Below are 144,179 nucleotides of genomic sequence, written 5' to 3' on the forward strand. Positions count from 1 at the left end.
AGAGTTTGAAGCATATGATCAGTTCTTGGATTCTAATCTTTTTAAGTTACTTAATTTGTTTTAAATAAATAATTTATACACATTCAAAAGACTTTTTAATACAACCACATAATCCGGACAAAAACTATCAGTTCGGTAGAACCAGTAACCAATTTTTTAGCTCTGCCCCTGAACCCCGCCACCCCCCACTCCTCACTCACCCCCATCCCGTAGTGTTCTCCTAAGTTACAAATAAATGCTCTTGGGGCAAGTTTTTCGTGCACTTATCAAGCACCATAAAATAATTTTAAAAAACCACTTATTTTTCATAGATAACAGCTTTCTACATACCAAACACACCCTAAGTCCTTAATTTAAAATTGATTTTCAAGTAAAGATTAGTGCTTTCATCATCTAATTTCCAACTGCAACTTGCAGTTTTTATGGTTGAAAAAAGGCATGTGCCAGGCACACGCCATGTATAAAAATTCTAAGATGACAGCATGGATGACGAAATAGGGCATGGAAGTGATTCAATTAATTCTTAATTAGAGGGTTTCATTATTTTATAACAAGCTGAAGTCAAGATAGTATCTAGATTCATTGTGTTCAAGTTTCTATAATGCAAACATGTGGAGCCATGATTTGCTAATCCAATAATTTTACTAACACATAAAACTTTCTTAATTAGTTTTAATTTTCGCTTTGGCAGGTCGCCTCATAATTTTATTGTAAAATATAACTAATATCACTGTCTTGCTGTTGCTAGTTTTTGGAAATAATCAACTTTACAAGCATTTGCGGATTATAAATGGTACCTGTTTTTATTTTTTATTATTAAATTTTGTCCATAGTCAGAAGAAAATAACAAAAGAAGAACCATTGGAGCAATCGCATTGTCGTTAAGTAGATGACTCAATAATTAACTACTTCATTAATTCAAAGCTTTAATTAACTAACACCTACTTTCTGGACTCTTGTAAATAATTTGTGTTGATATGTTTAGTAGAAAGATTATTAGAATACAAGCATTGCGGCTTAATTTCGAAAATATTAATTCGGATGGTCCGCTTTTGAATTCTTACTTAATATTTAGTCACCATTTGAAATATAATCACTTTTTAAAGCGGAAATAACATTTGCTCAAAAAATACTTATAGCTAAAATACGAAACAAAGTTTGAAACTTTGACAAATAAAACTCCAGCACAATATAATGGAGTTCGAGAAGTTTATGAAATTGAACCTTTATTAGTTCAATATCTCTAAGAATTTTGTATGAAGTTTTAATCAACTGATAAATGTTCATACTCTAAGAATTTGTTAAGTTTATAATGTTAGAGGGATTTTTTTGACTGTGAATGAAATGATGTTAAAAAATTTGTTAATCGAAATAAGTACCATGAGCTAAATAATATCTCCTCAAATAAATTTCACATGCGTTGTTTCACTTATTGTATCTCCTGATATAAATTTCTTATGTGGAATTAAACGGACACCATGAGTGAAGGATATTTCACTTACGTACCTAGCCTCTTCAAATTCATATATTCAGCACAGAACCCAAAAAAAAAAAAAAAAAACTCTTCAAACTCAAGACACTTTTTTGGATTGTTAAGTTCTACGAGCTTTCTTCATATCTTGGGGTTTAAACAAGCATTACTACTACAACAACAACATACCGAGGAAAATCCCACAATGTGAGGTATGGAGAGGGTAAAGTGTACGCAAACCTTACCCCTATCTCGGAAGATAGGGAGATTGTTTCCGAAAGACCCTCGGCTCAAGAGAAAACATGATGAGAAAAGGTCAGATAAGCACAAGCAGTTCAAAGCAATATGAAAATGAAATTAACGAAAGCGAAAAAGCCATGATAAAGCAGTCTGAAAAAAAGAAGAAGCAGTAGCTACCACAGCTAAATAAGATAATCGAAGTACAAGAAACAACATATAGTAGCAAGAATCAAAGAACAATAAACTATAGATCAAAACTGCGACTACTAATACGAAGGGATACGCGGGACTACCTACTAACCTTCTACCCTAATTTGAGTCCTTCATAACCTCCTATCTAAAATCATATACGAAGTGGTTCAAAAAAGCATTACTATTAAAAAGAAATCAATCTTATAAATTAAAGTAAAACACTGAAGTGGTTTAAACAAGCATTACTATTAAAAAGAAATCAATCTTATAAAAGTAAAACATGGAACAGTTTCAATACCCAGTGATGAGTTTTCAGCTTTGCCAAGTGAAACTCTATCACAATGTACTAAAGTTTGAAAAATCTTGGAGTTTGAATTGATAAAAATTCAAACTCCAGTAAAAATTTCTATAGTTTTTTGCGTTTTAATTAAGAATATTTTTGTGCAAATTTTATTTTTGTATTAAAAATGGGCTGAACTTTGATTATTTTTAAAAGACTCGATAAAACTTATTTAACTGTCAAAAAAATAAAGTGGCTGTTTGCCAATTTACCTGTTAATTAGGCGTGGTGTACACTTACAAGTAATCTAATTTTCAACTGATATGTCTGCTTCTAAGGCTTGCTTTGGCAGGGTATTGCCTAATAATTCTATTGTAAAATATCAGTAACTTCAAATCTTGACCTTGCTACTTTTTTTACAGTGCTTTAATAGGACACTCAATGCTGCCCCACTTTCCAAAAGTATTTACTTTTGTTGGGTAACATATATGTATCATTAGTATATCTTTTTAAGAAAATCTAACTTCATTAATGTATCGCAAAGAGAATTTTGAGTAAGTAGGAATAAACCACAACAACAACAAAAAAAAAAGTGTTTGGGGGCATTTGTTTAGAAGAGGGTGAAGTGGCTTCAACTATGCAGAGTTAATTCTAATATACTACGCGCGTACAATCAAGTGATATGTGATTGAAAGATTAGATTTCTCTTTCTTAACTAAAGGTTTTAGGTTCATTTTACGATTTAAGCGGTGACACGTAGTATCCGCTTTAACACAACAGATTTCACGAATTTAACTCTCAGACTACGTCATCATCGAGCCCCAAAAAGCACGTATCATGTGAACTTGTTTGTGTTTTATAAAGCTGTGAGCTTTTCTTGCCTAACTTGATGTAGATTTATTTATTTAAAGTGTCTTGTCCAAACGTTCTTCATAAGCTTGTAATGGGCCCACCCTCAGTGATGGGCCCTACAAAACGAAGATTGTCTTGTTAGAAGCATTTTATTATTATTCTATTAATGAGCCTCTCTGAAATGAATCCGAATTAGCAAGTTTGAAATACCAAATCTCTAAAATAAAAAGGAGAAAAAGTATAGTAATACTCCATAGTAATTCTTTGCCTTCTTGTCTCTAATAACGAAAACACATCAGCCCTAGCACTCGGTACTCACATACATCAAGGAGGGTTAATATACTTTAATCAATATTATGGTCAATATAGGGAGTCGTGCGTGGGCTGTTTTTCGCAGAACAGATAGAACATGAACAAATAGCTACATATAGTAGCATTTTATAAATTGGGAGACAGAAAAAATAAAATAATGTTAATCTACAGTTTATCATAAACACGGCTGTCTTATTAATTATTGGATCACAACCTATGTTTAAATCATTAAAATTATCCCGTTTGATTGGCTTAACTATTTATTTAATCATTAGTTTATATGAAAAAGATAATTCTCTTATTATAAGGTCAACTAATGAAGAGTTCCCCATTTGTTTATTTTTTTCTCATTACTTTATTTAAAACTATCTGTCAAAGTCATCAGACGCAGCAATGCCGATGGATTCCATTGATGGAATATACTTGAATCTGCCTAATATTCCACCATGGATTATTCATTAAAAATAACAAGAGAACTTTTACTTTTCTACCTATTTATTATTATTATTATTATTATAATTATTTTCCAAATAAAATATTGCAAGTTATAATCCTTTAAACAAAAGGCTACATGTTAAAGGAATTATTTAAATCCGTTTGTTGAATATGACGTGCAAACCGTGATTCCCCACTTGGACATATACATCCAATTTCTTCAAGGAAAGAGTTAAATCAATGGGTTAATAATATATTTGGTCCCTCAGTTATAGATTGATTTTTATTTTCATGCTTATGATATCAGATTAAAAACAGTAAGTTGGCGTTTGGCCATTTAGTTTATGAAATTTGCACAAAATTTCAACTTCAACTTTATATCATGATTTCAAATCTCAATTTCTCCAAAAAGTAGGATTTCATATTCCAAATCCTGATTTCAATTTTATTTTATTTTTTAAAATGTTAAACTTGCCAAATATTTGTTTTTCTTTTAAATAAAGATCCATAAGTTGGTAGATATATTTTTTAAATGTAAAACTTGATTCAAAGTAACAATATTGGTTCGGTTTCTCGGTCATCTGATTGGAAATGCATGCTCGACATAAAGAGATTGTTTGTACCATGTGGAAAGATTATATTGAAGAGTAGTTACACTACAACTTATGTTCACTTTTCCTTTTTATTGAACTAAAGTTCGATCAATAGATGATGTATTTTTTAGAAATGTCTTATACTAGTAGCGTATTAACTTTGTTATGAACTATGACTTGCTCATTTGGTAAGACTGTATAAGAATTGGAAAGTTTTGATAGCTTCCACAACTTGTAGGGTTTTCATTTTTATGATAAAAAATACAACTTAAGAATCCAAATTTGCATACTATCCAAACAAAATTTCAACTTCAAGTCATGTCCAAACGGGGCCTAAGCCTTCAATTAATTGAACTTTACACTTTTGACCCATTTTCTAGGAAATATTTACAAATGTGCTTGATTAGTTTAATCAAATATAATGTATTTTCTAAATGAAGGGACTAAAACATAGATTTTAATTAATTGAAGTTGAAATGTGCCGAGTCATATATCTTAAGGACCGAAAGAAGCATTTACCAATAAGTTATGGATCAAAAGTGCTATTATCCCTAATCCAATTAAATGGTTACAATTTTCTGATTCTTTTCAATATTTAATTAAGAGAATCAGTGACCTTTGCGCTAAGCCCACTTTTAATCACTAATTAAAAAGCCAGGTAAGGTTTTTAGTGGTAATTGGAGACGTAAAGTATTTAGGTTACTGATTAAACTAATCAAGCAGTTCAACAATATAATATTTCAGATCTTTGGAATTTAAAAAAGATTAGCAACGATGAAGTTTCTCCGCATAATTAGAATATAATAATATGGACTTGACATTTCAACCCTAATTAGTAATCAGATGTTTAATTTGTGATCACCATCTTCTGATAATTTAATTATGGGATTAGTGCTTTAATACGATCTTTATAAGGACTTGTTTAATTATTAAGGGCCTTTAGGGAAAGGAAAAGAAGGATCATGAGCAGTGTTGATTCTTCACAACAGAAAGAGTTACTTTTTTAATTATTTTTTTTGGAAAATCATGGAGGAGGGTTACTAGAAAACAATAATATTATTGTATATATATAATAATTTAGGAAGTAAGTAAATAACACTTTCGAACAATGTGATGGCGTAGACAATCATGCCAAGAGAGATTAACGTACTTTATTACATATATTTTGCTATTTTGTTCTTTATTAATTTAAGAAAATAGACATACCCATACCCTAATCAAAATTAATCCAACATATATTATTGAATATGATATAGGCATCGAAAAAAAAAAAGAATATGTTATGGTCAACCCTGACAACCTTTGTGCATACTATAGATTTTCTTATCCAATTTTTGTTTAATTATTAGAAGCAAACTTAACAATTCAAAAGGGTATAAGGTACTTGAAGTCAAATACTAAAAATAACAAAAATAAAACAATATTGCATCATGAATTCACATAATTATAAACACTAATTTCTGATAAACAATGTGTAATAGCTTGCATAAACTATGTTGAGATGTTCAAGTTCCAATCAATAGCACATTGCCGCAGTGCACGAAAATATGACTTTTTTCGGGTATTTAAATATATTGATATGTTTCTCATTTCCTAACACTTATATTAAGCTCGATGATGCTTGTATTTGGGGGTAAAATTCAACTTAGCCACTTCTCTTCCCCTATAATAAAAAAAATAATCACTATCATGAAGTTTTAAATTACACAAGTAAAATTGATCAAAACACTGTCTAGGAGTTTCACTAATGAAATTTTTAACTCCATAACAGTAACTATTTCAAAAACAAGACTAGATAGTAACCCATGATATCTTTATGGGATGAAAAGTGACAATTTGTGAATTTTATCCCACTCATAAGTCTTATGTAAGTTAGTTTATTAGCTATTTTAACAACATTTCTACGAAAAAAGCAGCACTTCAAAATTTACATTTACATCACTGGAGGCTAAAAACAGATGTCTATGATCTGGATGAACCAACATATATCTATTATAAGTAGTTGCTCTTCCCGGCCCTTAAACTAGATGCTAATCAAGCATTAGTTATTGTAAAAAATTCACGAGTATCCTATTTGGATATTGCATGTTTGAAATTGTTCCGTACTTTTAATGAAAGTTTTGACCACGATCCTAGACTTAGAACATCAGATAAAGAATGTGGAATTGAAATTTTTCCGTTAAGTTGTGATATGGTGGTTTACGCCCATGAACAGTGGTCGTATTTCAATTTACGACCATGAACAGTGCCCGTAAACTGAAACCAAGAATTTCTGAACATTCTGGAATTTGACATTTTGAGGTCATATGGTTAAATACGGACCGTATTTCACTTTACGGCCCGTATTTCAAAACGTGTTTGGAATTTGGGAAAACTTCCTTGATGAAAGTTGTAGAGCATTGAAATACCTTTCCAACGGTACCTTACGGGGGTCAAACGGACATCTGTGCAAAGAGTTATGACCATTTTACTGAAGAGAGGCAGTGCAGTCCATATGGCAGAATACGGACCGTATTGCAGTTTACGGCCCGTAAACTTGAAATACGGCCAGCACAGTGCTGGACGTAAACTGCATTTTCCAAAACATTATATGTTCGTTTATATCAGTTCAAGTCATTATTTTTCATTCCCTCAAACCCTAGAGCGACCTCCTACTCTCCTCCAACATCAAGAACACCAAGGTAAGTCCATTCCAATTATTCCAACTCAATTCTAACATATATCCTTGTAATCTAAACAAGAAATAATCATTCCTAATCTAGGGTTTTCAAGAAAACCCATCTCAAGATTCAAGAATCAAGATTTAGGAAATCTTCTTCAAAATCCAAGTCTTTAATTCAAGTTTTGGAACAACTAAGGTATGTAGAACTTCCATCCACATGAGGGAATCTCTATGTTCTTCCCCATGCTTCGTTTCCTTGATATCCATGAAGTTCAAATCTTAGGGCACTAAATCCAACATATTGGTAGCCCGTATTGAAGTATTTATGTACATGAATTTTGTATCTATAGTCGTTGTTGTATTCCTAATCTTCCATTACGGTTATTAGGAACCCTAGCGGAATCCATGAATCATGAATTCTTCCTCATGTGTTCTCATTAGGTTCATATGAAACTTAATGACTTTAGTTTGCAAGTTACAAGCATGTTTTCAAGTCAATTACAAATATATGATTATGAACTATTGTATTATTCATAAATCAAGAATATGTTTACAAGCTATTTCATGAAACCATATTTACAAGCTATTTCATGAAACCATATTTACAAGCTATTTCATGAAACCATGTTTACAAGTTATTTCGTGAAATCATGATCATAAGACAAGTACAAGTTAATTCACGAAAGTCATGGGCTTCTTAGCCAACTATATTATTTTCATGTTCGGGAGTTGTATTAATACCGAGAAGGCTCAGATAGCCTGAAACTACGTATGCCAACGTAGGATAACAATCGCTCCGCCCAGTTAGGACGATTCCTTCATATTTTCCCCATTGAGGGATTTGGATCCATTCATGTGAGATTCATGTCTCGTGCCCCGGCAAGGTACGAGATAGCTTAGCTGATTGGGCAGAGATCAGACTCCACGTTTCTCCCCGTGGTGGTTCATGTCGGTATTACAGTTCATGTCATGTTCATGTCTCGTGCCCCGACAAGGTACGAGATGGCTTAGCTGATCGGGCAGAGATCAGACTCCACGTTTCTCCCCGTGGTGGTTCATGTCATTATTACAGATCATTATAGATTATTACAGATTATCTCATGTTTACAGTACTCATGTTTATGTTCAGTTCCAGTACTCGGTTTCAGTTTCAATTTCATGCTTATGTACTCATGCTCATGTTCATGTCCAGGTTTTCAGTTTCAGTTCTTATCATGTTATTCATGTCCTATGTTATTTCTTTCAGTTGCTTTACATACCAGTACATTCAATGTGCTGACGTCCCCTTTTATTGCCCGGGGGCCTGCATTTCACGATGCAGGTACTGATATACAGGACGACACATCTACTCAGTAGGACAACATTCGCATCAGCTTATTGGTGAGCCCCATCTCATTCGGGGTTTAGACATTGTATTTCTTTATTTAGTTTTGCATCTAAAGGTATGCTGGGGGCCTTGTCCCAGTAAGTATGTTTTCCAGTTAGACTCATGATAGAGGTTTCATAGACTAGACAAGTCAGTTATGTTATGTCAGACATTCAGAGTCGTCTAGCCATTTTTGGCTCATTCATGTTATTTCCGCACTCATGTTTAAACAAGTATTTTTATTAAGTATTATGACTCATCACGTTTTATAAAGGCTCATCATGCATTCACGTTATATTTCCGCTCATGTATGCCTCATGATAGTTCAGCAAGCCATGTGGTTCGCTCGGTCACATGCAGTCAAGCACCGAGTGCCGTGTTACGTCCAGGCCATGGTTCGGGGCGTGACAGGCGACGTTTAAAGTTGCTTTAGGGATGATTCTAAAGCCCATAATCTTTTGGGTATTGTTACCCTTTTGAAGAAGAAGTAGCTGCAAAAAAAAAAAAAAGGATATAAAAGTCTTCTTATATAAGAGCAAGAGAAAGATCAGTAGTTAAAAAGAAAAGAAGAAAGGAAAAAATGATTATTTCTTTGAATTCCTACAAGATCCTTGAATTTGTGGGATTTCATCATATCTCATTACAAAATGCTACAGAAAGATAACTGTTGGGCATTCGATGAATTAATAAACATTATTTAGTTGTATGAACGAAAGAGCAGTAAAAAATTTACAATAGTATTTGAAAGCTTGTATTTTCTTTTAAAGCTCATAATAAAGACATGACACTCAAGAGACTCAAATGAAGAATTTGTAACTAAAATTTCATGAGATTGGTATTTAGACATTTTTAATTATAGGAATAAGGAGTAAAAGGCTTCTTTTTAAAAAAATAAATAAAAAAATTATAACTTGTATACTAGTTAGTCACCTTTGAAATGAAAGTGAAGCATAAAGAAGCAATTCAAATTAATATTCAAACTAACCAACAACGAAATCTTTATAAACAGATTTCCTATCCATCTCTCTATTCTCATATCGTCGCCCCCTTCTCTCCTTTCTTTGTTGTCCAGTGAGAAGTTCGTCACAGATTTAGCATCGACTTATTTAGCTTTTGTATTGTCGGAAAATGACTACAACTTGATAAAAAAATTCTAAAAAATTATACAAGAAACTCAAAAGATTGATAGAATATGATCTCCAAAGAGAGGGCGCACAGCTTATTTATGTAGAGGAGAAATCTGAGGATGAGTTGAATAATTAATCCTCCATTATCACCATATTTAAGTATATATATACCTAATCTGATTCAGGTCTATATATAAGAACGTGCCCATTTCTTCATTGTAATAAAACATGGAGTAAAATATGAGTAGTAAGAGCATTAATTTGATTTATGTATATAAGAACTTGTCATGCCGTTACTCATTTTATATTAATCAACTATTAGCCATTATAATTCTTAATTGCTGCAATTAAGAGACGTGACTTTTTGATTTTTTTTTAACCTAGAACATAATTTTTTTTATATAAGAAAAGCCAAAAATAGGAGAAAAAAGATAAATAGCAATGGAGACCATAGAGAAGTGTCACATCACCTTGTTTATGCCTAACTTTATATATTATATATAGATGTTGTTTCATTTTTAACATCATTTTGTTTTTCTTAACTTTGAAGAAATTGTATAATCCTAGGAAGTGAGTAAAATTCTAACTGGATATCTTCAATTTTGTTACAACTCTAGATCATGTTCGTATGTGATATTTATTGTAAAATTCAAATTTAATTTGACGGATACTTTCAGTTTTGTCTAAACATGTATATTTATCAATCTTTGTCGAGTGGACTTGACCCGATTTATCACGTGGATTGGTCTTGAAATGACATGACAAATATATGGATTAGGGGTGAGTACTTTATACTACGTATAAGTGCTTAATGACTTTTAAGCCCTTTTTTATTTTTTGTGGTATTTGGAAAGATAAAAAGTGTTTTTAAACATTTACTTTTAGACAAAAAAAGTACAAAAATAAGTCAAAAGCCAAAACTTAAGTATTCCCAACTTATTGCTTTTAGCTTATAAGCTATTTTTAAAAAGTCAATTCAAATCGTCTTGCTAAAATTTATTGGTTAACTACATCAAACCAATGAATGCATATACGTCATTTTTTTCTCTTTCTATCTTGAGCGCCCCCCCCCCCCCCCCCCCCCCCCCTCCTAAAGAAAAGGCAAAATTAACTTTTGATAGAATTTATTAAAACACAGTGTTATAAATTGAAGGTCTAATGTATTTTATTTCTCTAATACTTAATCTTTTCTAGTTAGAACATAGATCTTCGTAAAGGGGTATAATAGTAATTATCCAACGCAAAATAAAACTTGTGACCCATTCAATTTATGATCGATAATGATATGAAATTTTGGTCGCTTGTCTTTTCTTGGGACAATTGTTTAGTAAATGTTCATCTTTTTTATTATTTTTTGCAACTTCTGGACCTTGTAAGTTACTGCAAAGGAAGACGACAATATAATGTTTTGTATGTAAGCCAGGTTGAGCAATATATGAGCAAATATTAGACTTAAATCTAACGTTATCCAAAAGGGGTAATTTCTTTAAGGGTTATATTTGCACAACTTTAAGCTCCTGTTTGGCTATAGATTTTGAGAGCATATTTTGAATATTTATTTTCAAATCTTTGTTTGGCCATAAAATTTTGGCAAATTTTGAAAACAAATCTTTAAATCCCAAATTTTGGCTCAAACCCGTTTTTGGGGAGGCCAAAACCTAAATGACCCAATAAAAGACCAAGTGAACCAAAATACCCCAACAAAAACAAGAGTTACCATAGTACCTTTAACGCAGTAATTTACTACGTTATTGGACTTAACTGCAACGGCTCAGGTAAGTCCAATAACGTAGTAAATTACTGCGTTATTATGCTTCTTTTTTTTTATTTTGGTTAATTACTCTCTTTCGTTTACATTTTTACACTTTTTCCGTAGTTTGGCCATAGATTAATCATGCTTCGAGATTCCAAAACTTCAATATTTTATACAGAACCCAATTTTTTTTGTGCGATTAATAATGTAGGCTCAATATATCAAAGATACGCAAAACTTCGGGTCGTCGTTTTAGTGGTTGAAAAGCGTTTGAATTAAGTTTTTGTTTGAAAACTTGTTATAATTAGCTTTAAGTTTATTTTTATTTTTTAGGGTTTAAATTTAAGCATGTTATTTTTTAGTTAATGCATAACTTTATTTCGAATATTTTGAGATTTTTTTTATAATTAATTTAGGATGTCACACGAGTTAGTTATAAACGAAAACAAAGAGTAAAATAAGATTTATCATTAAGAAATATATATACAAAAGATATATTATCTACATAAACTATGCAACTTTACTATGGGTCCCACACGTAGTAGACTTTAGAATGCCTCGAGGCCTAAGTCTATCCCCACCACCCTCGCCATCGTCCCCATCCCCTTCCTCATCTTAATAACCGGGTGCTCTAAGTCATGATCATCCACCACTTTTTTCCCTTGCCCTTCCCTTTCTTCGGAGTCCGAACCATAGCGTGTTTGTTGCCGACTGCTATGACCAGAGCCAATCTGTTGCGATTAGTAGGGCCAACCTCGACATCATCATCCTCATCGGGAGACGGGTCCGCAGGTGCCGAAGGATGAACCTGAAAAAACATATAAAAAATTAGTACTAATTTTAATTTCTATTGAATCCATAAACTTTTGTTAAAAATCAAACCTGTGTGTCGACGGGCTCTTAAGCGTGCTCCCGAGCGGGCTCCTGAGAGGGGTTTGGTGTAGGACCTGAAGTAGTCTCATGAGCGGGATCCTGTACGATTGGAGCTGGAGCGGTGTGTTGTTTGAGGTCCAAATAAATGTTAAAAAAATTAAAGTAACATTCAACTTATATTGAATAAAATTAAGTTTTACTAAAAAATATTACCTGTGGCTCGGCAGACTCATGAGAAGACACCTGTGGCTCGGCAGACTCATGAGAAGACACATGTGGCTTGGCAGGCTCATGGGAAGACACCTGTTGCTCGGCAGGCTCATGCGAAGACATCTGTGGCTCGGCATGCATGAGAAAACACCTAAGTGGGTGGCTCTGATGGACCTACTATCGACGAATCCTAAAATATGAAAAATTACAAAATAATAAGTACCATATATATATTTAAAATAAGTACTTTAATGTTTTAAATAAGTATTTTAAATACTAATCGAGATAAGAAACTCGGAGAAATCAAGAAACCTGGGATCGTCTACATTCCTCACTGGCCACTCCTCGCGTAATGATGCGTGAAGACTAGCCCAATCCATGTCATCACGTACCCCAAGGTACCTATTATGGCTCTACTGAGATGAAGACATGGGTATATCCTCAAATAGACGCGCCGACGTAAACACAGGTGTGTCGACGGGATAGCTGAGCTGCAGTTGGGCTCGAACGGTTGTGGCCTCATTGGGCTCATCTACCAGATGGTGTCCTCTGCCACCACGTTCTCTATCACCACCCCCTCTGCCACCACGCCCTTTATCGCCACCTCCTCTGCCTGGCTGTACTCTCCGTCAGCCTCGTGGCGCCGCATGATACTGACCCTCTAGAACATGATCATGCATACGCCTAGCATCTCCTGCCTGCCACATACCGTCCTCGACTATCCATACAACCTCCCCAGAAAGCCCCACGATCTCCGGGTTAGATATATGTTCTAACCCCAATATAAGCTATCGTTGTACGACCACCAGCTGTATTTGTTTTCAACAGAAATAACTAGTTAATATTTTAAAGTAATAATTAAAACTATTAAATCAATCCAAGTGAGATAAACTTACCAATGCCTCATACTGCCCAGCGAGTGCTGCGTATCCTATATGATCTGTGGGATGTAAAGTAGGCTTTCCAATCAAGTGATGTGTGCTCTGGTGGTACCACTGCATGTAAACCTCGATGGGAGTCGCATGACCCATCGCCGCTAGAGTACCCAACCTCTGCTCGCAATGATCGAGCTAGATGCCCATGAAAGTCAAAAATGCATTATCGATGGGCGATCGATCGTCCTGCTCATAGTGGCGGTGCTCATACTGAACGCAGTCCACAACGATGTCTGGGTGTATCAATGGACACCGCGACATCCACACGGCCTAACCAGCCCTGCAAAATGCCTGCAAACGATTAAAAAAGCCGGCGTACGGGGTCCACAATAATAGTTGTATAAGATATAGCTACAAATTAGTGATTAGCAAGTAGAAAATAAACTAATTAAAGTAATAATGTAAAATTAAACAATTTTACCGTATCGTCTGTCATGTGATCAAACTGGTCCTGGAATGAAAAAATACTGTGGTGAATATCGATATCCCAGTCAATCCCAGCCATCCACCTCCCCGTATAAGGCATCTCATTCGAGAGGTCATGCCTAAATACGGGCTGAAAAGACAACATCTTATCCCACACCCATAACTGAAAGCGATATTAAAAAATGTGATTTTTTAGTCGTCGTTTCAAGAGGTATATTCAGATTAGAATAAAGGAACACACAGTTAAATATATTACCTGGATTAGAGAAAAAATCCACACACATCACTATTACAGCGAATGGACGCACGACATAGACATCGGTAGAGGTACGCCAAAACAACACCGCCCCAGTTGTACTCTCCCAAGCGATCATGATCATCTAAGAACATTAAATATTGCAAGCTGACAAAGGCACCCGATGTGTTCGGGAACATGATGCCCCCAGATACAATGAGCAAGTACAGACGGGCATGACGATCAACAACCACCTGATCAGTGCCGTCAGTAAGCAGGAGGCAAGTCACGCAAATACTGGTAGAGGGCACTAATCCTCACTCAACTCTGTCCCGAGATAACACCAGGGTCCCCAGGCACGAACCCGGTGAGCCTAGTCAACTCCATCGTCCATGTCCTACTAGGAAAAGGCTCAACCCAACTGTATAATGGCTCTCCATCTACCCACAATCTAAACATGACCTCAACATCCTGGAGAGTGATCGTGGCATCACCAGTGCGGAGATGAAAGGTGTGTGTTTCCGGCTTCCACCGCTCAACCATGACCGTCACAAGAGCCCGATCAACAGATACGCAGTGATAGATACTGGCCCATAACAGTATCTCCAAGACGCAGGGAGGTTGGAGGCGCTCGCGTAAAAGAGTCCACGCTATATTCAGCCTACGGGGACGGAGCAACCTCCCATTTGTATAGCATCACCCCATAATAGCTCGAACCTATGATAATCTTGCAGAGCAAGTACTGATCTATCATCGGGCCTCGGGTGAACATTGGGATCCATGGTGGTGTCATATCTGTACAAACATGAAATTAGAGGGAAATTATGTTAACTAACTAATCCTTTATCGAAAAATTATATTATCTAACTAATCATTTATAGAAAAAATATGAAGCAACAACTGGTACCATAGAGAAGCGGCCATAAATTAGAAAGTTTTGACCAATTTGAAAGATCATTTAATGTAGTTGAAATAACTGAATTTTGGGCTGTTCGATCAAGTAAAGGAAACTGAATGGAATTCATAACTGTCTCAATCTTATTTTTTCCGTTTTTCTTTTTATTGTCTGAATATATATTAATGATGTTCAATCAAAAACTAAGGATTTAGTTTATCGTTCGTTATTCAGGATTTTGTTTGTCGTTCGTTATTTAGGATTTAATTAGTCATTCATTATTCAGGATTTAGTTTGTCCTTCTTTATTCAAAATTTCTGGATTACGAGAATTATGTTGTATTACATTTTTTGACTAATAACATCTAATTAAAAATTACTTAATTAATTAATTTCTTAACTAAAAGTTTATATGAAATAGCTCATTTATTAAACGAGAAGTTATGTTAAATAACTAATCTTAAACTAAGGATTTAGTTTATCGTTTGTTATTCAAAATTTGTAAATTACGAGAATTATGTCGTATTAAATTTTTTAAAATATTAATATCTAATTAAAACTTACTTAATTAATTCATTTCTTAATGAATTAAAAATTACATAATTTATTTAACAGATAATTATGTTAACTAACTAATCCTTTATCGGTAAATTATATTAACCTACAAATCCTTTAGTGAAATTTTATTAACGATGCTCGTTTATTGTTCGTTATTCAAAATTTGTGGATTATGAGAGTTATGTTGTATTATTTTTTGTGAATAATTATATCTAATTAAAATTTACTTACTTAACTAATTTCTTAACTAAAAATTTATATTAAATAGCTAATTTATGTAACATGAGATTATTTTAACTTGCTAATCCTTTAACGGAGAATTATATTAACTAACTAATTACTAATTAACAATTGTTAACTAATTGTTATCCTAACTACAATAAAAGTAATAACGAACTCATTTATTTAACGAGAAATTATATTAACTACTTAATTAATAATTAATTAACTAATTAACACATAACAATACATAACTAATTAGCACATTAACAATGAACATGGGATAAACAATTTCACAAATAAATAAATTAACAATTAGATAATTAACAAATAATAGGATATTACAATATTTTTCCTGATTAAACAATTAATAATCAATTAACAACAATTAAATTAACTAGAAAGAAAGAAAGAAAAAAGCCAGTGGCAGTTTGAAACTGCCCGAGCCAAAAAAAAAATTTTTTTTTTTTGAAATTCGAGACTATGAAACGTTAATTATGCTTGGGATTATAATGTATTTAACAAAATAATTAGAAAGTTCATAGTAAAATACCTTGATCGAAGCTTGTTTTAGAGTTGTTTGAATCGAGTTTTACGTCGCTTTTTTCCGAAATTCAACCTTCGAATCTTGTTCCTTGACTTGAATATATCGAGAATCTTTACTTTCCAAACGAAATTTGATTGAAAACGGAGTCTTTTATTGGGTTATTTAGGTTCCGGACTCGTTTTGGGCCAAGATCTATGTTTTGGCCTTTTCAAAACTTTGGCCAAAACTTTTAAAAACTATCTCTAACTTTTGTATTTTATAAAAAAAACTGACTATTTATGACACAACTAATTCTATCTACCATGTTCCGAGGTCATCTGATCTTGAAATGCATGCTCATCGTGAAGAGGTTGTTCGTATAATGTGTGGAGATTATATTATAAGAATAGTTAGTTACTACCCTTTTTTTTTCTTGCATGGATGGATCTTTGTATTGTAATTTGAATTGTAGTCGCTAGTAAGTATGTTATTAGCAGTTGTTAAAATATCATGTTCTGCATAATTTGGGATTAGCAAGTATGTATGTTTTGTATGATTGGAAATTCTTGATAGTTTTTAGAACTTATGGGTATAAGTAATGTTTCAAGTTTTGCAAACCAAAAAGTGAAATATGTTTTGAAAAACTATGAGCAAACACATTTTCAAAACTTGAAAAACTTCATCCAAATCAAGTTTTCAAAATATTAAAATCTATGACCAAATGCTAGCTAAAAATAAGGACAAAATTTAAATAGTGACCTAAAAAGTATATTTGCTTAAATCAACCACGATAATTTTTCATCTAAAAATCTAATAAAGAATTTGTCTCTGTCTTCTTCTTTCAGTCCTTTAACCTTGAGACTTTATAGTCATGTATCCAAAATTTATTCCAAAAGGAGAATGCCGGTCCCCTTGATGTACTATTTTTTATACTAACAGAACGACCATTGAAGAGTCAGTTTGATGTAAAAAGTGTAGTGCATTTGTGTTACTCATCAAGCATTCATCATTTATCAGATTGTTCTAACTCTAAGCAAGAAAAAAACAATTTCAATAGAATTATTGGAACTGAAAATGGTCTGACATAATGATCCCTTTCTCGTGGCAACAGATAAATCATTTCCACGCGGCTAAAAAGTAGGGATGTCAATCGGGGATCCACAATTTAAATTTTATGAGTTCGATTTTCAACGTTCTTAGTATTGAACTGCTATTTGTTACAATTTTAGTACTGTATTTTTTATATAAATTTATACTCCCTATTAAAAGTACTTGGTTCAAATAGACCCGATACCTGCATGTTGCATCCACTATTGAATCGGAGTGGTTAAACTAAATTTTAACGGGGAAAGATCAAGTATGCCCCCTCAAACCAAAATAATTGCCCGCTCATACCTCCATTACTTTCGTACCCCCAAAAAAATCAAAAGTATTTACCTGAGATGCCCCCAAGTTCATGATACCAACATGGTATATAAATACGGCAACTTACACAAATAACTACATTTTAGGAGCTCTTAACGAATAGTAGCTACCTTTTACTTATTTACGGTTCGTAGCTACATTTAGGCAATTTGCGTGTATTTGAATACACTATTTAGTTGTATCCAACCTTATCTGATGTCACGTGTATTTAACTGTATTTGAATACTTGCAACCTTAATTTCTCTGAATACATGTGAATTCAAAATGATTGTATTCCAGTGCATTTAAATACACGACGGAGCTATGTATTTTACTCTATTTATATATCCTTTTTTTAACTGTATTTGAATGTATTCGAGCTCCAATCAGCAAGGTCGCCACCTGCGTCGCAAAGTTGGATGTATTCGACTTTATTTGAATGTATTTACATGCAGAAATTCTTTTATTCAATTGTATTTGAATGTATTTACACTCAAATAATTGAAGAATACATCCAAATTCTTTTAAAATTACACTGTATTTACTTAAAAAAATTAAGATACACTGTATTCATACAGATCTGCAACAACTCCACCGGAGATCTTACAAATTCAACCTTGCTGAATAATGTATACATTAAGAAAATGAAGAATACAATCAAAGGATACATTGTATTTCGTACATTGTATATAAAATACACTGAAAATTTCGGTATATAAAGGATACATTGTATTAAATCCGATAATGGATTGATCACAACTTTGTGATTTCTGATCTGGATTTGACGGTGGGTGGCGGCGGTGTTTAAGGGTGATTCGCGGTAAAAGGGGTAGTGGTTTGGTAGTGGGTGGTGATGGGTCTGGTTCGACGGTGGTGATTTGCAGAGATGGTGGAGGGTGGTGCTGTGTGGAGATGAGAGAAGGAGAGAGAGAGAGAGAGAGAGAAGTGGTTGTTTAGTTGGGCTCGGGTACAGCTTCGCCGGAGAAGATGACCGGCGGTGACTTCTCTGATGCTACTGCTCGCTTTTTCTCCTACTGTTTTTGTTGTCTTAGTCCGTCTCTATATTTTATGACGGTTAAGAACCAGAAGGAGGGTGGAGATGGAGTGGTTGATGGTGGCGACAGAGTTGGACGGCTGGCCGAGGGAGAAGAGAGAGAGGGAATAAGGAGAGAGAGAGTTGAGGGAGAAGAGAGAGAGGGTTGAGGGAAAAGATTGATACAGTGGAATAACTCTATGTGTTTGGTATAACTATGATGGGTAAATTGAAAATTCATTAAAGCTATGAAAAAGTAATTAAATTAAAGGTAGTTATTATCCATAAATAACTCTTCAAGTTAGCTATGGTAGGTAAATTTTCCATCTAAATATACTGAGATGGTATCATGGAAGATGATTCAGTCCTTTGCTTAGTCCTCTATGATACCATTATGGTATAGAAATATACTGAGACGGTATTATGAATAATCATGTTCATTTACTAAAAAAAACTTTATGATACCATCGACTTATATACATATACTGTGATGGTATCATGGAGGATTGCTTCAGTCCTTTAATGAGACACTCCTCAAGACCATGGTACCATCGTGGTATATAAATATACTGAGACGGTCATGGAGGACTGCTTCAGTCCTTCTCTTAGTCCTCCATGATACGATCATAATATATAAATATGCTGCGATGATATCATGGAGGAAGGGGTTTGGATGAGGGAGGCACGTCGGGTAATTAGTTTGGGCTGAGCTGGGCAAAAACAAAAATAGTTTGAGAGGGGGCATGGACGAGTAATTAATTTGGATTGGACGGGCAATTAGTGATGTTTTCCCAATTTGAACGGTTTAAAATGAATTTAATCAATAAACGAGTAGAATCAAATAAAATTAGTTCAGAATTTATTGGAACAAGTTGCACGGATAAATTTGGGCAGAACAATAAGTTCTAATGCTCAAAAAAATAATCTTTTATTTGTTTATTCTTAATAATTTGTCTAATTATCGATCAAACCAACAAAAACTTCTTCTCTTTTATTTATCATGAGTTCATGACTATACCTAGTCAATCAAAAAAATTTATTTTATTTATGATGACTATATCTAACCAACCAAACAAATAATTCTATGATTTGATAAGTTTTTTCTATGGGTCAATTTGATTTACGTAGACAAACCCATGAGTTATACCTAAACCAGGACGGGTATCAATATACACTTATAACCTATTTGGCCAAACCTTCATAATCTGTTTATTATTTAAAAAAAAAAAATTGTCAAAAGTATTTTTGAAGAGTAACATTTGTGTTTCACTAATCAATTAAAAAACTTTTGCCTATGTTCGAACATTAATTTGTGTTTGGCCAAGGTTTCAAAAAAGTACTTCTAGGAAAAAAACTAATTTTTTTAGCTTTCGAATAACATATTTTGTTACTGTTTGAAAACACTTATTTTTTCGTAAAAATTTGGCCAAATACCCAAACTCTCTCAATAAGTATTTTTGTAAAAGAAAATAAGCATTTTTAAATTCCTAAAAGCTTGGCCAGATGAGCTATTGGCCTATTTCATTAATTTAGGCTAATTATATTTTGTTGACCTAAATTTGACACTCCCGGTATAAATAAGTACCACAATGGTGTGATGAGTTCTCTTTTTTCCTCAAGGACGAATCTAGAGGCCTATATATGAGTTTACAGGAGGTATATAATTTTTACCAATAAAATCGTGTGTGTATTTAACTATGCACCAAATTATTACTATAATATTAATTTAAAATCATTATAGAAATCTATAAACTTTAAATATTTGAATCCATACATATTTTTCCTCTTCTTAATTATATGGAGAAAAAGATCAAAAAGATCAATGGGTCCATTCAGCATGTCAACCATGTGGATGTATGAGAAAATGCCAAGCTCTATATTTAATATTTGCAGGTCCACCCTTTAATCATTCTGCCCGTCAACTTCAATCTTCCAGATTCAATCTTCTCTAAATCAATGTTTAGGTTGAAAGTCACTTTTTATGTTAATTGCGCAATGTTATGATTATCTAAACGCTCTCTTGTGATTAGAGATCATTGATCAATTACAAGTATCCTAGATATTCATGAAGATATCATAAGCACAAAGTGATCACGCAGAGTCTAAAATTGCACCACGCACAAGTAGATATTGATTCAGGATTTTTGAGTTTACGAGTTCCGACAGTAAGCTTAAGTTAATAATATACATGAATAACTGAGTTTACAATCGAAAATTTATAGTATTTAATAATATTCATAATATATTGGAGTATATAAGTTATGACGAATCACAATATTGAGTTCACGTACATTCGCAACCCATTCACGATAAATCCGCCTCTGTACACAAGTATTAGAAACCACTTTGTGAATTTACTGCTAAAATAGCCAATGAACATATTAATTAGTATAATTCTAATAATTTCATCGTTATTTGAAGAGTAATTAGGTATGATTGAAGTGTTAGCGATTGGTTTAGACTTTGGTGATAGCTGATAATCACTTGATTTATATATTTTCCACTGAGTTTTATGAATAATGAAGAAATTATTTTAGTATCTTTTTCTTCATCCAAAATTTCTCATGAGATGAGAGAAGGAATGAAGGATTAGACAGTATGATAGGCAGGATTACTACATGGACTAGCAAATTCCTATCTTATGCTAGAATGGAACTGTTAATTAAAAGTGTTGTCCAACCTCAGTAGAACTATTTTTGTTATTTTCAGGTGTACAGATCTTACTTGGTAATGAAAAAGTTAGTAACCGAAATATTAAATTATAGTAAGAGAAGAAGTAGACAGCTTCAATTTTTAGAATTTTCATTCTTTTGCTTTGTCAAAAATTAAGAACACTTTGGAGAGTACAATACATCCAAAAAGTCCTAATTCAAAATGACAAAATTGGCTAGCATTAGCTATTTATTGACTATTTACATACATAAAGCTCTCCAAAGTTTACAAATACTATTTACACTAGTAAAAATAGTACCTAAACTTGGAGGTAAAAAAAATTAAATTAAACTAGCACTAATTTATTTAACCAAAGCGTAATTAGGGTTTGTTGTTGCAAAACTGGTCCTTTTAACGAACCTTCCTTTCATTCTTGGCCTCTTTTCAGCATTCAATTTTCTAACCTCGTATCTTATTTTCTTCGAAAACAACCTCGTTCGCCTCTTCTCTCTGTACCTTGAAACTTTCGCTTCTCTTCCTCTGTCCACTATTGTTGCATTTTCATTCATTATTCCCATGTAATTTCCCTGCAAAAATAACCACTTTATCAGCCACTATATATATATAAAAATATTTAATTAATATTTGACTCTAACTTATACACATGAACATTGTAAAAGACTTTTTACACACACAATCAGATCAATTTAAAAATAACTATCCATAGTGGGACTATAGTTACACGTTCCCAACATAACACAATAGGTTAAGTTACACTGATAATACAATTTTTTTTGCAACGCTAGTATATATTAGCTAGATCTTTACGATTTAAGTGGAGAAGTGAAATGATAATTAACGTACTAAACCAAAGTACATGAATATTTCTCCTTCATATTGTTTAAAGTGATATCAATATTCGACTAACTACAAGAACAAACTCTTGCTGGTACTCAACGAAAACTAACGTAGAAGAAATTAAAGCATGCAAATCATTTTTTTCTACTTTTTTATTTTAAGTAGTACTTTGCTCCAAAATGTTAATATATCTCAGAGTCCAACTCGAGATGAAGAGAATATCAAAGATATTTTGGCTCAAATACCCAATATCCTACAACAACAAAAATATCTTCGTACGTAGAAAGGTTGGCATGTTTGTCTACGGGTGGTACCAGGACTTTTTGCTTAAACGATTTAAAATATAAATATGTAAAGCATACAATAAAGTCAAGGGAATTTTACATCTACTATATACTTTATACATAATAATTATTTCGACCTAATATACATGTATATATATAGTGTAATTTTTCAATAAAGACGATTCGAATGAATCCACTTACGCCTCTAGCTCTGTTCATGTGTGCCTTTTTTTTTTTTCAGACAAAACATTAAAGATAAAAATGCAAGATTGTATTTTGCACGAATCAAGAATCACGTTGACTTTCACTTTGAACATTAATTTAGCTTCCATGTGAGCGTAACTAGAAATGGGACCTTATTATGGAATCAAAAAATCATAGATTATACTACTTTTTTATGCAATCAATTTCAATTAATGCAAACTTATAATATGAGATAAAGAAATTACTCGTATAAACATACCATGCAGTCTGGCCAACAGTCTTTGGAATCCAATTCTGGTCTTTCACCATTAATCCAAGGAGACCTTTCGTTAGCCCATGCTGTTAATACACCTTCATAATCAAGATTCAATAAAATCTTCTTCGTATTATCATTATTTCCATCACCAGCAACACCATTATCCTCATTAATATTCTTCATAACTACTTCATCACCAACTTCATCTTCTCCGGTAATATTCATCGGGGAATCATAATCGAATTTGAAATCAAAGGTGTCACCATTAATATCAATATCATGAGTACTACGATCAAGTTGATGATCATGAGTACTAGCAGAAGCTGTTTTCGTAAAAACTTCGATTTCTCCTTCATCTTCAATTTTGACTTTCTCATGACTAACCATAGAACACTCCATTGAATTTTCCTCCTTACTATTACTAACCCCCAAAAGACCTAACCCTTCCATATCAAATGACTCTTCATCAAGTCCTTTCCCTAGTAAACTCTCAACATCGGCTGCGAATTCCGCTAGCTCCATCTCCGATGGTAACATCCCATGAAACCTATTCAGATCAACCTTACTGATATCATGCTGCAACGTCGTCTCCTTAGATTCAAGTTTAAATTCTGAATCCGCCTCTGCTGCTGCTGCAATCATGTTATTCTCCACCATCTCATGATTTCTGGTGGCCGAGCTGCAAAGCTCAACCACGAAGGGATCGAATATGGGCACTCGATATAAAAGTTGCTCTTCTTCGTTCTCATCAAGTGAATTCTCATCGGTTAATATCTCGGGGACGAGATGAATAGGGTTCTTGAGAATAACTTCTTCGTCCCCCGAGGATTTACTGAACTTTCTCCCATTCCTAGGAGTTCGCGCCTTTCGTTTAAACCCACGATGCCATGATGGGACTGACACTGACACTGGACTTTCCAAGTCGGGAAAGGTGTCATCTGATGAAGGTTCTTTTAGTCCTGATGTTTTAAGACGAACCCTTTCGTGCCTACGAGCCAAAGGGTTAGCAGAATGAACAGAAGCATCACAATTTTGACATAAAAATGCATCATCGGCAGGACAATACCAACGTGCCCTTTTTCTAATACAATTGTCACATGCTCTTGCTGTTTTTCCACCCATTGCACTTGCCAATTTTTTCTCCGAAACCATAGATAAATCTATGTTTTGAGATACAAAAATATATAACTAGAAATATCAATAAAGTTGGATGTATTTTCTAGTCTTTGAAATTTTGGTTCTTTTGAAGAGTAGGTGGAAGAGGAAAAACTAAGGGGAGATATGTTGAGTTAGATCTTTATGTATGCTTGTTATAAAAAGCTCTAGAGGAACTCAAAAAGGCTGTGCAAAAAGTGCAATTATATGAGGAACCCACGAAATGCACTTTTACAGCAAATTAAAGTTCTTTTTTATATAATTTTTTTGGGGACATACTTTTGAGTTTTTTTTTTTTTTTGGGAGTTTTCTACAGGGAATTGGAAGCTGTACTTTTGGGACCACAATAAGGCCTTATCCGTATTTTAATTGGCTAAGTTGGTAAAGTTCATCCGTGATTCTTGTTTCTGATTGGATGAAGTTGTAATCTAAGGGATTTCAAGGGTCCCATTTCTGTTGAGGATGAGAATTAGTCTGAAAATTTGATCCAATTTCTCTATCCTAGTGTCCATGCCTATGCACTCAAGAATTTGAAGGAGACACTTTTGTTAGATTGTCTTGCTTTGAATATTTTCTTTTACAAAATATCTGGTATTTAAAATTTATCGGCTCAACTAATTTAAATTCACGGCGTATAAGACTCATTTAAAGGAGAAATACTTCCTTGGTAAAAACTTTATATTTTTTATGGCTTGAATATAAGACCCAACTTCTTATTTAGGGTGAAAGGAAATTATCCATCCCATCCCGAGACTTGGTGATTGTCTGATTGTATGCTTTGAGTGATACGCTCTCTTAGATTGATGATGATATTTGAAGGTACAAGTGCCGACAATTAATAGGAATGTATTTTTTGAGAAGAAGGTAACTAGATATTTTTGTTTTCATATTTCATATTTTCAGTTTTTTTTTTAATAATATTACATACTTTAGCGATTAGGGGAAGTACTGTGAATTATATAAATTTTCATAGCTAAATGAATTTTGAAATTTACAAAACACAACCAAAAGGAGTTACTCATTTTGTTCCACTTTATATGACTCTATTGACTAATTTTTGAGAAGCCGAATAATCGTTTCTTGTACTGTAATTTTCCTTGTTTTAAAATAACTTTTAGGAAAAAGAAGAAGAAGATATTGTAGTTTTTTTTTTTTTATCTAGTTTCAATTAGGTAAAAATTATTTTATAAAGACTTTTCATGTAGTAATACTAGCTTTTTGAAAAAATGTTTGACTGAGTATAATATGGAATCAAAAACTCTTTCTGTTGCGGGCCCCTTCTACTTTTTGCCTACTCCAACCTTGGTCTATAAACCCAAAAGAGGAAGTGATAAAACCATTATTGTTATTTTGGGGACACATTTTGTCAAAAAAATTTCAAGTGTATATAAATCATAACAAGTACATAAGTGCCTTTCGATGATGTGTGTAGTTTCAACAGTTATATGAGTTAGATTGCATGTACATATATATTATGAGTTTAATTTTTGTGCATCCGATGAGTAATCCGATGAGTAATTCTTTATACGAGAGTATTATGTTAAGGTGATTTACAACCAAAGGTAATTGTTTATAGTACAACTTTGATTCTGTCACATAGAAAATCAACTAAATAGCAATATAGCATATCATTACAAGTTAAAAAGAGCTACTACTAACTTATTATAACCAATCAAAAAATATTGATACTGTAAAAAAGATATTTATAGTAAAAATAATTTAATTTTACTTTTTATTTTATTCTTAATGAAATGATTTATAGTCACGTAAAATATTTAAATTTGTTTTAGATTAAATTTCAATATTTTTTTAATTTAAAATTATGTGTTCAATCAAACTCTACTACATAAATTAAAATGAATGAAGTACTATATCTTCATTATTCGAAATTATTACATATGAAGTCTGATGAAATAATAGAAAATGCACGTGAATATTATCAACTTAAAGCTTGTACTGTACATGTACTCTGTGTGTAGGAATCGAAAGTAAACACAGTAACTTTTCTTTCTTTTTCTTTCACCATGTAATGTAAAATGTAAATGAGTGAAAATGGTACAAATTACAAGTTAACAAAGAAAAACTACTCAAACTAAAGTCACAAACTATCTCGTCCCGCTCCATTGCCATCATTCAGTATATTATTAGTATATTGATTTGAGGTAGATATAGAAATCCTTAAACTTTAAATGTTGAATCCGCTTTTATATTAATCAATTAAACTCCGCTATGCAAATTGAATTGAAGGAAGTGATATGTATTATTGTTGGACATCATAACCTATAAAGTCTTTCTCTTTGCACTCTCTTTTCTGATGAAACTATATGCACGTGAATATTATCAACTCAAACATTGTACGTTTTTACTCTATGTAGTAACGAAAGTAAACACAATAAATAATGCAGTAACCTTTCTTTCTTTCTTTCTTTCACCCAGAAATGTTACTAAGTAGTGTAAAATGTAAATGAGTGAAAAATGATACAAATTACATGCCAACAAAGAAAAACTACTCATCCAAGAAAAAGAAAAAAGGAAAAAAAAAAAAAAACAGTGTAACCATCTGTCCCGCTCTGTTGTCATCCCTAATCATCGTCAACTTCCTCAATCTTTTGTCCGAACCCTCTAGGTCCGCCTCTAGCTCTTGCAACAATTTTCCCCTTACGACCGCTCTTCTTTTTCTTAGCCGCTTCTTCTTTTTCAAATTTCTCCTTGTCTCTTTTCTGCAAGAAATCCGTAACGGCAATGTAGATTACCCCTATGGTTAAAACAGATAAACCAACGAAAGCAATGAACAATAGCGTTTGTATGATGGTAGACACTCCATTATCATTGGTGGATGAAACAATTTGATCAGTAGTTTCATCAAGATTCACTTCGGACAGCAAAAAATTCTCCGGAAGAGCAGAAATTCTCTGATTTCGGATGATTTTTGATGAAGTTGGTAGATGTGGGCTGTGAATTATGTGAGGGTGAGACTTTTTAAGGGAAGAAAATTTTGAAATTGATGGATTTTTGGGGGTAAAAAGAGGTGATTTTGGGTTAATTACTAGGAAGGAGAGAGATATGGATGGAGCAGTAGCCATTGTCTCTCATCCAAAATTTTTGCAGGCTAATGAATTTCTTCACTTTTAATTTCCTTTCCCCTATCTCCTCCACACATTTCCTATCCTATCTTCTCTTTCCTTGGGGCCCCTGCCCGCAGTAACTTTTATCTTCATTTCACTTAAAATATTTTTTGGGCATTATACATTTATACTAAGAATAAATGGTCAAAACTCAAGAATACAAAACTATCATATTTTTCTAGAGTTTCACACTTCAATTGTCAGTTGTTTCATTTTCTTACCTCCACTATCACCATTTATATACTAAAACAAGCCTCATTGAGTAATAGTGATAATTTAGATAAGAAAAAGAAACAATTGATAATTGATCTAAGTTACTTTTAATACATAGATGTTGCTTCTCACTTTTGAATGCATTTGTCAACTTCAAGTAGGCAGAAAACAAATAAGTTTATTAATCGTTGTTAATAAATATATTTAAAGAAAATAATTGAAGGGAGAACCAATTGGTAATAGGGGTAAATACTTACCCCACAATGCATGTTTATATTCAGCTTAACTTATCATGATTAAGTAATTTGATGTAGGAAAATTATGTATTAATTTAATTGAAGTATATAACACGTCATTTATTTATCAATTTGGCACTTGGCAGGGGCGTATGTAGCCTTAAAGGTGGGGTTCAACTGAACCCTTAACTTTCAACGCGAAGCATAAATTTATGTATAAAAATTTATTAAAATTTATTAAAATTGTAATGTAGATATGAACTCATAACTTTTAAAATACAATGGGTTCAATTGAGAATCTTAGCCCCCGTTTGGCCATAAAAATTATTCACTTTATTTCGAATTTTTTTTCACTTTTTTCCGAAATCAGCGTTTGGCTATGAAAATTCCGAATACAACTTGAAGTTGTATTCCGGAGTACCAAAAACTCAAAAAACATGTTTTTCAAAAAAAATTCACTGTTTTACAACTACATTTCACAAAAAACTACAATTTCAAAAACTATGGCCAAACACAACTCCAACTCCAAAATTCCAAAAAAAAAAGTGATTTTTTTTTTATATCTATGGACAAACGGGGCCTTAAAAGGCTGAATCCCTAAAGTTTAAATTCTGGATCCGTCTCTGCACTGTGCATTTAGCACTTATGACGTTCATAGGTGCCATCAGGGGCGGATCTACGTGTAAGTGAGGGTGTTCACCCGAACACTCTCGACAAAAAATTACAGTGTATATATAAGGTAAATTTTCTGTATTTATGTGCATATATTAACTTTTGAACACCCTCAGCAAAAAATTACAGTGTATATTTAGCTTCTTTTTTTTCCGAACACCCTGAATGAAAATCTTGGATCCGCCACTGGGTGCCATACTGCCATTTAAGCAAGAAATGTGTTGTTTAAATAATCATTCCCTTCTGATCCTTTTAATGGGATGGTCTTTTCTTCTGAAAAATAACTGAACAAAAACAAACTCTTTATTTCGAAAAAGTTTATTGAACAAGTACGATCATATATAGATTGTGACTTTCACAGTGTAATTCACGTTTATATACGTGTGGTTACACTATTTAACTAGTGAAACAGATAAATAGATCTTGGGGAAATTGTGTTTTACGTTCTCGATTGATCTTATTTCCTTCTGTACTTACAAACACACACTGGTTCAAATCAACAAACTTTTATATATATATATATATATCAATTCTAAATTCACATATTTTAAAATGGCTTATAGCTTTTTCTAGTGTTAGATGTTCTAACTTACATCCTTTACATTTAAAAGTTTTATTTTTATCTTCTTTATGGAGTTCTTTTGCTTTTTCTATAGCAATATCTACTTCAAAATCTTCTTGTATTAGTTCTATATTCATTAAATTTGACTCAGTAGTTTCATGTTCATCTAACATACTTTCTTCTTCTATGTCTCTATGTGGTGTGTAATTATAATTAGTAAATCGTATAGATGTCTCTCCCCCAGAATTAATATACGTACATTAGGTGAGATTCTGGTTGTAGAATCTTTTTTCGATTAAAATCTTCTAAATTTCATTCTAACCCCTCATATTCTTCAGGATTTATTTTTATGGGTTTTATTAGTTTTATTCCTCTGTTTCCCATTACTTCTACTACATTTTCTACCTTAATTTTAAATTTTGTGTTACTACTATTGGTCATTTTTCCTAGGAATCCTACACACATTAATAAATTGTTACCATTACACATTTCTTCGTATCCTTTGGTCTGTATTCCTATTTTAATATGTTTTCCAAATTCTGTCAAATTCATCGTAAAGTCTAGGCTAATATAAAAAATTCCTCCATTATTTGTCATATCTACTTCGGTTATTCCTATTATTGACTTTTTCATTTCTGACCATCTATCATCATAAATTACTATTAGGACTTTAGTTTCGAGATTCTTTCTAGTTAATCCTTTTAATCCTATTACTATTAATCCCATATGCATTAAGCTTCTTCCAGTATTTTTTATTTGTCTTACAGCCTCTGGATTTATTAAATTTTAGTGGTAACTTTAGTTCCTATAGCTGACAATTGTTCTTCTCTATAATATCTATATAATTGTGTTGTACTTGAGAACTGTCCTATATTGTATAAAGTTTTTGGATTTAGTAGTTTTAATTGATTTTGTTGGAAAATTTGTATATCTCTATCTACATCTATTACCTCACTTAACTGTTGGTTATTTTCTTCTGGCCTGCTTCTATTTAAAATTCTTGATAATAAATTATTACCTATTCTATTGTCTGAAAAACTTACTCTTGGTCTTCCTTGTCCTTGCCTTTCTGATTCTCCTTCATTCTTAATCTAATTGGAAAAAGGTCCATTTTTGTGATTTTCTAATTATTTTGGTTTTTTCCTTTTGAGGTGTTATTTCTACCTTTTTAACTTGTTCTATTAATTCTTCAACTTCTTTATATATATCTTCTTTCTTGCAATGTATAAACAAGAAAAATATTTTTAAAGGCATAAAATTACTGCTTTACGCATACGGTCAAGAGTTCACATGATGAACGAAGAATATACGTGAGGACGATTTCAAAAGGGAAGAAAAAAAAAAAAGAGGCATATATTTGATAGGGATGATAGTGCAAAAATTCTTCCCATAATTATTGGATATTAGTTAAACTTGCGGGTGAAATCTACGCTTAGTTAAAATGAAAAAATAAAGCCGCAAATCTTGTTATTGTCAACTTATTTTTGGTTTAAATTTTATTGATAATGTAAACCTTTTCTTTTTCCACGCTCCTCCGTCTAATTTTACTTGTCATATATTGACTTGACACATATTAAGGAGCCAAAATAGTAAGATAATTTTATATATCACCCCTAATTATTGTTAAGTAACCTAATGATTGAAATCAATTAAAGCTTACCAGAAAAATTGTGCAGCCAACTAATTGAATATTGAGTTCCAACAATTCACGTATTCCCCCCAAAAAAATAGTTCTGGAGCCAAAATTTTCATATCTTTTCATCTTAACAAAGTGTTGGAAAAGGGAATTGGATTTTTTTTTCATAATTCCGAAGTGTTGGAAAAAGGAATTGGAAAATCTGGCTTATTAATACTAAGGGTATAATTCGAACAAAATGGTAAATTATCTCTTGATTTTCTAAATTGAACAAGTAAGAACGGACTACTAATTTTAATATACAAGACAAGTAAAAATGGACAGAGGGAGTAATTAATGGATTACTTGGAACACAATTGTAGCTACGAATACACTTAAAAAATTTGAGCATTATCTGTAAAAGAGGCTATTGATCATTGGAGTTACGTTCATCAAATTTCATTAAACATATAAAAGAATTAATTAGTAGATAAAAATTAAAATTCTTATTTTTTTTGTTTCATGCCTACTGACAAAAAGGCGCCACGATTCGCAAATTAAAACTTGACGGATTTCTGTAAATACTTTGATTTTATTTGGCATAAAATACCAACAGCAATCTGCTAGTTGGTTTTAGCTTTAAAAAGAAAAAAAAAAAAACTCGACGGAAGCAAGTCCATAAAGACAACCAAATTGAAAATTGACAAAATGGAAATACGACAAACAATATAAATGCAGGATAAAAAAGAAACAACGTAACGTATTATTGAGGTTAACATGAAATAAAATGACCATAGTAAATTTGCAAGGGAACCAAGAAAGGATCGAGCTAGTAATTTTCCTAGCAGGATAAAGAATGGTGGTGAATTGACTGTTTTGTTTTCTTCTATTTTTGTATACAACTAGTATGGCATTATCAGAGAACCATGCTGGGAAAAACAAACATGAAACCGATCATGAGTCACAGCAGAAAATGACTTATTCACGAAAAAAGATTACTCCCATAAAGAATGACTTCCGACGTGTAAAATACACATTTATCTTTTATGCATTTTTTCATTTATTACGGGATTAAAAGATAAACCAATGTTTGGGAAACACAAACTTGAAACCGATCTCAGTCATACTAGAAAATGTTAAAGCTAGTTAATGATTGAAGCTAGCTAAGTTGGTGTAAATGAGAAATGGAGGGAAAAAGACAATGAAAGGAAAATGAAGTTCAAAGCAAAGTTCCTTTGAAAAGGAGCTTTGTACCACATTGGTGGTAGAAAGGGAAAGTTATGTGTTTATATTAGAAAGCACTGCCTCTAGCTCTTAAAGGATTGAGAAGAGAGACTCCCCTAGCGTCGTCGTCGTGGCTCGGCTTCGGATTCGGCTTCAGCTTTTTGGACCAAATTTATTTAATTTCAATCTTCATTTTCTGAAATTATTTTGTGTATTTCCGCCGAAAAATAAAACTCCCAACGTTCTATTTTTTTTTTCTCTGAACAGGCATTTCGAGGTTATATAAACTGAGGCAATGCCTCATTTTTCGATCACTGAAATTTTTTTCCTGCATTGCAAATTCTGCATTCTTTTTTCCAGAAATAAAACTATCGAGTCTAACTGTGTTTCGTCGCCAAATTTGAGTTCGTCGAAGTCGTAGGCGTTTGACGTACCACCACTCCTGCGACAGGTATATCCATTTTATCCTGGGAGGAAGTAATCCATAACCTCGGGTACAGTGAGGGGATTAAATTCCTTAAGGACACACAGTGAATTCTGTGGTCTCGGATATTTTCTTACTTTCTGCATTATTTTTCCAGTTTCTGGTTTTTTGCGTTTTTTACAGTTTCTGGTTTTTTTTCCATTTCCAGTTGTTGGTTTCTGTTTTCTGATTTTGAACACAGGCATACTAACAAGTTTAAGGAATTTAATAATAATTTCTGTGTTCATTTGTTCTTGTTTAACGATTACAGAACATTATCAGCAAAGAAAAAAAAAGTGTTTTTCTTTAACATAAAACAGTGCTTTCCAGAAAAAAAAAAAAAAAAAAAAAAAAAAGGAAACGTGTATGTTTGTTGTTTGGGTGTAACGAACTTGTATGTTGTTTGGAGACTAAAATCTTTGGATTTTCTACTCCGGTTGAGTTTAAAGTTTTCATAACTTTCTACTCATTTGGGTACTTGAATTGAAGATATAAAAACTTCATCAAGTATACAACATACAATTTACTGCATTCTGTTTCAAGTATTTTTAAATCTGTTTGTGTAAACTTGATTCGGTTTGAAGAAATAAAATCTTCACCGTTGTGTATTATATTTGTTGCTGTCAAAACTGATTCGGTTCGAAGATTTAAAAACTTCACCGTTTATTAAATTTTTCTGTTGTTTCGTTTGCGACAGAAATGGGAGACATGACTCCAAATTTGAATGCTACTGCTACTGCCACACCAGCCCTCGTGGTTGGTTCTATGAGAAATGCTGCGTCCTCCAATCGTACTACACCAGCACCGGCTCCGGCAGAGAAGCCTAGAAAATTCACCGGAATTGATTTCAAACGATGGCAACAAAAGATGTTCTTATATTTAACTACTTTAAGCCTCCAAAAGTTTCTTAAGGAGGTCGTTCCGGTTTTGCCGGAATTAACACCTGAGAATGAACGTTTTGTTGTAACTGAGGCGTGGAAGCACTCAGATTTTCTGTGCAAGAATTATATTCTTAGCGGACTGGAGGATGATCTTTACAACGTCTATAGTAATGTGGGAACATCAAAAGAACTATGGGATGCGTTGGAAAAGAAATATAAAACAAAAAAAGCTGGATTAAAGAATTTTATCGCTGCCAAGTTTCTGGACTACAAAATGGTAGATGGCAAGTCTGTTATTACTCAAGTTCAAGAGTTGCGGGTTATCATCCACGATCTCCTCGCTGAAGGTATAAATCTAATTAATACCTTTGTCGAAAGTATTCAGTGCGCTATTACTTACATATTGTTTGTTGTAGGTTTGGTGGTTAGTGGAGCGTTTCAAGTTGCGGCAGTGATAGAAAAGTTGCTTCCTTCATGGAAGGACTTCAAAAATTACTTGAAACACAAGCGGAAGGAGAGGACACTGGAAGATCTCATCGTCCGGTTGAGAATCGAGGAAGATAACAAGGCAGCGGAGAAGAAGGAAAATGGGAGATCAACCATAAGGGGAGCACATATTGTTGAAACTTCCCCAACTAATCTGAAAAAGAGGAAAAAGGCATCGGGACCAAGGAACTATCCCAACAAGAAGAAATTCAAGGGAAACTGCCACAATTGTGAAAAAATCGGACACAAAGCTGCAGACTGTCGTGCTCCAAAAAAGGAAAAGAAGAAGGGTCAGGCTAATATGGTTGAAACAAACGAGGAGGTTGGTGACGTGTGCGCTATATTGTCTGACTGCAACCTAGTGGGAAATTCGAAAGATTGGTGGATTGAATCTGGCGCCACTCGCCACATTTGTGCTGTTAGAGAAACCTTTGCTTCATATGCTCCCGCCGGGCTCGACGAGACCATATATATGGGAAATTCTGCAACGACCAAGATTGAAGGTTATGGAAAGATACTGCTGAAGATGACCTCTGACAAGGTGGTGACTCTCAACAACGTCTATCATGTTCCTGAAATTAGGAAAAATCTAGTATGTACCGGACTTCTAGTGAAGCATGGTTTTTAGTGTGTTTATGTTTCTGACAAAGTTGTAATAAGTAAGAACGAGATGTACATAGGAAAAGGTTACCTCACAGAGGGCCTTTTCAAACTGAATGTAATGGTCGTTGCTAATAATAATAAAGTTTCTGCTTCGTCTTACTTGCTTGAGTCAAATGATTTATGGCATTCACGTTTAGGACATGTCAATTATAGAACCTTGCGAAAAATGATTAGTTTTGAAGTATTGCCTAAGTTTGAATGCAATCAATCAAAATGTCAAATCTGCGTTGAATCTAAGTATGTTAAACATCCTTATAAGTCAGTTGAAAGGAATTCAAGTCCTTTAGACTTAATCCATACAGATATTTGTGACATGAAGTCAATCCCATCTCACGGTGGAAAGAAGTACTTCATAAATTTTATTGACGATAGTACGCGGTATTGCTACGTTTATTTACTTAATAGTAAAGATGAAGAAATTGAAGCATTCAGGCAGTACAAAACTGAAGTTGAGACTCAACTTAACAAAAAGATTAAAATGATAAGCAGTGATAGGGGCGGTGAATATGAATCTCCTTTTGAACAAATATGTTTGGAATATGGCATTATTCATCAAACAACTGCCCCTTACTCGCCACAATCAAACAGAATTGCGGAAAGGAAAAATAGAACACTGAAAGAAATGATTAATGCCCTGTTAATAAGTTCTGGTTTACCCCAGAACTTGTGGGGGGAAGTTATTCTAACAGCTAGCCGAATACTCAATCGAGTGCCCCATAGCAAAACAAAATCTATTCCATACAAAAAGTGGAAAGGAAGCCCAATTTGGAATACTTCAAAGTGTGGGGGTGTTTGGCCAAGGTGTAAGTTCCTAAACCCAAAAGGGTAAAATAGGACCTAAAACCATTGATTGTGTTTTCATAGGATATGCCACAAATAGTAAGGCATATCGATTTCTGGTTCACAAATCAGAAAATCCCGATATTCAGGTGAATACGGTAATTGAATCAGATAATGCTGACTTCTTTGAAACCATATATTCATATAAAAAGGAATGTGAGTCGTCTAGAAAAGAAACTAAACGACCTCGAGAAGAAACAAAGGAAAATGTTCCTGATGAGGAAAATCCAAGACGCAGCAAACGTCAAAGGACGTCTACTTCCTTTGGACCAGAATTTCTAACATTTTTTTTGGAAAATGAGCCTTGAACTTTCAACGAAGCTATGTCTTCATCAGAAGCTCAATTTTGGAAAGAGGCAATCAATAGTGAGATAGAATCCATATTGAACAACCATATTTGAGAATTGGTTGATCTTCCTCCAGGGAATAAACCTTTAGGTTCCAAATGGATTTTCAAGCGGAAAATTAGAGCTGATGGTACTATTGATAAATATAAGGCAAGACTAGTTGTTAAAAGGGTTAGACAACGAGAAGGTCTTGATTACTTTAATACATACTCGCCGGTAACATGGATTACATCTATTCGGGTGTTTGTAGCGTTAGCCGCCGTGTACGATCATGAAATCCATCAAATGGATGTGAAAACAGCCTTCTTAAATGGAGAGTTAGAGGAAGAAATTTACATGGACGTTAGCCGCCGTGTACGATCATGAAATCCATCAAATGGATGTGAAAACAGCCTTCTTAAATGGAGAGTTAGAGGAAGAAATTTACATGGAGCAACCTGAAGGGTTTCTAGTTCCAGGGAAAGAGAAGAAGGTGTGTCGACTTGTTAAGTCTCTTTACAGACTAAAATAAGCACCCAAACAGTGGCATGCAAAATTTGACCATACGATGCTGTCAAATGGATTCAAGATAAATGATTGTGATAAATGTGTCTACATTAAGAACACTCTGAACCACGTCGTCATTGTTTGTTTGTACGTGGATGATATGTTGATAATGAGTAACGACATTGCTAACATAAATGCTACTAAACGCATGCTTGCTAGTAAGTTTGATATGAAAGACTTAGGAGTTGCCGATTTAATTCTGGGAATTAAAATCCATAAGACTCCTCAAGGTCTAACATTGTCTCAATCTCATTATATTGAAAAGGTACTTGAAAAGTTCAAGTATTTGGACTTTAAAGTTGCAAAGACGCCAATTGATATGAACCTTGCTCTTGCAAAGAATAAAGGTGAAAGTCATTCTCAATTGGATTATGCTAGAGTGTTGAGAAGTTTGATGTATATCATGAACTGTACGCGACCTGATATTGCGTGTGCTATAAGTAAACTAAGTCGCTACACTAGTAATCCCGACCAAAATCATTGGCTAGCAATGAAACGAGTTTTGGGGTATTTGAAACATACTCAAAACTTTGCTTTGCATTATAACAGGTATCCTGCAGTTATTGAAGGATACAGTGATGCAAATTGGATCACCGGTTCAATTGAAACTAAATCCACAAGTGGATACGTTTTTACCATAGGTGGAGGAGCAGTGTCTTGGAAGTCATCCAAACAGACATGTATCGCCCGCTCTACAATGGAATCTGAGTTCATAGCTTTAGACAAAGCCGGTGAAGAAGCTGAATGGCTCCGGAATTTCTTAGAAGATATTCCATTTTGGCCCAAACCGTTGGCTCCTATATGCATACATTGCGATAGCCAAGCGGCAATAGGAAGAGTCGGGAGCGTTATGTACAACGGAAAGTCTCGTCACATACGACGAAGACATAATACCATTAGACAACTACTCTCTAGTGGAATTATCACAATTGACTATGTTAAGTTAAGAGATAATGTGTCGGATCGACTAACTAAAGGCCTAACTAGAGAGGTGGTTAAAGATAATCGAGGGGAACGGGACTATGGGCGAGGACAAGTCATCGCGGCGGTAACTCTACCTAGAAGACTGGAGATCCCAAGATCTAGGTTCAAAGAGATCAAACAAATTCATTGATGATGGTTCAACATTGTCACAATAACTTTTTGGTCCATTCTCATGATGAGACAAAGTTCAGTACCTAGATAAAGCATTACGACTTTTTAATGGTTTCTAAGTTTGATACGGGGTATATCAAATAGTGTGTCTACGGGATGGCACATTTAGGAATCACCTATGTAAGTGTGAAGTGTAAGCCGCTTCAAGGAAAATTCTGTAAGGCCAATTCTCTACGCACTTATGAACCAGGCAGTGTTCATGGCTGAAACGAACAAAACAATGAGAACCAAAGACGGTTAAAGGGTTAATTGTGTGACATGTGGTTGTCTAGGTATACACCAAAGCTCGACGGTTCAAAGATATCAAATCTACAGATTGACCGAGTATATCCGACATATGTTCACTACGGAAAGTTCAAAGAGAAATCTACTTATCCAGATGCGATTAATCCTTGCTTACGAATCACACAGTTTTTTGTCATGCATGTTTTTCATCATATAGCCATTCCCCATTCATGTGGGGGATTATTAAAGCTAGTTAATGATTGAAGCTAGCTAAGTTGGTGTGAATGAGAAATGGAAGGAAAAAGACAATGGAAGGAAAATGAAGTTCAAAGTAAAGTTCATTTGAAAAGGAGCTTTGTACCACATTGGTGGTAGAAAGAGAAAGTTATGTGCTTATATTAGAAAGCACTTCCTCTAGCTCTTAAAGGGTTGAGAAGAGGGACTCGCCTCGCGCCGTCGTCGTCGCTCGGCTTCAGCTTCGGCTTCGGATTTGGTCAAATGATCTGATTGATAATCTTTTTGGACCAAATTTATTTAATTTCAATCTTCATTTTCTGAAATTATTGTATTTCCGCCGAAAAATATTAATTGGTAATTAATTAAATTTCGCGGAATAAATTAAAACTCCCAACGTTCTATTTTTTTTCTCTGAAAAGGCAAGGGCCTTTCCAAACAGTCACCAACCTGCCGATTCTGAACAGGCACTTTCGAGGCTATATAAACTGAGGCAATGCCTCATTTTTCGATCACTGAAATTTTTTTCCTACATTGCAAATTCTGCATTCTTTTTTCCAGAAATAAAACTATCGAGTCTTACTGTGTTTCGTTGCCAAATTTGAGTTCGTCGAAGTCGTAGGCGTTTGACGTACCGCCACTCCTGCGACAGGTATATCCATTTTATCCTGGGAGGAAGTAATCCATAACCTCGGGTACAGTGAGGGGATTAAATTCCTTAAGGACACACAGTGAATTCTGTGGTCTCGGATATTTTCTTACTTTCTGCATTATTTTTCCAGTTTCTGGTTTTCTGCGTTTTTTACAGTTTCTGGTTTTTTTTCCATTTCCAGTTGTTGGTTTCTGTTTTCTGATTTTGAACACAGGCATACTAACAGAAAATGACTTTTTCGTGAATTATTTGTTTACGTGAAAAATGACTTATGTGATGTCAAACACATATATATATCTATTGCGTCTTCTCCCATTTAAGTACAAAATTAAAAGATAAAACAATGTCAGCAAAAACTGGAGAAAAAAAAAAGATTATGGAAATGACTTCCGTCGCATTTATTATTGTGTCTCCTTCCATTTAATATATGGCATTAAAAGAGAAAACAATGATGAGAAAAACAAACATGAAACCGATCAGTCACACTAGAAAATAACTATTTTTTCGTGAATTTTCTTCCCGTCATATCAAACACAGATTTATCTGTTGTGTCTTCTTAAATTTATTACGGAATTAAAAGATAAAAGTTGGAAAAAATGAACATTAAACTGGATAAGTCTGATGTGGAAACCTCACCCTGTATATGTATATAGCTGTAAATCTTACTACTTGTAGAAGAAAATCCTCGCACGGATTTTTGTAAATCTATTATAGACATGCATGTCAAGTGTCACGGCTTTGATAATGACTACTTTATTGTTCTAACTTCTAGCATTCTCACATGCACTTTCTCTATAATGTTTACTCTCTTAAATTCATAGTCAAAGTGAAATATGGATGTGGGAACATGCTATGCTTATGAACAAAGTCAAAAAATTGGACAAATTAGTTCGATTACAAATGTCATCATGAATAGAGATAATGGGATAAGATTAAAGACCCATTCAATTGAGAGAAATATAAAACATTTCCTCCAAAAAGCATTACTCAGAGTGATAAATTCACCTGATAATTGTGAAAAAGGTAGATTACTCTACTCCCATGTAAACATATTTTAGATGATAATATACAAGGCAGGAATTGTGAAATAAATTGTGAAAGGTGATTAATTAGGGTAGAAATACATGTATAGCGTATTAAATAACTAAGTGATGAATCTCTGACGCAAAGAAACATATCATTCAAAGGTGGCTCCAAGATTTTAAGATTTTAGGTTATATACATGTTCTAAGGCATAAACTTAATGAGTTTGGGATTAAATTATTTATACATTTACGTAAACAAATTTAACACAAATACATAGTATGGGTCAAACCTAATTCTGCCTAACTAATTACATAAATCTAAGTATCTAACACCCCCCCCCCCCCCCCCGGAACATATTATTCACTTATAGGTTTGGTGCATGAATCGGGTGCGGTAAGTACTAGGCTTTGTGCATCATGTATGGATTTAAACTGCTCTCTTTAAGTTTTAAAATAAACTTCCCATAATGAATATTGAACAGAAACTACAAAGAAGTTAAACATAAATTAATCACGACAATTAAAAATTTGTTAATATACTTAAAATGATAGGAAAAACCATTTACTGGCTTATCCGTATAGTAACAATGTCATACTTTTTGAAACAGATGAATATCTTTTCTTCGAACAATAATATCAGGAAAATGTGTTTAAATGCTTAAAATAATAATATGATATTTATAGCTTCATGAATTTTCCCTAGAAATATCTGTAGAATGTAAGAACAACTACAACTCAGACAGCAGTATCTTACTACAAAGTTATAGGCCAACGAACCCCTGAAAAGTGCAATTGACAAGTTAACATCATGATTTTTTTTATATATATAAAAATCCAATAACTCATGTTACATTAATGGGCCTAGTTACCCACGCTGGAAACGAGCCAGACAAAGTGGGCCCACTTGGGAAAATCCTAGAAAAATATGGTCCCTCTTGGGAGTTGGGACCATGATCTGTGTATTGTAATTTGTATTCTTATGATGCACATGATGGGCTTTATATAAGTTGCAATCTGTATGACTCATTGCGTAGATTGTCCTTCATTTGGGATGGTCTTTAATTTTTGTCCTTCAATTTGGTGGTCTTTAAGTTTTGTCTTTCGCCTAATACCTCGAGGTTGTAAGTTCGAATCCCAGCTCAGTAAAAAAATCGCAAGACAGAGTTTACAGCGAAATTTTGCTTGAAGGCAAAATTTAAAGACCACCAATTTGAGGCACAAAAACTAAAGACCACCCCAGCGAAGGCCAATCCTGCAAATTGCGCTGACTCAAAATACATATAATACCCATATCTTGGAAGTCAGTTAATTCCATTAAGCCCACATGGTTTTTGGATCGAAGCCCAAAGTACATTCTCTTATTCTCATCCTACAACTGAAGACCCATTGGACCACATTAGAAGACTTGCCACCTCACTTGTCATTTTTACCCATGTATAAAAATAAAAATAAATTCTATTTTAAACAATTTTTCAAATGCTAATATAAACGACTATGATATTCAATTTTACAAAAAATGGTTATCGTGGAATTTTGTAAGCACTCCTTTATCCTTAGGCAAAGAGTTCGAAAATCAAATATCTCGGGCTTCGAGTTCTGGGTATGGAATCTCATTGGTTAGAGAACACTTTACTCCATGTGAGAATTCTGACGTAAAATCCAATTTACCTGGGCCCAATGAGGGTACTAAACACCAGATGCTCTTCATTCCCCAATGCGTGACTTCTCAACGCGAATACGAATCTAATTGAGCCCTAATATGTGTACCAAACACCAGGTGAAAAATATAAAAATAATTCAATTATTGTTCGTAGTGTTTATCGCACGCGTGCTGGGTTTTAATAAAATTCCTCCTTGTTTATATCTTAACTTTTATGCAATCATATTTCTCAATATTATTTTGTTTACGGAAGGAACACATTAATGTAGACCAAATTGATAATGCGTATATTGTGAAATGAGAAGCTATAAGTTCTTCGTGCAATTGTTTCCGATAAAATTATTTTCTGGTAATGGTCTTGACGGTATATCAAACGATCTCTCTATAACATACTCTAAACCCTAGTTTGATGCGGTTGAGAAGAAAACCTAGAAATTACTGAGAATTTCGTCTCTCCTATATCTCTAATCTCCCACATCTCTACGTCGTATACAGATGATATACAAGATAAATTATAGTAACAGTAATTATTGAAATTATTGTATCCACCTTAGTGGACTTTTAAAGCAGCCTTATGAATGAACTTTTATTTTTAACCATTACAGAATTGTCTGAAAAAACTTCCACATATGGACGCTAATTGCATAGACTATGATATTCTTATATGAGGTAACTTTTTTATCTTGTAAGGAACATTGCGGACGTAAATAATTGCTAGGTAAATCATACCAAAATATCTAAAACTTAGGGGAACAAGAAATAATTGAGGGGATAGAGACCTTACACAATCGGGACCATGGGTTCCCTACATGAGTTGTTGAATTTGCTTTTTTCCCATTGTTGACTTTTGCAAGGATTTATTTTCTTTTTTATTTCCCTTATTTTTTGTATGGTTTTGATTATGTAGCTTTGGCAAAAAAGTAAAATTTGGAAGGGTTCTACGATATATTATGTATGTTCAAAAATTACTAGATGCTGACTTTACTTTCATATTTCTTCATGTAATCTTATCTTTGGTAGGCTATTTTTTTTTTATATTATTATTATTATTATTAATAATAATAATAATAATAATAATAATAATATTTCTGTGACATTCCAAAGGAATTCGTGTAATTATTATTGTCAATATTGTTATTAATCCCTTCTTCATTTTTATCTTTCCTTTTTGCTGGTCCATTTTATGTCCCGGGAGCTCCTTCACACTATCATGCTCCAGTGTTTTAGATGTTTTTGTCTTCCTTTCTACCTCATACAATTTAGATGAAAACTTGATAGTTCAAAAACATCAGACAGTTTAGGTGATGCTTCAGACAAAAGTATTTGAAATTTGATTTTGGCAGGTAAAACTTCAGTCGTTAGAGGCGGATCCTAAATTTAAAATTTATGATTCATACAATAATTTCAAATCAATTTATAATGATAACTAGGCGTCCAATTAAATACATATTAATATTTAATAATTTTTTAATAAATACACATGATATAAACAAAAGCTACGGGTTCCCAAAACCCATAACTAAAAACTTTGAATTCGCCATTGCCTGTTGCATATGTTCGAACTTCGGACAAATATATCTAAAGTTTGGTTGTACAAGTAATATGCAAAATTTTTAGATAAGACTTCTAATTTCGGATGCGAATTTTTACAACTTTCACCGAGTATGTTGGGAGTTAATTCTAAACTTGCTAAATTTATAAAATACACTACGTCTATGTCTTAAATAAGGACCCACAATTAGCAGGAATGCTCTTATTTTGGGGTGGTCTTTAATTTTTGCCCATTAAATTGGTGGTTTTTAATTTTTGTCCTTCACTAGAACCCTTGGTTTCGGGCTCGAAATCTCGCTCAGTAAAAAATTAAAAAAAAAATCGCAAGGTAGAGTTTGGATTCGTAAGACAGAATTTTGCTACCTTCAAGGTAGTGTTTTGCCTTTAGGCATGCCAAAACTCTGCCTTAAGGCCTAACTTTGCTATAAAATTCTACCTTGTGAAATTATCTTTTTTTTTTTTTTAACTGAGTGGGAGTTCGAATCCCAAACCTCATAGTATTAGGCGAAATGGTCAACAATTAAAGACGACCATTTTGAGGGACCAAAAATTAAAGACCAGTGCATTTTGAAGGACATCCGCACAAAAGATTGCCAAAAATGGCTATCCATGAATTTGCCCCAATAATTACTCATTTGGCCCACTAACAAAGCCCAAAGTTGAAGAGGCTTTTTTGTGTTGTCATTTATAGCCCATAGTTGCGTTTTAGCAGATGTATCCACTCCACATCGTCGAAGCAGCTCTATCTCTCTCAGGTACTTTTAAGAACCCTTTTTTCTCTGTCAATTACAAATTCTGTATTACTTTTTTAATTGAAATCTCATTCTATTTTTATAATTAATAAGAATATAATTTCTTAGTTTTTGTAGCTGTGAAGATGAATTTAAGGAATTATATAATTAAGCTTTTCTTTTGTATCGAAGAGCTCATGAACACGACAAAAAAAGTATTTAAGATATTTACAAATTTATGTATTTTGAATTTCTTTTTTGTTTTACGTGTGGCTATTGAAACCAACATGTTCAATTAATTGAGTGTTAAACTTGGATTGCAATTTTAGGTTTTGGTTACAGAATTAGCAAATAAAGTGTAGGATTTAATGAAGAAAGGCGCAAAGGGAGAAAAAATATATATAACTATATATATATGTGTAGTCCAAGACTGATAATTATAAGCATGAATAACAAATACACGGACAAAAAACTAAATTTCTTATTACGGTAAAGTGAAATATCAATTGTTTAGTGTCGCCTCTTCAGGATTATGTTCATTAGCAAGGAAACGTATGTCTTAGAACCTTAATAACGTCACTGAAGCGCCTGCTAAGCGAGGCAAAGCACTTAACATGTTTTGCGCCTCGCTTCAGGGCAACCGCACCTTTGACAATAAGCGTAGGAAAGTTCTCTTATTAGCTCATTCCTTGGTTGGAATGACTATTTATTGAGTGTAACTCATGGTAATTACATGTTTGGATTTGGAAAAAATTCTACTCTGAAAAGCGACAAATAGAGTTAAATTTAGTGTTCAGAGACGTATCACATACAAAATTGTTGTCTAGGGTTTTGGATGCATGTAATTCCCACTGATTAGCGAGTAAGTATACTAGTTAAGGTTCTATCCAAATCTTCAAGTATCAGAATATAATGAATTCAGCTCTCTTTTTCTAGTTCATAAATTTTTTACTTCTATTTGAGGTAGAAATAGCGGTAAGGTTCATCAGAATATAAAAGCTTCAACTCTCTCTCTGCATGTGCACGTGCCAGAGCTAGCGAGAAAGAAAAATAGTATAGTGAACAGTGGTGGATTTTAATTGATGAATATTTGATACTAGAAACGAGGGACTCTAGGTAGCAGTTCAGTGACTTCTCTCTAATTAATTAATTATAAGACGTCTATAGTGTTTTCTCCGAATGGCTGTAATGTTGATCGTTGCCTTGCCTCTTGAGCAAAGGTCAATGTTCATGTGGCGAAGTCTATAATTAGTTCTTAAAGTTTGGCTTCCAATTTTATCATATACATGACTTATATTTGGTTGCATGGTTCCAGAATATGCTTTCTAGATATATCAGCCCATCCCAGGTGTTGCATAGTACCAAAGTATACTTTCTAGATATATGAGCCAATTCCGAGTGTTGAGTTTACACTTTAGTAACTGATTGAGCTATGTTTGCCATTTTTTTTTTTTTGAGAAGGTATTTTAAACCTATTCCTTCTATGTGCACTATTTCAGTTTGCATAACGCTATTTCTTTTTGGGTCATTGTACACCATTGTCTAGACAATGGTTTTCTTTAGCATGTTTCAATGCTTGATTAATAGTGTTTTTAGGATAGTTTCTAACTCCAAAGGTTTTATTCTAAAAAAGGTCCATGAATACAACCAGAACGACTACAACTCAATTTCAAGTAGTTGGGATATATGGATCATTTCTATCCGTTTGGTTCATATGAACACAGTTTATTCCTTTATCAATAATTCAGGTTTTCTAACACTAGAAGTTCTCTAAATTTTCTATTGACAGACAAATGTCTAACTAGATAAAAAATATTCCTAGTAAGCATTAGGCCTACTAAAAGTTACTAAGATCACTCAGCTTTAATCTCTACTAATTGGTATGGATCTTTTTTAGTCCATTGATTTATTTCTCGCTGAATTCTCTGTCAATTTTTTGAGTTTGTATCTTTGTAGGTGTTCCAAAACAAATTGTGTTCATTTGATTTTAATTTTATCTCGTCCCTTTTAACCCCTTTAATCATTATGGTTCTCACTTACTGACCGTTACCATCAAAGGTCGACAGGGGAAACAGCTATCGATCTCAAGCAATCTACTCTTGGTTTTTCTTCTCTGTTTGCTAGTTGTACCTTCTTTCGTATATGTTCAATTCTGATATTGCATGACTGCTTATCCATCTTAACATCTGTATATGTGTCACACTTGTGTTGTGGATACGCTAGACCTTGAAGGTTCCATGTTCATTACTATATAACATTGTTGGTCTTACAACCGTTCTATAGAACTTGCCAATCAATTAGATAACCATTTTCTATCCCGTAACATTCCTGTAGTACGTCTCCATTTCAACAATATTTGTTTTATTAATATTTTACATCTTTATCTTTGATGCTATCTATTTAACATCCTGTAGTACGTCTCCATTTCAACAATATTTGTTTTATTAATGTTTTACATCTTTATCTTTGATGCTATCTATTCTCCTGGAACTTTGCATCTATATATTTGAATTGACTGCATTAAGAGCCCGTTTGGATTGGCTTATAAGTTGCTTATAAGCTGTTTTCAGCTTTTTTGAGTGTTTGGCTGGCCAGCTTAAAGTCATTTTGTGCTTAAAATAAGCTCAAAAAAATAATTGGGCCCATTTGACTTAGCTTATCTAAAGCAGCTTATAAGCTGTTTTCAGCTTATAAGCCCAAAAAAATAAGTTAGACTACCCCAACTTATTTTTTTTTAGCTTATAAGCTGCAAACAACTTATAGGCATAAGCCCATCCAAACAGGCTCTAAGGCACTTCAATTCGTCTAATCTCTCCTCAATCTCGATCTTCTTATGCTGGTTAGACTTGCAGTATTTATATTTTGTTTGACATCTATTTATCAGAAAACCATTATTTATTCATTGGCCAATATGGCCTCTGTTGTAGATTTACTAGGCATAAATCTAAATGGGTTTTATGTCATCTTGTAGGGGTCCTAATTGGCTAAGTCTATGCTTTGTCACTCTTCTGGGCGTCTTTTTCTTGTCAATTTTTTAATTGGATGTGCTGAACTTTATTTATTTTCTTTATTGATTCTTCATAGTTATGGCTGGTAGAAATCGTATGCCCCGTCAACCTGATAACTTTCGAGGATTCCGTGATGGGCCACCACCACGGGTTATTATGCAGCGAGGACCGGGACCCCTCCCTCCCCACCCATCAGCCCTTGAAGAGGAACTAGAACTCCAGCATAGGGACTTGCAGAGATTTCTTGCTGAAAACAGACACGTGATTGATGAGAATGTGATGCTTGAAAGGGAATTATCTGCTGTAAAAGATGAAATGCATAGATTAAGTCAGGTGATTCCCAAAATGCGTGCTGATAATGAGGCACAAGTAAGAGAGTACATTGACAGAGGAATGAAGTTAGAGGCTGATCTTCGATCTACTGAGCCTTTAAGGTCAGAGGTAATCCAATTGAGAGCTGAAGCTCAGAAGCTAAGCACTTTACAGAAAGAATTATCTGCCCAAGTTCAAACTCTTACGAAGGATACTAATCGACTACAAACTGAAAATAAGCAACTATCAACTATGAAGACTGATATTGATGGAATGCACAAAGAATTGGCGGAAGCGAGGTATGGAATTAAAACTTTTTCCCTTAAGAAAAGATGACTAAACATGCAATACTTTGTTATTATGGTCCTCTGGTGTCAAGGCCCTCACTTTTTACAATTAGGGGTGTCAAATGTGGAGTTGGGTTGGATTACCCTCCCAAAAGTTACTTGGGCTGGAAAAAAAAAAGAAAATAAACAAAAAGCGGGTCATAACCCAACTCGCCCAATGCTTACTAAGCTTTAATTTCTTTGTTTTGTTTGTTTATAGTTTTGTAAGTACCTAATAAAACTCTTTTTACTTTATTATGGTTATTGTACATAGCATATCTATAAGAAAAACGTATTTTTGAAAATATTTTGACAAGGTTTCTATGAGTCAATTCGGGCTACATATCAGCCCAATTTTTAGATGGACTGAAATGAGTTGGGCTAAAATGGGCGGGTCATTAACCTGCCGAACTTGAACTGGTTGGGCAGGCCATGCTTTCATGGGTTAATTTTGCCAACCCTCTTTACAATTAAGAACATATGTGATGGGTAACTTGTCATAACTTCTCTTTTTGACCATTCAATTTGATGCTGATATTGTAGGAGACAATTTGAATATGAGAAGAAAGCAAATACAGAACTGGTGGAGCAAAATCAAAATATGGAGAAGAATCTGATTTCAATGGCTCGTGAAATAGAAAAGCTGCGGGCTGAGAAAGTTGGACGAGGCCTTGGTAAGTTCTCTATCTCCTTTCTTATCTACTTCTCTGATGTAAACTTTCCCCCTGTGGAAACAACTTAGTTTCATGTTTTCTCTATTTCGTTTAGGTGCGGGAGCTTATGGCATGATGAATGGAAGCCCTGAGATGAGATATCCTGGTGGAGCATATGGTGAGCCGTACGGTGGCAGTGGTTGGGGCTCCTATGACAATCGTGGTCCTCCCAGACGTTGAATCCTATATATAATGTGACAACACTTGAAGAGAAATGTAATGTGAGGTTTTCTCCCTATTTAGAAATGTAAGTCAAACCTTTATGAAACAAATACACTTTGAGATCAAGATTTTCCAATCGGACCGTTGGCCTAAGAACAAATCTTTGATAACATATTAAGAATGTAGTTGTATCATACGCGATTTGGCATCTTGCTATTCAATTATAAGCTATTGAGTTATTGTGGGAGTGTCGTGGCATTGCCTAGAGATTCATATGCATTTTTCGTAACTGCAGGGATTCTATGAGCTGCATTGGTATATCAGTTCTATACAGTGACACTCTTTCCTTTTTAGTCAGTTTCGAAAAGGATGACACGCTTTTATATTTTTGATGACAATTAACTTTAAACTTCTCATTTTACACCTGATGAAATGATTTATGGCCGAACAAATATATGGCTTGTTTTACATCACAAATTTCAGAAGTTCCCCTTTCGTTCATGAACTCCATGACCAGTTTAACACCTTCAAATATATTGGGACGGAGGGAGTAGTTTTCAAGAGGTAAGGGCAAAGGCTGAAATGGCAAACAGATTTAGCCACAAACAAGAACCAGTTTTTTTCTTCTCTGCTATTGATGATTATATTCTCCTAGAGCTTTACTACTTCAGGGATGTAAACAGGGTACTTATGGATACAATCAGACCAAGGTCCATCACTAGGAGTTTTAATTGTCTTGTTACACTTCCAAACAGCACTGTTACACTTGAATCCACTCCCAAATGCAATCTGCCAAACTCTATCACCTTTCTTCATCCTTCCTTTAGCTTCGGTATAACTCAATTCATACCACAACGATGAAGACGAAGTGTTCCCAAATTGATGCAAAGTCATTCTCGATGCCTCAACGTGTTCTGCAGACAGCTGTAATTTCTTCTGCAATTCGTCGATCACTGCTCTTCCACCAGCATGAATGCAAAAGTGTTCGAATGCTTGTTTGAAGTCTGGAATATATGGTTTGAGTTTGAGGTTAAATACTTTTCGGCCTATACTTGAGAAGAGAAAGAGAAGTTGTTCTGATGGAGGAAGAACAAGTGGTCCCATTGTTGTTATATTAGACTTCAATGCTTCCCCTGCTATGGCCATTAGGTCTTTTGACAAAGAAATTCCTGTTGTCCCTTCCGAGTCTTCGAGTTCAAACACACAACGGTAAGATTTGTCGTCAGCTCCTTTGTGGGTTCTGACGACATGTAGCAGTTTGTATTTGGCTCGCCATTGATCCGCCCACCACTTGTTTGATAAAAGTATGGCGGCGCCACCTATTCTGAACAGACAGTTTGGGAGGAGCATTGATCTATCTTTGCCTCTGTAGTAATTCGGTGTGATGATTTCTGTGCTGACAACCACCGCGATCGATTTGGGGTGAACTTCGAGAAGATCGCGAGCTAAATCAATGGAGATTAGCCCTGCAATTAAGGGTGACAAAATTCGCTGATAAAAACATGTTCCGTCTAATCCGCTTAAGTTTGAACATCACTCCCCACCTCCCAGGGTTTTTTTAGGTACTTAAAAAATTATAACAAAATTAAAACTTAATAAGAATTGAGTGGGTTGGGTTATGTCTAGCTTTTGCTGCGAATTGCCCTTTTTTTGGGGTGGTCTTTAAATTTTGCCCCTCATATTTGAAATCTTTAAATTTTGCCCTTCGGCTAAACCCATGGGTTCCAGGTTCGAACCCCCACACAGTCAAAATTTTAAAAAAAATTCGCAAGGCAGAGTTTAAATTTCGCTATGCCCCCATCGGCATACACTTGTGAAGGAATTACCAAAGTTATGCCGGACCCGACATACTTATGCCTTATGGGCAGACTTGGCATAAGTATGTCGGGTCCGGCATAACTTTGGTAATTGCTTCACAAGTTTATGTCGGGTCCGACATAAAAGTTTGCCCATTAAAAGTATGCCCCCACCGGCATAAACTTGTTAAGGAATTACCAAACTTATGCCGGACCCGGCATACTTATGCCTTATCTGCCCATAAGGCATAAGTATGCCGGGTCCGGCATAAGTTGGGTAATTCCTTAACAAGTTTATGCCGATGGGGGCATACTTTTAATGGGCAAACTTTTATAGTATGCCACATAAGGCGGAATTTTTCCTTAAGGCATAACTAAAAGTTTGCCTTATAAGGCAAAGTCTATACCTTAAGAAAAAGTTCTGTCTTATGGGGCATACTTTTGGTTATGAGGAAAAGTTTTGCCCCATAAGGCATAACTAAACTATGCCTTGAGGAAAAGTTATGCCCCTCCGGCATAACTTTAGTTTTTCTTTAAGGACTTTATGCCGGATCCGGCATACACTCCCCCCAGCCCTGCCTTGCGAAATTATTTTTTTATTTTATGCCTGAGCGGGGGTTCGAACCCAGAACCTCAGGTATCCAAGCGAAGGACAAAATTTAAAGACCACAAATATGAGGGGCAAAATTTAGAGACCACCCCAAAAGAAGGGCAATCCGTGCAAAAAAATGCCAGGTTTTTAGCCAGCCCATGTATTAACTTAGCTCATTTTGACCCACTCAACTCTAGTCCAACCCGTCCATTTGACACCCTTACCTGCACTGCACCCCATTCCAGAGAGATTGAAGCTCTTAATGTTGCTTCTCATTTTGTACTTATTAATCACCATTGCTGATAAAGACGGCGTTGGCGAAAAAAGGCTGCAATTCACTATAAGAATGTCAATGTCTTTAGGTTTTACTCCTGTTTTCTTGAAGAGAGAATCCATGGCTGAAAATATAACCATTTCAGCTTCTTTTCTTGCAGATTCCCTGTTAGGTTCAGGTGGGATATAATGTATCGCTGGTGGCAAACATGTTTCTTCTCCTAAACCGGATCTCTCAAGAATTCTCATTTGGAATTCAACACTCTTTGGTTCTGAACTAAGTATGATTCTTGAATGTTCCATGAACGTTGAAAATGGGACGCGACAGGAGATGGGTGGTTTGTAGCATGCATAATCGATGAGGTAAACCCCTCGGGGCCTTGACATGAAGAATAGGATGGATACGAAGGTGATGAAGAAAGATGAACAAAGTATTTTGATGAGATCAAACTGAAAGGAATTCCAAAAGTTGAAGATTTCATTAGGACCTAATTGAATGGCTTGAACAAGAATCACAGCAATTGTTGGCACCAATAGACATGTCAAGAAGTGGTTAACAAGATTTTGGTATCCAAGTTTTACGTACTTGAGTTTAGCTGAACTGGAAAATTGTGGTGATCTCTGAGGCATATTTGTCTCAAAAATTGAGAAGGTTAGAAAGGAAGTTTTAACACTGATTAGTACATGGAGAGTGAGAGGATTATAGGGGACATTTTAAAGGCTAAAGGATCATAGAAATAAGTTAAAGGCAGATGAGAAGAGATTAAATAAAGGTCATACCTAACTCGAAGCTCACTCTCAAGTCTTGCCTGTTTAGTATCTGAAGTGTTTATGTTCTTAATTAATTATTTGACTGAACAAATATTTTCAAGTTGTTTAGACTAAGTTCTCAAGTCTTGCCTGTTTTAGTATCTGAAGTGTTTATGTTCTTAATTAATTATTTGACTGAACAAATATTATCAAGTTGTTTAGACTAAGTATACTTTCGAAGTATGTAGAAGGCCTTATTTGGAGTACTAGAATGACAAAAGTAAAAAGAGTTTCAATCCATGGCAATCTCAAGCTAAACCTAATTAGCTACATATGCTTCACTTTTTTATTTTAGGTAAGTCTTTCTTATGTACTCCTAATTCTTTTTTGTTTTGTTTCAAAGAGATTGACACTTTTGGATATTTAAAAATTGTCTAATTCTAATATTTTTCTTTTTAGAGATTGAACTACTAGTTAGACAACTGTTTGTTTTGCATGCAGTTACGACGGATTAAGATTAGGAGCAGTGGCGGAGCCACAGTGTGGCAGACGGGTTCGACCGAACCCACAAACTTTTGTTCAAACCTTATATTTGTTTTAAGAAATTTATGTAATATGTATAAATTAGTAATTTAGAACCCGGTAACTTAAAGGGTTTGAATTCGGAACCCCACAAACATCAAATTCTAGCTCCGCCTTTGAATTTAGAAGTGAACACGTAAATAGCTGATGAAACCATAAATCTGATAATGCTTTATGCTTTTAGTATATTTTAATAAAAAAGTTAGTTGATATTCGAGTAGCTTCGAGGTGTATGATTAAAAAGAGGTGATCACCTAACTATAACAACCATATTGGGATCAAATTGGATTAAATTAGATTTAATATTTTTCGGTTACTCAATACGCAATTTGCTTCATTTGTGCAGTCCAAATAAAATTGTGAATTTCAGAAGCCATGCAAATGTAGTAATTTGATCAATACGTTTACCTATGAGAATTACATTTGTGAGATAATAATGCATTCGACTTTGGAGTTAGGTGTACGGAATATACGTTGGCAAAGGTAGTTGATGTTTGTTGGCCACATTTCCAGATATAATGTCACGAAGGTATATACACCTCAAGAAAAAAAAAATTATTCACGCTTAATATTTACACCAAATTACATTAAGTTTTCATAATTAAATAAGAAATTGATGTGTAAATATTACTCATTTCGTTCCACTTTGTGTGACGTGTTTTGACTCAGAACAAGGTTTGAGAGAAAAAGGGCATACTATTGAAATTTGTGACCTTAAATATATCATAACATTTGTATGTATGACTATAATACTTTAGAAATTTATGATCTTAAATATGTCATCACATTTTGTGTTTCTATAAAAACGTATCATTAAGGAAAATCTAGAAAAGTGTTTTCAAATATAAAAAATGTCATATTCTTTATTGATGAAATATTAACGCAATTTTAGTGCCTCATAAACGGGAAGGGAGAGTTCATTAATAAACCGTGGTTAGAATGTAAACATAGTGTCAGATAAACCTTATCGGTTGTGTAAATTAAAGTTTCCGAAAGAATTTATAATGACTCCGTCATTGTCTAAAAGTTTTAGCGGTGGACTCTCAAATTCTTTCACACTTTTTTCAAGTTAATTGTAGACTATGAATGAGGAATATCAGCAAAAGTATCACTCACTAAGTTCAAACTTCATATACGTTTAACCAATTGAACCTTTTCTCATTTCATATTAACAATGTGCAAAAGGAAATCAAAGTGTAGTAAGCCTTTTTTTTTTTAGCTAGAATGTAGGATTTGAATGCAGTTTATGTGAAGATTCGGCTCGTGAACGTAATGATATAAGCCTTAAGTTCATCTTCAATTATGAAGAAATTGCACAGTTTGTCCTTCAAATGGGCTGGTCCTTAACTTTTTCCCTTCAAATGGACGGGTCTATAATTTTTGTCCATAAAAATCAAACTTATGCTTAATCGGACATAAATTCTTTACGAGTGTAGGGCATAACTTGTGGAACATTACGCTGTGAAAATATAAATTTATACCCCGCGAAAAAATTATTTGTCTTAAGGGACAAAAATTAAAGACCAGCACAAAATAGCGACAAAAGTGCAAATGACCCTTCAATTAAGTCCATTTTTTTTTTGCACGGAATGACCTTCAAAGGCGCTGGTCTTTAATTTTTGCCTCTCAAATTGCTGGTCTTTAATTTTTGTCCTCGCTTAAAAAAGTGGCCGAAAATATCCCGAGGTTCTGGATTCGAATTCCCTCTCAATTAAAAAAAAAATTGCCCAAGGCAAGGGTTCGCGATTGCCTTAAAATTCGGACTTGAGGCAATTTTTTTTTCTCTGCTGAAATTCTACAAAAGTTAAGGCCTAAATTTTGAAACGAAACTCTGCCTTGCGATTTTTTCTGACTGAGCCGGCGTTCGAATCCAAAACCTCGGGGTATTTTAGCGAATGACAAAAATTAAAGACCACCCCTGAAAAAGGACAATCGTGCAAATTGCCCAATTAAGTCTGCAGAATAGCCACTTGATGTTGCATCAAAGGGCTAAAATGGTGAGGTTGGGCTAAAGGTAAAATACTGATTGGGCTGCTGAATTTATTTGGGCGCTAAGACTTGTGCTCATAGCCTAGATCCACCTTCACACAGAGAAAGCTTAGTTATTTCAGTAAATTCAGGGGCTGTATCTTTTTTTTTTTTTTTTTCTCCAAAAATATTGGTTGAATATATATTGGACTGATGTTTTTATTAGTTTTTGAAGATGAGTTTTTCAAGTGAACTTCTTTTCCACTCAACAAATGTCAACTTTCTTTTTCAAATGAAATGTATATGCAAACACTACTTTCAACTTTCAAATACTACTATACAACTTCAACAATTTTTTTGTTTCAATTTTCAACCAAATCTATGTATAAACGCCTACTTAATTAGGTTTAGTTCTCATGATTGCTATGAGGTAGTAGGAGTTATCCTAATGCTTTTTGCTATGAGGCAGTAGGAGTTATCCTAATGCTTTCACTGGTCCATAGTCCCTGTTACTCCAATTTAATTGCATTTTTTTTTTTTACTGTGAATACATTAACTAACCCTTAACAACCAGTAGGTCCATCTGAATTTATCATTTCACACCTAATTTTCATTTATAGCTTTATATATGTAGTCTACAACTGTTATCCTAAACAGACATTGTCAGTGTACATGACTTAATTATTACACACACTTTTTTTTTTAATATATTTTTTAAATGGATTAATTTGGAAGAAAGCCACTTTTAGGGCTGTTGTTTAAATATAACAATGTTTGTAACGTATTTAAGAAAAAAAACACAACCCAGAAAAGTGATAGAGACTCGCTTCTTCTACTTCATTTATGTTTTTTTTTCTAGGTTTCATTTTTTCCCAAACAAAAAAGAAGGTAAATACATAGACGATACTTTAGTGTCAATCATAACTGATTTACACATGACAACTCCAATTCAAAAATCTAAAGATCTAATAACTAACTGGTATTATGCATAGCCATCTACGTCGATTAGGATGAAAGCTATGGTAATAAATACGGTAGAAACTTTAAATTCCAATTACTAATTACAACAGCCAATTTCAGGAGCATATGCGTCGTTTTGTCATTAAATCCTAAGAAAATTAAATTTGTCACTTCTATGGTTGCGTATTTCTTATTCTCCTCTTGTTCAATTATTCATCTCCAACGGCGTGAAATTTGTATGAAGTCTTGAACTTTGAACTTTAGGAATACAATTTTAAGATTATAGACATCATTTTAGTCACCGTATCGTAAGAAAAGTTATATCAAATTGGAATTGAATTTTATCCTTAAGTTTAAACTTCACAATTCAAATTTCGTGATATATGCCTAGAGTTTGAACTACACAATTCAAACATCCGAACACTGTGTCTTGAAGTTCAACCTCCGAAAAAGCAAATATATATATTTGTCGCTCAAATGCTTTGAAAATAATGAAGTATTCTTTAAGTAATGCCCTAAAAGTGAGTACTAGTTTAGCGCGTATTTTTTTTTAAATTTTGTGCTCAGTCAAATAAATTTCATTCAGAACCATAACTTCACCTAGTACTAGTAGTCACCCTAGGTAGAGGAAGGCACTACTGCATTAGTGATCGCTCGCCAAGTGTACCACATAAAAATTGGCTATCATTAAATTATGGCATCTGCCAATTGCCATATCATTCAATTCTCCACTCTATATATTCCTCTAACAATTTGTAGTGAAACATACCTATTATTTCTTCCATCTTCCAGAAAAAATTACTAAGAAAAAAATAATCTTTCTATTTATTCCAAAAAATGCCTGAAAAATCCCCAGATTATTCTCATTCAGTGAAACTAAAGTATGTTAAATTAGGGTACCAATACCTAGTGAACAACATTTTAACATTCATGCTAGTACCCATTATGCTTACAATTTTACTTCAAATTCTGCAATCAAGTCCAAATGAACTCCTCAACTTTTACAACTCTCTTTCCCTCACTTCAATTCACATCATTTGTTCATTGTTCCTCATAATTTATGTAATAACTTGTTACATCATGTCACGTCCAAGAACCATATACTTGGTGGATTACGCATGTTTTTGCCCTCCTATCACATGTCGTATCCCATTCGCAGCTTTTCTGGAACACTCGCACTTCGTCTTGGGAACTGAGCCCAAAAGCGTGCGTTTTCAGAAGAAAATGCTTGAACGTTCAGGTCTTGGAGAAGAAACTGCTTTACCACCAGCCATGCATTATATTCCACCAACCCCTACTATGGATTTGGCTCGAGAAGAAGCTGAGCTAGTTATTTTTTCGGCCATGGATTCACTTCTGGAGAAAACGGGGCTAAAACCTAAAGACATTGATGTTCTTGTTTTAAATTGTAGCGTCTTTTCGCCAACCCCTTCACTTTCCGCTATGGTGATAAACAAGTATAAGCTGAGGAGTAATATAAAGAGTTTTAATTTGTCTGGAATGGGATGCAGTGCTGGCGTAATATCCATTGATTTAGCTCGTGATATTCTGCAAATATACCCTAATTCAAATGCTGTGGTTATTAGCACAGAGATTCTCTCCCCGAATGCTTATTTAGGTAAGACAGATCCGATCCTTTTAAAGAAAAAATAAGTTACTCCCTCCTCCATTCTAACTTATGTACACTCAAACCTCTATATAACAAACGCCGTCTGTCCCACTAATTGGTTCCAAAAAAAAAAAATTAATCATTATAGTGAAATATTATTATAAAGAATGACTGATATTAAGAGGTCTGACTATTGAAACTTGTTGACAATGACACATAAAACAAAGGGGTGGATGCACATTACATAAAAGTTATTGGTTCGGCGAATCTAGTAATTTAATTTGGCTCAAATCATATATATGTGTTAAAAAATGTATAAATTTTTAAATTTTGAGTCCATCAACTGAAATGGTCAGTGGATCTGGTGACATCCCAAAATTCATAAATCTGAATTCTGGATTAGCCTCTATAAAATGGGACATACATACTTGCATTAAAGAAGAGTAGAAAAATACAGAGCAGAGTGGAACTGGACCAACGCCTATACATTAATTAAAGTTTGAAAAAAGATGCCATATCCTCAATTAAAAAAAAAATCAATAAATTGAACATATTAAATTTGAAAAAAATAAATTAAATAGGCTTTCCCAAGAAGTAATGGGTTTCTAACCCCCTGTTTGGATGGTGGTTTCCCATGGTTCATTAATGTATGGTTTTCTATGAAATCATGTTTATTTTCATTGTTCTTAAAATTATGTGGTATGGTGTTGTAAACTCGTGGTTCATTCCATGGTTATATAACCATGAAAAGTCCCTATTTTCAAAACCACGGATTTGGTGGTTTTCCGTGGTTGCGTATTTCATTCTCCATTATACCCACCTTCCACCATCCACCCCACCCCACCCCGCCCTACCACCCACCCCTTACTACCTCACTCATTTGCCACCCAACCCCACCCCCACAACCACTCACCCTCACCCTACCACCCGCTATGCCCACTCTCATCCCATAACCACCCACCACACCACCCACACTTCCACTATCCCCATCCACTACCTACTTATTTTTTAAAGTTCCTATTTTATTCTTTACCTGAGTTTTATTAATATATATAAATTAATTTCTAATTAAGAAATAAGGTATTTTAGTAAACTTACAAGTTATTATACAGTACCATACAGTCAAATTAAACAATACAAATGTTATTAAACCACCACAAACGATACAGTCTATCCAAATATTGTGTTCATTAATACAATACAACACAATACAACACTATACTGTACCATACCATACTGTACATTAATAAACCACGGGAAACAACCATCCAAACAGAGGGTAATGATATAGAAGTTTTGATCATTATCTAAGTTACTATTAAAACATATTTCTTGAGATCTAAAGGATATTAAAATATATTTTGAAATATCGATGTTGAGCTGATTGAACGTCCGTTTCACCTGTTATATATCTTTCAATTTACCTAGTTTTGATCATTATCAAGTTATTAATGGGTTTTTTTAAGTCGAGTTTTAAATGATCATCTTTTAAAATGTCGTTGTTGAGCTGATTGAACGTCCATTTCACCGATTTTCTTCTACTTTAGGTAAAGAGAGGTCGATGTTGTTACCAAATTGCCTATTCAGAATGGGAGGAGCAGCCATACTTTTGTCTAATCGAAAATCGGACCGGGCCCGGGCCAAGTACCGGCTCGCACACATTGTGAGAACTCACAAAGGAGCTGATGATAAATCTTTTAGATGTGTACAACAACAAGAAGATCCAGAAGGAAATGTCGGTATAAATTTGTGTGTGGATCTCATGCAAGTTGCTGGAGAAGCATTGAAATCTAATATTACAACAATTGGACCACTTGTTCTACCCGCTTCGGAACAACTTCTTTTCATTCTTACACTCATTTGCCGGAAATTGTTTAAGGTCAAGTTGAAACCCTATATTCCGGACTTTAAACTAGCATTTGAGCACTTTTGTATACACGCCGGAGGAAGGTATTCTTCTTTACTTCTTGAAATTACTCGAATTTTGTTGAAGACACGTCAAGAAAGTTTTTTTTTTTTCCGTTATTCTTCCTAATTAGTTTATTATAATTAAAAAACTTTTATATACTTCATTATGTTGTCAACATCCCTCTCACACGCAGGTCTAGTTTAATTGGTCAAACGTGAAAATTTCTTTTTGATAATGGGTGGTGATGAGACTCGAACTAAGAATTTTTGCCTCCTATGATGCAATGTTAAAATGTGTGATGATCATCTCATTTAAAAGTTTAAGTTGTTAGAGAGAGAACACTTTTAATTACGTAATTATATTCACAACACGCAATACACGAACTAAATAGTTAATTCATGTACTTGGATGAATTTATGTTGTTTGTCCAACAGGGCGGTGATAGATGAGTTGCAGAAGAGCCTGCAGCTATCAGCGGAGCATGTGGAGGCCTCGAGGATGACGCTTTATCGGTTCGGGAACACATCGTCATCGTCGCTGTGGTACGAGATGAGTTATCTTGAGGCAAAGGGGAGAATGAAGAAAGGTAACGTTGAATTACGTCACCACATTATTTAAAATTTAAACCGTTACAAAAAAAAAAAAAGTATGGTTTCAATTACTTAATTATTACATATATATTATGTCTCCACAGGTGACAGGATTTGGCAGATTGCATTTGGGAGTGGATTCAAGTGTAACAGTGCGGTTTGGAAGTGTAATAGAACAATCAAAACTCCAGTGAATGATCATAATCCATGGGCTGATTGCATTGACAGATACCCTGTTGATATTCCAGATGTTGTCAAGCTCTAGTCTTTGAATAATGCATGAAGTTAATTAGTTTAATTTGTTGAATTGAGGATCTTTCAGTGTGTTCTTTGCTTTGCATGCATTTCGTTTTCCTTTTTCTATTGTAGTTAATTAGCCTAATTGTGTGTTATGTTACAAATGAGAATGTATGTTTTCCTGTATGTGAAATAAAGTTGAGACAACTATGGTGGTACCATATAATTAAAAAAAATGCCCTTACAGTAGAAAAGGCAGAATTTTCCACTAAACAGGGTTAAAATACAAAAACATAAACACGCGATGAAACCAAGTCAACATATAGTTAGCTGACAAGGTAATTAAAAAATGATTGAAAAGTGCCACATTTGGTATATGAACCTGTATTTCTCTTATACTAAGGTAATTTAAAATTTATTTATGTACTGGTTTTTTACTCTACTTAGTACTTTAACTTTTACTATGTATATCTTTCTCAGTATATTTATACACGAAGTTAACCTAGCTTCATATTAAACGTCTACTTGACCTTGAAACAAAATGCAGACATTTTCTCTGTTTTTAGACATTTTTCGCCTCTCATACGAAATGCTTTACCCCTAAACGTCACGAAAGAGACCTAAACAATTTTCTTTCTTGGAATTTGGTTGAACATATTTTGCAAAATAATTGTAAGAAAACCAATGCTCCCTTCTTAATTTATTTTAACCAAACACTATCTAATTATTGGTTCTAAGAGTTTTGCATGTCACCAAGGACGGAAATTACAGATTCGGCAGAATTCAGTGTAGCTGTAAATTTATGTTAAGAAATTCACTTAATTTGTATAAATGATATATTCAAATACAATGAACTTTCCATCCTAAAATTGAAAAGTCATAAACTATAAACCATACTTGGAGGGTAAATTTGATCCTTTTCCCAATATAATTAGTATGTATAAACATTTATTCCGTGAAAAGGGATAAAACGCCTTAAACCTTTTATGAAAAGTATAAGTTAGTAATTTTATCTTTAAGGGGTCATTTGTTAGAAGGTATAAGTTGGGATATCCCAGCACTAATTTTTGTACCATGTTTGGTAGAAGGTATAAATTTATTCCAGGACAAATTTATACCTTCTACCAAACATGGTTCAAAAATTAGTGTTGGGATATCCTAGCTTATACCTTCTTATCCCACTTATACTGGGATTATTTTATACCATCTTTTAGATGGTATAAAATAATCCCAATGGATGGGATAAATTAGTCCCGGGATTATAATCCCGGGATAATTTCGACTATCTACCAAACGACTCCTAAGTGAATAGGATGAATGACAAACATGGAAGGGAGAGAGAGGGAGAGAGAGAATGTATATGCGTGTTAGGTCTTTGTTTTGAGAAGGGTATTATTGGAATATTACAAAAGATAATATCAGAAATAAAATAATAAAAATCCTGATTGCACCAAAAATATATATTTACTATTTGAAAAGTAATTAAGGGATTGATCAACTTATGTTTTTCGACTGATAGACTTATAATTAAGCACTGCACTTGTGATTATTTTATTGTTTATCAAATACTTTAGTAATAGTATATCAAACCGGTAATTGAATCGGTAAAACCGGAACCGATTGAATCGGTTAACCGATTCCGATTAACCGTTTATTACATATCTGTCCGGTTTCAATTTTTTTAAAATCGGAACCGGACTGGTTAAACAGGTGAAATTTAATTATTATTTTTTTAAGTTTGTAGCCGTTGGCAGGCTGGCAGCCCAAAGGACCGTTGGGCAACGGTCCATTTGCAAAAATGGCCGTTGCCAAACGGTCCCCAACTCATTTTTTGCCCTCCAAACCCCTCATACTTTTTTTTAACACTTTAACTCATTCCCCACCCCTGTATAAACCCCTCTCCATTTCCATTTTAATTCACACCAATTCACTCTTCTCTTTCTCTCAAATCTAAATCTCTCAATTATAGTTACTTTGCAACAATTAGCCACTTTAAATTTCTCTCAAATAAATATTATAAAGTCTTATTATAGTTTCAATTATTAATTTTGCATTTATAATATTGTTGGTCGAGTTGGTGATTTTGCAACAGTCCGAAGTAGCTTTGGTGGATTTGCAATTGTAGCCGCCTTCACTTTGTTGGAAATTAGTCCGGCAATTTGGTACCTTCGTTCTAACTCTATCTTTATTTTTCGCAATTTGATTCTAGCAATTTAATTTGTTGCAATTCATTTTCTTGTGATTTATTTGAGTGTGATTTAAATTAATTCTATTTAATAATGGCGAATAGATTTAGACATGGTGTCGGTAGTAGTGGTATTGTTAAGCGTGAGCTTAATGAGGAAACATTTGTAGAAGAAACACCTAATTTAGGTATTGATATTGGTGGAAATAATCCACTTTTAGGTCATGAGGCAATGCAACAACATTATACCGACACTTTTAATTAAATTGATGATGATGATGATGAAACACAACTCCCCAAAAATCCCATAGGAGATACATGTCCTGCACAATCACATACACAAGACAAATCGCCTAAAACTCGTAAGTCAACCGCTAAAATTTGGAAATTTATGACTAAGAATAGGGAAAGCCAAACAGCTAAATGTACCCTATGAGACAAATATTTACTTTTAAGATGGTGGGGGTACACTAAATGGTCATATGAGAAAGAAACATATGAATGTTTGGGGAGAGCAAACGGGTTCAAATGTATTCAAATGACGATAGACCCACGAACCGGTAAAAAATTTTAAGTATGACAAGAAAAAAGAGCATGTAGAAATAGCTAAAATGGTAGTTTATGATTGTTTACCATTTTCCTTTCCTTAGGGTTTGGGGTTTGTTACTTACATTCAACGTTGTTATAATCCGTTATTTGAGGGTATTCCTAGAAGTACTTGTAGAGCGGATGTTATAGATTTGTATAAAAAATATAGATTTTATTTGCGCCATGTATTTAATTATTTAAATTGTGATTTGGGTCTTAGTCTTAGCACGTTAGATTTTTTTCTATTACATGTCATTGGGTTGATGACAATTGGGTTATGCAAAAAAGAATTATAACTTTTTTATATGATGAAGGAAAAGGTCGTCACGATGGAAAATTTGTAGCGGATTCAATGTCTACTATTATGAGATTTTTTAACATTTATAGAAAAACACGTTCTATTGCTTTAGATAATGCTTCTAATAATAAAAAGGCGATTGGTCTTTTAAAAAGAGAACTAAACCCTCCGCTAAGAAATATTTTTCATGTAAGATGTAGTTGTCACATTTTAAACTTAATTGTTAAAGATGGTCTTGTGCGTTTTGACGATTCTATTCAAAAAGTTAGAGATGCGGTTGCGTTTCTTTTTTTGTAATGCTAATAGGAGAAGAATTAGAGATTTTAAGAATGCTTGTGTGGAAAATAACCTTAGACCTAGGAAAATTCAAGTAGAAATTGAGACTAGGTGGAACTACACTTACATTATGCTACAACAAGCATATAAGTATAGGATTTCCATACAACAAGTTCACAACATATATAATATTAATAGTGATGATTGGTTAAATTTTACGGATTGGAAAGATGTTAAGGAATGTGTTGAACTCTTAAAATTTTTTTATAATGCAACTCTTGCTTTTTATAAACAATTCTATCCCACGGTAATCGAAATTTTAGCCTACTTAAGGAAATAGCTAGAGTTTTACAAGAGGATAAATATAAACCCGGTTATCAAGCAACTATTTTTGATATGACAATAAAATTTAAGAAGTATTTTCCCATCCCAACTTTATTTATATTGAGTTCTCTTTTAAATCCTTGTTTAAAAGTGTCTTATACTAAAGCATTGGTTGGTCAAATTTATACATTTTTAGAAATTGAAGAGGGAGTTCAACCATCTTTAGCTGAAGCCGAAATCGCTATTGATGACGAGTTTAGAAAAGTTTTTACTTATTATTCTAATTTGGAAGAACATGCTACACCCGTTGTTCCACGCCCTACTACTTCTCAAAGTAGCAAAAAGGGTTTTGTCGGGTTTAAAAATTTTACATTCACATCCAACTCCTTGTAATGCAAACTTTGATGAATATCACTTTTATTTGATGCAGCCAAATGTGGATATCAACGAATTAGATGAGTTGGATGTCTTAGCATGATGGAAAAAATACAAGGCAAGTCATCCGATACTCTCAAGAATGGCTCGAGATATCCTTACGGTTCAAGTATCAACCGTGGCTTCGGAGAGTGCATTTAGTCAAGGAAGACAACAAAATGGAGACCATAGACACTCGTTAGCCGGCTTTAGCTTGCAAGTACTAGTGTGCATTCGCGATTGGATTAGATCGAAGCGACGCAACCAAAACTTAGAAGCGGAGGAAGGCGAAGAGGAAGAGATTGAAGATTTGATAGCAAGTGGACCGGACCAAATGGAATACTTTGAAGATATCTCCATGACTGAATATGATATGGGGGAAATTAACCAAATGATTGAGGTGATTTTATTATTCTACTATTTCTTTGCAACTCATGTACTATTTGCAAGTTAAAAAAAAATTACATCTTGAAAATAAATGTTATCCAAGAATGAATAAAATATATGGCTCATTGAGCTTTCTTCTATTTACTTGTGTTTTTACTTATATTAAGTTAGGAATATACCTAAATATACTAAGAATATACTTATAATATACATCTACTTAAATTAAAGCTAGAAAATTATATACTTGAAAAATAACTAAAATATACTAAGAATATAAATATACTTAATTTATAAAATACGAATTTATAAACATAGAAAAAAATTAAGCTATAAATAACTTAAGTTATAATATATAAGCATATATACATATAACTTAAACATATATATATATATACGTATATGCTGCCTGTATTGCTGTTAGTCAGTTAATATTGTCACACCCCTTTTTTAACCCGGAGAGTTAAAGTAGAAGTATGACGTATTGGAGATTCCTGTTATTTTGTTTGTTATTAAGGAGTCGCCACCTAATTATTTATGGTGAATTAGGACACCTAAAGTTTATTAAAACTACGTTTAAAGTTAACTTTGTTTAAGGTCTGCGAAACTTAAGATTCTGGGTAAGGGTTCAATTAGTCTAAAGGGAAGGTATTAGGCATCCTTTAAGACCCATTAACAATGGTTAACCGACCGAACTAAAATTTAATTAGGGTAAGTGTAAATGTAATGTTTTTGAAAAAAAATAATTTTGTAAATATGACAAAAATGATAAATAGCCATGTAAGAATGTTATTTAGAATAAGACTTGAAAAAAAATAATAATATGTATAAGGAGTATCTCTAATGTTATTTTGTAAACGTGGCTTATAAACGTCGTCAAAGTGTTTAAATGGAAGTGTAATAATGTTGTTTAAAATAGGATGTATATAGAAAAAATGAATGTATGTATTATTCTTGGAAAAGGATTCATTATTATTAGAGATAGTCATTTATTGACTTTAAATAGAATTACCATGAAACTAAAAATAAAGTTTTATAAAATGATATTAAGTTTAAAGTAAATGGATGGTCTTTAGTAGGACACTTATTATAAACCATAGCCAGACAAATATGAATTTGGAAGGCCAAATTTATGATGTGGTAAACTAATCACTTATTCGATTCCATATGTCTAAATGTCGCGTTTTATGTCAGAGGAAGTACTCTATTACCATATAGAGTGAAACCTTAAAGGGAAACTTAGCCTTAAATTATAGTAACTTAAATCTTAATAATTAGTCCTACAAATGTAAATAAAAGGTCAGGCACGCCAAACATATAAACAAGCGTCATCAACAAATACGTTAGCCAAAATAAACTCCTGACACAAAGATTGGATTATTTCGTAATTTCTTTTTGAGCGATGTAAGACTTGAAATGATTCGAGGACGCATAGCTCCATGTAATAGCGGCGTCGTTGAGTCTCAAAGTTGGACTCTTCGGCTCCGATGTTCATGCAATAAAGTAAGAACAAAATGAAGAGATTAGTAACGGGATAAAATCATTAACAGGCATGGGAATGAAACAAATAAAGCTGAAAATCGCATGAAAGTAATGTTAGATATAGGCTGAGAATTAGGTGTAGTTTCCTCACCATATCTTGGGTCAAAAGAATTTTAAATTAAGAAGTGAATCTAAAAAAAGAAACTTTCTGTTGATACTTTCTGTTTTCAAAAAAAAAAATTAAGTTTAGCAGCGACAGGCGCAGGAAGGGGAGGCAACATGCAGTTGAATCTTAGTTAGACAAAGTAGTTCAGCATTTCTATCTTTTAAGTATAGTAGAGAAACAAAACACAAAGTCACAGATGGGAGAAACAACAACCCAATGTTATTGGAGAGATAACGAACATGGACTCAATAAAACAATCCATAGAGTAATAGAATTAGAACAATTTCCAACGGTTTAGGTGATGTGAGACAAAAGGAAAAGGTATGTATTCCCAAGAGTTCAAATTTCCGGATTAAGATAGCATGCAATGTACAACACGATATCAATATCTGGTCCATGAGAGTTGTATCTCATTCAAGCCACAGAGGAACAGATGAGAAAAACTCTCATGGTTGCTACATTAACTAGAGTGACATTCAGATATGATATCACAACAAGAAAAGCATGGGACAGTGGCAAATATGGCAAATGAAACATCTGACACACTCTGTAGCAAACAGAAAAATGTCAAAGCATTATTGACCTATTCAAACACAATTGCATGCTTAAAATTTTGTACATAAATCATGATAAAGCTCAGCCAGTGCACAAAAGTTTTAGAATTTGAGTAAGATTAACATGCTCTGGTATCAAACTAATCATGAAAACAGCATAGAGATACAAAAACACACTCTGAGCTACAGACTTAAGTATAGATAAAGTATGTTCACATTCGGGTTCAACTGCAAGTCAAGAGAAAGAATGTAATGTTTCCCTTAAGAGAAAGAGAGAGCCTTCAGAATGAACCATATCTCTACATATCTATTCATCAAACCCCTACCCTCCCCAGAATTTTCATGCATTCTTACAGGCCTAAAGGATATATTTCAAGAGACAGGAGATAATGCATAGAAGGAGACAGGGAAGGTATGATAAAAATAATAACAAATAGAGGAGGTTCAAGAGGGGATCAAGGCATGTTAACTCAGTATTAAGAAACTCCCAAACAATTACCATGTTTACTAGGCATAACACAAACTTGAACAGCCATGTTGAAGTCCTAAAATGCTACTTCAAGTTCATTTTTTACAGGTGAGACTCTTTATAGTCGATAAAAAAAAACATATTGAACACCTTTTTCTGAATTTAAAACTCTCATGAACTCATTAATAAGGCAGACAATTGTATACTTATAAATCATGATCAGATATTCTTCTAAAACATGCCAATGATGAGATTAGGCAAATAAGACTGAACATGGACAAACTGCGTAACAGAATATTTTTGTTGTCGAATTCTGCATATGACATCTAAACCCCAAACGAAGCCTGAATATAGCCACATTAAGCTATTAACACATAACAGAGACCATTAGGGCTAATATAGGTATTGACATATTTATTTCATGATTCCTCTTTTTTTTTTTAAAAAAAAAAAAAAAAAACAAAACTCACGGATATGACTAGTATCGTGGTCTAAGATACGTTTATCTTCATATAAGCATACTAATCAAACTAGAAATAGAATTAAATCTATACATGATTGCTAATGGAAATGAGCATAAAACACAGATTTGAGATCAAATTAAACCAATAAACAACATTGACATGTCATATAATCATTTCATCGTATCTACCCGAACAAGTTATATTCATGACAGGATATATTGCTTGAATAAATAGAGTGAAAGAGAGATGGCGCCGACCTGTTTTGGGTACAGTGAAATGGGGTCGTCGAGGCCTCGAATCTACTCTCGTGTTGACAGATTCGAAACTTTCATCACGAATTCACATTCCAACCGAATCCTTTTTTTAATTTGAGGAGTTCCAGACCAGATAAAAAAAATCAAAATTTTATAAAAAGAAAAATACTCGTTCCCTGTTCCGAACAGATCTGAAACCCACACAAAATAGTTCAAAGAAAAATCTCTGTCTCGGCTAGAGTCTTCCAAAGCAGAGCAAAGATGTCAAACGATTTTAAATTTTTAGAGTGATAATCCAACGACCAAAATCTGTCCCCCTCAAGAAGAAACACTCCCTTACCCTTTTATAGGATTGTGATTGGATTTTTTTAAATGGAAGAGGAGCGTATGATAGAGGAAACGGGGAACAGGCATGGTGGAGTGTCAGGAAAGATGGCAGAGGCGTGGGTGTGGGGAGAACGTGGGGGTATGGGAGAGAGTGAGATGGCAGAGATGAAGGTGGGGAGAACGTGGGGGTATGGGAGAAAGTGGAACGAGAGAGAGAGCTGAAGAAGATGAGGGGAAAAGGAGAGAAGGAGGCGGAAGAAGATAGGAGAAAAGGGTTAGGGGATTAGGGTTAAGATAGGGGAGTTGGGCCGGACCGGGTCGCGGGTAATGAATAGGATTGGGCTGGTCCGTTTGGGCTGGCCTATTAATTTAAATGTGGGTTGAAAGTATGGGCTGAGTATTAAAGATGTGGCCTAATTATTTGGGTATGAAAATGATATTGTATTTGTATTTTGGGCCATTAATTTGGCTAAAAAATGTTGGTCCTTCCTCCGCTATTTTAATTATTTTTGGGCTTCTAATTTAATAATTGGTATAATATATATTATGTAAAGACAATAAATAATTAATATGTAGCAAAGTAAATATTTCGCAAAGTGTTGTCTTGTAATTAATTTAATGATTCCAAACCCGAAAATGAAACGATGACGAACATTTAAAATTTGTGATAAAGTAATGCTCGTAATGTTTAAAAATAAGAGTAGTGAAAATAATAGTAGTGAAAATAAAGTATTTAGTTCGTCAGTAAATTTAGAAACCCGGGTAAATGAAATAGGAGAGGGACAAAATTGGGTGTCAACAGATGCCCCTCTTCGACCGGAGATGATGTAAGAATCTTCGGGCGAAGAAGTTGACGTAGTAGCCAATTTTGTTTGGACCGACGAATATGGGTTTGTAAGAAAGTACGGTTTAGGAAAATTGATGGGAAATATTATGAGGACCGAAGGAATTATGGGAAATTATGGCCGAATCTCAGTTTCGAGTTGCCTACATATCTCGGGCTGCACGAGAATCAGGCCATGTGTAGTTTGAAAGTTTTTGTGAGTTCATAGTCTTGCGGGGGTTGTAGACAGGTGACGAGAATGGAACATATGCTTATAGCCTCCTAATTATAAATGTGGTGCACAACATTCTCATAAGTAGGACTCTACTAGGCACTATGTAAATTCTTCAAAGATGCCCCAGTGTTGAGTTATGGAGACACTGGGGATGTAGAAAGGAATATGAGATTGTAAAAAGAGTAGATTCAGTAGAGTTTTAGCGGAGGATGTGAAAAAGAAATTTTTGGATAACCTACGTAGCACATGTTTGTGGATGTAGGCGGAGTCGAGTTCGAGAGTAGATTCGTGACCTTTGCTTGTGAGTTTGGTATTCCTCTTCGGCATATTTGCCCCAGTTCACTGCGTAAGATAAAGTTCCACGTTGTGTTGCGTCCCTGCAGGTTGTATTTTCTGCCGAAACTGAAATTCATGTCAGAATTAGTAATAAAGTTGAAAGTGTAAAATTACGAAGAGTATAAATGATAGTAAATATGAGTGTGAGAATGAAGATGAAGCCGTGTGACCAATGTTGTCTCTGGTTGTCTTCAGGGACTTGAATGAATGTGTGAGGCGTATGCCGAGGATGTGATAAATTATCTAGTTGCAGTTGAAGATGATAGTGATAGGGCCTCCGGCTGTCTTCCGGGACTCGATGATAAATGATATCTGCGAAATTTAAGGTAAATTCGTTAAAGTAGGTAAAGTAGATGATGAAATAAAGAAATGAAGTAAGGAGTAAAGTAGGTGTATAGCCGTTTGGCTTATGCAGGTGAGGTCGTGTAGCCATGCGATGTCTCCGGTTGTCTTCGGGGACTTGATGATATGTCTCCGGTTGTCTTTGGAGATTTAATGCAGACTCTTGTACAGTCCGGGGTAAAGTCGTAAAGTGTATGATGTCTCCGGTTGTCTTCGGAGGCTCAATGATAATTCCTGTAAAGTTCAGGGTGAAGTTGTTAAAGTTGGTAAAGTAAATGATAAAGTAGAGGGTAAAGTCGTAGTGTAGCCGTCTGGCTTATGCGTATGAGGCCGTGTGGCCATGCGATGTCTCCGGTTGTCTTCGAAGACTTGATGATATCTCTCCGGTTGTCTTCGGAGATTTGATGCTGATTCCCGTAAAGTCCAGGATAAAGTTGTAAAGTGGATGATGTCTCCGGTTGTCTTCGGAGGCTCAATGATAATTCCTGTAAAGTTCAGGGTAAAGTTGGTAAAGTTGGTAAAGTAAATGATAAAGTAGAGAGTAATGTCAAAATGTAGCCGTATGGCTTATGCATGTGAGGCTGTAGAGCCGAATGATGCCCCCGGTTGTCTTCGGAGACTTGATGATATGACATCTCCAGTTGTCTTCGGAGATTCGATAATGATTCCCGTAAAGTCCAGGGTGAAGTTGTATGATGTCTCCGGTTGTCTTCGGAGATTTTGATGTTGATTCCTGTAGAGTTCAGGGTAAAGTGGTTAAAGTAGGTAAAGTGAATGATAAAGTAATGGATAACGTAGGGGGTAAAGTAAAAGTGTAGTCGTTCGGCTGATGATGTTGACGGTATCGCGACAGGCTGAATTAATGACGCGTAATCCTGATTTGATTCGTCTTTGATCTGCAAAACAGGTATATTCGTTAATGAAGTCATAAAGTTGTTCTGATAAAATAAAATTAAAGATAAAGTTAGAAATAAAGCCGTTTGGCTTTTGAGGCGAGGCCATATTGAGCCAGATGATGCTTTTTGGTTGTGATAGACTTGACTGTTGATCTCGCGGTCTTTTGATTCCTGCACTCAAAGAAAAATTCTTAGTTTGGGAGGGGGAAGTTGATTCGTGTTGGCTCGGAGCTTGACGCTGTTGGCGTTCCATTCGTCTTGTTTGTTTGGATCTCGTGATCTCCGTTCAAACCTCGGTAGGTGAACAATAGTGAAATAATTGCACGAAAGTATTTGATTTGAAAGGTAGGTATGTAAGTATATGTATATAAAAATGTAACTATATGTATATAGGTTGTGAAATATGTATATGTAAATGTATGTATGTAAGGAAAGATATATATGTAAACGTATACATATATAAGTTGTAAAATATTCTGCCAACTTTAGATTGTGACGCTTCTAAAGTAATTGGTCTATAATACTTCCTGTCTGATAGCCTAAATCTTGTCGATGTCCAACCGTTCTTTCGTCTATATCTTTTCCAAAATATGCCCCAGTTTTGGGTTCAGAAGAATATGCTAAATTTATGTTGTGGTGTGACCGAACCTTACATAGGTTGCCTACGTATCCGCCAAGGAATCAGGTCAGAACGTAGTTCGTAAAATACATAAAGTGGTCTGAGTTTTCTAATAAAGGGACCGAACCCGATATGGATTGCCTACGTATCCCACCAAGGGAATCAGGTCAGCGTAGTTCTATTATATAAATGGTAAAAGATTTGTGGGATTTTTGTCTAGGTGTGACGGATCTCTATGTTGATAGTCTACGAATCCCTCCGAGGGAATCAGGTCACGTGTAGTTCTCCTTACATAAGGATTTTTTTTTATTTTCTGTTATAATGCCACCGAACCCTATGTGGGCTGCCTACGTATCCCACCACGGGAATCAGGTCAGCGTAGTTCGTACGCATGTAAAATCATTTGATTTTTTTTTTTTTTTTAAATGCAACCGAACCCTATGTGGGCTGCCTACGTATCCCCCATGGGAATCAGGTCAGCGTAGTTCGGATGGCAAAAATTCTAACCTAGTATGACCGAGTCCCTATGTGGGCTGCCTACATATCCGCCGAGGAATCAGGTCAAATGTAGTTCGTACCTAAAGGAAAGGTTGCAAACTAGGTTGTCTAACCTAACGTCGTACTTTGATTTCTTCTTGAATTGCTAGCTTTTAGGCTTATGTTATCACCTATCGGCTATTTCAATTCTTGTGAGTGGAATCTTGTCTTGTCCCCCTAGTTTCTTTGTTACTCTCTCGGAATATGTGTTGTCTATTCGTACATTTCATGTCACAATCGTAGAGTTGACAGTTTTGATAAATAAAGTAGAAAATAGATGATTAAGAAAAATCAGAAATGCATTCATAGTTTTGCAATTCAAGCTTCCACAAGGTGAAGCAAAACAAACAAAATTTTGAGTACGGTTCAAGCATCAATAAAAGAAAACAAGTTCACTACATGTTCATGCTACCAAGGCTCCCGACGGATCGAGGACGGAGTACAAGTCCAATTCTTCAGAGTCTTTCCTGGTTCGGCGCCCCATATTGTCAGTGCCTTGGTGTTGCGAGTAGTTGTATTGGATTGTTCCCACGAGAGCGACAAAGTTGTTGATCTGACTCTTTCCGCACTGGACTCCTCTAAATCTTGGCATTTCCGTGAGCAGGCAAAGGATTGTTGACCACATTGGGCTTAGCTTCAGCGAGCTGAATTACTCCTTCCTTAATCAGGGCTTCGATTTTGTTTTTAAGCCCATAGCAATCTTCAGTGGCGTGCCCAACAACTCCAGAGTGGTATGCGCAGCTTTTGGAACCATCAAACCATTTTGGGATAGGCTCGGGAATTTTTCCTTCAATCGGTTGTATTATGCCTGCTGCTTTCATTCTTTCGAACAATTGAGCCAAGGGTTCAGCGATCTGAGTGTAATTACGGGTGTTTTTGGTGTCAGGGTTTGGACGGGCTCTAGGTATAGTATGTGGTCGATTTTGGTAAGTTGGAGCTTGGTAGGGTTCAGGGTAGTGGTAAGGGTAGAAAGTTTGTTGTGGGTGGTTAAAGTATGGAATGGCTTGGCTCGGCTCATGTCCTTGAGCGTTCATGACTGCAGCGACATCTTCCTTCTTCTTTTTAATCCCGTTGATAGAACCAGATTGTATAGCTTTGTTCATTGCTTGTAAAGCAATAAGATCCTGAATTTTCCCCGATTTGATTCCTTCTTCCAAGGCTTCTCCCATTCGAACAACTTCTGTGAATTTTTGTCCCATCATACCTATCATTTTCTCGTAAAATATGCCAGCCTGGCATTCAATGAAGGTAGCAGTCATTTCCCTATCATTCATCGGAGGTTGAACCCTGGCTGCTTCTGACCTCCAACGTAACGCATATTCGCGGAACGTCTCAGTTGACTTCCTGGTTAACTTAGTCATGTAAACTCTATCTGGTGTGATATCGGTGTTAAAACTGAACCTGTCCATAAAGTCTTGCGCCATGTCACTCCAACCACGCCATTTACGGACATCCTGTTGTGTATACCAAGTAAGTGCTTCGCCAGATAAGCTTCTTATGAAGAGCTTCATCCTTATGCTCTGGTCTCTGCCCACTCCAACCAGTTTGTCACAATAAGCCCTTAAGTGTGTATGAGGGTCGCCTGTTCCATTGAATGTATCAAATTTTGGCGGTTTGTAGCCTACGGGTAAATCGACGTCAGGTTGGACACAGAGATCCTCATATTCTACACTCTTAGTTCCTCTAGCGACTTGAAGGTTCCTCATTGCTTCTTTGAGACTGTGGATTTCTTTTAGCAGTATGTTATCTGCCCCTGCCTTTGCATCCCTTTCCATTTCTTCGTATTGATCTACCTCGGGTTGGAACCTGACCGTTACTGGATTGGTAAAGGCTTGTGTTTCTGTGGCGTATACTGGAGGAACATATTGTGCATTAGGGGTGGCAAAGTGTGCCCTGTGTATATGCTGGGTTGGATAAGTTTGGACGATGGGGGTGTTTTGGACAAGAGGTGGTGTGTTGTAATTGGTGTTTATAGGTGGTTGATTCGGTGGGTTTAGAGGAGTAGTTATAGGTGGTGGGTTAGTGTTGGTGGACAAAGGAATGTAAGGAGTATGACCTAGTGATTGATTTGGTGGGTTGACGGGTGGCGGATTAGGAGTAGCATAAGCAGTGTAGATGGGTGGTTGACTTTGTGGAGGAGCATAGTTAGTGTAAGTGGGTGGTTGACTTTGTGGAGAAGTATAGGCGGATGATGGATTTTGTGGATTTGCGGGGGTGATCGGAGGTAAGTTGTTGTTGGTAGGTGCATTGTTTTGGGGAGGAAAATGCTCAGCAACTGGGGATTCGAGTGATGGGAAACGAGGTGGGTCTGGTGCAGTATTTCTAGGTTCAGGAGGTGAATTTTGGAGCGTGATGGATAAATTGGTCAAGTCCTTAACCCGATTTAGTTCTCCACGTAGATTCTCAATTTCTTGAGTCAGGCGGGCGATATGTTCATCCCGTTGAATAGCAGTTCCGTGTTCGGAAGTCTCGGGCGGATCGCTAGCGATCACGATGTTTTCTACACCAGTTGGAACAGATGCGGCCGGATCAGACATAGTAATTTCATTTCCTTGGACAACCCAACTACGTTCAGGTAACGATGACGTCTTTGACCTCGTGATGTAAGGATGGTCGGCCATCGAGTGTCAACACGAATCAACTCTCTGTTTTGGGAATAAAATAGACATACAGTATAAACGATGTTAATCTCATGAACATATCTAGGTAAAGTCATGGTCACGTAAAGTCGAGTAAGGCATGTAGCAAATAATTTATCAAGTAGAGTCAAACAAGTTGTCAAACAGATGTAAATGATTATATCAAACAATAATAATGCGTCCTAAGATGCATGTGACCTCTTTGCGCCAGAGGTGGGCCTAACGTTGTTTAAAGGATAAAATGTGCCATAATATGTCATCCCGTTGCTTTGATTAATTAAACAGATTCTATTTCTCAAAAGTAAAAAATAATGTAATATTTATTACGTGTCAAATGAATACAACATAAAGTGTTTCCTAATCTAAATAAGGTAAATAAAATTTCTATGCCTAACTTCTAGCTTCATTTGTGATGCCCTTGATCTTCGTCATTTGTTGTACTCCGATGCAAATGTATACCTGTCATAGAAACGTTAGTCATTCCTTACTTCCTAAAGTTTAATTAATTAGAGCAAGTAGTCAATATTTAGGCACAGTTATCCTTCAAACATGCACATAAAGTATGATTGGTGTCACTCGGGGTCGTGAACCCGCTTGGACGTTTGGGTAAAGTCGTCTAATGGGCTTAATACACCAAGGATATTAAACCTCCTAGGATATGAAATGTATGCTCTTAATAAAAGGTGTTGGTTTAGCCCTATCCTAGGTTGACTAGGAGTGGGTTTACTAGACGCAAGGTTCCCGAGTGGACTACTCGAGTGAGAAGGCTACGCGGTCACCGTTATTCGGACACCCCCGCGCACGCGCCAACTCTCCTAAGATTTGGATTCTACGAAGAAATTTGCGGGTGCGCTAAGCACACCTCGCGTGTACGTGTGATAGTGTGAGATTTCCAAAAGTGGAGGAAATATGAACGGAATGACAATTTATCGAAGCAGTAACACATAAACAGTTTATATCAAAACAAAGAGTTTATATCAAACAAACAATTAATAGCATGTGAAAATAGTTAACAAATAAATAAAGTGATTCCAAATAAACACACAAAGCCTATTTAAACTAAATCCGTTATGGTTAGAACCTAAGATTCCCCAGCGGAGTCGCCAAGCTGTCACACCCCTTTTTTAACCCGGAGAGTTAAAGTAGAAGTATGACGTATTGGAGATTCCTGTTATTTTGTTTGTTATTAAGGAGTCGCCACCTAATTATTTATGGTGAATTAGGACACCTAAAGTTTATTAAAACTACGTTTAAAGTTAACTTTGTTTAAGGTCTGCGAAACTTAAGATTCTGGGTAAGGGTTCAATTAGTCTAAAGGGAAGGTATTAGGCATCCTTTAAGACCCATTAACAATGGTTAACCGACCGAACTAAAATTTAATTAGGGTAAGTGTAAATGTAATGTTTTTGAAAAAAAATAATTTTGTAAATATGACAAAAATGATAAATAGCCATGTAAGAATGTTATTTAGAATAAGACTTGAAAAAAAATAATAATATGTATAAGGAGTATCTCTAATGTTATTTTGTAAACGTGGCTTATAAACGTCGTCAAAGTGTTTAAATGGAAGTGTAATAATGTTGTTTAAAATAGGATGTATATAGAAAAAATGAATGTATGTATTATTCTTGGAAAAGGATTCATTATTATTAGAGATAGTCATTTATTGACTTTAAATAGAATTACCATGAAACTAAAAATAAAGTTTTATAAAATGATATTAAGTTTAAAGTAAATGGATGGTCTTTAGTAGGACACTTATTATAAACCATAGCCAGGCAAATATGAATTTGGAAGGCCAAATTTATGATGTGGTAAACTAATCACTTATTCGATTCCATATGTCTAAATGTCGCGTTTTATGTCAGAGGAAGTACTCTATTACCATATAGAGTGAAACCTTAAAGGGAAACTTAGCCTTAAATTATAGTAACTTAAATCTTAATAATTAGTCCTACAAATGTAAATAAAAGGTCAGGCACGCCAAACATATAAACAAGCGTCATCAACAAATACGTTAGCCAAAATAAACTCCTGACACAAAGATTGGATTATTTCGTAATTTCTTTTTGAGCGATGTAAGACTTGAAATGATTCGAGGACGCATAGCTCCATGTAATAGCGGCGTCGTTGAGTCTCAAAGTTGGACTCTTCGGCTCCGATGTTCATGCAATAAAGTAAGAACAAAATGAAGAGATTAGTAACGGGATAAAATCATTAACAGGCATGGGAATGAAACAAATAAAGCTGAAAATCGCATGAAAGTAATGTTAGATATAGGCTGAGAATTAGGTGTAGTTTCCTCACCATATCTTGGGTCAAAAGAATTTTAAATTAAGAAGTGAATCTAAAAAAAGAAACTTTCTGTTGATACTTTCTGTTTTCAAAAAAAAAAATTAAGTTTAGCAGCGACAGGCGCAGGAAGGGGAGGCAACATGCAGTTGAATCTTAGTTAGACAAAGTAGTTCAGCATTTCTATCTTTTAAGTATAGTAGAGAAACAAAACACAAAGTCACAGATGGGAGAAACAGCAACCCAATGTTATTGGAGAGATAACGAACATGGACTCAATAAAACAATCCATAGAGTAATAGAATTAGAACAATTTCCAACGGTTTAGGTGATGTGAGACAAAAGGAAAAGGTATGTATTCCCAAGAGTTCAAATTTCCGGATTAAGATAGCATGCAATGTACAACACGATATCAATATCTGGTCCATGAGAGTTGTATCTCATTCAAGCCACAGAGGAACAGATGAGAAAAACTCTCATGGTTGCTACATTAACTAGAGTGACATTCAGATATGATATCACAACAAGAAAAGCATGGGACAGTGGCAAATATGGCAAATGAAACATCTGACACACTCTGTAGCAAACAGAAAAATGTCAAAGCATTATTGACCTATTCAAACACAATTGCATGCTTAAAATTTTGTACATAAATCATGATAAAGCTCAGCCAGTGCACAAAAGTTTTAGAATTTGAGTAAGATTAACATGCTCTGGTATCAAACTAATCATGAAAACAGCATAGAGATACAAAAACACACTCTGAGCTACAGACTTAAGTATAGATAAAGTATGTTCACATTCGGGTTCAACTGCAAGTCAAGAGAAAGAATGTAATGTTTCCCTTAAGAGAAAGAGAGAGCCTTCAGAATGAACCATATCTCTACATATCTATTCATCAAACCCCTACCCTCCCCAGAATTTTCATGCATTCTTACAGGCCTAAAGGATATATTTCAAGAGACAGGAGATAATGCATAGAAGGAGACAGGGAAGGTATGATAAAAATAATAACAAATAGAGGAGGTTCAAGAGGGGATCAAGGCATGTTAACTCAGTATTAAGAAACTCCCAAACAATTACCATGTTTACTAGGCATAACACAAACTTGAACAGCCATGTTGAAGTCCTAAAATGCTACTTCAAGTTCATTTTTTACAGGTGAGACTCTTTATAGTCGATAAAAAAAAACATATTGAACACCTTTTTCTGAATTTAAAACTCTCATGAACTCATTAATAAGGCAGACAATTGTATACTTATAAATCATGATCAGATATTCTTCTAAAACATGCCAATGATGAGATTAGGCAAATAAGACTGAACATGGACAAACTGCGTAACAGAATATTTTTGTTGTCGAATTCTGCATATGACATCTAAACCCCAAACGAAGCCTGAATATAGCCACATTAAGCTATTAACACATAACAGAGACCATTAGGGCTAATATAGGTATTGACATATTTATTTCATGATTCCTCTTTTTTTTTTTAAAAAAAAAAAAAAAAAACAAAACTCACGGATATGACTAGTATCGTGGTCTAAGATACGTTTATCTTCATATAAGCATACTAATCAAACTAGAAATAGAATTAAATCTATACATGATTGCTAATGGAAATGAGCATAAAACACAGATTTGAGATCAAATTAAACCAATAAACAACATTGACATGTCATATAATCATTTCATCGTATCTACCCGAACAAGTTATATTCATGACAGGATATATTGCTTGAATAAATAGAGTGAAAGAGAGATGGCGCCGACCTGTTTTGGGTACAGTGAAATGGGGTCGTCGAGGCCTCGAATCTACTCTCGTGTTGACAGATTCGAAACTTTCATCACGAATTCACATTCCAACCGAATCCTTTTTTTAATTTGAGGAGTTCCAGACCAGATAAAAAAAATCAAAATTTTATAAAAAGAAAAATACTCGTTCCCTGTTCCGAACAGATCTGAAACCCACACAAAATAGTTCAAAGAAAAATCTCTGTCTCGGCTAGAGTCTTCCAAAGCAGAGCAAAGATGTCAAACGATTTTAAATTTTTAGAGTGATAATCCAACGACCAAAATCTGTCCCCCTCAAGAAGAAACACTCCCTTACCCTTTTATAGGATTGTGATTGGATTTTTTTAAATGGAAGAGGAGCGTATGATAGAGGAAACGGGGAACAGGCATGGTGGAGTGTCAGGAAAGATGGCAGAGGCGTGGGTGTGGGGAGAACGTGGGGGTATGGGAGAGAGTGAGATGGCAGAGATGAAGGTGGGGAGAACGTGGGGGTATGGGAGAGAGTGGAACGAGAGAGAGAGCTGAAGAAGATGAGGGGAAAAGGAGAGAAGGAGGCGGAAGAAGATAGGAGAAAAGGGTTAGGGGATTAGGGTTAAGATAGGGGAGTTGGGCCGGACCGGGTCGCGGGTAATGAATAGGATTGGGCTGGTCCGTTTGGGCTGGCCTATTAATTTAAATGTGGGTTGAAAGTATGGGCTGAGTATTAAAGATGTGGCCTAATTATTTGGGTATGAAAATGATATTGTATTTGTATTTTGGGCCATTAATTTGGCTAAAAAATGTTGGTCCTTCCTCCGCTATTTTAATTATTTTTGGGCTTCTAATTTAATAATTGGTATAATATATATTATGTAAAGACAATAAATAATTAATATGTAGCAAAGTAAATATTTCGCAAAGTGTTGTCTTGTAATTAATTTAATGATTCCAAACCCGAAAATGAAACGATGACGAACATTTAAAATTTGTGATAAAGTAATGCTCGTAATGTTTAAAAATAAGAGTAGTGAAAATAATAGTAGTGAAAATAAAGTATTTAGTTCGTCAGTAAATTTAGAAACCCGGGTAAATGAAATAGGAGAGGGACAAAATTGGGTGTCAACAAATATATAAACAACAACAACAACAACAACCCAGTGAAATCCCACAACGTGGGGTCTGGGGAGGGTAGAGTGTACGTAGACCTTACTCCTACCAAGGTAGGACGGCTGTTTCCGAAAGACCCTCGGCTCAACAAAAAAAGCATAAAAAGAGGTCAGATAAGGCTAAGAGATTCAAAGCGATATGGAGTTAATATATAAACCTTACTTATAAATAAATATAACATATGTAAATATACCTACAATATACTAATAAATACTATAATATATATATAATATACAAAAAAAAAGAGGTTTTGTCACTTTTGAACCGGACCAGTCCGATTTCGGTCATTTAACCGGTAAATCAGAACCGGTTAAACCGAAACCGGTGGCCGGTAGCGGTTAAACTGGAACCGGTGGCCAGTACCGGTTAAACCGGAACTGGTGGCCAGTTCCGATTTTTGAACCGGAAACCGGCCGGTTTGACCGGTTCCGGTTTTTGAACCGGAAACCGGCCGATTTGTTAACCGGTTACCGGTCCGGTCCGGTTCAAACCGGTTAACGGGCTTACCCTGTAGTAGAAAAACCTCGTGGTTATATACTATTGAAGAACTTTAGTAAACCTTTCTCTTGAAACACTAATTAGGTGTAATTTGGTTGGTGGGATGAAATAGACAATGATATCTCACATATATTAGCTATTCCACCCTTTACACGGGATAATAAATTCCATCACTTTATATTAGAATGAAGGTGCAGAAATTCTTATTTTAAAGGGATTCATGAACAACCTATACGATCAAAATATATTACAAATATCTATTTGCACGGTATAATTTTTCGAAGCAGAATTTATTCCCCTTTCAACAACTTAGCTGATCTGCCACCCCGGACCATAGCAGATTGGTCAGACTGACCTTAAAGCTGGAGTATGTACGGTGTAATATTTATGATTAATTAGGTCCCTCTGAATGGACAATAATTGAAAATGGAATGAATTTCTACACCTAACTAGAACTTAGTTGAACAGATATGAATGAGGACAACTAATTTACCCTATATAAGTTATAACCAGCACAAAATGAGCAGGAGATAGATACTATACTTTTAAATTGTCCCCCTTTTTTCTTGTACGTTTATGATTATGAAAGCAGATACGGAAGTAGAATTTTGAGTTTATAAGTTTTTGATTTTAGAAGTATTGTTTTGGGTTCCGCATAAAATTCTCTCGGAAACCCACCTTCCTAGGAACCAAGTTAGGGGACGCAAGCGGTTTATCCAAATCTAGCCATAGAGGGACACTGTTATATAAGTTAAATTGTCTTTTTTATGTATATATAGTAGATATTGCATTTTCTAACTTGCTATCTTTTATTATTACCAAAAAAAAAAAAAAGGTTCTCTTCCCTGAATACGACCTTGTCATCCTAAACAAGAGGAACTTGCATTCAGAAATAACGCCAGAATAATCACCATACCATGCTCAATAGGGAAATTAAACTAGTTTCAGAATCTTGAGCATATTCATTTCTTTGCTATGCTTATTTCCTTTAATTCTTTAATTTTGTTATAATTTAAATATGTACTACTGACTTGAGTATCAGAGAGAAATTCTCGGGCTACAATATGATACCTCACTATTATTGTTTCTATCTGTGAAACAGGCCTTTGTATCTTAAACAAATCTGGTGAAAATTATTTTCAATCCTAATTTTGCTTTAAAAATCAAACTCCCCTCTCAACTATGAACAATAGACATCCCCCTCCCCCCACCCATCTTTATCAAATGCAATGTCTATTTTACCCTTGACATTTTCAATTCTCCATCTATATCATACCTTTTAATATTATATGAACATAATTTTTTAAACCTAGTATTTATAGATTTTTATTTAAATTCATATTATAAGTAGAATAATCCATTTGTGAATTTATCAAAAAATCAAATGTTACCTTTTATGATTGATATTTTATATTACATGCATTAATTGTATATTATATATATGTCCATGCATGTGTATAAACACACAAACACACATGACCTGTTATTTTTTACATATATATATAAATGTATATTTTAGTTTCATTTCCCTCTTTTTCTCTATTGTCAATATAAAAAGTTGGCTAGGCGGCGCTTAAGACGGACATGAGTAAAGCTTATGACCGCATTGAATGGGGTTTTCTACCGGCAATGATGGTGAAGATGGGATTTTGTATGGGCTGGGTGAATAAAGTTATGAAAATGGTAACCACGGTTAATTATCAATTTAGTCATGGTAGCAAGCAATTCGGAAATATTGTTCCAATAAGAGGTTTGATGCAAGGTGATTCCATGTCGCCTTATTTATTTCTGATAGTCGCAGAGGGTTTGTCAGCGTTATTGAAGAGAATGTCTATTCGGGGCCGAGTTCATGGTGTTAAAATATGTACCAAAGCGCCATCTTATTTCACACCTATTTTTTGCGGATGACACTTTATATTTTTTTAAAGCAGCAAAGGAGGAGGCGACAACTATTAAACAATGCTTGGAAATTTATCAGGAAGCCTATGGTCAACGGGTAAATTTCTTTTAAAAGTCTGATATTTATTACAGTCGCAACACCAATGAAGGCGTGAAAAACGAGATTGCGGATATTATTCATGTTAAAGAGATGCACCATCCTGGAAAGTATCTTGACTTGCCGGCAGTGGTTGGAAGAAGCAAAAAATCAGTCTTTGCTTATATTCAAGATAGAGTAACTTCAAAAATGAATAGCTGGAAGTGTACTAGTCTCTCCCGAGCAGGCCGCGAAGTCTTGCTCAAAACTGTAGTTCAAGTAATTTCAACTTATTTGACGAATATGTTCTTGATTCCCAATAACATATGTACACCTATTGAACGAGCCATGAATAGATTTTTGTGGAAATCAGGAACAGGGGGAAAAAGTAGAATTAGGTGGATATCTTGGCAGAAAGTGTGTGCTCGTAAGGAAGATGGGGGGGATAGGCTTTCGAGAGCTTCAGCGCTTTAATCTCACAATGCTCGCGAAAACAGGATGGAATCTTTTGACTAGACTTGAGGCTCCTGTGAGTAAGGTTTTTCAAGGTCGGTACTACTTTAAATCGAATTTTCTCTACGCGGGACTAGGTTCCAATCCTAGTTTTGTATGGCGAAGTTTGTGTGAAGGGAAAAAAATTCTTAACCCAGGATGTCTTCGACGTATTGGTGATGGGAAGGAAACGAGGGTAAATGTTGACCCATGGCTGCCTAAAGAGGATTCAAGTTATGTTGAAAGCTTTAGTTTTCTTGGGAGCGACAGTTTGCTAGTAGCCGATCTGATGAAACAAAATGTATGAGAATGGAACTGGGATTTGCTGCCTACCCTCTTTAATGCATCCGACATAGAGGCAGTTAGACAAATTCCCTTGAATATTAGGCCCCGAGGAGATACATGGATGTGGAAATGGGATAGCAAAGGATTATACTCCGTGAAGAGTGGATATCGTCTTCTTTATAATCAGAATATTGTACTGAACCAGCAGCACCAACAGCTTTGGAAGTTCGTTTGGAGCCTCTCATTACCTCCTAAAGTGCTTAACTTTATTTGGAGAGCATTGAGAAATATTTTACCTACATGTGAGAGCCTTTTGAAGAAGAAATGTGTAGCTAGTTCAATATGCCCTCGATGTTTGCAAGCACCAGAGACCGTAAAACATTGCTTGATAGAATGTCATTTTGCAAAGCAATGTTGGATTCAATCAATTTTTGGCTGGCATAGGTTAACAGGAAACTTTATGGAATGGTTCGAGGAGCAGAGAATGAGGAATGATAAAACAAGAATGGACGAAGTAGTCATGATTTTGTGGAGCTTGTGGGAAGCGAGAAGTAATCTATGCTGGAATAATAAATAAAGTGCGCCCACTGCTACTTTGTACCGTGCGAACAAGGAGCTGGAGGAATGGAGAAATTCCAGTTTGAGAGACGAGACGGCTACTGCTACAGTGAATACTATGACTACTAAATAGGAATTGCCTCCACTGTCCACAATCAAATGTAATACCGATGCCTCTTATGATATCCATACAGGTTTGACGGGGGTAGGCATGGTGTTACGTGATCACTTGAGTCAATTCATCGCTGGAAAAACAATATTCCTCGGCCGTGTTGCTATCCCTTTGTTGGCCGAGATCATAGGAGTGTGCGAGGCACTTACTTGGTTGAAGGAGCGATTCAGTACAATGAGGCTTATTGTGGAAATTAATAATCTACTCGTGAGGCAAGCTCTGGAAGGAGATTTGGTGAACTACTCTTATTTTGATGCTTTAGTTTTTTATTGTAAAACTCTTCACAAAGAGTTACCGTTTTTTTCTTTGTAGTCTGTTAAGAAATCAGCGAATCAGGTTGCTCATTGTCTTGCTAGAGCATCTGCTTCTATGTTTGGTTCGATGAAGTGGAATACTTTCCCTCCCACTACTAAAAAAAGGGGAAAAACCGACGACGAAAACTGACGGACTGCGTCGGTTTTTTCAATGAAACCGACGGGAAACCGACCCTTTACGGTCTGTCGATTTCCATAGCCTCGCTTTTTGAAAACCGACGGACCACGTTGGTTTTTTCCGACGGACTGAGTCGGTTACGTGGTCCGTCGGGTTTTATACAATAATTTTAAAAAATTTAAAAAAAATAAAAAAACTGACGGACTTAGTCGGTTTTTTTAATGTCTAATTTATTATGTTATATAAAAATAATATATATTTTATGGAAAAACCGACGCACGACGTCAGTTTTTTATTTAAATTTTTTTATTTTAAGTACAAAACCGAAACAGTGCATCGGTTTTTCATAAAATTTCAGAATTATTTTCCAGAAAACCGACGGACTGAGTTGGTTTTCTGGAAAATTTTCAAAATTAATTTCCAGAAAACCGACGGACTGTGTTGGTTTTCTAGAAAATTTCCTGCATTAAATTCTGGCATTTTCTGCAGCCACACCTGCACAGAAACCAGTACCAAAAGCAGCTCAAAACTAGCATTAAAATGCTCCAAATCAATTCTAAAAGAGCTACAACAAATAAAATCACCCTAAGTAATAATAAAACACATCAAACACTATCTAAACACATCAAATACGATCTAAATAGACCTTCAAAGTTCAAAAATATTTAAATGTCCAAAAGCATCATTAACCATATCATTAACTCTATCATATTGGGCATGACTATATTCCTGCGACACACTATTTTCACCGACAACCATATTGTAAGATATACCATTGACCCCATCAGTCTCTCTATGATCAGTCCAAACATAATATTTCTGCTTAAACCCACGACTATATAAATGAACCCTAACCGCTTCCGGTTTCAAATACTTCATACACCGGCAATGAGAACAAGGACACCTAATTACCCCTTCATTTTGAAAAGGGTGAAGTGTCATTGAATGTGTGATAAACCCATCAACACCTTTAACAAATTCATCATGTACACCCACACGATTACTATTATTCATATTATACATCCACATACGATCCATCTACAAAAATATACCCACAAATTATTGAGGTTATAGAAATATATTATAACTTAAGAATTCTAACTTAAAATATAACTTAAGAAAACACAATCCCAACCACTTCTAACTTTGAATTCTCAATAACAATTCTAAATTTAATAATTTATAAATTCTAACTTTAATATAATTTTGAAAAGCACAATCCCAACCAATTCTAACTTTGAATTCTCAATAACAATTCTAACTTTAAGAACTTATGGATTCTAACTTTAATTCTAAAAATTAAAAAGTAAATCTAGTCAAATAAAGTCCACATTTTAGTTTTGAGGTTATAGAAATATCATAACTTTGTAATTCTAACATAACTTAATAATTCTAACTTTGAAAAGCACAATTCCAACCAATTCTAAAAATTGAAAAGTAAATCTAGAGAAAAAAAATCTACATTTTAGTATTGAGGTTATAGAAATACTATAACTTAACAATTCTAACTTTGAAAAGCACAATCTCAACCAATTCTAACTTTGAACTCTCAATAACAATTCTAACTTTAATAACTTATGGATTCTAACTTTAATTCTAAAAATTGAAAAGTAAATCTAGTCAAATAAAGTCTACATTTTAGTTTTGAGGTTATAGAAATATTATAACTTAATAATTCTAACATAACTTAATAATTCTAACTTTGAAAAACACAATTCCAACCAATTCTAAAAATTGAAAAGTAAATCTAGAGAAATACAATCTACATTTTAGTATTGAGGTTATAGAAATACTATAACTTAAAAATTCTAACTTTGAAAAGCACAATCTCAACCAATTCTAATTTGGAATGATCAATAATAATTCTAATAACTTATGGAATTCTAACAAAAAGTATAATCCAACAACCAAAACAAAAAAAAAAAAAAAAAAAAAACTAGTCAAATAATTAAAGTATACATTTTTGCGCATATTCAACATCAATAATATTACAAAGAATGATAACTAAGCTAACACAAAATACATTGACAAAGAACACAAAATATAGCACAATCTCAAGCCAAAAAAAAAAAAATGACAACTAAACTAGTCAAATAAAGTTTACATTTTTTTTCACAAATTCAACATTAATAACATTGCAAATGATGTTTAACAAAGCTAAATAGATTAGCATTAGGCCTAAAATCTACAAATAAAACTAAAATTGAAAGAATTTTAAAAGCCCTAATTTAAGAGAAACTAACCTCAATTAATTAACTTCAAAACGGGTTTGGAGTTGGTGGGGACGGGCTGCGCAGGCGGCGGCGCTGGGCGGCAGGGCTGGGCGGAGGGGAGGGGGTGGCGGGTAGCTAGGGCTTGAGGGAATGGGAGTTTAATTGGGAAGAGGAGAAGAAATGGGTATGAAAACCCGTCTGGAATGTTTTTAACGAAAAACCGACGGACAAAACCGACCTTGTCCGTCAGTTTTTCCCGCATGTTTGACCAGATTTGACCCAAAAATTTAAAAAAATATAGGAAACCGACCCTGTCCGTCGGTTTCCTAAAAAAAATTGTTTATTATTGTTTTAAAAAAACAAATTGAATTGCATATTATTTAAAATATTTTTAAAAATAAAACCGACGTCGTCCTTCGGTTTTATATTAATTTTTTTTAATAAAATCGATGTGGGACGTCAGTTTTTTTTGGCGGATATATATTTTCAAAATTCTGCCAAAAAAATTTCTAATTAAAATAATTAAAAAAATTAGAAATGTAAAAAACCGACGCAGGGAGTCGGTTTTCCGACTGTTTTTGCGTCGGTTTTTTGTCCGTCGATTTTTGGCAGCTTTTTTGTAGTGTCCGTCTCTCATTACCGATGTACTTGCATTTGATTTGAATAATACATAATGAAAACACGTTTTCAAAAAAAAAAACAATTTTTGATTGTCATTAATGGAACATTTTAAATTATAATTTAAAATTCATTTATAATAATAAAAAAATATTTTAGGAATTATTATAGAATGCACCTCTATTTCTATTAATATAAAAATATATTTATAAAAATATTATTGCTTGTTATTTTTAGTTGCATAACTAGAGATTAGAGTTTTGATTATTAATAAAAAAAAAATCTTATTGTTCTCATTTATTTCATTATAGAACGACATTAAGTTGTATATTCAACTAGTATTTCTCACTTTTCTTGTTCCTTCTCTATTTTTTTTTTTTTATAGACAAGTTGAGGGAGGAGTTTGATTTTTAAAGCACAATTGGAGGGTGAAAATCTAAACAAATCTGATAAGTCAATATTAGCCAAATTATGCGCTTTTTACCAAACTTTGTATCAATATTAGCCAAATTAATTTCCTGAATCTTCATTAATATTTTCATTATTTCATGGTAAAAAGATTGGGACCCACTGGTACACTAAAGAAAGTCCAAGTTCTCAAAAAATTAACTGTATCTTGATCACCTTTGGTCCTAGTACTCTTATCTAATTACAATAGAATTCATTTTTTTTTATTTGGTATCCTATGTTCGGTATCCGTATTGAAGCTCGACTATCCAGATTGCAGCGTAGGGCCCCATTTAGGGGAAAGCGCTCCATACCAAGAATTTTTTCATAACCAGGACTCAAACTTGAGACCTCTGAATAAGGGAGGAGCAGCCGCATCCAATGCACCACATCATTTGGTGGTACAATAGAATTCAATTTTTTTAATTATATCTTAACAAAGCAAGGTACAGAATTTGGGCCTCTAGAAAAAATTACTGTACTTTTTATGATATGGCAAATTTTTCGTTTTCCTTCAACATTTAACAAGAAAGAAATTTTAACATATGTTCAAAGAAGTAAATTTGGCACCCGGTGACAAGCTAGAATCCTAAATGGTGTATACGGTAAAAACCGGATATGCATTAAACCGGTGAGACTCGGAACCGAGGGAAGAAGGGGACAAGAACGTGCATGAAGACTTTCGTTCTGAACCGGAGGAACGCCCGGACCGAGGCCAAGGTAGGCATCATTTAGTCCGGTTTCCTTCATGGCCGAGTTGGTCATTGCCGTTTGTCCGTTTGGTCGTGGCCGTTAGTCCGTTTGATCGTGGTCGTTGGTCCAGGAGATTCGTTGGGGGATTGTCACGCGTCGATAACATCCTGCCACGCTCAACTGCCAATCGTAAAGGTGTCAGATCATACGGCCAACCTAACCCAACCTAATCCAAGTCAGAGTTTTCTTTATTTTTTAGTTTTCTCTTATTGTATGGAGCCCATGAGGCAACACTATAAATAAGGGACATTGCTCACTTTTAAGGGGTTGGCTCCTTAACATCAAGAACGTTCTTTTGTACTAGAAATATATACAAATCTCTCTCATTATCGTGTGCAATCCGAACTCATTGTGTTCATCTCTATTACATTTCTTCAATCAAGTAACACACATATATTAGTAAACATATAAGTCCATAACAAATCACCAATTAGTAGTTGCTTCTTCATAATACATTCATATATTTCTTTTCTCTATCAAAGGGATTCAAGGCTTAACCACATATCATATACCTCACCCACAAATTTAATTGATTATCCAAATTTGGGGTAAACAAATGGGTTCCTGGATCAATTCTAATATTGGCTCTTGTACTCAAATTATGAAGAATGGATCTATAAGATATGGTTATTTAAATTACAATCTCTTTTGTAATAATTGTACAATAAGAATATAATTTTAGCAAATTAATCATGCACATATATCTATAACGTTAAACCAGAAATCTAAGATATGTCCGAATTAAATTTATTTAGGTTGTACACCTAATTTTCCTTGTTCTTGCATGTTGACACTAGCTTAGCTATAACCCAATCTCCTTTCCACTTTTAAAGAGACATGCATCTTTTAATAAATCTCGTAGTAAAGAGCTAGTAAAAGGATTTTACTAGCGTGCTCGAGAAATGATGATTCGAAATACAAATGTGGTAGATTTGCCTTCATCTTTGCGTAAGATATAAGTGAGGCCTAATACTATTTCCTTTTTTTTCAGGGAAAAAAAAAATTCCTTAATTATTTGAGGAGCTAAACATATTATTATGTACAGTACTTTAAAGAGATAATTCTCGAGAAAAGAAAACTTACTTAGTTGGAAGTATTAAATAGTCAGGGTACATAAAGTAGCAAATAGAACTCTATTTTTTTTTTTTTGCGGGGATTGCCCTTCGTATGGACGGGTCTTTTGCCCTTCAAATCATTGGTCTTTAATTTTGGCCCCTACTTCGTATTCGCGGGCCAAAGTACCCTTATTCGCTGGTCTATGAAACTAGACATTCTGGGTTCCAACCCCAACAGAGTAAAATAAAAACAATTTCACAAGACAAGAATTCATAGAAACTATGCCTTGTCCGGCAGATAACTGTAGAAATTAAGTTATCCGGCATAAGTTTATAGAAACTATATCTATTCAGGTAAAGTTACATAGAAATTATGCCTTGTCCAGCATAGTTTTGTAGAAATTAAGTTATCCTGAAGAACTATGCCGGACAAGCATAGTTTTAATGTAACTTTGCCCGAATATGCAAAGTTTCTATGAAACCTTGCCTTGCAAAATTAGGTCATGGATTCGATTTTTTTTTTTTATGTCATAGATAATTTCGTCATTTTTTTATTACTTAAAGTGTCGAATGGACAAAATTTAAAGACCTGCGATTTGAGGGACAAAAATTAAAGATCACCCCAAGATAAGGCCAGCAAATAGAAGATGAAAGTAGGGTCTTTAACATATATATACATCTTAAGGAGAAATATTTACGAAACGTAACGATAGTTTTATATTTACAAAACATAACATTACAAATCCTATACAAAACATGCTTTATATTTTTAAATTTTTTTATTTTTTTAAAAAATATTTTTTTAAAAAAATTATTTTTTAAATTATTTTTTTATTTTTTTAAAAAATCATTTTTTTAAAAATCATTTTTTAATTTTTTTTAATTTTTTTTTTAAAAAAAAAATTAATATTTTTTTCGCTCAAAAACTTATGTATGAAAGTCGTATGAAATGTGTATCTCTCGCTCAAGACTTAAAAAGTTTGCTCAAAATTTAGTGTATGAAAACGGTATGAAAAATGTATGAAATGTGTATATGTCGTTCAAGGCTTAAAAAATTCGCTCAAAATTTTGTGTATGAAAACAATATGAAATTTGTATCTTGCTCATGTCTTAAAATTTCGCTCACATTTCCGTGTATAAAGTTCATGTTAGATTTCTGTAAAATTAATACAACTACAATAACATTGTATACAACTTTGATACAATATTCAAGACTTAAAATAATCGCTCAAATTTTTGTGTATGAAATGTGTATATCTTGCTCAAGGCTTAAAAAGTTCGCTCAAATTTTATGTATGAAGAACGTATGAAATGTGTATATCTTGATCAAGGCTTAAACATTACGCTCAAAATTTTATGCATGAGAATAGTATGAAATGTGTATATATCCCTCAAGACTTAGAATTTCATTCACATTTTTTGCATATAAAGTTCATATTAGATTTCTGGAAAATTAATACAACTACAATAACATTGTAATAATTTTCATACAATATTCAAGGCTTAAAGTTTTCGCTCAAAATTTTGTATATGAAAATTATATTAAAAATTTCGTTCACACAGACATATTTCATACAACTTTCATACACAGAAATTTGAGGTAATTTTTTAAGCCTTTGAGACAAAAAAAAAATTAAAAATATATATATAAATTATTTTTTAAAAAATAAAAATATTTTTTTTATAAAATATATATATTTTTTGGAAAAAAAATAAAAAAACGAAAAATATATGAAAATCCGTCATGTTTCGTAATATATCGTTATGTTTTGTAAATAAGAAAAACTATCGTTACGTTTCGTAAATATTTCTCCTTAACATGTATATATACGTAGTTTTCCCTGGGCAACGAAGCGAGGTAATATGAAGTGATTCCATGGTTTTCCCTTCAAATGGACTGGTCTTTAATTTTTGCACTTCAAATGGGCTTGTTTTTAATTTTGTCCTTCAAATCGAACTTATGCCTAGCAGGCATAAATTATTTAAAGGCGCGGGCATTAATTATGAATGTTATAATGTGTAACTTTTGCCCCTCTAGGCATAACTTCGATTTTGAATGGAAAAATTAATGACCAGTCCGTTTGAAGGTAAAAAATTAAAGACCAACACAAAATATGGACAAAATTGCAAATGACCCAAGTAGGATGTTTGTTGGGCTGATCAGTCTTCTTGGGCCTAAGGCCATTCGACTCTCTTTGGCTCTCTGAGTGAAATTCGCTCCTTAAAATATTGGGAAAAGAACATAACTAGGCAATAGTTAGAGAATAATTTCATAACCGTAGCAAGGTTATTTAGTTTCCATTTCATAGAAATTAAATATTAAACTTTCAAAAGAAAATCCTTATAATTCAGTTGAACGTGAATAATCCTTTGCTACGGTTATAGGGATTTTCGTTTGAAAGTTTAATATTTTGTTGCTATGAAATGAAAACTAAATAACTTGGCTACGGTTATACAATTATTCTTTAACTATTGCCTAGTTGTATTCTTTTCTCTAAAATATTCCCTATGTACTTGTACATATTTGACTTAGCATACTCATAAGGACAAATAAATAAAAGAATTTTTACATGTTATATCTAGTTATAAGAGGTATTTAAATATAATAACTACACTTTAATTAAATTATAATACGTAACGACAGCGGGTATCTAAATTACCGCTTGTAGCTAATACCCTAACATACGGTTACTTTACTACCATCGCGTCTAATACAGCTCTGTATCTCAATTCCACTAATTTTCGAACACTTTTCTCTCTCGTTCTTTCTCAATCTTAATTCACCTTATTTCTCTCCATTATCTCGCTCCACAATCATCACACGATTTGGTTTGCTTAATTAGTTGTTGCAGACAAATAAGTAAGTTTTTGGGTAGTTTTTTTGTTGTGGTATACGTGTACTTGTTTAATACCTTCTTCCATTTTTGCAATTTTAAGCAAATAGAAGTCCGACATTGTTAGGGTTTGCTCGAAGAAGCTCCTTTTTTAGTTCTAATGGCTGGCATAACCACTTTAAAAAGGGTTACTCGAGGTATACTCAATTATGTCCAATTTTTTTATGATACTCTATCTTTTGATGTGTGCATCACTCAAGAAGAAAAAATAATTGTAGGGGTCTCTCGCTAAAATTGTTGTTGAGAGTCAAACTAAGTAGAATCATTACCCAATAAGTATTCAGACAATGGGACAAGGTGAAGGTGCGCAATCGCCCAAATAAAAAAATGTTCTTCAAGCTTCAAAGAGGACAAAGTAAGAGATGTTGCTTCGGGAAGCATGGGTAAAAACGTTATTAAAGACAAGCTTTCAGAATCAATGGAAGTTGAGGAGGTATTTTATTTGATTTTTGCCCGTAAAAAATACAATATGTATTGATGTATTTGGTTGTATTTACTTAGTTGATATTGTTTCTGATGTATTTGGCTACTGTGTATTTTTTAGGTTTTCTAATATATATATATATATATATACACACATACACACACACTAGTGTCTACGAATGTGTGTTGCACATTATTCCCTATCAATTATCACCAAAAAGAAATGTTAGGTGATATTACTTGTAATTACATTATTATTGTTTTATGAGGTACAAAAATGTTATTAGACAATAATTTTAATAGTGAGGTAAAAGATGTTATTAGAAAATTTAACATTCTCAATTTTATATTTTTTTTCAATTTAGATGTTTCCTTCATCCAATTAAATATAAATATATATCTTACAATAGAATGACTACCAAATAATTGCTCAGAGGGAATAATCAAGTCTTTTTCCATCTAGTAGTATTTACGGAAATATGTTCTATAGTAAGACAGTTTGGACATTAATTAGGTATTGTCTATTTTAGTGGTAACGTTCTTATAGGTATTAGGTTAAAGAAGGATGTTCAAAATAGGGTTAGAACTGATTAAGGGTATAAAATTTAATATTTAAAAGATATTTTGGTCAACCAACATTTATATTCATGCTTTTAAAATAATATAGATATAAAATAGAGAGAGATGTATTTGGTTGTATTGTAATATATTTAGCTCTATTTGTTTTTCACATAATGCAAGATTGAGCCTCCTGATACAGCCAAATTCTTATCAATGTAGATGTATTTAATTGCATTTTTCTCAATTGTTTTGAGTACGCTTCATGAGTCATCATATAAAACAGATTAGGCGTGTTTTAAATTATCTATATACATATGTATTTGACTGTATACACTTAGTTGATATGGTTTTTGATGTATTTGGCTAGTGTGCGTTTCTGATGTATTTGACTACTTTGTATTTCTAATGCATTTGGCTATATAGATGTATTTGGATGTATTGTTATGTATTTAGCTCTATTTGTTTTTTCATATAATGCAAGATTGAGCCTTTAAATACAGTCAAATACTTACCAATGTAGATGTATTTAAATGATTTTCTCAATTTTTTTTTATACACTTCATGAGTCAGCATATTAAATAGAGTATGTATGGTTTAATGTGTGGTTTAACTTAGCTATATATAGATGTATTTGGATATATAATCCTTGTTGATATGATTTTTGATGGATATGTTTGCAGGAAAGTAAATTTTATGTTAAAGATCCTCCTAAGCGTTGATACCTAATTTTGGCCCTTCAATAATTTTATTTAATTATTCGAAGTTCTTGAATCTCAAACGGAGTGAAATATGTATTTTTACAAAAATTCTCAAATGTATATTGTATGTCATTTCATATATTTTGCATATTTGCCTATAAATATCAAGTATATTTGTCAAGATTTAATTCAAAAAAGGTTTTAAAAAATTATTCAATTAATTGTTTAAACTATTAATATCCAAATTGATAAATATTTTACTCCATTAAATCAAGAAAATTGATTAAAATTAAATCAATTACGACTCAATTTTATGAATTATTTGGCTATACTTACAATTATTTCCACAAATTGATTACAATTGAATTTCTGTTAATTGCATGAGTTAATTGTGGCTATAATTGTCACAACAAATTGTTTGCTATGTGTTAATTTAGGTTACAATTGAAATAATTAATTTATCTTATGCATTTGGTCATATTTGAAAAGGGTTAATTAGTTTCTGCTTTTAATTAAAATGGTTGATTAGTTTCCATACTTTTAATTCCGCTATTTGTTAAATTAACTAGTGGTCGTATTTTGATGAAATTAACTAGTGGCCCAAACGACCCCTTCAGTTCTATAAAATCAACCAAACAGCCTTTTTTTTCATTTCCTCTCAAGGGTCGAGTAGGACCTCTAGTCGCAGATTGAGCCAAGAATTTAATATTTGCCTCCTCTCTCCACCATATCACAACCAAACGAGGTATAACTCTCTCTTTTTCTTTTGCTTTTTCTGCGAATCAAGGTCAAATGAGTACAAATCTTAATGGTTTTTGTTCGATTCTCATTTTGAATACCCGATTCTTATTGGTTGTTGAAGTTTAGGTGGGATTCAAGCTATGTGCTAAGTAGTTATCAGCTTGTTTATGCTTAATTTAGTAGTTTATACATGTTTAGTAAATTTAGAAGTTTATACATGTTTAGTTTTTAGCTTAGTTCAATTTTAGCTTAGTTCAGTCATTATAAGCACGCTTATTTATCCTGTATTGTTACTGTTAAGTAGTAGTAATATTAACATAATTGCCTATTTAATTTAGTTTAATCATTTGTCTGCTATATGTGTGTTTATCTAGCTTGTTTTTTCTGCCTATTGTTAGTCAAAAGTACCTGATACAAATAGGTGATGAATTATTTCCTCTCAATGGATAGGACAATAATAACACCTAGAAATTATCATTAGGAAGTTTGAACATCCATAATCTCTACAGAGAAAATGAGATTTTAAAAGGAATTCCCTTGATCCGCATTTTGAACTGTTCTTTTTATTTATAACGAATTAATATATTTATATCAAAATTTTTTTTTAAAAAAAGGCAACAATAATAACATAACTAATCATCAATATCTATTCGATTAACCTTCAAATTGGAACTCAAATTTCAATTCTAAATACATAATTAAAATTGGAAAACAAAATTACATTGCATTAATCACCATACTAATCTTCAAAAAGAGCGTTTCAATTCCTTCACATAGAAAGACTATTCATTGAGAAACAAATCATTAATTTGACAATTTCTATATCAATATATGTGCTAATCATAAAGACCTAAAGTCCCCGCAAGTTTCTAAAACATGACTTGTACCTCAATAGTTACAAAACTGCTTGTTCTGGACAGAATATCTATGTAATATCACTTATATCATCCAAAACATTAAATTCACCCAATAAAAACTCATAATTATCCACAACTGGAACCCTCAATTTCCTTGAAATTTTAACCTTTCTACCATCTGAAATTTTGCACCCAGTGGCCCATAAACAAATCTTCATCACTTTCATTTCCAATTTCTTGTTTTTCCCCTATAAAAATATTGCTTTTTTCTTAAACCCCGTTTGATGAATTTGTGTTCTCAGCAACATTCATAAATGAATCATTACTGGAAGATGATTTTTTATCAGATTTTTCAAAGTTTTGGCCCTTTTTGGCAGTTTTGGCCATTACTAGTTCTTCAAATTCAAGGTTCTTGGACTTGTAACTTTCAGAAGAAGCTTCTTCAGCTGTGATAAAAGTGCCCAACCAAATCATTTTTTTGTTAAATGGATGTTTAATTTCAGCACAAAATTTCTCATTGTTTCTCTTCCGAACCCCAATAGGGTACAATCGGACAGAATAATTCTTTGTGTTCGTTTTGTGGATTTCATGATCGAAGGTTAAACCAAAAAAGGGTTATTTTAGTAAGGAGTATCAATTTTTGGAGATGTGAAGACAATACAAAATAGATTGTGACATTGTGAATATATAAGAGTAAATGGAGAACCAAATAGACAATTTTTCATATTCATATTCGGAAAGGATTTGACAAAAGACGTCATATAAAAGGAAAATGAAACAAGTTAGATTTTACGTGTAACTATCTAGTGAGAAATTATAGCATTAGTAATGAAAATATTACATAATCTAACTTGTTTCCTAATCTAACGAAAATATTGCATAATCTAAGTTCGATTCTAATGCTGTAATTTCTCACTAAATATTTACACGTAGAATCTAACTTGTTTCCTTTTCCTTTTATATGACGTGTTTTGTCGAATCCTTTCCAAAAATGAATAGGAAAAATTGCCTAGTTGGCTCTCCATTTACTCTTATATATTCACAATGTCACAATCTATTTTGTAGTCTTCACATCTCGAAAAATTGATACTCTTTCTTACTGAAATAGCCTTTTTTTTGTTGAATCTTTGATCATGAAATCTACAAAAAGAACACCAAAGAATTCTTCTGTCAGATTGTACCCTAATGGAGTTCGGAAGAGAAAAAATGGGAAATTTTGTGCTGAAATTAAACATTCATTTAACAAAAAAATGATTTGGTTGGGCACTTTTATCACTGCTGAAGAAGCTTCTGAATGTTACAAGTCCAAGAAGCTTGAATTTAAAGAACTAGTGATGGCCAAAACCGCCAAAAAGGGCCAAAACTTTGAAAAATCTGATAAAAAATCATCTTCCAGTAATGATTCATTTATGAATGTTGCTGAGAACACAAATTCAGCAAACGGGGTTGAAGAAAAAAGCAATATTTTTATAGGGGAAAAACAAGAATTGGAAATGAGAGTGATGAAGATTTGTTTATGGGCCACTGGGTGCAAATTTCAGATGGTAGAAAGGTTAAAATTTCAAGGAAATTGGGGGTTCCAGTTGTGGATAATTATGAGTTTTTGTTGGGTGAATTTAGTGTTTTGGATGATCTTTGTATATATAGGTGATACTACAAAGATATTCTGTCCAGAACTAGCAGTTTTGTAACTATTGAGGTACAAGTCCTGTTTTAGAAACTTGCGGGGACTTTAGGTCTTTATGATTAGCACATATATTGATATAAAATTGTCAAATTAATTATTTGTTTCTCAATGAATAGTCTTTCTATGTGAGGAAATTGAAATGCTCTTTTTGAAGATTAGTATGGTGCTTAATGCAATGTAATTTTGTTTTTCGATTTTAATTATGTATTTAGAATTGAAATTTGAGTTCCAATTTGAAGGTTAATCAAATCGCTACTGATGATTATGTTATGTTATTATTGTTGTCTTTTATTTTTTCGATTAGATTCGTGTGGTGCTTTAGATAGTTGGTAGTATTGAAGTGGATAAGAATTTCTTAAATTGTTGATTTTGAGAGAGAAAAAGGATTATGGATACCCCAAATTATTGAAACTTCAAATCATAGCAGAGATTTAAAATATATAAATCAAATAATCTAATTTGATGAACACAAACATTCAATACATTGTTAGTAATAAGTAACAAGTACTTTATAAATGGAGAGACATGTACGAGTTAATTTAGATATAAATTTATTAATTCGTTATAAATAAACAAGAACATTTCAAATTGCGGATCAACAAATGTAGATCAAGGGAATTCCTTTCAAAATCTCATTTTTTTCTGCGGTGATTATGGAAGTTCAAACTTCCTATTGATGATCAGCTAAAGAAGATGAGAATACCTATAATTTCTAGGTGTTATTGTTGTCCAATCCCTCAAGAGGAAACAATTCATCACCTATTTGTATTAGGCACTTTTGTTAAGGAAATTTGAACAGTCTTTATGAATGCAGCAGGCTTACAAATGAGTCTCAATCAGACTCATCGGGTTCTGAGTACATAGTGGAATGCAGGGGTGCGGACAAGCTTAAACCAATATTCTAAGCAGTGCCTGCTATGGTTACTTGGGAGTTATGGAAGAGAAGAAACAATATCAAGCATGGTGGTAAAATAAGCTTTAATAGAGTGGTACATGAAGTGAATAACAATATTTACTTATAGTAAAACTGAGATATCCCTGGCTCAAGAATATACCTTTCTCATGGTCATAGATGGTCAATTTTCTAGAAGAATACAAGATTGTTATTGCCACCAGAATTGTGTATTGGGCCTTTCCTGCTAAAATGTGTTAATAAGTGTAACACAAATGGTGCTTCAAAGAGGAATCCTGCTCCTAGTTCATATGGTTTTTGTGTGAGAGATTGGAGGGGAGATCTATTTTATGCTCAATATAAGGAGATTGATGAAACTACAAATGTGATTGCTGAGGCTAGAGAAATAATAGAGGGTATGATGTACTATGCAGCAAATAACTTGCTAGCAGTAACAATTGAAACAGATTCTATTTTGCTAAAAAAAAAAAAAAACAAACGGTAGAAGGAAGTTGGGAGCCTCCGTAGTGTATTGCCACATTGGTGGACAGAATCAAAGCACTGAAGGATATCCACAATATGACAATACAACATGTTTTCAGAGAAGACAACACTTTGGTTGTTTTTTAACTAACCTAGCTTTTGATTTTGCAAGCACATCAAGATTTAATAATTTTTCTGAGTTGCCTAGTGTAGGAAGGAAAATCATTAACTTGGACAAACAACAACTACAAAATCTCATAATCAAGACAACAAGAAATAGCACTTTCAAATTTGGACATAGAAAATTCTGTAAATTTACTATTAACAAGATCTTAGTGGTGGTATTAGCTTAGCTCATTCCATTGAGGTCTTAGAGATAGTAAAAATGCATGTTCCTAGGTACGGTCAAAGTTCTGAAAATAATGGAAGCATATCACTCAGCAAGCAAAAACAATTTCATAAGAATAACATACAAAGCCACACAATGAAGACCTACTCAGCTCAAAAGGAGAATGCTCAAGGCTTTTATATATTTTTGCATTAAAGGAGTTTTGGGAAAAATCAATCAAAATAAAAACCCTTACAGAGATGGAACCGAATCTACGTAGATATCTTGAACTCGTAGAAATCATATCTAGCCTATTCTTCAATCGCTTCAACATCATCTTCTCAAGAGTTTGTTATTCTGTGGCTATGATTTTCACAGCATGAGGTGAGAGTTTAACAGGTACGAGAAAAGTGAAATTAAACCAAAGAAGATTAATTTTTAACTTTAAAGATCTACGTAATCTAAATCATGACTAGATAAGCTCTGAAATAGCCTTGGAATAAATGGATGGTCTTGAATCTTCTCTGACGAAGCTTCGGTGGAAGTGGAAAGTTCGAGACTTGAGAAAATCTAGGGCTTAGTTTTGGTAGATGTTTGAGACAGTGGCGGATGTAGATAGAGCCGAGGGGGTTCGAACCCCCCCTTTGGTGAAAAATTACACTGTATATATAAGGTGAAAATTATTTTTTATGTATATATAGTAGACGTTGAACCCCCTTAGCTTTTTCATTTATGACTTCTTTATATTTTTGAACCCCTTGACATAAATCCTGGCTCCGCCACTGGTTTGAGATGAGAATTATGAACGTGACTCTAAGTGCTTTACTATTTACTTTTTATTGCTGCTTTTTCTTTTTTCCTTTTTGTACAATATTTATTATAATAAAAGACTACTTAGTGGTAATTAAATAAATAAATCTAAAAAAGAACAGTTCAAAATAAGGAGTGAGTTGTACGAGGAGAACTTTCCCTCGTGGTTCACGAGCGCAATTGTTGAATGAGTATTTGTTTTCTCTTTTCGTCACCCAATATTATCTCTCCTTGTACGAAAAACATAAAATATCATAAGAGATAAGGTCATGAATAACATTATAAATTATATACTTGGATGTATTCAACTAATACATAATTATCATAGTATAAAACTTTCTTCACTCACTTGTTTATTATATTAAAAATAAATTTTCACTTTTACTTGTCTAGTTTAAAAAACCAGGAGATTATTCACCATCTTATACCTATTTTACCATTATTTTTAAGTACTAATTATTTTCAATTCATTTCCCAACATTTGGATGACTTGTAATAATTGCGGTTGATATAGTAAAATATCATTTTATTTACGGAAAAGGGTCAAAAATACCCCTCACTATCCATTAGGTCCAAATATACTCCTGTCGTTATACTGTTAGTTCAAATATACCCCTACACTATTAAAGTTGTACAAGGTGGACATTCAATCTTACGTGACACTGATATTTGATGAGGTGGATGCCACGCGATTTGCCACCTCAGCACCCCTAACTCATTTTACCCCTCTCCTCTATTTTTTCTTCCACTACGAAAATTTCATTCTCCTCCAGCATCATTGCCACAATTACCGCCACTAAAGTTTTACATTGAGGTACGAATGAACCAACTTCTACAATACTATTTCACGAGCCTCCTTCTTTGTATTCTGTTCTCCAAATGTCATTCGCAATTTATCATTTATCGAGGAGGCTCGCTGCAGTGTACGGTTCGGCAACTTTGAATGGGTTAATTGCTAGAGTCAAAGATCATGTAGAGTTAACTAAAGCGGGTTAATTCCGTTAGAATCACATGAGATTTCTCATATAGTCTTAAATGTACATAAAAATAATTAGCAAATAATTTTGTTTTCAGGGTATCGTCTTTAGTTAATTTCGCCGCTGCCATTTCAAACTAGTGATGTTTTTCTAAATCCAATGGACCACAATTGCACATGGGCCAAACTCTGAGATGAATTTTTATTGTTAATTGTTGTGATTTTGGCTCTTTTTTTTTTCCAACCAAAATTCCGGCAATACTCACTTTTCTCCTTTTGTTTTCATAAGAAATTTTCTTAAATATTGTAGAAGATGGTTCATTCCTTCCTCCATCTCCACCTTTAGTGACAGTAATGGTAGCACTGATGGTGAAGGAGAAGGAAGTTTTAGAGGTGGAAGAACAAATAGAGGGGAGGCGTAAAATGGGTTAGAGGTGTTGAGGTGGCATGTCACGTGATATTCACCTCATCAAATGTTAGTGTCACGTAGTATTGGATGTCCACCTTGGATAACTTTGATGAAGGAGGGGTATATTTGAACTAATAGTACAACGGCGGGGTATATTTGGACTCAAAGTATAACGAGGGGTATATTTGACCCATTTCCAATAGTGCATGATATATTTGTCCCTTTTCCGTTTTTATTTATGGGTAATTTACATAAATAGCTATATTTTGGAGTGTTGTAACATCCGTAGCTACTTTTTCCAGTTATGGGTGTTGTATTCGTGTGTATCTAACTGGACAAGTCTGTTGTATCCAACTTTTATACGAGGTAGAATAGGCACAAAACATGGAGTGACTTTTGTTTTAAAAAGGCAAACAAAATAAAATCTCCTAGAAATCACGCCTACCGATATCAGTCCCATTACTACACGCGTAGCTCCTCTCTTTCCATACTTACACGTTTTGAATAAAGGAATTAAATTTGAATACATTGAATTACTTTATGGCATGTTTTTTTGGAATTATTCACCATTAACTGAACATAAATACATTTGAATATATTTTTTACAAAGTATAGGCATCAAATCTAATGTATTAGTTGGTGAATTATTAGATGGATATGACAGTATAGTTGGTAGTGATTTTAGTTAATACGGAATTCATCGTAAACACAAGGTAAATATAGAAGTGTAATATAAAATTTTAGAAATACACACAGATACAGTATGAAAGTGTAATACAAAATTTTAGAAATACAGACAAAGACAAATACAGTGTATATCTGACTGACTGAAATATAATAACTCTTTAAAGGCAACATGTAATCCTCAAAATACGGATAGTCTATTCATAATAGAGAGACAACAAAACGTAGCTACTAAACACAGAAAATAATAATATTTAGATACCAGAACATACATATATTTTTTCTACCAAACACGCTAAAGGATATTAAACGATCATCATCTTTATTACAATCTAAAATACAAAAAACTAATTAATGTTGATTGTTTCGACTGTATCAAAATCTATAGTTAGCCTAACTGGCTTTATTGGTGCGTCGTTATCGCTTATCACCTCGGTTTCTATCTTCCGCTCAGCGTAATTCTACAGAAGTGCATCGGGGTACTTTCCTTCAATTCCCGTACCATGAAGCACCTGAACATCTGCCCATGAACCTGACAATGCAGCATCTGGAGGAATTTTCCAAAGCAAGTTTTGGCAAACAGTTGATGCTGTCGTTCTGTTAGTTTCCCCTTCAGTTCGTCAAAGATTTTAGTGTTCATGTAAGTAGGGCTGGGCATAAATAATCGAAACCCGAATTACCGAACCGAACCAGGAATTTCAGTAATTCGGGATTCGGTAATTCTGTAGTTGGTACGGTATTCGGGAGTAAAATTTTGAAATTATGGGATTTGGGTTCGGTACGCCATATAAATGCCGTTTGGTATTCGGTATTGCTCGAATACCGAATTATTCAAAGGCCCACCCTAAATCCTAATTATATGACAATAATAGGTCTATTAAATATCATTATCAAGAGACAATATCAGTCAGCCCAAAGACTAAAAAAACCTTAAGTCCGTCCTTAGTCCCAAAGACTCAAAGAGGCAACACCATCTTTTGCACAACCCTCACTCTTCAGTCCCTCAAGAAGACCGACCTAGATTGATGAAGCATTCAAAAGGAGTATAAACGTCATTATTGGCAGTTTTATTATAAAAACGTATAAGATTTATGGTTATTTGAAGATTTGGCTAGCTAAATAAGTTTTTCTGTCAAATGCTAGTCTTATGGACTATGCATCTGAACAAATTTTGTGTACTATCCGAGTTTTGGCTTATATGGTACATGCTCTGCATTTGATTAATTGAAGAATTTGACTTTTTTTTTTTAAGATTATATATTGACCGAAAGATTTGGAATGTGTTTACAAGTTATGTCGTCCAACTTGAATATGGTATTATCGAATACCGTACCGAACCGAAATTTGATTTACCAATTACCAAATTACGAATCGAAATTTTTCGATTCGGTATTTGGTATCTACTTTCAATTACCGATTACCGAACCCGAAATTTGAAAATACCGAACCGAATACTGAATGCCTATCCCTACATGTAAGAAGAAAAGTATGGTGAATGCTTAGGAGGATCTTTAACAGAGAATTCACTTTCCTGCATACATATCCATCAAAAATCATATCAACAAGGATAATATATCCCAATACATCTATATATAGCTAAGTTAAACCACCCATACTTTATTTAATATGCTTACTCATGAAGTGTATAAAAACAATTGAGAAAATACATTTAAATACATCTTCATTGATAAGTATTTGATTGTATTTGAAGGCTCAATCTTGTATTATATGAAAAACAAATAGAGCTAAATACATAACAATACAACCAAATGTATTAGAAATACACAGTAGCCAAATACATTTGAAACACAGGCTAGCCAAATACATAAGAAATCATGTCAGCAGAGTGTATACAGCCAAATACATCTGTATATAGCTAATTTAAAACATACCTAATCTATTTTATATGATGACTCATGAAGTGTACTCAAAACAATTGAGAAAATGCAATTAAATACATCTACATTGATAAGTATTTTACTGTATTAGCAGGCTCAAAACACACACATATATATATATATATATATATATATACACTAGCAAACTATGTCCGTGCGATGCACGGGACGCAACATGATTAATTTAGTTACTCAATTTAGTTAGTATTTATGGTTTGTATATTTTGCAAAGGATGCCGCGATTTTCCTTCGTGAATCTCCATTTTTTTTTCTTTTCGTCTTATTTTTCCCCTTAATTTCTCAATTGTTGTTAAAATTTGTCTTATTTTGGTTATGTCCGCCTCTTTTTATATTTAGTAAGTTGACAATTCAAATATCTTACAGGTCAAGTTTATAATCACAAGATTCAAAAGATATTTCATTATATTATACACATTTTTACTTTAGAACCATAAGATAATCTATCTTTATTTCTTAAACTCTGTGTCTAGTCAAACGTAAACACTTAAATTGAGACAGAGGGAGTATATGCCAAAAGAAGGAAATGAAAGGACAATTGAGACACTACGGACATGTGGGGACTTAAAAAGTAAACACACAAGAGGTAGTATTAATGTTAAATTTCTAAAATGTACACATGTTAGTCTTGGCTTAGAGTACAATTTCAGTTGCTTTTTTTTTTTTTGTACAACTTATTGTTGTTGTGTTCGTCCACTTGGGCATTTGTTGTTAAAAAAAATTATTTTATTTTGGTTATATCCGCCTCTTTTTATATTTAGTAAGTTGACAGTTCAAATATCCTACATGTCAAGTTTATAATCACAAGATTCAAAGGATATTTTATTATATTATACACATTTTTAATTTAGCACCACAAAATTTGAAAGTCTATCTTTATTTCTTAAACTTCATGTCTAGTCAAACGTAGACACTTAAATTGAGACAGAGGGAGTATATGCCAAATGAAAGAAATGAAAGGACAATTAAGACACTGCGGACCTGTGGGGGACTTAAAAAGTAAACACACAAGAGGTAGAATTAATGTTCAACTTCTGAAATGTACACATATTAGTCCCTGCTTAGAGTACAATTTCTGTTGCTTTTTGTACAACTATTGTTGTTGTGTTTGTCCACCTTGGGCGTTTATATATAAGAAGAAGAAAAATATAGAATAGACACATATACATATATTTTTAGTAATGTGGCCAAGTAATATGGGACGAAGGGAGTACTTCATTTATTAATTCTTAAAGAATTTGAAAAGTCAAGTATAGTAATGTGGACAAGTAATATGGGACGAAGGGAGTGCTTCATTTATTAATTCTTAAAGAACGTGAAAAGTCAAGTAATGTGGCCAAGTAATATTGGACGGAGGGAGTACTTCATTTATTAATTCTTAAATAACGTGAAAAGTCAAAAGTGAACAAGTAAAAGTGCACGGAGGAAATAAATATGTGTCGGAGTATGAAAATTAAAGTGCATACATGTATACATGAGAAGAGAATAAATATTCAGCAAGAACGTGAAAATCCAAAAGTGAACATGTAACAGTGCACGGAGGAAATAAATATGTGTCGGAGAATTAAAATTGAAGTGCATACGTGTATACATGAGAAGAGAATAAATATTCAGTATTATGACATATATCCACGTGAGATTTATTAATTCTTAAAGAACGTGAAAAGTCAAAAGTGAACAAGTAAAAGTACACGGGGAAAATAAATTTGTATAGGAGAATTAAAATTGAACTGCATACGTCTATACATGAGAAGAGAATAAATATTCAGCAAGAACGAAAGTCAAAAGTGAACAAGTAAAAGTGCATGGAGGAAATAAATGTGTCAGAGAATTAAAATTGAAGTGCATACGTCTATACATGAGAAGAGAATAAATATTAAGTACTATGACATATGTCCACGTGGGCTATAAAAATAGTTGGGTAAAGTGTACAAGCATTCATTGCATGTACAATTTGTAAAGCTTTTGGCACAAGTATTTGCTGATGTGTTGGTCCTCTTTAAAGGCTTAGATATATACTAGCAAACTATGCCCGTGCGATGCATGGGGGCCAACGTGATTAATTTGGTTACTCACTTTAGTTGGTCTTTATGATTTGTATATTTTACAAAGAATAACGTGATTCTCCTTAGTGAGTCTCCATATTTTGTTTCTTTTCCTTTTATTTTCCCCTTAATTTCTCAATTATTGTTAAAATTTATCTTATTTTGATTATGTCTGCCTCTTTTTATATATAGTAAGTTGACAATTTAAATATCCTACATGTCAAGTTTATAATCACAAGATTCAAAGGATATTTTATTATATTATACACATTTTTAATTTAAAACCACAAGATTCAAAAGTCTATATTTATTTATTAAAATCTGTCAATTTAATTAGCCAGTCTTTAAGATTTGTATTTTATAAATAACTCTTAAAAACATTCTAATTTTTATTATATATAGCAGCATATATAAAATGTATTTTATGTACCATCACTTTAGTTATAGTTAAAAAATGATGAAATTAAGTCTTTGAGATGGAAAGAGTCAGACTTTTACTCATTCCCATGACAATGAAAGTTGTTCATCGATGTGAAAAAAAAAATTAGTAAGAATATAAAGGGAAATTAACATTTTGATTCTAGATTTTTTCTTTTAAAATCTTTAATATCTTATATGTATACCGACATGTTGATATCCATCTCAATTAACTAACTGTTCAGATCCAAACATAAGAACCATTGTTGTATATATTGAATTTTGTAAAAGCAAAACTAATAAAATAATTTTATTAAATTAATTAAAAATATGTTACTAAGGGGTAAATTAGTGACATTATAATTTTTTATATTAACAATTATAGATAAAAAGAATTGTTACAAAGAAATCAAAATTAAGATTTAATTAATTTTATCTTGGTTTTGTAAATGAATAAGTAATTTGGACATATATTTTTAGTAATGTGGCCAACTAATATGAGACCGAGAGAGTACTTCATTTATTAATTATTAAAGAATGTGAAAAGTCAAAAGTGAACAAGTAAAAAGGAGGAAATAAATATGTGTCGGAGAATTAAAATTAAAGTGCATACGTATATACATGAGAAGAGAATAAATATTCAGTATCATGACATATGTCCACGTGGGATAAAAAAGTAGTTAAGTAATGTGGCCAAGTAATATGGGAGGGAAGGAGTACTTCATTTATTAATTCTTAAAGAACGTGAAAAGTCAAAAGTGAACAAGTAAAAGTACACGGAGGAAATAAATGTGTCAAAAAATTAATAAAAATTAAAATTGAAGTGCATACGTGTATACATGAGAAGAGAATAAATATTCAGGACTATGACATATGTCCACGTGGGATAAAAAAGTAGTTGGTTAAAGTGTACAATTTATATAACTTTTAGTACAAGTATTCATTATTGTGTTAAAGTATACAATTTATATAGCTTCTGGTACAAATATTCAATGCTATGTTAGTCCTCTTAAGACATATATATACATATTAAAAATCATACCAACAAATTATATAGCCAAACATATCAGAAATCTTTTTATTTGGCCGATTGCGCACCTTCATCTTGTCCATTGTCCGAATACTTATTGGGTAATGGTTCTGCTTAGTTCGACTCTCGTCAGCAATTTTAGCAATAGACCCCTGCAATTATATTTTCGTCTTGAGTGATGCACATATCAAAAGATGGAGCATTATCAAAATTTTGGACATAATTGAGTATACCTCGAGTAACCTTTTTTGGAGTGGTTCTGCCAGCCATTAAAACTCAAAGTTGGAGCTTCTTCGATCAAACCCTAACAATGTCAGACTTCTATTTGCTTAAAATCACAAAAATGGAAGAAGGTATCGAACAAATACACGTATACCACAATGAAAAACACTATCCAAAAACTTACCTATTTGTGTGCAGCAACTAATTAAGCAAACCAAACCATGCGATGACTGTGGTCCGCGACTTAAGTAGTACAAAAAATAAAAAGTTGAACCAAACTAGTACAAAAAAAAAAGAACATAAGTAGTATTCACGCACGAAATTCATGCGTGAAAGGACCAAACTGCAAAAATGCAGTTTTGGCCTTTCACGCACGAATTTTGTGCGTTAATGGTGCAGTTTTTTTTTTATTTTTTTTTTGCGTTACCTTTCCAATCACGTTTTTTTTCCATACTTTGGGCAAAGATTAGTCATATTTTAAAATCCCAAAATATCAATATTTTATATAAAACTTAATATCTTTTTTTGCGTACAATAATGTCGGCTCATTACATCAAGTCCACCTAAACATTTGGATCGTCGTTTTAGGGGTTCTAAAGTGCCCCGAAGCAAGTTTTGAAACTTGTAATATTTATAGGGTTTTGATTTAAGTGTTTTATTATATTTGAATGTACAAATTTAAATATTTGATTTAATAATAATTCATCCAATACGAGAGGTCTATACTAATTAAAAAATAATTCATTCCATTTAATTACAATACTAATTCAAAGCAATACAATAATAAATTACAATAACAATACAATCTTCAAGTTCTAGAGGATCTATTACTTCGAGACGTGCTTGTACTACCACGGCCTTGTTGCCCACATGAACGCTTGTCATGGCCATATTGCTTACATATAGAGCACTTGCGAGAGTAAGTTCTTTCACTAACATCCATTTGATTGGGTCTACGACTCCGTGAGTTAATGCCCAATTTTCTAATGTAATCCTTGTTAGCAACCATCGAAAACGGCTCGTTTGGCCAATACGCTTCATTACCAAGTGGGTGGAATTGGCCGGAATATGCTCTAAGGTAACTGTGGACCTTGTATTCCCCCGCCACATAATTTGTTACCGTTTTTCTCATTCTCTCGAAGCACTTGACAGCATGAGAACACGGCATGTGGTACGTTTGCCACTTACCACAAGTGCATGTTCTTGTTGCCTCATAAACGGTATGCACATTTCCACCCTTACCGTTGTAATAACCCGTCATAACTTCATACACATGTTGAATTGGGTCATACTCGGTCATTTGGTGACGCTCACATTTTTTCCTATAATGCTCCATAGTTTTGAAGGGCTTTGGCATCCATGTCCCGCCGTCGGCTAATATCGCTCTGGCCTGCCTTGTCCTAACAACAAATCGCTCCACCACCTGCTTGAAAGTCATTCTCACCATTGCGGTGACAGGTAGTCCTCGAGCAGATTTCAGCAAGCCGTTGAAAGACTCTGAGCTGTTTGTTGTGAGCATGCCCCATCTTTTTCCTCCATCAGTATGAAACGTCCATTTTTCAACATCGAGCTTCATCAACCAAACGTATGCGGGTTCACTCACTAACCTGATCAGATCCATTTTTGCAGCCCATTTTCGTTGTTGATGCTCCATCGCAGCCCCCCACATCAATTTGTTTAGAGTGCCATTGTGAAACGTTGATTGCAAATTTGCCTTCAAGTGCCTTAAACAATAGCGATGGTAAACAAAGGGAGGCTGCCACCCCGACAAATTATCCATATTGTGCAATATGCCTTTATGACGATCAGACAACACGCATATACCGGTACGGTCCTTAATAACATGAGTTTTCAAATGGGTCAAAAAGATCCCCCATGTGTCGTTGCTCTCGTTAGCGGCAATTGCGAAAACAAGAGGAAATATTGACCCTTTGGCATCCATTCCTATTGCAATTAGGAGCTTGATGTCGTAGGCACCATATACATGCGTACCATCTATGGATATCACTGGTCGGCAGTGAGAAAAACCATCAATGCATGGTTTGAATGTCCAAAATACGAAGTTGGAGATTTTACCCTCTATAAGTCGCCACTCTACAACAATACCATGATTAAAATGTTGTAGAGCTGCCATATACCTTGGCAGCGATCGAAAAGAAGTATGCCAATTTCCAAAGACCATCTCAAAAGTGCGTCAACGCCCGAGAAATCCCTTTCTGTTGCTTATAGTTTTTCTATATATGGCTTGAACCTGCACAAGTTTAAACAAACAACATTTAGTAATGATCTTTCAATTGATATAAGACATATAATGTACTAGGTAGGATAAGTTACCTTGGTGTTTCGGCAATGTCTTTAAGTAACACTTGAGCAATCATGTTTGTATCTAAATTATAATGATCTGCTCGATTTTCTTCCATATCACAAGTGTGTCTTTCGCGGAATTTTGTGATAGCCCACATACCATCAGGCTTAACAATTCCCCGAAGCAACCACTCACAGCCTTGATACCGTCGTTTACAAACTAGCCTCCATATCTTTGAGGTTGATAGATGAACCTTAAACTCCCTCATGTCCTTAAAACAATAAATTTTGACAGCCCGTTGCAAAGCTTTTTTGGATGCGAACAACATTCCCTTTGCAAGGTAGCATCGATCTTTGTTGAGATCCTTAGGTTCAATCCAGGTTTTTAAGCGACTATCATAATCTTCTCTTGTGAAGAAAAATGCATCATCACGACCCTGCAGACTATCAAGATAAGGGATATTGTTAGAATGCCACTGAATTGGGCTTTCAGAAGTTGGTTTTTCAGCCATCGATGGTGGTATGTGGTGGTGTATTGGTTCTTGTTGGTTTTGGCTTTGAGGAATATTGTTGGTCATACCAACTTGAACATCGTCATCGTCTTCATCATCGGTTACCTCTGCATTATTAGCTATTTCATCATCATCACTTGATGATGACTCATAATAATTAGGAAAATCTTCATTATTAAGTGCATTCATCCTCCTACATGAAAAATAACATATTTTAAATACCAACTTCATACATATATATAGATAAATTAATATCAAGGTGATGAACTTACTGTTGTTCATAAGCACTGTCATGGTGTGGAGAATGATCAACTCCACCGAACTGAGAGGATTGACCAACATCCATATTTGGTACCACTGGTGAGTTTTGAGAATAGTTCCTATAAAGATTTGAAAACTGGTTATTACCAATTCATACAACAAACATATGCTACTACACGTAATAATAATATAAAAAAACTCATATTTACCAATTTTCATTGTAAGCTTGATTAAATTGCTGGGTTAGATTTTCCAGCGGCACTTGACCACTCAAAATGTCTCCATAGGAATTAAAGTCCCCATATGTGTTACCATGAATAGGCTGGACTTGAGGGATTTCTTCCCGAGGTATCTTTTCAACATACATCTCAAGAACATTAATGAATACTAAATCACGATATTCTTCCGGCGATCCCAAATAATCACTCAAAGATTCATCATCGTTGATATTGTGCATGCCATAACGCACTACACCGTTTGATATTGTTTGTGGATATCTGCCAGTTATTGAGATTCCAAACTCAGTGGGTGTAGTTTTCATTCTTTCGTGCATGTACATGACTAGTGTTTCATAATCTAAATTTGTTGGAAATTTAACATGGGCTTTTGGTTTGGTACTATAACGAATGGAGTAATTGTCCTCGACGATATCTCCATCCCAAAATAGTGAAACCTTAACACGTGAAGCATTTTGAGACATTTTTTCAATGAAGCTTGATTTTTTTTTTGTGACTTGTAAGACTTAGACTTATGCAATTGATGAGTTTTTCACTCGTCAAGCCTTCAAGTTAAATAGATTCCTGAAATCGTCATGCGTGGTGTGTTGTCAAATCAATACTTATAGTGCGCATTAAAATGGTGCACAATACAAAACGGTCAAATATTGCAGCAACGTATTGTCAAATCAAGCCTTTATGTGTCATAGATTCCTGAAATGTTGTCAAATCAATACTTATAGTGCGCATTAAAATGGTGCGCAATACAAAACGGTCAAATATTGCAGCAACGTATTGTCAAATCAAGCCTTTATGTGTCATAGATTCCTGGAATGTTAGGGTGTACGTGGCAACTTGGTGCACTTTCACGCACAAATTTTGTGCGTGAAAGTGAAAAAATATATTTTCCACTATCACGCACAGATTTTAGGATTTATGTGAGTTGGTGCACTTTCACGCACAAAATCTGTGCGTGAAAGGGTAAAATATATTTTTTCACTTTCACGCACAAAATTTGTGCGTCAAAGGGGAAATTAACAAATTAACAAATCATTAACAAGTAGTATTAGTATTAGTTATGTAATTTTTTATCGAATATTTTATTAAAGATTGTGGTGACCCATCTGTTTTACGTATTTTAAATAAATCATTAACAAGTAATATTAGTTATGTAATCTTTTATAGAAAATTATATTAAGGGTTTTCAATCCTAAGCTACGGGTTAAGAATCCAAAACTAAGGGTTTTCATTCCTAAAATTTAAAGATAAGTCAAATAATTAACAATTAGTTAGCATACAATTAGTATAAATAATTAATAAATAAACAAATAACTAACTAATCAAATAATTAACAAGTTATTATCACATATTTAATAAATAAACAATTAAGTAACTAATCAAAAAATTAATAAATTATTATCGTATATTTAACAAATAAACAATTAATTAAATAATGAAACAATTAAGAAATTATTAACAAATAAACAATTGGCTTAACAAAAACAAAATAAATAATTAGCCAGTCTAACAATTGAAATAGCTAGTCTAAAAATTAATAAATACTTAAGTCGCTAATCCGACAATTAACAAATACTTAAGTCGCTAATCCAACAATTAACAAATAAACAATTAATTAACTAATGAAACAATTAAGAAATTATTAACAAATAAACAATTGGCTTAACAAAAACAAAATAAATAATTAGCCAGTCTAACAATTGAAATAGCTAGTCTAACAATTAATAAACACTTAAGTCGCTAATCCAACAATTAACAAATACTTAAGTCGCTAATCCAACAATTAACAAATACTAAATAAACAAGCAATAAATAATTAACTAATTAACAATAGATAAACAAATAAAAAAAAATGAAAAAATGGGCAGTCCCAACAGTGCAAGGACTGCCCAAAAACGCAAAAAAAAAAAAAAAAAAAAAAAAAAAACGAGTAATGCACAACAGTTATACAATGATCATGCTTAGGGTAATAATATATTTAACAATGTAATAGAAAATTCATAGTGAAATACCTAGATTGAAGCTTTTTTGGAGTTTTTGAAATATGTTATACGCCGCTCTATTCCGAAATCCAACCTTAGAAACTTGTTCCTATACTTCAATATACCAAGAATATTGAGTTTTGGATTGAAAAATAACACGAAATTATCGTTTTAAGGGGGGTGGGACCACTGGAACGGGCTTTAATGGGGGTGGGGAAGGGAGCAGTCGCTGGTGGGGAAGATGGGGTCAATATATGTTGGATCCCATTCACCCACGAATTTCGTGCGTGAAAGGCCTGATCTGCAATTTTGCAGTTTGGTCCTTTCACGCACGAATTTCGTGCGTGAATACTACTTATGTTTTTTTTTTTTTTTTGTACTAGTTTGGTTCAACTTTTTATTTTTTGTGCTACTTAAGTCGCGGATTCTGGAGAGAGATAATGGAGAGAAATACGGTGAATTAAGATTGAGAAAGAAAGAGAGAGAAACGTGTTTGAAAATAAGTGGAATTGAGATACAGAGGCATATTAGACACGATGGTAGTAAAGTAACTGTATACTAGCTACAAGCGGTAATCTAGATACCCGACGTAGTTACGTATCATAATTTAATTAAAATGTAGTTATTATATTTAAATACCTCCTATAATTAGTTACAACATGTAAAAATTCGTTTCTTCCATTTATTTCTTTTTATGGGTGTGCTAAGTTAAACATGCACAGGTAAACATGGGGAATATGTTAAGGAGCGAATTTCGCTCAGAGGGCCCAAGGGAACCGAATGGCCTTAGGCCCAAGAAAACTGATCGCTCATAGGGTCATTTGCAATATTGTCCCTCTTCTTCCAACATAAGATTCCCATAATCTAGATAATGGATTTCTATTCTTGAAGAAATTCTCGTCACAGCAACCACCAACAAATGCAATAGTTCGTATTTATCTAATTGACTTCTTAGCGCTAGCACTGTTCTACTTAAATTTAGTCGTCTATTGGAATTTACACTTGCGTCAATTGATTATAGCGCAATAAGGAATAGTAACATGGCACGAGTACTGGTGAATAAAAATAAATAACATGATATTTAATAGTTATGTATACATAAGCGAAACCTAACAATTATTGATCTGTGATGGGTTAACACTCTCAAAAGCTAGAGGCTAACCCTCCCTTCTCTAGCTATCAGAAACCTAGCGTATGCTGCTCTTGAATCTATGATGGTGGCAGTTGACTTCCCATCGGTTGAGTTCTCCGGCGTGTGAGAGTATACTAGCTGTTGAATTTTAGAAGCTATTCTCATATTTATTCTTCGAGTGCTACAATTACCGAAACAATGGATTTGAATGGTATGTTTGTTTTATCCTAATTCAAGATTATGACAACATATGCATATTATGTCTTAATCTCCGCTACAATTATAATAAATTTCTTTACATTTGAATGTAAAACAACTAGGGAGGTGTTAGGCCCTTAGTACGTTTAACATCACGTTCTTTTGATATGATAGTGGTAGGAAAAAGAACCGTTAAATGTTTTAATTTCATTAAACAAAGGAAACTCTTTTGAAAGAAGTGTAGTTATAGAACAGGGAACTCCCTATCTAAAATGAGTTCATCAAACATGTTCAAATATTAGTGGCGCAAATAGAATTATCCAAGAGCGTTCAGTTTTAATATATGTGTATAAAAATAATATTTTGCACATATATAACAATTTAATTTTCTGGCAAATAGTATTCGACGAATAATCCATCGTCGATTGTAGCTCTAGCACTGCCAGATATAATGTTGACTTTCTTGATTATTGTTCTTATTTAGTAGGCGTTTGGCCATAAGAATTATTCACTTTATTCCAGATTTTTTTTTTACTTTTCAGTGTTTGGCTATAAGAATTCCGAATAGAACTTGAAGTTGTATTCTGGAATATCAAAAATTCCAAAAATTTGTTTTTCAAAAACATTTACTTTTTTCACTTTTTTACAATTACATTTCACCAAAAACTGCAATTTCAAAAACTATGGTCAAACACAACTCCAACTCTAAAATTCCAAAAAAAGTGATTTCTTTTTGGTTTCTATGGACAAACGGGGCCTTAAATTCACTTTTATTAGAAGTCCAAAATGATAGATCCAAATAATTATGGAGAAAGAAAATGGGCAATTTGCAGGATTGCCCTTCGCTGGGGTGGTCTTTAATTTTTACCCCTCAAAATGGTGGTCTTTAAATTTCGCCCTTAAGACAGAATTTTGCAAAGTCTATCTTGCAAAATTCTGCCTTGTGATTTTTTTTTTAACTGAGTTGAGGGTTCGAACCCACAACCTTTGGGTGTTAGTCTAGGGGTAAAATTTAAAGACCACCAATTTGAAGGGTAAAAATTAAAGACCACCCCAAATAAAGGGCAGTCCGCGCAAAAAAAAAAAAAAGAAAAAAAAAATTAGCACGATCACAGCTATTGCTTTCTTGTTTGAAAAATAAAAAATAGAACAAACGAGAAAATAAAATAAAAATAGTAGGGCAAAGCTGGCACAAAGAGTAGGCCTGCTAGTAAATGAGGAGGAATCAGTCATGGAATAGGTTTTCAATCAATTCAATGAAAAGGGAAAAAAGGAATAAAGAGTTCCAAACTATCAACCTTTGAAAAAAAGAGTACCTAATTAACATCGGAGAACAAAATTGCAATTCTCCCACATTCATAAACAATTCATTGAGCAGTAAATCATTGATTTGACAAAAATTGCTATAGCAATATATATATAAGGACAAAAAGTCCGTGCAAGTTTCTAAATACAAAGTTTGTAATCCCCTCCTCCCAACCAATAGTTACAAATTGCTACTTCTGGACAGAATATCTATACATTATCACCTATATATACGAAGATCATCCAAAACACTAAATTCACCCAACAAAAACCCGTAATTATCCACAATTGGAACCCCCAATTTCATTGAAATTTTAACCTCTCTACCATTTGAAATTTGCAGGGTAGAAGGCTAGTAGATAGTCTCATTACCCTGCCTTATTAATAGTCGCATTATCGTAGTATAATTTCTTGTGCTCTAATTTATGCTATTATGCTATTATCTGTTATTTCCTGTGCTTTGATTATTCTATGTTATCTGTGTCGCTTGCGTTACTTCATTTCCATATCGCTTTGAATCTCTTAGCCGTATCTGACCTCTTTTTATGTTTTTATTGAGTCGAGGGTCTCTCGGAAACAGCCATCCTACCTTGGTAGGAGTAAGGTCTGCGTACACTCTACCCTCCCCAGACCCCACGTTGTGGGATTTCACTGGGTTGTTGTTGTTGTTGTTGTACCATTTGAAATTTGCACCCAATAACCCATCAAAAATTCTTCATCACTCTCATTCCCAATTTCTCGTTTTTCCCCAGCAAAAATATTGTTGTTTTCTTCAACCCCATTTGATGAATCTTTATTCTTAGCATCACTCATTAATGATTCATCACTAGAACAAGATTCTTGTTTTTCCTCCACAAAAAAAATTGTTTTTTCTTCAACCCCATTTGATGAATCTTTTTTTTCAGCAACATCCATAAATGAATAATTACTAGAAGATGATTCTTGATCAGAATTCTCTATTTTCTGGCCATTTTTTGCACTTTTAGCCATCAGTAGTTCTTCAAACTCAAACTTCTTGGACTTGTAACTTTCATAAGCTTCTTCGGCAGTGATAAAAGTACCCAACCAAATTATTTTTTTGTTAAATGGGTGTTTAATTTCAGCACAAAATTTTCCGTTTTTTCTCTTTCGAACCCCAACAGGGTACAATCTGACGGAAGAATTCTTTGGTGTTCTTTTTGTGGATTTCATTATCAAAGATTGAACAAAATAAGTGGCTATTTCAGTAAAAATGAAGAATATCAATTTTTTGGAGATGTGAAGACAATAGAAAATGGCTTCTGAATTTGTGAATTTATAAGGGTAATTAACGAACCAATTAAGGGAACTTTCCCGATTCGTATTCGGAAAGGATTTGACAAAACACGTAAAAAAGGAAACTAGTTAGTATTAGATTCCCCGTTTAAATATTTAGTGATATTACAGCATTAGTTTAAAATATGCTACTTTATTTAGTGTCTAATATTACATTGAATAATAAAATCTCCCAATATGGTAGAAATACCAAATTTAGTCTAGTATCAAATGACACCAATTAATTCTCACGTGACTATCTTTATCTCATGAGCCTAAATTGACTTTGGAAAACAAATTTATACAGTCATATTATATACTACAAGGTAATCACAAAATTTTATATGATAAAGATCAATTGGTAAATACGTAAATATGATTAACTTGCTACTATAGATTAAACTAATAATTATGGAAATTTCTATACACCGTACTTAATGATTTTTTTTGGTTTTCCACTCGTTCAATATCCACTTTGGAACTTTGACTAACTCGAATTCGCTCTACGTCTGATTATCCTTGTCGTTGTTTACGTTTGGGGTTGGAGAAAATTATTATAATTCGTCCCTGCCTAAGATTTTTTTTTTTTTTTTTTTTTACATATTTTACGAACGAAAGCTCACATTTTCATTACTCGTTGAATACCCGCTTAGAATAATAATACATATAAAATTTGTCGAGAAATGCAAGATCATATAGTAAAGATTATTACAAATGGAAGCGCTCCCTACCAAAAAAAAATCAATTGTCAGACTCGAACCCTTAGAATGTAATCCTATGTAAAAGTTTAACAAGGAAATTAATTCAAGTTTGCCATTGAGTGTTATTATATTATTTTATGTATGAAAGGATGTTGAGATAAGATCAGGAGGTAAAACTAACTTAGGGGTCGTCTAGTATGCGGGATGTGATAAGTAAGGAGATCTCATAGGATCATTTATCCACCTTCTATATGGATAGTGATTCTATCATTTTAGTACAAATGTTGGAATAAAATAATTTCGGAATTAGCTAATACTGCAAACTAAACATGAGATAAAATTAAATCCAAATTTAATTCCGGAACTATTATGTTTATCCCACAACCCCTTAAAGGCATGATCCCTCATATTTAACTACTTAAGTGCTATAAAAATATACTTTAAGAGAATCTTTCAAGTTTACTATAATGATTATTAACTATATACGAAAGGCCATTGTAACCTGCCATTATGATATTAGTTAAAACAGCATCTCTGGAGCATTAAATATGTTTCTATCTACGTATACCGATTTTTATAATCAATAAAATTAAAGTAGGAAATATATTACTGTAAATGTGAATATTTTATCGTGTATGATTGTTGTGAATCTCTATGAACACTAACATATTGGTAATTTGATATTAATGTCAATAGACTAATTAATATTCACAGTCTAACAATATTGACTCCTATGAATCCTTTTGCATTTTCTATATCATTTTTTCTAATAGATTGTATATTTCAGGAGACGTGGCATTTTCGTCTTGTTTATTATGAAATCATCGTCTCCTAATATAATATTCCAAAACTTCAATCTGGAGGACGGATTTTTATTCTTAAAGAAATTACTCCGGACACCTACCAACAACAAGTGCACTTATTATTCTTCGAATGCGCACAAATGCACTTACTGGTATTACTCACATTCAAATTTAAACTTAAAACAACTATGAAGATCTTCACTTAGTGGCGGAGTCCGAATTTGTACAAGAAAAACACTTAAATGTTCTACCTAAAATTTGAACTTATAATTTGAAGCAATATTTAAACTCATTTGCCATTATACTAAAGTCTTCCCCTATGTCAAAAGGCGCTTAATAGTTTATATATAATAAAATATATAACTTATATTTGTTTCAATTATGCAGTATAATTTTTCGAAGAGGAAATTAAATTTAATTAAGCCCCTGGTCACAAACTAGCTCCACCACTATCTTTAATCCTTTATATGTTCTACATCGTTCCTAAATAAAATGGTCGTAGAATGCAAAACCATTGAACTTTTTAACTTGGAAAAAAAAGTAGCCAATTCTTTTGGAAGAATGGCACGTTATATACTACTATATAAAAATGGCGCAAGCATAACTTTTGCTAATGACATTCATATTTGATATTATATGTAAAAAGATACGTAATATTTTATTTATACAAACAGTATAATTTTTCGGCAAAAAATGCTTAACTGATCATTACCCGTCGTCAATTGTGGCTCTCGTCCTAACAAATATAATGTTGACCGTCTTGATTATTAATTTTATCTAAATTTTCTTTAATTCATTAGAATTCCAAAATGATCCAAATGCTTATGGAGCCGTACATCAGCAAGATCATAGATATTGTTTTCTTGTTTTAAAAATTTTAAGAACAAGAAAAGAAGGAAGAAAAGAAAAAAAGAATAGTTGGGACAAAGGGACAATAATAGAAGGAAGTCATATGAAACGTTCTTTTTGTTAGCCATGATTTAAAAAGTTTCCAATCACTCCAATGAAAAGGTCATATATACCACTGTACTATCTCGAAATAGTTATGTGTATCCCCGTTTGCTTTTTCGATGATATATACCCCGCTATTAGCATTTTAATCATATATGCCCCTGCGTCTAACGACTCATTTAACAGGGACAGGTGGCAAGATCTTAAACGTCCCAACCGTTTCTTTTCTTTTTTATTTTATTTTGATACCCAAACCCCCGATTCCCTTAACCCATACCCGCTTAACCCGCACCCACAATCCATGGTTATTCATTTTCATCCTCCTTCTCTTTGTTTTAGAAATTCTCATAAGAAGGGGAAAAACAGAGCACTCCATTAAAAATAAATGGTAGCTTTGCATCCAAACCAAAGGCGGAGCCACGATTTGAAGCTTGTGGGTTCGGGATGCTAATGCGTTTAAGTTACTGGGTTCTAAAGTAACAATTTATACCCATTCAATTAATTTTTCAAGACAAATAAAGGATTTGAACCAAAGTTATTGGGTTCGGCCGAACCCGCAAAGCTGTATGCTGGCTCCGCCCCTGATCCAAATACCATTTCTCTCTCTAAAATCCCCTCTTTCTCTCTGTCTTCTTCACCAGATCCTATTCCGACAATTTATCAGCCCTTTTAGCCTTTAAATCCGAACAGAAAGTTTGAATTTTCTCACCTCATGGTCTTAAAATGCTCTTTGTTCTTTCATGGAAGAATCTATGCACAATTTCATTTTTGGTTGGAACTTTTAGAAAAATTAATTAGATCTTTTCATTTTGGGTTTTGTGAGTGAAGATGTATAATTCCTTAAAATTTATGTTTGGATTCGGATTTCTTTTTGGTGATGCTGACATATGTCTGTGGGTTTCTTGATTTTGAATGGAAGTGGAATAGATTTGTGTTAAGAAAATGCTGGGGAGTTTGAGTTGAAATGGCCGAGATTCGACGATTTTTGGGTGGGAATGAGGAAGAAGGGATGGAGGGAGCTGTTGAACATAGAGTTATGGGTATGGTGGAGTCCGGAACCAAAATGCCCAAAAAAAAAAACATTTTGAACCAAAATACCCCAACAAAAAAAAAATGTTACCAAACTACCTTTAGCGCAGTAATTCACTGCGCTAAAGCAGTTAACGGGGACGGCTCCGTTAACTGCTATAGCGCAGTAATTTACTGCGCTATCGTGTGCCTCTTTTTTTTCGGCCCTTTTGGTTAACCCTTCTTTCAATACACTTTTTCACGTACTTTGACCATAGATTAATCATGCTTCGGGACCCCGAAACTTCAATATTTTAAATAGAACCCTACTTATTTTTGTGCGATTAATAAGGTAGGATCAATACATCAAGGATACACAAAAGTTCGGATGGCCGTTTTAGTGGTTGAAAAGTGCTCGAACGCCATTTTCGTTTGAAGGCTCAGTGCCATTAGCTTGAAGTTCTTTACGAATACTTAAACTTGTTCATTAATAATTAATCAAAAGTTAGTCAAAATGGCAGCATTCATACAAAAAAAAAAACTTAATTAAATTGGATCATTCATAACCTTGAGTAGATGAAAATACTTAACATACTAATTAATATTCTTCAAAATAACAGCATCATCATAAATTAGACTTAAAACTAAAATCACAACATTCTTAATCATCATCAGAGTACAAGTTCTCAATATCGTCCTTAGAAAAATATTGGCGGTTCCTTAAGACACATCTTTTTTTCCGTAGTAGTTAGTTCTCTACCAGTTGATGATGCTTGTTCTTCAGCCAACTTTAGCATATAAAATCTACATCGTCTTGCCAGCATTCTGTTGTTTTCTTTTCTAATCATTTGCACGGCCAGCTCGCAAGTTTCTGGACCTACTTGAGGCATGGTTAAGGAGTTCCTTATTGGGATTGGAGCGTTGAGATTTTCCAAGTCACTAACAAGACGTTCTGATCGGCAAGCCGATGTGACCATTCTTGGCGTAAACCGCATTAATATTCCCGCAGATCTGAATATTTCACACTGCAGAAATCATCATTACGCTCTATAAGAAGGTGGGGATTTAGCTCATCTAGTTTGAATCACTGGTATCGCTCGAAAAACTGCTATGATTTGAACTCTCCTCATCACTGCTATTTGGTTCTTTTGGAAGGAGTAAAGACCAAGCTGAGTTTCTACTACTCGACATTGAATATGGTGTAGTCTAATAATAAAAGAAAGGGCTACTTATATAGTTGCAAACCCCTAAGTACCCTCGGAGGGGAGGGGGAGGGTCTTTATCATTCTACCTACTTACCTTATTATAAGAAAAATATTAATCTTCATCGGACATTTCACAGTCCGAATCCCACTTGGATCTAAATCTTGTGCTACCATGTATACCATATTCTACCCTATGGTAACGTATTTGCATCCTATTGTTCTCTTCGCGAAAATGATTAAGAGCCAAATTAAACTCTTGTGGAGTTCCGCCAGGCATTGACATAGCACGTTGTTTTGGGCGTTTAAGCCCTATTGACGCTAACTTGTGCTCCAGTGCTGCAGCCTCCCCAACACGCCAATCCCACTCCTTTCTCATTTTATTATTGTATTCTCGATTGAATCTGTCGTTAGGGTTATTTGAGTAATAAAAATCAACATAATCTTATTCCTAGGTCTTACCCATTGCTTCAAATACGTTTGCTGGAGTGAACGATATAACACGACTAATATATAAATTGGTCAAAAAATGACATAGTAACTCAATTTTGTGTGGAATGTTGTGTGGTTGGTAACAACTATTCGTCAAATTACGTTATATAAAGTTTGATTTGAATCATGACGTTTTTCTATTTAACAGTTGAGGTGACAATATACTCCAGCGGTATAGCGCAGTAAAATACTGCGTTATGCCAGTATAACACATTAAATTACTGCGTTATACTGTCATAACGTTGTATTTTACTGTGTTGTGATAGAATAACGCAGTAATTTACCGCGCTATTCTGCCAGGACCTGACATAACGCAGTTATTTCATGCGTTATGCAACACTCCATACTTAATTTGATTTGACGTAACACTGCAAGACACACTAATTGCATGCATGCGTTGGTTCTATATTCAAACTTCAAATCTTATTAATATCGAGTTCGTATAAGGCAAAAAATTCTAAGTTTCATCCAGTTTTTGCATTTTGTATTCCTCCTAAATTATTCAAAATATGGCAGATGTTCTGTTACACCTCGAAAATTTTTCCGTTCATGCACAGTGAATTGACTGACGAAGGGCATGATGCATATGATGTTTTGATAAGTAAGAAATAAGATTTAATGATTCTAAATGAGATTTCAAAGACATTGGAGGTAGGAGACGAAAGTTGTTAAGGAAAGCAAGGTATATGTTGTGTATCGGGAAAGAATTTCGAGTTTCGAATTAATGATGGCTTAATGACATTTTGGAGAAGAGTTATAATGTCCCTTATATTGGTAATGAAGTGTTAAGTAAGTGTCAAGAAGGACCCATAAGCCAAATATGGGCATAAGCCATCCAAAAGGGCGAGTTAAGGAAAATATTTTCGGATGATCTGAATTGGAGGGGCAAAAACGCTATTATAAAGTTGGAATTTGGGAAAAACACCACAGGATGGAAGTTGTAGATAATTGAAAGATATTTCTAATCATAGGTCGTGGGCCCTCACAGAATATCGGGATAAAAGGTTATGGCCATTATACGACATACTGTCTGAGCAGAAGAGTTCTACGGACCATTTGACGGTCCGTAGAAATTTTTGACGAACCATAAAACATTTTTACGGTCCGTAAAATGGACCCAGACCAGCGTAAAACGGTCACAGAAACCCATTTTTTCTGGGCAATTTTACGGTCCATTTTGACGGTCCGTCAAACAGTTTGACGGTCCGTAAAAATGGGCGTAGAGTTGCCCGAAGGATCAGATTCCAAGCCATTAAAAAGAGGACCCAAGTTCATAAATTCATTTCATTTTCCACACCACTTCTCTCTAAGAACCCTCTAGAACCCACTCCAATATTCATCCACAAGAAAAATCAAAGGGAAATCAAGATCAACAACACAAAATTCATGGAACAAGGTGTATAAAACTTGATTGAAAGTTCATATCTTTCAAGAAATCCCAAGGAAGGTGAAGAAGGGTTTTGGTGCAAAAGGAGGAATTCTACTCCAAGCTTGTTCCACTATCATTTGAGGTAAATTTCATGACTTTCCCATATTATTTAAGGTATTGGAAAGCTAGTATACTTGAATTGTAGAAAAGCATGGGAAGTGGGTCTTGAATGGATGAGATTATATGAAAATCATGAAAATGGATATGTTGAGATTACAAACACGTTATAAATGATATTTAGACCACGAAATAAGAATTAGATATTCGAAAACGCGATGATGAACCATAAACCATAAATGTGAGTTAATTGGAAGAAAATGGTGGATTTTGCTAAATGTACATAAATGACGATTGTGGATTGTGATATTGTGAGTAGTATTGTGAGTGTTGGGAGTTGAAATATGACATGGGAAAAGTAGTAGAAACAAAGGAAATGCTGCCCAATTTTCCCTAAAAATAGCAGTCTGTTCTTATAATTGCTTAGCTAATGACGGCATGAATTCTCTTGAAGGTATACATGAGTGCATCATAGGGGAAGCAAGCAAGCGATAAGAATAGTAAACGTCAAAGGTATGTGAGGCTAGTCCTTTCTTTCTATGGCATGAATCCGATGGTATGATTCTCCTTTCTCTACATGAATTCTCTATACATACCCCAGAAAGTCAAGAGTCTACGATCATGAATAGCTATATGAGATAAGAGATATGCTATGAGTACAGTGATGATAAGCTTGAGTCTAAAGCCTCTAGAGTTCATGTTATGACATTCCTATAACGCTAATGATGTCGTATGTTGTATACACTCACCTCATACATTGTTTCCTCCGAGGTGAAGCAGAATACCATTAAGTTAAGTATGTCATGTATTGTATACACTCACCTTATGTATTGTCCCTTCAAGGTGAGGCAGAACACTATTAAGTTACAGATGTCTGTTATGGCATACACTCACCTTATACACCACTTCCTTCATGGTGAGGCAGGATACGTATAGATGTCCATAATATAGTCGGAGGTTACCGACCTTACGTCACTCCGATAGAAACATAAATTTCCTTGGGCTCTCATGCATGCTACGTATATTATGTGTGTATATGATATGTATATGTACATAGGGGACATGGGGAAAGGTGAGGCGCTATAGACGCATAGCCACCTGATCAGCTGGTATCTTATGATATCATCCCGGACGCGGGATGCCCGGACGCGGGATATATGGGTGATGGATCGGGCCGTACGTTCCTCGGCACTAATATAATATATTATTTATGGATCGGGTCGTACGTTCCACGGTAATATATTTATATATGATGATATATGGATCGGACCGTTCGTTCCGCGGCAATATATTTATATATATGATGATGTATGGACCGGGCTGCACGTTCCGCAGCAATATATGATATGATGATGGATATGAAGTAAGTCAGCATGTGCTATTTCTTCTATACGTGACAGTCACATACAGTTGCTCCTTATTGATGTTTCCTTTATCTCATTGACGTATTTTCATTGTTATGCCTTACATAATCAGTACAATATTCGTACTGGCGTCCGTTTTCTTTGGACGCTGTGTTCATGCCCACAGGTAGACAGGGAGACGGCGCAGACCTATAGGAGCTATTAGCAGATTTTCAGGAGCACTCCATTATTCCGGAGGTGCTAATCGGGTTATACTTTTGTGTATATATATATGTATATGTATTTTGGGCATGACGGGGTCTTGTCCCGTCCATATGTCTAGCACTCCAGTAGAGGCTCGTAGATACGCAGTGTGGGTTATATGGTCTCACAAGGTCACTACGGTATATATGTATATATGTGTATATTGTCATTTTGATAGCCGAGAGGCTTATGTATATAAAAGTATTTATGTTCTCAAATGGAAAAATGATTTTCTTATGAGTTGAGTACGAACTTGATAAAAGAATGTTTAATGAGCATGATAAGTAGTAGAACGAGTGGTGCTCGGTGGTTAGCCCCGGGTACCCGTCACGACCCCTAGTCGGGTCGTGACAGAAGTTCCAAGAATTAGAGTTTCTTTATTCTGGGACGGACAAATTATATTCGAGCAAAATAATTTGCGCTATGATTCTCCCCCAAAATATCATGTTAAGTTTCCACTTGACTTAAAATTCTCAAAACTACTCCAAGCCTTGTATAATAGACTACAAGTTAGTAGAAGTGATTTTGATCTAAATATAATTGGAAAATATTCAATGTCATTTACGCCGCAAGGTGTAACTAGTTATGGACAGTGGTACATTCAAGACGATGATTCTTTGACTGATTATTTGAAGGCGCCTTATGATTATAGGCAATGCATAACTTTAAACGTCCTTGAAATGTATATAGAGAAGGTCCCCATTAATTGACCTGAGTTCATGGATAGGGCTTCTCGGGAAGCTCGAAATAGACCTCGTCGGGAAGCCCCGTCTATAATTCAGGCCGAAGTCACTTAAGCGGAACCTACTTATCAATACAATTACCCTGACATGAGTACCTACGAAAGCATTTTGACTAGCCAAATGTCTCTGGATAGTTTAAGTCAGCAATTTGACGGGCAGTGTTAAATATTTATTTTTTACAATATTATTATTATTATTATTATTCTTCTTCTTCTTCTTCTTCTTCTTCTTCTTCTTCTTCTTCTTCTTCTTCTTCTTCTTCCTCCTCCTCCTCCTCTTCTTCTTCTTATTATTATTCTTCTTCTTCTTCTTCTTCTTCTTCTTCTTCTTCTTCTTCTTCTTCTTCTTCTTCTTCTTCTTCTTCTTCTTCTTCTTCTTCTTCTTCTTCTTCTTCTTATTATTATTATTATTATTATTATTATTATTATTATTATTATTATTATTATTATTATTATTATTATTATTATTAGTGGCACTTGAATGCTACTAATGATGTCGATTATATTATTTAGGGGTTATACACCTGATATGTATCATATCGGACGGTCTCCTCAACCGGGATGGATGAATCGGGTTGGAACATCCTCATCCTATCCAACAACTCAAAGCGATGGTCCTTCCTCAAGTTTCGGTGCAGTTGATTACTATCGGTACGTCTATTTTTTTTAACATCAATAGTGTTATTTGATGTGTAATAGTTAAAATACCCTAATTTCTTATGTAGGGAGAATATGGTGATTGCACCAATTTATAGGCAAAGGCCTGCTATGGATGGTTCGGATTATCCGAATTATATAGTGGCATCATCCAGTGATAGTGAGGAAATACCTAATGCGGAGGAAAGTGACGATGAGCAAAGTAACGAAGTAGAACTGTTGCAAGACATGATGAGCAGTCCGTCACACCAGGAGGAACTGAATTCACAGCAACCATTTGAACAGCAAGAGTCGACTCCGGTTTAGCCTCAAAGCCAATTTCAACAGCAAGAGTCGACCCCGATTCAGTGGCATTCCAATGAGATACCCTATCTTGATCATCTTCAAGATCACCCAGATGCCTTTGTCTTTACTAGGGATGATGATCATATTCTGCGAAGTTTGTGGAAAGAGTCAGTGGATCTTGTAAAACAAAAGGCTCATATTGAAAAAGGCATGATTTTCAGCTCGAAAAAATCATTGCAAAGGACTGTTAAGATTTATTGCATCCAGGGGATGAGGGAGTTTAAAGTTGACGATGCTCTGTGGTAAGGAAACTGCTGAAAAGATGTGGAGTATTTCAAAGTTCTACACAAAGCACACTTGTGATATGGGTGACCTCCCAGATGATCATTACAATCTAGATACTAATTTGATTGCATGTGTATTAGTTGGCGACATTAGAGAAAACCCAAGGTATCCCCTTCGCCTAAGTTTATTTTATTTTTGGTGTTAATATAATGTTCCTCGTTGTTATATGCTGATATTTCAACTTTTTCAGGTTCCCTATTAAAGATTGTATTAGAGCCATCCTGAAAGTATATAGCAAAACTGTTACTAGGAGGAAGGCGTATCTTGGGCGTAGGCGTGCACATGAGATAGTCTTCGGCAATTGGGAGGGCTCTTTCAAGAAGTTGCCGAGATACATGGCGGCTCTACAACACTTCAATCATGGTACTGTTGTTGAATGGAAGCTCAAATCGAAGCCTGGTGTGTCCGGTAATATTTTTGATTTTGTGTTTTGGGCCTTCAAACAATGCATTGATGGTTCTGCTCATTGTCGGCCTCTAATATCAATAGATGAAACACATGTGTACATGAAGTATGACATAAAGTTGCTAATACCAATTGGAATGGATGCAAATGGAGCTAAATTCCCTCTAGCTTTTGCAATTGCAACTAATGAGAGCATTAGTACGTGGGGTATGTTTTTGGACTACTTAAGGCAACACGTTATTAAGGATCGCATGGGAATATGTGTGATATCAGACAAACATGCTGTCATATTTCACAATATGTTCAATTTGCAGGGGTGGCAGCCACCCTTTGCCTACCATCGTTATTGTTTAAGGCATTTGAAGGCAAACTTCCAAAAGGCATGTCGAACCCCTTTGCAATTGGATGTGGGCGGCTGCAACAGAACATCAGGAGAAGAAGTTTAACCTGCAGATGGACATTATTAGGCGGGCGAATGAGGAAGCCTTCCACTGGTTGAATGCAACTAATAAAGACAAATGGACATTACACCAGGATGAAGGTAGGTGATGGGGTATGCTGACAACAAACAACTCTGAGTCATGCAATGGCTTGTTGAAATCTGCATGGGGACTACCCGTCACCGCAATGGTGAGAATGACATTTAAGCAGGTTGTGGAGCGGTTCGTCAATAGATCAAAAGAGGCCAAAGCACATGCAGCAGCAGGTTTAAGATGGATGCCAAAACCGTAAAAATTGTTCGAGTACCATAAATATAAGGCTCAGAAACATGACCGGATGGAGTACAACTCTGCAGAGCGCATATTTGACCTCACAACAAGTGTGCACCAAGGTAAAGGAGCATCCACACAATTTGTGAGATTCCAAGAACATGCACATGCGGCAAATGGCAATCATATCATATGCCATGTTCTCATGCCTTCAAGTGTTTTATCGCAATGGGAAAGAATGTCTCCCCGTACATGGCTGAGGAATATACAGTTGAAAATTATGCAAGAACGTATGCTGGAAGGTTCTACCCACTTGGCAGTGAGAGTTATTGGCCACCGAATCCATTTTCAATGGTTGCAAATAAAGCATTTATCCATAAATTCAGAAAGAATGCATACTCGCGTATTCATAAAAAAATGGATGTTCCACCGGAGAGATACACTCGAAAATGCTCATTTTATAATTATGTTGGTCATGATAAGCGCAAGTGTCTCTTACGGCATGGTGGTCAAACTACATCTCGCGGTGGAAGTACCTCTCGTGGTGGAAGAAACTTTCATGGTGGTAGATCTAGTGGTGGTAGCACATCTCACGGTGGTGGTGGAAGATCAACTCAAGGGCATTAATTGATGAATGTTTTTTAAGTTTTTTTCTTACTTTGATGATTGTATTTTAAAAAGTTTGGATTTCTTATTAATGAACAAGTTTAAGTATTTTCATCTACTCAAGGTTATGAATGATGCAATTTAATTAAGTTTTTTTTTTTGTATGAATGCTGCCATTTTGACTAAATTTTGATTAATTATTAATGAACAAGTTTAAGTATTCGTACAAAACTTCAAGCTAATGGCACCGAGCCTTCAAACGAAAATGGCGTTCGAGCACTTTTCAACCACTAAAACGGTCATCCGAACTTTTGTGTATCCTTGATGTATTGATCCTACCTTATTAATCGCACAAAAATAAGTAGGGTTCTATATAAAATATTGAAGTTTCGGGGTCCTGAAGCATGATTAATCTATAGTAAAAGTACGTTATAAAGTGTAATGAAAGAAGGGTTAACCAAAAGGGCCGGAAAAAAAAGGCACACTATAGCGAAGTAAATTACTGCGCTATAGCAGTTAATGGAGCCGTCCCCGTTAACTGCTTTAGCGCAGTAAATTACTGCGCTAAAGGTAGTTTGGTAACATTTTTTTTGTTGGGTGTTTTTGTTCAAAATATTTTTTGGGGGGCATTTTGGTTCCGGACTCCGGGTATGATGGGGATGGTTGGATTTAAAATAATTAGATGGGTCTAATATTTAATTAAACAAAAAATAAAAAAGGGGTGGCCGTTGAGATCGTGCCACATGTTCAGTTAAAAGTGGCCATTAGACACAGGGGTATACACACAACTTTTTTGGGATAGTACGGGGGTATATATGACCCTTTTCCGTAAAAATTAAGGAATAAACAGTCCCACAACTATCAACAATTGTTCTCGACGAAGCTTTTTCATGTTACTGGTTCCTATAATCTTTTCCTTTTCCTTTTTAGTTTTCTTACCAAAATGATTTTTACTTTTCTTGTACAATTGCATCTTTATTACTCCCTTCATTTTATTATATAATTCTTTACGGCCAGGTGGAAAATTAAAACAATTTTATAACAGACTTAAGAAATTATAAAATCATAGTTTCGATTTTCAGGTGTATGAGGTTATTACAAATCAGACATATTGTATTATTTTTTGTACAAATAGGAGATAAGAATGGGATAAAAAAAGGAAAATGACATTTAAACCAACCATCTCATGAACCACAATGAAAAGGTCACCACCAAGTCAAGTCTTTCTTCTAGAGCTCAGTTTTCTTGGTCTTCTGCTTTTCTTTTTGTTGATTGGTTTGGTGGTAGGGTTAGAATAATAGGGAAAGAAGATAGAAGATTGGAGGGTTTAAAGTGGAATTAGGACTTAAACTAAGGTGTTGTTTGGTTTATGAACAAGTTATACTGTTTACCCCGATTTTGGATAATCAATTGAATTTGTATGTGAGGTATAGGATATGTGGTTGAACTTTAATATATTTGGTTGAAGAAAGATAAATATGAATATGTAAATGATAATCTATGTAGCAATCGATGTTTTGTACTGAATGCGTATAGTAAATAATATATTGAGTACTTGTTTGATTGAACAAAGCTAAAGAACACACTGAATCCGGACCAAAATCAGAGAATGAGAGAGAGATTTGATATATTTTGCTATTACAATGTTCTAGAACTCAAGTGTTACACCTCGGAAATTTTCCCGTGAACGTGCAGTGAAAAGTTGCAGAATTTTCACTTCGGCCTAGTGGTCGTAAAGTGGAAGACGGCCCGTAAAGTAGTTTACGGACCATAAACTGCTGTCGTCCTCCAACCTTCCAAGATTTCAACTTTCTGTCAAATGTTGGAATGGTAAAACACGACTCAGTTTACGAACCGTAAATTGAAATACGGCCCGTAAACTGTGACTGTAAACCACCATGATCCCAGCAGACCATTCTGTTTCTGATATGCTTAAATACGGCCATGAAGGACGGACCGTAAACCACTATACGGCCCGTAAACTGGGTTTACGGCCACTGTACATCCCGAATACTGTTCACAAAAATTAGATTTTTAAGTTAAGTATAAGGGACCCCAAGCTCGTTTTATTTCATATATCATCTTTCCAATTCAAGAACTCTCTAGAACACTTCAAAGCACTTCATCCACAATAATTCAAGAGAATCAAAGGAATACCAAGATCAACAACACATAATCCATGAATCAAAGTGTGTGAAACTCAAGAAAAGTTCATCTTCCTCAAGAAAACCAAAGGGGGTAAGCTAGGGCTTTGGTGCTAAGAAAAGAAACTCCACTCAAGACTTGTTCAACCATCATCCAAGGTAAGTTTCATGACAATTTTATGTTGTTTAAGGTATTGGAAGGTTAAGATACCCGAATTGTAGAAGAACATAGCAAATGGGTCATTCAAGAGTGAATAATGTCATGAGTGAGTGGTAGTTGAATTGAATCATGAATGTTAGTGTGTTGTGAGTATGAATATGCTATAAATGACATGTAGACCATGAGATAATTGTGATACATGTAAAAATACAATAGCGAACCCAAAACCATAAATGTGAAGAAATTGGAGAGAAATGGTGGATTTTGTTTGAAGTATATAAAAGATGATTATTGATTGCTATATTGTGATTGTTGTTGTAAGTGTTGGGAGTTGATATGGATGATGGGAGAAGTAGTATAAACAAAGGAAGTGCTGCCCAATTTTCTCTAGAAATAGTAGTGCGTTCTTATAGTTGGTTAACTAACGATCGTACGAATCCTCTTTTTGAAGGTAGAGGCGTGACATTGAAGGAGAATAAGCAAACGCTAAATTGCTTAAACGACAAAGGTATGTGAGGCTTAACTCTTCTTTCAAAAGGCATGAATCCTTCAAGCTTTCCATGAATCTTTCTATAAGATGAAGCTTAAGAGCCCTTTCATACATTAAATCCTCTATGAGCATAATAACGATGAAAATGAGCTAGAGTATAGAGATTCAGTGACATGTTGTTCCTACAATGCTAATGATGTTATTACTGTAAACACTCACCTTATGTTTTATTTCCTTCAAGGCGAGACATGATACTCATAAATGTCCATAATACAATCGGGGGTTCACGACCTTACGTCACCCCGACATAGTATGGTTGTCTTAAAGCCTGATGAATACTCTTAATGCTAATGTATGATATGACAATAAGATGATAAGTAATGCTAACTTGTAACACTATGGGATACATGGAACACTAGTAAATGATAACATGATGCTATGGCTTGAGATGTATAATAATGACGTGTTATGATTGATGTTGTGATGATAAGATTCCACCGCGCCTATATGGCCGGGCATGTCACCGCTAATGCGGGCTGCTATGTTTACACCGAGCCGAGAGGGCCGGGCATGATCACCACTAGTGGGAGGCGTATGAGGGTTACCCGGACGCGGGTGACGATACAGATTATGATGTGATGATGTATATGATGACGTACGTGATGATGTATGGGATGTGATAACATGTATACTATGATTATGTAAAATGTGGGATATGAAATACGATTACATATGACATTTGTGCAGGTTATATCTTTGTCCCATGACTCATGATACTTCTACTATGTTTGTTCATTTCATTCCTGCCTTACATACTCAGTACAATATTCGTACTGACGTCCTTTTTCTTTGGACGCTGTGTTCATGCCCACAGGTAGACAGGGGGGAGATCTTGCTCTGGATTCTTAGAGGCTGCTAGCTGACTGAAAGCCCTCCATTATCCCGGAGGTGCCTATGATGATTCTTTTGTATACGGTTGCAGATGTCACCTCTTAGAGGCTCGTAGATACTCAACGTGGGTCGTGTGGTTTCATGGCATGGTCATTATGTATATATATATGTGTGTGTGTGTATATTATTTTGCTAGCCTAAGGGCTCGTATGTATAAAAGCATTTCGTTTCTAAATGAAAATGGATTTATTATAAATTAAGCATGAATCAGATAAATGATTGCTAAATAAGCTTAATAAGTGATGGCACGAGCGGTGCTCGGTGGTTAGCCCGGGGTACCCCTCACGGACCTTAACCGGGTCGTGACATCAAGAAACCAACCCCTAAAAGTAGGGTAATGGCCCCTATTTATAGTTTTGCCTCATGGGCTTCATACAACATAAAGCCCTTTTGAATAAAGAAAAACCCTAAAATGGATAAGGTTGGTTGTACGACCTGACACCTGTATGATTGACTGTACAAGGTGGCAGAACGGTCTTGACGCGTGGCATTTGTGTAACGGATTACCCGGACCAACGGCCACGACAACCCGGGCCAACGACCACTATCACCCGGGCCAACGGCAACTATCAACTGGGCCAACGGCCACGAACACATTGGCTATGGAGAAACCGGACCAATCGATTTCCCCCGCTTTTCTCGAATCAAACACTCCTCCGGTTCGAAAGAAAACCTTCGTTCTCGTGCTTGTTCCTTTCTTCAATCTGTCTCCGGTCTTGCCGGTTTAGCATAGATCCGATTTTTACCGTATACAGATAGTCCCCACACTTCCCGGACCGTAGTTTTACCGGAGTAACGGGAAGTGGATGAATCAAAAAACTGGTGGTTACATATGCTCGTTCTTATCTTTTCATTTTGGCGGGAACAGTTACGTCACATCTCTCTGTCATCAGCCACGTGTCTCGTTCCGGATGGTCAGCTCTGATAACCGCCATAATGCACGTCGTTTCCAATCACTTCTCATTAATTACGCGACACGTGGCACTCCCCGGTTGGCTGGGATCTGTAACCGCCTCGATCCATGTCTATATAACGTTTTCAACAGCTTCATTTGTTCATTTTACGACCCATTTCGTTCTCCATTTCCAGTGCTTCACTTCACCTTTCCATGTCATTCTTCACTTCTTTTTATTTCTCTTCATTTCATCATCTTTCAACCTGTATTTCTCGTTGATTCATTGCTGATATTACGTGAACGAAAACAGCTTTGCCAACTTCTTCAATTAGCCATTTTTGTTGAGTGTGTTGCTGCTGCTTCTTACTCTTACCATTTTGAATTTTTTCTTCGCTACTCCCTTACCCTGTTTTCTTCCTCTTCGAATTCGCTAAACCTCCTTCATAACTTTCAAATGTCTGTTAACACCGAAAACACTTCCCATGATGTTCCCTCAAGGAACCGAGCCAACTTCTCAACCTAAGGGAAAAATCACCTTCAAGCCCACTGCTTTGGATATTGTTCCATCCAAACCCAATTATAATAAAGATTTTGAGGTTGAGAAACCTTCTCTGGTTTCCGATAGAGGGTATGATGTTAGACGATATCCCTCATCCATTACCGAGGACAAACTCGATCTAGTCCGGGCTAATTGCGAATGGGATAACTGTCCGGTTCTAGTTTTTGCACCCGTACCAAATGAATCAGTCACCGATCATCGGGAGGGCTTCTTATACGTTTACACTTACCCTTTCATCCTCAAGTTCGACCCCCCGATCGATCCGGTCATTTTGGAGATGTGTAAGACTTACAATGTGACCCTGGCCCAGATTGGTCCGATTGTCTGGAGGACCGTGCCCTGCCTCCGGCTGTTGGCCAATAATTCGAGGAAGGAGTTCACGCTTGCTCACTTCATCCGGTTATACTCCCCGAGGTTGTTCCGAGGTGGTGTAATAATGCTTGCTAAGCGTAGCCGGCACCTTGTTTTTCGAAGATGGACGAAGATTGAGACCGAGGTTGGCTGGAGCGCTACGTCAGAGTCAGGACCACGGACATTATTCCGGCCAACTACATGCCTTTTCCGGAGAAATGGAATGATAACCGTAAGTCTCAGTTCTTTTAATAATTGCTTTCGAATGCTTTATCAAACATTAGCCTTTTCAAATTCTCACTACTTGTCCTCTTCTTTATACCAGCCGTGGCGTGGATACCTCCGGCCGTCCGGAACATTAACGAATGGGTTAATGCTCTACTCAGTCAGCATACCCACGAAGCACGGACATGGGGACTCCTGTCGCGTGGTCGGTGGGTTGCCTAGAACCACGGTAATACTTTGCTTCTGCGTGTATTCTTTGCTTCTTCTACCCTTCCTTTTTGTAACTTCTTCGGTTTTCGGGTTTACCCAAGGGCTCGGTGGATCCAAGGCCAGAGTCAGCAGCTGAACCCGCAACGTCGGCACCCGAGTTCGATTCGGCGGGTGCATCCCGTATCCTTGCTTCCACCGCCAAGAGAAAAAGGCCCTCGAAAAAAGGGAAGAAACCGAAGAAGAAGCCGAGGAGCGTCGTTCGGACGCTGAGAGACGAAACAGAGCCCGAACTCCTCGTTCGGAGGATCGGTGTGACCCCTTCCGTTGCTTCTATTCCGGAAGAGGGTACCACCGTTTCATCACTCCCTTCAGCCGGGGAAGGACCTTCAGCTCCGGCGTTACAGACAGGTGGGGAAGAGATTCATTACTCGACTCCTCTACGGTCGATTGAATTCGTCGACATTTCAGGTGATGCTTCGTCCGAAGAAACCCCCTGCAAAGGAAAAGAAGATCCGAAAAGGCACAAATTGCGGAAGCGGGTCAAAGATCAGAGCCGGTCCCCGAGACCCAAGTTCCAACGGATGTTGGTCCACTGCCCGGCTATGATACCGGCGCACCTTCCGGGATCCCTGTCTTTGCCGAAACTGCTGAGGACGTTCCGAGTTCTCCAACTCCAGCTTCAAGGTTGGATGATTTTGATGACATGTTCTCGGATGCTCTACCTGCTACCGGGGAAGCTGCCGATTTTTGACATCTTCCTATCCCTCGGGCAATGAGGGCGGCTAGCTGATCCACCGAGATCGGTGCTAAGGATATCCTGGTGCGCACTTCCCCGGCCCCGAGTGTGGAACCAAGAAGGACAAGATCAGCTGTGATCACCGTTCCCGAGGATTGCAGCTTTTTGTCTCGTCCGGTGGACGTGGCAAGCTACCTGAGGCCTCTTGTCTCGGACTCGGATAAACGGAAGATGAACGGAATCCCCTGGAAGTGTCTCATGAACGAGGGCATGCACGCGGGCAATCGAGTACGTTTATCAGCCATCCTTGCATAATTCATTGAGAATTTTAGTTTCCCGCTTATCCGTGTTTTAACTTTCTTCTTTTACAGAGTGTGGTGCTCGTTAACGAAGCCTTCGTCCGTGCTCAGCAAGAGGTTGAAGATCTCAAGGGTCAGCTGGATGCCCAAGGTCGAGAAACGGAGAAGTTCCAGCACCTTTTGCGGGTGAAGGAGGATGAATTGAACCGAGCAGTCACTCTTTCCAACCTTCAACCTGAGCTTGACGCGACAAAGGCCGAAAACCTTCGATTAAAAAATGAGTTGGCCGAGGTGATCGAGAAGAATTGGCTTCTAGAAATGGACAAGGTCGACCTTAGCCAGGACAATGCCCGTTTTTTCCTCAAGGCTTGGTGAGCTCGAAACCACCATCTCTGAACTCTGAGAGGAGTTGGATTCGGTAAAGTCCGATGCCGTAAGCATGGCCGAAAGGCATCGGCTACTCGAATCTGAGAGTGCCAATTACAAAGAGCGCATGAGGGTGTTGGAGCAGAAAGCGGATGACAGGGCCCGGATATGTGATGAGCTGAAAACCCAGCTCGAGGAGACGGTCGATGCTAATGACTTTCTTAAGGCCAAGCTCGAGTCGGCCACTCATGTCCAAAGCGTCTTCGAGGAAGAGAGGAGTGAACTGGTGGCAAAGCTAGCCCAAGCTGAGGCTGATTTGGCAGAAGCCCTTAGGAGTGTGGAGGCTGCCGAGGCTCATACCACGATATCTGTGGAGTATGAACGGTGGAAGTCTCGGAGGATCACCCTTGAGCAGGCCGGGCGTGGCTTTGCGTGTTATAGCCCGTATTTTGTACGTTCGGATAACTCGAGACAATTGCGAGAAGTCAAAGGCAAGACTATTTTCCAAAATTATTTTAGCGAACAAGTTATTTATTAGTATGGAAATATTGAGAAAGGCTAGGGGCAAAACGGGAATTTCACAAAAGGTTCAAGAAAAAAAATTCTTGAAGAAGGCCACTTGGCCGTGTGGCATGTATATATATATATATATATATACGGAAAAGAGATGACAAAATAAAATAATTAGTCATCTTGATTTTTAATATTAAAGAAGCTTGGAGAAGGGGGGCATGTGTCCACCTATCATTTGTAGGAGCTATATATATATATATATATGAGGGTGATGACCAAGCAAGACACATAGTCATCTTTTCTAATTCTAGAAATTTGAAGAAAGAAAAAGGAAACAAGAGGAGCCATGTTCGGCCATGCTTGGCCGAACAAGAGCCTAGAGAAATTAACCAAGAAGAATCATTTTTATTCTAGTATTCCAACCAATTTGAGGGCCCTAATTAACATGGAGTGGTTGTTGGAACAAGAAAAGTACTCATGGTACAAGATGGAAGCTCTAGCCGAATAGAGGAGTCAAAGGATGAAGGTAAGATTTAATCCCCTTTTCTATGTGTTGGAGATGGTTTGTGAATGTTGTAGAATGTAGAAATGGATGAAATTCATGAAATAGGTGTGTATAGGGATGTGGCCGAATAGGGGTTGGATTGGTGAGGTGTGATGAATTGACTTTACTTAGTATTTTAATTGTTATTGTGGTAGATTCTATGATGTAAAATGAAGATTTAATGGTTTGAAATGAAGTAGAAGTCGTTTGTGGATTGTTGAAAAAGTTAATGCGATAATTAGTATGGTTTCTTATATTGTATGAATGATATTGTTAATGTGTAGGTTGTAAATATAATTCATGAATTTGGAAGTGAGACATGTGTTGGAAGATCGTAAGTTGGGTTGTTGTGGTTAAATTTGAAAGAAGGAAATAGGTTGTTATTGTTCTTATTGAATTTCGAAGGTGTCGGGTGAAGTAGTATGTTGATTGAGTCGTTTTGAATGTTATGTGAATTGAATTGAATATAAATGAAATGTCGTTGAATTGTATGACAAAGGTTGTTAATGTTAGAATGCGTCTTGAATTGATTGTTGATGTTGTTGGTATGATTGATGGTATTGTTGGTGATAGTTTGGCCGAGTTGAATTCTCGGATTGTTGATTGATGATTTGGGCCGAGTTAGATTCTCGAGGATGGTGTATCTACAGGGGAGATGCTGCCGAAATTTCGGCAGATCATAAGTGAATTTATTTGAAAAACTAAGGAAAGTGTGTGTGACGATGAATCTAATGATTATGTACATCTTCTTGAATGTAGACTAGCGATAACGAGCTTGGACAGTTAAGCGTAGCTAATAGGACGTGGAGCAGGTATGTTAAGGCTCGTCCCTTTCTTTCAAGGCATGATTCTGATGTTATGATTTCATAATTGCTTCCATATTTTCCTTGTTTTCAAAAGTTAGATGTTTATGATTTCAAGGCATGATTCTCTTCCCGATAACTCGTAAATGTTTTTCCAAAGTGTCCGTATTCTACCAAAACAGAAGTTTATGACTTTGTAAGATCTTATGACAATAACGATGGATATGCTTTACAATGACACTGATGATGTCAAGGATAAGAATGATTTCATGTTTAAAGGTACTTGGTATGATTATTGCTTTGATTTTCCAAAAATGGCTTCTGAAACGCTCGTAGAAGGTTCTGTACTTCAAACGCTCATAACTTTCTTATACTAAATCGGATTGACCTGAAACTTGATTCTGAGCCTTCAAGTGTCGATTTATGTACGTACCCATCGAGTCTTGGAAATTTGTTCTATGTGCATATGTATATGAAGTGACGCCTCAAGAGACTTATGATCTTATTCCATGTTCTCTTAACGCTATTATTCGTTGCTAGTCTCATCTTATAATAATTGTTCCTTCACGGTGAGACAGAGTCAGGATGATCATTGCATAATATATTCAGAGGTTACCGAACTTACGTCACTCCGATAGATACACGACTTTTTTTGGGCTCTCCTGCATGCTGTTATATGATATATGTATATGTATATGTATATGTATATGGGGTAAGGGGAAAGGTGAGAGTGTTATATACGCGTAGCCACCTGATCAGTTGGTATAATATGATATCGTCCCGGACGCGGGATGCCCGGACGGGGGATATATGGGTAAATGGATCGGGCTGCACGTTCCGCAGCAATATATATATGGATCGGGCTGCACGTTCCGCAGCAATATAATATAGTATATGTATATATGGATCGGGCTGCACGTTCCGCAGCACTAAGCATGCATGGTATCCGCCTAAAAGGCACCCAGATGTACAGGTTACCCTTTTAGCCCATGATATGCTCTATATCTCCATTCTGTTGTTGTTCATAATTACATCTCTTACTATGTTACTATTCATGCCTTACATGCTTAGTACATTGCTCGTACTGACCATTTTTCTTCGGGGGCTGCGTTTCATACCGCGCAGGTACACCCAGATGAGTAGAAGCTATTATGGAAGATGTTCCAGCGGAGTTGGCAAGCTCCATTTGCTCTGGAATGTTACCCGGTCAGAGTACTATGCTATGATGTCTTGTTCGAAGTTAGAGACTTTGCAGACAGAGTCGTGGGTGTAGTATGTCAGTTTTGAAAGTGGCTTCACCAGTCGATGTGTCTATATGTTTTTCATTTCTTAACTATGTTTTTCATTTCTTATTGATGTAACAGTCTAAAGAGATTAAGTATGTAATAAGAGTCAGCGGGTTCGCTCAGCTCCGAATATGGGGTCGGGTGCCCATCACACCCTCGTAAGGTCGGGGTGTGACATTGCGGATCTTTCGGCCCTAATACTCGAGGCTAAACGGGTCGAGGAACAAGATAAAAGAGCCCTCGATGCTGACTCCGATGACTCCGAGTGGACAGTGTCCGAACACTTCGGATCCAGCCATACCGGATAGACCAGGACCTGTACTTAGCCTTTTGTTTTTTGCTTTTGTAGGGATTTCTGGTGTAAAAACCTTTGTATAAATAGAACATGCATTTTTCTTGATTCTTTACTTTGTTTGACTGTTTGTTATGACTTTTGCCCGAATTGTCGGTCCGTTTTAACGAGTCATTATTTCGGACTGTGCCTGAATATCGGCTTTTCTCTTCATCCGGTACATTTTATCCGGGAATTTGATGGAGTTTTTTGCCCGTGGGACTTATCCAATGCTTTATGAATTCAGACGTCCCCGAATCACGATAGGCATTTTTAGGGCCGACATTTTTCGGCTATTTTTTAGGACATCTGAATCCCAGCCTTAGCTAAATTTGATGTAACGGTCCCCGTTTGAGGGAGTTTAAAGATTTTGGCTCGATTCACTGTGACCTTGTTGCCTTTGTCGAATTTCGACCGTAGTGCCCGGAATAGAGTATATGAATGAAGCAATGCCGAAATACGGCGATAATCATCGGGGTAGGGTGTTTTAACAAGAAGACATCAGAGATATCGTTATCCGAACTTTCGATAATTTTGGTATTGCAAGTATTTGTACAAACATGATATGAGAATTTTGTTTCCTTCTGCTTTTGCCGTAGCAAATACTAAATGGACACGATTCATTCTGATCGTTTGGTCCTTACATCAAAACCTAATGCAGAAGGTCCGGTCTTGGTTTTGCCGTAGCAAATACTGAGTGGACACGATTCATTCTGATCGTTTGGTCCTTACATCGAAACCTAATATAAAAGGTCCGGTTTCGATTTGTTGAGCTCCTCCGTTTTCCACTAACTGGGGAAAACTTCGATTGGGGTATAATAGTCCCCTAGCGCTTATCCGAGCTGCAAGATCGGGTAAGCGCTATTAAGTCCCCACTCGTAGGGTGCGACCTCGAGTTTCCGGGCATTTGTCCTTGTCTTTGTCGAGTAACACATTGTACTTGTTGCCTCATTAAAAACCTTGTCGGAAAACCTATTTTGGGACAAAACCGTACTAAGGAAAAGAGTACAATACGTGTTTTCAGACCTAGATTCTAACTTTATCCGGTACTTGACTTCCTGCAAAAAGGAAAAAGGTTAATAGAAAAACACGAGGAGTGTTTCAAATGAGCCACATTCCAGTTATTGCGCAACTGTTGCCCGTCCATGGATTCCAACTGATACGATCCTTTGCCCGTTACCTCAGTTATTTTGTACGGTCCTTCCCAGTTCGGGCCTAGTTTTTCTTCGTTGGGATTCTTGGTGTTCAGGGTAACTTTCCGAAGCACCAAGTCCCCAACTTGGAAATGCCAAAAATTGGCTCTCTGATTGTAGTACCTTTCTATTCTCTATTTCTGGGTTGCAATACGGACCAACGCATTTTCGCGAAGTTCATCCGTGAGGTCGAGTTTTACAGCCATGGCCTTCTCGTTTGACTCCTCGGTGGTATAGCTGAACCGAAGACTCGGTTCACCAACTTCTACAGGAATAAGGGTTTCGGCCCCGTAGACCAACGAGAAAGGAGTTTCTCCCAAGCTTGATTTCTATGTGGTTCTGTAAGCCCACAATACCTCCGATAATACTTCCCTCCAGTGATGCTTTGATGCTTCAAGTCTTTTCCTCAGATTTTGAATTATTGTTTTGTTCGTGGATTCCGCCTGTCCGTTCGCGCACGGGTGATATGGAGTTGATAAAATTTTCTTGATCTTCAACCCTTCGAGGAAATCGTTGATGTTGCCGCCCACGAACTGAGAACCATTATCACAAGTTATCTCGGCAGGGATGCCGAAACGATAGATAATGTGGTCCCATATGAAGTCAATGACCTCCTTTTCTCTAATTTTTTCGAAGGCCTGTGCTTCAACCCATTTGGAGAAATAGTCAGTCATAAACAAAATAAATCGGGCTTTACCTGGTACCCATGGCAATGGACCAACAATGTTGATTCCCCACTTCATGAAAGGCCAAGGTGACACCACCAAATGCAGCAACTCCCCGGGTTGATGAATCATCGGAGCATGTCTCTGATACCCGTCACATTTCTGGACAAAATTCTTTGAATCTTCATCCATCCGGTTCCAGTAATAACCGGCTCGGACAATTTTCCGAACCAAGGCTTCTGCTCCAGAGTGGTTTCCGCAGGTCCCCTCGTGCACCTCTCTTAAAACATACTCCGTTTCTCCGGGTCGCAAACACTTGGCTAGAGGTCCGAAGAAAGATCGTCGATACAATTGGCCATCTACCAAGCAAAAACGCACAGCTTTCGTCCTTAATGATCGTGATTCTTTTGGGTTATTCGGGAGCTTTCCGTCACGCAAGTAATCGATGTACTTGTTGCGCCAATCCCAAGTTAAACCCATTGTGTTTATTTAGGCATGTTCGTTTTCTATCGCCGTATTCATCAAGTGCACCGTAGTCCCGGGGTTGATTTCTTCCCCTTCGACCGAAGATCCCAAATTGGCCAATGCATCAGTTTCGCTGTTTTACTCCCTCGGTACATGCTGTATGGTCCATTCTTTAAACCAGTGTAGTATCTCTTGGATTTTTTCAGATACCTCTGCATCCGTTCGTCCTTGACCTCGAAGACGCCATTCACCTGGTTGACGACCAAAAGAGAATCGCACTTTGCCTCGATTATTTCGACCCCCATACTCCAGGCTAATTCCAAACCTGCAATCATAGCCTCATACTCGGCTTTATTATTAGTCAATTTAACAGTTCTAATGGATTGTCGTACTGCATCCCCGGCGGGGGTTCTAAGGACGATTCCTAGCCCGGAACCTTTAAGGTTCGAGGCTCCGTCCGTGTGCAGCGACCAAATACCCGATGCTTTCCCCGAGGTTAGCAGAAGTTATTTCTCAACCTCGGGGACCATAGCCGGGGTGAAGTCCGCCACAAAATCGGCCAAGATCTAGGACTTGATGGCCGTCCGAGGCTTATATTCGATATCATATCCACTAATTTCTACGGCCTATTTAGTTAGTCTACCCGATAATTCTGGTTTGTGCATGATGTTTTTTAGGGGGTAAGTAGTCACTACACATATCGGATGGCATTGAAAGTAGGGCTTGAGCTTTCTAGAAGCACTTACTAATGCCAATGCCAATTTTTCCAACTGGGATAACGGGTCTCCGCATCCTCCAAAGTTCTACTTACATAATATATAGGGAATTGCGTACTTGATTCTTCTCGGACCAGAACGCCACTTACCGCTACCTCAGAGACAGCAAGGTAGAGAAAACGTTGCTCGTCCGCTTTTAGTGTGTGCAATAGCGGTGGGCTGGACAAGTACCTTTTTAATTCTTGTAAAGCTTTTTGACACTCCGGTATCCAAGCGAAGTCGTTCTTCTTCCTCAGTAAGGAGAAGAAGCGGTGACTCTTGTCCGAGGACCTCGATATGAAACGACTCAGCGTCGCTATCCTTCCGGTAAGCCTCTGCACTCCTTTGACGTTATTCACCACCTCAATGTCCTCGATGACTTTGATCTTGTCCGAGTTGATTTTAATCCCCCAGTTCAACACCATAAAGCCTAAAAATTTACCAGATCGAACCCCGAAGGCACATTTTTCCGAGTTGAGCTTCATGTTATACTTGCGGAGTACATCGAAGGTTTCCTGCAAATGCTTTAAATGGTTCTCTGTTTCCAGGGACTTGACCACCATGTCATCAATATAAACTTCTATTGTTTTCCCTATTTGTTCTTCGAACATCCCATTAACTAGGCGTTGGTAAGTTGCACCGGCATTTTTTAATCCAAAAGGCATGACATTGTAACAGTAAGTCCCATATCGAGTAATAAAGGATGTTTTCTCTTGATCCTCCAGGTGCATCCGGATTTGGTTATACCCGGAGTAGGCATCGAGAAAACTTAACATCTCATGCCCGGCCGTCGCATCGATCATTCTATCTATGTGAGGCAATGGAAATGAATCCCTTGGGCATGCTTTGTTTAGATCCTTATAATCAACGCATATTCGAAATTTATTACCTTTTTTCGGCACCACTACTACGTTAGCTAGCCAGTCCGGGTATTTTACCTCCCGGATAGAGCCTATTTTTAAAGGCTTCATTACCTCGTCCTTTACGAAGGCGTGTTTTACCTCGGCCATGGGCCTTCTCTTCTGCTTTACCGGGGGAAACCTCCCGTCTAAGCTGAATTTGTGAGTTGTCATTTCTGGTGGCACACCTGTCATATCTATATGGGACCATGCGAAGCAATCGGCATTAGTTATAAGAAATTTAATTAAGTTGTTCCTGAGCTCCGAGGTTAACCCCGTGCCCAGGTATACCTTTCTGTCTGGTAGACATTCGGACAAGGTGATCTGCTCTAACTCCTCAACTGTTGACTTGGTCGTATCCGAGTCATCCGGCATGACGAATGATCTAGGTACACCGAAATCATCCTCTTCATATCCCGGGACCAACCCCGTGTGCTTTAGTTGCTATTTGGCGTCCTTTTTCCCGGTTGAATCTTCTTCCTTTTGATCCGATTTTTTGGGCTAAGGTGTCGCTTCCTCGACTGCGAACATCTCCCTTGCAGCGAGCTGTTCACCTCGGATGGTTTTTACACCCTCCGGGGTAGGGAATTTCAGCAGCTGGTGTAATGTCGACGGTACGGCCCTCATGCTGTATATCCAAGGTCTACCCAGCAATACATTATACTTCATATCTCATTCGATTACATAGAACACCGTTTGCTGGATAGTGCCATCAATGTTAACCGGCAGAGAGATCTCCCCCTTCGTGGTTTCGCTAGCCATATTGAACCCGCTGAGCATCCGGGCTACCGGTACAATCTGATCGAGTAGCCTTAGCTGTTCGACCACTCTCCACCGGATGATGTTGACCGAGCTACCTGGGTCAATCAAAATACGTTTAACCTGAGTTCTAAAAATAAGTATAGAGATTACCAATGCATCATTATGCGGTTGAATGATGCCTTTTGCATCCTCGTTGCTGAAAGAGATAGAACCCTTAGGTAAATAATCCCGACTGCGCTTCTCTGGCACAACAGAAACCTTGGTCCGTTTCATCACCGGCCCTCGTGGGGTATCGGTACCCCCGATTATCATGTTGATTATATGCTGAGGTTCTACTGGTTCGGCCCGTTTATGAGTCTCCCTTTCTTTGTAGTGACCTTTGGCTCGTTCACTTAACAATTCTCGGAGATGGTCATTCTTTAATAACTGAGCCACCTCCTCTCTTAGCTGGCGACAATCCTCAGTTCTGTGCCCATGGGTTCCATGATATTCACACATCACGTTCGGGTCCCATTGGTCCGGGTCTGACCTTAGTGGTCTCGGCCATCTTACATCTGCGATACGGCCAATGGCCGAGACGAGGCCCGAAGTACTGACATTGAAGTTGTACTTCGATATCCTCGCCAAGTCTTTGTTGCCAGCCGAGCTTCCGACATTGCTCCTGAATGAGAAACCTCGACTGTTCGACGGGCGCTCAGCCCGTTTATCACCTCGCCCGGAGAAATTACTCGGGCCAACCCTTGATTTTTCCGACCTGAAGCTCGGCTTTTCCTAATGAGAATAAGGCCGATACCTTTCCCTCGATGATCTGGCCTCCGGTTCGTAATTCTTTCGCGATCTCTCCGAGATTTTGTTCGTGTTTACGGGCCCTGGGGGAAGCTCGAGTTGGTCATCCTCTACCCGAATCTTTGACTCGTACCGGTTATGGACATCCGCCCAGGTCACAGCCTCGTATTCCAGCAAGTTTTCCTTTAGTTTGAATGAGGTCGTCGAGCTCCGAGGATTGAGCCCTTTGGCGAAGGCTTGTGCAGCCCATTCCTCCG

The 144,179-nt window shown here is 35.2% G+C and overlaps 6 protein-coding genes and 1 long non-coding RNA gene across 7 annotated transcripts; 3 read left to right on the plus strand and 4 right to left on the minus strand.

The window, feature by feature from the left end:
- Positions 1-21,373: 21,373 nt before the first annotated feature.
- On the minus strand, positions 21,374-24,248 carry LOC132641779 (zinc finger protein CONSTANS-LIKE 16-like). The gene is made up of 2 exons (XM_060358869.1): positions 22,854-24,248; positions 21,374-21,835 (listed from the first exon to the last, which is right to left on the minus strand). Exons 1-2 carry the CDS (start codon positions 24,000-24,002, stop codon positions 21,611-21,613), a joined length of 1,374 nt encoding a protein of 457 aa, XP_060214852.1. The 5' UTR covers positions 24,003-24,248; the 3' UTR covers positions 21,374-21,610.
- Positions 24,249-26,402: 2,154 nt separating this feature from the next.
- On the minus strand, positions 26,403-27,166 carry LOC132641781 (uncharacterized). Its single transcript, XM_060358870.1, has one exon. The coding sequence runs from the start codon at positions 27,086-27,088 to the stop codon at positions 26,588-26,590; it is 501 nt and encodes a 166-aa protein (XP_060214853.1). The 5' UTR covers positions 27,089-27,166; the 3' UTR covers positions 26,403-26,587.
- Positions 27,167-42,977: 15,811 nt separating this feature from the next.
- On the plus strand, positions 42,978-47,871 carry LOC132641783 (protein FLX-like 3). Its single transcript, XM_060358872.1, has 4 exons — positions 42,978-43,135; positions 46,196-46,730; positions 47,301-47,431; positions 47,526-47,871. The coding sequence occupies exons 1-4, from the start codon at positions 43,093-43,095 to the stop codon at positions 47,648-47,650; spliced, it is 834 nt and encodes a 277-aa protein (XP_060214855.1). The 5' UTR covers positions 42,978-43,092; the 3' UTR covers positions 47,651-47,871.
- Positions 47,872-47,924: 53 nt separating this feature from the next.
- LOC132641782 (3-ketoacyl-CoA synthase 6-like) lies at positions 47,925-51,207 on the minus strand. Its single transcript, XM_060358871.1, has 2 exons — positions 50,245-51,207; positions 47,925-49,098 (listed from the first exon to the last, which is right to left on the minus strand). The coding sequence occupies exons 1-2, from the start codon at positions 50,921-50,923 to the stop codon at positions 48,284-48,286; spliced, it is 1,494 nt and encodes a 497-aa protein (XP_060214854.1). The 5' UTR covers positions 50,924-51,207; the 3' UTR covers positions 47,925-48,283.
- A 4,112-nt stretch (positions 51,208-55,319) lies between these two features.
- Positions 55,320-58,968, plus strand: LOC132641784 (3-ketoacyl-CoA synthase 6-like). Its single transcript, XM_060358874.1, has 4 exons — positions 55,320-56,171; positions 57,710-58,112; positions 58,506-58,657; positions 58,766-58,968. The coding sequence occupies exons 1-4, from the start codon at positions 55,391-55,393 to the stop codon at positions 58,924-58,926; spliced, it is 1,497 nt and encodes a 498-aa protein (XP_060214857.1). The 5' UTR covers positions 55,320-55,390; the 3' UTR covers positions 58,927-58,968.
- A 34,474-nt stretch (positions 58,969-93,442) lies between these two features.
- On the plus strand, positions 93,443-97,605 carry LOC132641785 (uncharacterized). The gene is made up of 2 exons (XR_009582971.1): positions 93,443-93,562; positions 96,920-97,605. It is a non-coding gene; the product is annotated as an uncharacterized LOC132641785 (long non-coding RNA).
- A 16,400-nt stretch (positions 97,606-114,005) lies between these two features.
- On the minus strand, positions 114,006-115,486 carry LOC132639881 (ethylene-responsive transcription factor ERF119-like). Its single transcript, XM_060356267.1, has 2 exons — positions 114,919-115,486; positions 114,006-114,592 (listed from the first exon to the last, which is right to left on the minus strand). The coding sequence occupies exons 1-2, from the start codon at positions 115,430-115,432 to the stop codon at positions 114,462-114,464; spliced, it is 645 nt and encodes a 214-aa protein (XP_060212250.1). The 5' UTR covers positions 115,433-115,486; the 3' UTR covers positions 114,006-114,461.
- Between the last annotated feature and the right edge of the window lie 28,693 nt (positions 115,487-144,179).

This window comes from Lycium barbarum, chromosome 5 (genome assembly GCF_019175385.1).
Source record: "Lycium barbarum isolate Lr01 chromosome 5, ASM1917538v2, whole genome shotgun sequence".
NCBI classification, from domain to species: domain Eukaryota; kingdom Viridiplantae; phylum Streptophyta; class Magnoliopsida; order Solanales; family Solanaceae; genus Lycium; species Lycium barbarum.

Coding starts and splice junctions, on each gene's coding strand:
- LOC132641779 (XM_060358869.1), bottom strand. CDS start 24,002: ATGGTTTCGGAGAAAAAATTGGCAAGTGCAATGGGTGGAAAAACAGCA. Junction 21,836..22,853: donor ACTGTTGGCCAGACTGCATG/GTATGTTTATAC, acceptor TTATTTTTGCAG/GGAAATTACATGGGAATAAT.
- LOC132641781 (XM_060358870.1), bottom strand. CDS start 27,088: ATGGCTACTGCTCCATCCATATCTCTCTCCTTCCTAGTAATTAACCCA.
- LOC132641783 (XM_060358872.1), top strand. CDS start 43,093: ATGTATCCACTCCACATCGTCGAAGCAGCTCTATCTCTCTCAG. Junction 43,136..46,195: donor AGCAGCTCTATCTCTCTCAG/GTACTTTTAAGA, acceptor GATTCTTCATAG/TTATGGCTGGTAGAAATCGT. Junction 47,432..47,525: donor GAAAGTTGGACGAGGCCTTG/GTAAGTTCTCTA, acceptor TATTTCGTTTAG/GTGCGGGAGCTTATGGCATG.
- LOC132641782 (XM_060358871.1), bottom strand. CDS start 50,923: ATGCCTCAGAGATCACCACAATTTTCCAGTTCAGCTAAACTCAAGTAC. Junction 49,099..50,244: donor TGGAATGGGGTGCAGTGCAG/GTAAGGGTGTCA, acceptor CCTTAATTGCAG/GGCTAATCTCCATTGATTTA.
- LOC132641784 (XM_060358874.1), top strand. CDS start 55,391: ATGCCTGAAAAATCCCCAGATTATTCTCATTCAGTGAAACTAAAGTAT. Junction 58,113..58,505: donor TGTATACACGCCGGAGGAAG/GTATTCTTCTTT, acceptor TTTGTCCAACAG/GGCGGTGATAGATGAGTTGC. Junction 58,658..58,765: donor AAAGGGGAGAATGAAGAAAG/GTAACGTTGAAT, acceptor ATGTCTCCACAG/GTGACAGGATTTGGCAGATT.
- LOC132639881 (XM_060356267.1), bottom strand. CDS start 115,432: ATGAAATCCACAAAAAGAACACCAAAGAATTCTTCCGTCAGATTGTAC. Junction 114,593..114,918: donor TTGGGTGCAAATTTCAAATG/GTACAACAACAA, acceptor CTATCTACTAGC/CTTCTACCCTGCAAATTTCA.